This window comes from Rhincodon typus, chromosome 25 (genome assembly GCF_021869965.1).
Source record: "Rhincodon typus isolate 14 chromosome 25, sRhiTyp1.1, whole genome shotgun sequence".
NCBI classification, from domain to species: Eukaryota; Metazoa; Chordata; class Chondrichthyes; order Orectolobiformes; family Rhincodontidae; genus Rhincodon; species Rhincodon typus.
This window is the reverse complement of record NC_063356.1, coordinates 41626617-41747110: the sequence shown is the minus strand read 5'-3', so window position 1 is coordinate 41747110 and position 120494 is coordinate 41626617. Positions and strand designations below refer to the sequence as shown.

Sequence of the window (120494 nt, the reverse complement as noted above, 5' to 3'; positions counted from 1 at the left end):
GGTTAAACACAGGTAGACTTTTAGTCCTGCAGCCTGTTGGAACTAGGATTGGATTCTGTTATTGGCTGGTCCTTCGTCTTTCATTCACTGTAGTTACCATGGCGACAGGACGAGAAATGTTAACATTTGCAATCACGGTTTAACAAATTAATCCTTTTGTACTCAGTGTTGTTTATTTGGATATTATCAACGTGTGTTAAAATTACTAACACTGCGAGTTCACCACAGTGTGTGTTTGTGTCTTAATGTCAGTTAAGCTTTCACTTCTGTTGAAACCTGCTTGTTGCTAATTGACCATCATTGCCTTGTGATCCCTCGGTCATTTTGTGATCTAGCTTCCAACAATTGGGTCATTGTTGGGCCTGACTGGCAGATCCCAGTCACTGTGCCCTGTCTCAGGAGGGAGCACTCTCCCCTTGCCCAGACTTGACTTAGCCCTTAACACAAGTGGTATCCTTGTTTCACTTTACCCAAGGTTGTCATGTGTAGTGGATACTGCCCCACTGTATGTACCCAGCCATTACTCTGCATCTATCTTTTGGCAACAATGACTGGGAGCACCCTCCTGCACATGAACCTGTGCTACCTTAAGCTCAGTTTCTTCTGTAAGAAAAATCATAACCATTGCCTTGTAATCCTACTGTCATTGCTCCCATTGAGTGAGAGCCCCAGTCATTCTGCCCAGCTCATGGCACAATGCACAAATGCTGCCCAAGTCCACATTGGCTTTGGCTCCAATTTGGAAGGTTTTGTATCCAGAGTGTGACCAGAATCTAGTGGATTTCATAACTGGCAGCAGATTCTTCTGTCCCATCTTTCATAATACACCAGGGTCAACAGTCATCACACTCCCACCTCCCAGTCTAAAGGCCATGGAGACAAGTCCCAATCCAAGGAGCGAGGTGCCATCCCTGTGGGGAATTCTAACAGATTCACTGAATGACTTGTCAAAGGAAGGAATTAATCAACAAGATATCACTGTTTGTAACTTGTACTTTGAAATAAATTCATAATACATGAATTAAACCTGAACTAACAGCAGAATTATATTTCAAATAGAGAGAAATTTATTTTCAAATATTCAATATAACTCAAATATCTTTTGCACCTGCTGCTGTCTCACTTCCCACTGGGGTGGGGAGGGGAGGGAGGTAATGCCACATGAACTTCCATTCTCTGGTGTACCCGATCAATTTGATCCTTTATCATGTTCACTGATGGCCGTGATCCATCTGAGGTCCTGGAGATGGTCATCACCTAAATGCTAGCTTTCTGTCTTGTTTAATTGTATTGAGTACACATTGCTCCTTGTAAACATGCCTTCTCTGCTCTATACTTTGTCTGCAGGTCTCCTTTCATAGCTGGCCAAATAGCTTTTGGTTTAACTTCCTATTGGTACTGCTTCCAGGCTAAGTGTCACAAAGAACAGTATATTCCTCTTATCCAAGATAATTACAATGATCCATTTACAATTGATTCAAGTTTTAAAAATCCTGTTCAAACAACCTTAAAACAGGTACAGATTCTACAGACATTTTAATAAATTATAAATTTTTGCAGCACTTCTCCAAGGTAAGGGTCATTCACCCCTCCACTTTGGAAAACAGAAAACATTGTTATCAAGATAACATTACAACAGTTGTATTCAAAATACATCAAGTTCTTAACATCGTAAATATAGTATTGTGTTACATAGCCAACAATGATACATCATATTTACACAACACACTACTCGCAGACAGTGTTAGTTTACAATCATTATAAAATCCACATCACAGAGTGGTTGTAAGTAAACTTTTGTGGTTGTGTAAGGATGGTGCAAGAAAAATGAGTGTATTACAGCTTAACCAGAGATCAGTTGGCAGGAGTAGGTATAAGTAGGAACAGGAGAAGGATAACGTTCATTACATTTGCTTGGCTTAGGGCCAGGGAGATTGTGTCTCCCATGGACCTATTACGATAGTAGGCGAATTGTCGTGGATCGAGGCAATCTGGGAGGCTGCAGTTGATGTGTGCCATTACTAACCTCTCAAAGCACTTTGTAATGCTGGATGTCAGAGCCACTGGGTGGGAGTCACTAAGACACATTGCCAGATTTTTTCCTGTCCCAGAATGATAGTGGCCTTCTTGAAGCAGATGGGAACCTCACATCGGAGTAAGGAGAGGTTAAAGATGTCTGCGAATACTCCCACCAGCTGGTCCATGCAGGATCTGTGTGCACGCCCAGGGACTCTATCTGGGCCGGTCCCTTTCCATGGGTTCACCCTCAGGAAGGCTGGTCTGACATCTGTGGCAATGACTCTGGGTACAGGTGCACCCGAGGATGGTGGGGCAGTGACATCATTTCACTGACCCTTTTCTGTTCAAAACGAGGATTGAATTCACTGGGGAGGGACGCATTGTCAGCGATTTTACTCAACTTCACTTTGTAGCTTGTTATAGTGTGCAGGTCTTTACCACAGTTAACGTGTTCGTGTGGTTAGTCTGGGACTCTGGTCTAGTGTTGTCTCTTGGCGTCACTAATGGCTTTTCAAAGATCATACCTAGATTTCCTGTATAGGGTGGGGGTCACCCGACTTGAACATCTCAGACTTGGATTTCAGTAGGGAGTGGATTTTCTAATTCATCCATGGTTTCTGGTTGGGGAACACTCAGATTAACTTCTCTGAAACATAGTCTTCTAAACACTTGTAGAAGTCTGTAATGATGGCGAGACACTCATTTAGATTGGCTGCTGAAATGTGGACCAATCCACTGACTCCAAGCAGTCACATGGTTACCTTAGACCAGCAATGTATGACTTTCTGTATCAATCCTCACTCTCCAGTTTCTGTGTGTAAGCTGGGAGAAGCAGCAAAGCCTTACAGTCTGATTTACCAAAAGGTGGGCAGGGAATGGAGCGGTTAGGCACTTTTGATGTTCAGGTAGCAATGGTCCAGGATGTTTGGACCTATGGTGGGACAGGAGACATGTTGATGGTGTCTTGGATGCACATTCCTGCCATTGGCCTTTGCTGAAGTCACCAGCTACAATGAACATTCCTTGTTAAAGCCAGACATTGTTTTGTCATCAGGTTTTTCACTTTTGTATAACATACTCTGATTCAGTGTGACCAATCCTGAGATCGGTTTTCCTCCATGACTGCATGATTTGTTAATGTCCAAGTCTTGGGAATTTCTTTCTAAATCAATCAAACATCTGAATTGTTCTTTATAACAACTGAAATCATCTTTCCTGCTTAAGTTCAGGATTATTATCGACCTACTGTTCTTATGTCTAATCTTTTTATTTTTCTTCCAGGAATCAGAGATTAATTACAGCCTCCATTTTTTGCAAGTAGTTCTTTCTTCAGTCAATCAACATCCTTTTTTGTTGCTTCAAGAACTTCATTCAGCATGTTGAGCTAAGCGAGCTTGATACTGTTTTTTTTAATCTTGTCAAGAATTGTATTAATTTATTTTTATTTCTTGTCCTCCCAGTGTTTGAGCTTTGTTTATTCCTGTTCAAACAAGAGAGATTGCCATTTTTCATTTTGAAGTTTTAATTTAAGTCCAGAAGCCAGTATCCTACCTTGCACCTGTGCAGTGTCAGAATTGGATTCAACTTTTCCACTCTCCTTACAGCCCTCTCTTTCATCATGAGCTTTCTCCTCCAATATTTTAAAATTTTATATCTTTTTTTAATCCAAGGCAGTTGTACTTGATCGTTAACAGGTGCCTTGACAATTCTCAAAAAAAATCTTGAAGGATTACCTCCTGATCTTATATAAAGTCTATGTGCTCTATTACAGAGAACAAATTGTCCTTTCCGAATTGCCTCAAATCTCAGAGTTAGACTGTCTCTGAGTACCCATGTTGATTTCCCCAAGAAAATGTTGAAAGAACAAATACAAAATCTTTCTTTAAATGATCAAAAGTTCTTTTAAACCTATTTAGACTCTGATTCATATCAGAGGTAAACCCTCAATTTTATTATTATTCCTAGCAAAACTGGAATCAGTGGGTATTAGGGGCAAACTCTCTGCTGTTGGGAGTCATACCCGGCACATAGGAAGATGGTTGTGGTTGTTGGAGGTCAGTCATTCTCAGCTCCAGGACATCTCTGCAGGGGTTCTTCAAGATAGTGCCCTAGGCCCAATCTTCAGCTGCTTCATCAACGACCTTCCCTCCATCAGAAGGTCAGATTTGGGGATGTTCACTGATGATTGCACAATGTTCAGCACCATTTGCGACTCCTCAGATACTGAAACAGTCCAGGTTCAAATGAACAAGGTCTGGAAAATATCCAGGCTTAAGAAAAACCGAAAGAACTGCAGATGCTGTAAATCAGCAACAAAAACAGAAGTTGCTGGAAAAACTCAGCAGGTCTGACAGCATCTGTGAAGAAAAAAATCAGAGTTAACGTTTCGGGTCTGGTGACCCTATCCAGGCTTGGGCTGACAAGTGACAAGTAACATTACCACTGCACAAATACCAGGCTATGACTATCTCCGATACGAGAGAGTCTAACCACCATTTCGAGACGTTCAATGATGTTACCATCACTGAATACCTCACTATCAACATCCTGGGTGGTTATCATTGAGCAGAAACTCAACTGGACTCACCACATTAACATAATGGCTACAAGAGCAGGCCAGAAGCTGGGAATACTGCAGCAAGTAACTCACCTCCTGACTCCTCAAAGCCTGTCCACCATCTACAAAGGCACAAGTCAGGAGTGTGATGGAATACTCCCCCCTTGCCTGGATGGGTGCAGCTGCCAACAAAACTCAAGATGCTTGACACCATCCAGGACAAAGCAGCTTCCCTATGGGTATTGTGGGTCAACCTAGAACAGGTGGACTGCAGCAGTTTAAGCAGACAGCTCACCACTACCCTCTCAAGGGCAACTCAGAAGGTGCAATAAACGTTGGGCCTAGCCAATAATGCCTACGGCATTCCCATTCTCACTCCTCCACCTCACTCACTCCCCACCTCCTCCTTCACTCCCTCCCTCTCCCTGCTGCTGAACTCCATTTCAACGTTGTGCTCCTTCCCTGCACCTGTACAGTTTCTTTAGGTGTAATGTGATCAGAATTCTGTGATGGCATCATGGATCTGGAATTGTGAGCATGCCCAGTTGCAAAAGTGTCACCAGACACTGGTTTATGCAAATTGTCACCATTTTTCCTATGTTACCATAGTGACCAGATTTTAATTTATCTTCGTGTCAGTGAAGTGCTTTAGAATGGTCTAGAGATCATAAAAGGCACTATAGAAATGCAAAGAACTCCCCACCCCCACCACTATTCTTCAAAATACTGTCAATGGAAATTAATCTATGTTGGAGATCCTTCTGTGCAGGTCCGTTGTACATTACAACAGGTGTGCAAAGGTCTGATGGATAAGGAGTGCTATCCTAGAGCTGTGCTGATCTGTAACTCTCCTACCTATCAGTGAGTGTGTGCCATCCACTGTTACAATACTGCTCCCAGCTGGCAATGTTGCCACACAGCAACATTCCTTTTTTGGCAGGGAATTCTTGCCAAACCTCATAGCTCAAGAGTCCATGAGCTACATTGAGAGAGAGAGAGAGAGAGAGAGAGAGAGAGTTACTCAATCATTACTCTGCGCTTTCCCAATAGCCCTGCAATTCCTCCCCACTTTGAGCATTTATTCAAATCACTTTTGAAAGTTGTTTCCATTCTGGTGCATTTTCAGATTGTCATTTGCACGTGAAACAGCTTCCGATTTTTCAGTCAATTATCTCAAGTTCTCTATCAATTCATCAGTCATTGGAATGATTTCTCTCTTTCTGCTCCATAAACGTCCTGAATATTAAGACCAACTCTATTAAATCTTCTCTGTTCTAAGGAGAACAGCCCCAGTTGCTGCACTCTCCATACACCTGAAAGATCTCATCATTGATGAGGCACCGTTCCAGTAAATCCCCTCCTCAATCTCTCCGTCTGCACCTTCGCTGCTGCAATAACACTATCCTGCACTCTGTTCCGTTACACTGATGCATTTATATAGTACAGTCTGCCTGTATTGCACATAAGGCACCACCTTTCACAGTATCTCATCCATGTGACAGTAATAAATCAAGTCTCTGGCTGGACCATCATTTCCTGCCTATCCCTAATTGCCCAGAGGGCTGTTAAGAGTCAACCACACATTGCTGTGAGTCTGGAGTCACATGTAGGCCAGACCAGATGAGGATGGCAGTTTCCTTCCCTAAAGGACATTAATGAACCAGATGGGTTTTCCCAACCAACTCATGGCCAAGTTGTGAGATTGGCGTATGGAACAAGGAGCGGGGTTCACTAAAATGATCCAATTAGTGACAGTAACACCAGTGTTGAAATACTCCGATGCCTACACGACCAACATCAGGAAGATACTACACGCCCCAATACACTCATCACACGACCCTACATCAGAAACAAATCGGAACTCACCACAAGACTCCTATGACTGCTGGGCATCAGAGTGGCACACAAGCCCACATCAACCCTACGACAACTGCTCACCTGAACTAAAGACACACTCCCCGCCATGGACAGGACCAATGTCATCTATAAGATCCCCTGCAGAGACTGTGAGAAACACTACATCAGACAAACAGGAAGGAAATTAACAAGCGTACATGAACACCAACTGGCTACAAAAAGACACGACCAATACTCACTCATCTCAACCACATGGACAAGGAAAACCACGACTTCGACTGGGACAACACCAAGATCCTGGGACAGGCTAGGCAGAGACAGGCACGGGAATTCCTAGAAGCCTGGTACTCCACGAAGCAGGCTATTAATAAACACATAGAACTCGACCCCATATACACTCCACTATGATGGGAAACCGGAAGTGAGGCAATCCAGCTCAAAGGACCCCAGAGTTTAAAAACCAGGCGGGAAAACACACCGACACTTCATGAGAGGCTGCACTGAGGATATTACCCAGCAAGGTAACGAAACGTCTACAAAACAAGAAACCAGCTCGGCGAGCCAACCAACCTCAACAACCTAAACACCCACAACCCGAGCTACAAATCTGCTCCAAAACCTTAGATACTCCGATGTAAGTGATGAAGTCACCCTGCAGTGTGAGGCCAACAAGACAGGACCTGGGGCAACCCAACTGCAGTGAGGACAACATTTATATCCAGGGGACTAATACAAACAGAGCAGATCAAGAAAGTGAGAGCCCAACAAGCTACTTCCAAGCATTTTCCTCATGCTGCTGCTTTGTGCAAAGAATGTTACTCTTGTTACAGAGATACTTTTTGGATGTAACATACAAGTGAAGGGAGCAGGTACTTATTGTAGATAAGCAGTCACCACAGCACTTCCAATGATGAAAGTGGAAAATGTTACAACTGTGTGTGAACATCCATGTTCGACATGGGGACAGATGCTGAAGTGTAGCCAGGCAGGCCACCAAGGAATGGAGTCATAGAGTCATACAGCAAGGAAACCCAGGGGGGAGAAAAAGCCGCCAACCTATTCAGCCTCTCCCTAGGTGTCAAACTCTCCAGTCCTGCTCATGACACATCGTCTTTCCAGGTAAAATTTCAAATCAGTGAAATATTTTTCAACTCCATCCTCAGAAACCTTAGGCACTAAGCAGAAATTTTCAATTTAATTAAATCCCTCAATGGATTGAGAATCATCCTATGAGCTGCTACCCCCTCGTTCTTTCCTCTCAGATTTTCTAAAGTCATGTTGTCTGATTTCCTCACTGCTTGGTGCCTAAGCTTTTTAAGTTGCATTTCCTTTCCCCCGTCTCCTCTTTCCTTTGAACTTTGCTATTAATTCTCGTGATCTTTGTTTCTCTGTCTCTTGCCTTTCATTTCTCTTTCTCTTGGTTCTTCCAGTTGATACATTTTCACTTACAACTAAATCTTAGCTACTCCCAGCTGTGCCATCTGAATTGCAGGTTTCCCTCCTTCTGATTCTAATCTTTGGGTAATCACTAAGTATCTCATCCTAATAAAACCCTCAACGCTGAGGAAGGCAGGAGATGTGCTTCTCCTGGTCAAACATAAGCAACTAAACCAAGAAGTTTTGCAGTGATTCTAATCAGTTCCTAACGAATCAAGATAGAGAGTCACTGATGACATGTGACCTCCCAGCTAGACCGTGATGGACTTGGGAGTAGATCTCGTCACATTTCCAGGATCCAATCATCTCATCACAGTAGTCTACTTTTCTGACTACCAGGAGATGGGTCTGCTGACTTCAACAAGCACCGATGAGATTGCCCAATGCCTGAAAGCACAATTCAGCTGCTTTAGCATTTCCAACACAATGCCGAGTAACAACGGCCCCTCCGTTCAGGAGGGAAGAATTGAGCTGCTTCACAAAAAAAAATGATGGTCATCGCTACTCTATCCGCAGGCAAATGGGAAAACTGAGGCAGCAGTGTGCACAGCACCACAGATATCGTAAATAATTCAAGCAAATCCCACACAGACAGGACAAACCTCCAGTGGAAAAACACACCAAGTGAATGTGTCTCTGCACAACACACAACCATCAGACCGAGTTCCATAGCAACTCGACAATACAAATAGAACAACGTGTCATTTGTTATTGCTAATTGTAGCCAAAAACAACTCTCTCTGGCAAAACAACATCACCCAGAAGAACAGCCAGCAACAACACACATTGGTACCATTAAGAAATCAGCACAATGTAAGAACAAGGTTTGAGTTATAAGGAAAGGCTGGATAGGCTGGGACTTTTTTTCACTGGAGTACTGAGGTTGAGGGGTGACCTTGTAGAGTTCTATAAAATCATGAGGTGTATAGATAAGACGAATGGCAGGTGTCTTTTCCCTAGGGTGGGAGATTTCAAGATTAGGGAGCATTTTTTAAAGTGAGAGGAGAAAGATTTAAAAAAGACATGAGAGGCAATTTTTTTTTTTTTTTTTTACAGAGAGTGGTTTGTGTGTGGAATGAACTTCCAGAGGAAGTGATAGATGCAGGTACAGTTACAACATTTAAAAGATATTTGGATAAGTACATGAATAGGAAAGGTTTGGAGGGATAAGGGCCAAGAGCAGGCAGGGGGGACTAGTTTAGTTTGGCTTTATGGTCGGCATGGACTGGTTGGACCGAAGGTTCTGCTTCTGTGCTGTATGACTATAACAATATCTACAGTGCATACACAGATACTGATGGAAGTAGCAAATTGCAAAGACAAGAAAACAGGGGTTGGATAAGCTGGGAACTTGGGAAACAAACGATGCCCCTGTGATATTATAGACTTCACAACTTTAATAACTTCATGGATCGAAAGGATCAGCAATAATTCTTTCTGGGATGAACTGTTTATCGAGATGAAAGGGACAAGGAGAAACTGGTATAAAGGAATTAAAAACATATGAGTTAACCATCTCTGGGAAGATACAAGTTAAACAATCTGATAAGCTGCTGCCTCATGACAAACGGGTGATTAAGATTGCCTGCAGAAGGAATGTCCTGAAGTAAAGGGGTTCATTGCAGAAAAAGCTTTGTTTAAGGCAGACAGCTAATTCTGATTGTAATATGGAACAGGGGACCTCCTTCTGATAAGAGGAAAGATACAGACCTAAGGTCTCCAGAAGTGTAATCAATGTTGGGGATGAAAGAATCTACTGAATCATCAATAATATCACACCACAAACTTGAAAGAGAGAAAATTGCATAAGAATCCAACACTAGAACAATTCAGGGGCAGAACTTCGAAGAACAACACAGAAGGATCAAACCTGGACACATCCAGAGACAGAGGCTATTGGTTGAAACCCTGGCCACATTCCACCCTTAATCGGGTAACAGCCAAGTCAAATTGTGAGGCTTAACTTGTTTATTGAGGGGACTTGCTTTGAAGTTGAATTATTGTTTCAGAACTTGATTGTTTATGAGATTCCTTAATAAGGAGCTGAGTTAAAAGTAACCTGTGGTAATGTACCCACAACACCCCTGAAAACGGGGGCCATTTCGTTTCCTCTTTAGGATTAAAAGGGAGATGATTGGATTAAAATAAAGTGTACAATTGTTGGTTCTAGATGCGTGATTTCTACCATGAGGCATACAACCTTGTAGGTAGACATCTTAGCCAACATTTCAATAAAGAACTGGAGTTGAATACACTCCTATGGTATTCAGGTAAAACAAATCAATTACAGCACTATAGGGACAGTCAGTATGGCTTTCTCTACATGGACTATAGCAAGGCCTTTGACAAGGTTCCGCATGGCAGACTGGTTAGTGAAGTTAGATCACAGGGGATTCAGGGAGAGCTTGCCAATTGGATACAAAATTGGCCTGATGGTAGGAGACGGAAGGTGATGGTAGAGATATGTTTTTCGGACTGGAGGCCTGTAGGGATCCACAGGGATCGGTACTGGGTCCACTTTTGTTTGTCATTTATATAAATGATTTGGATGAGAATATGGGAAGCGTGGCTAGTAAGTTTGCAGATGACATCAAAATGGTGTCATAGCAGATTATCTAAGGGAACAATGGGAACTAAATCAACAGGGCCGATGGGCCGAGGAGAGGCAAGTGGAGTTTAATTTAGATAAATGTGAGGCATAGCATTTCGACAGGGCATATCAGGACAGGACTTATACATGTAATGGTAGAATCCTGGGGAGGGTGTCGAACAGACAGATCTAGGGGTTCAGTAGCATAGTTCATTGAACTGTGTGTCACAGGTAGACAGGATGATAAATAAAGTGTTAGGCAGCTGTAATCATGATGAGGGACAGTGCGATTACAGTCCCTCGCTGACGGACAGTGCGATTACAGTCTCGCTGAGGGACAGTGCGATTGCAGCTCTCTCTGAGGGACACTCCAGGCATGAGAGAGAAGCTGGAAATCAAGGGGTTGCAGTGGATTCAGCCACGCTCTCAGGAGAATCACAAGGATCTTTACAGCTCAGAAGGCGGCCCAATGGCCCATGCCTGCACTAGCTCATTAAACAAGCACCATTACCTGTTACTAGTCTCTCAAATCCCTCCCCCATCCTTGGACATCATTTTTATCCAAATGCCCCTCTTGACAACCTCCACTGAACCTGTAAAAAGTAAATTTCCAGGCTGTGCATTCCAGACCCTAACTACTCACTGCGTGAAAAATGTATTTCTTCACTTCACCCTTTGTTTGTTTTGCAAATCACCTGAAATCTGTTCCCGCACATTCTTTTAAGTGGGAACAGCTTGTCCCCAATCTACTGTATCCAGCTCGCTCATGATTCTGAAAGCCTCTATCAAATGTCTTCTGTTTCTTCTCTCCGAGTAGAACAGTCCCAACTGCTGCAAGCTATCCTCATCGCTGAGGTTTCTCATTGCTGAACCGATTCTTGTTCATTGCTTCTGCTCTCTCTCCAACATGTTCACATCTTTCCTATAATGTGGCACCCACACCTGTACCACTGCTGAGGTCTAACAGGCATCTTGTACAAATTCAACAGTCTCATTGAGAATGAAGCAGGAGGAGAGATGAAGGGTCTAGGCCCGAAACGTCAGCCTCTCTGCTCCTATGATGCTGCTTGGCCTGCTGTGTTCATCCAGCCCTGCACCTTGTTGTCTCTGCTATCCACATGTGCATGTTTTGAACAATTTGTTAATAGAATGATTCCCACATCTGACCCCCTGTTGATTCTAACCCCCCGGCAGGTTTCAGCCTGGACAGTGTGATCTCCCCCAGGATGACACACTGCGAGACAAGCAGCATCCAAACAGACACAGCAGTCTCTGTTTCACTCACATCGCAAGGGAAATGGATCTCTGCTAGACACAGGTTCAGCAAGACCTGCCCATTGACACACTGAGCTCCCTGTTCCTCACGACTTCCTGCAGCCCCAGAACTCTCAGCCTGGATCCTATGCTTACTTTTACATTATATACGTAGTTAAATGGTTGGTTACTGATTGACTAGCAAGTTGACTACTAACCGAATGAACCAGAGGGAGAGCTTTTAGATTAGGGTGTTTCATACCATCGAGCTGTCTTAAAGCGACAGTGCCTTTCTCAGCTCCTTGCTATAAGACGGCATCAAAAAACAGGAACAAGAGAATCAAAAGTTAGGACTGAGGCAGGAATAGACCCCACATCACATCTGCACCCTCCCCTTTGCTCAGAGCAAAGCTGGGAGTCAGGGGAGGGGTTAGTCAGCAAGTCCCAACAATACAATCGATCGCAGTCTGAGCTTAACCTGTTCTTGGTCTCGCACTGTTCAGCAGCTGAAGGTGCAGACTGCAGGAATCTCTCCGAGTACTGCACTGGGGTATACAGGCATTCACAGGGACGGTGCCTACAGCTCCCATCTGAAGAGATGGTGACACTCAGCCTGTAACAGGGCACAGTAAGCTCCAGCCCTCGGTACTGATACAGAGCTCTTTCTGAATGAGCTTCCTCCAGAGCGCTCGTATATCCAGCAGGAGTTTTTTCAGAACTTTGTGACAGGAACAAGGGAGGGCAAACAAAGGAAGGGCATTGACTCTTGGCAAAATCCCCAAGCAAATTCCACACCTGGGAGGAGGTACCAGGCTGTGTTTACTGTATGGCACTCCAGCATCTCTGCTTTCTCAGCTTTCTAGCTCAGCCTCTCCAGGGTACCCTGCCCTTTATCCCCCTGCTCTGACCACTGCCCCTCACCCTACCCCCCACCCCAACCTCCCTGGCTCCTGTCCTTTTCCCTGGCCTCTGCCCCTCATCCTGCCCCCCTGCTCCCCTTCCTCTCTCCCACCCCCCTCCCTTTTCTGTGCCCCTCACTCTGCCCTGAGCTTTCACCTTGTGCTGTGATCGTCACTCTACCCCCTGAACCTCACCCTACCACCCTCCCCCTCCTCCCCCCCCCACCCTGTGCTGTAATCCTTACCCTGCCCCGTGAGCCTCACCCTACCCACAGACCCTCACCCTGCCCCCACCCAGTGCTGTGATCTTCTCTGTCCCCCCTGCCCCCCCCCCCTCCCTAGACCCTGGCCTTCCCAATGCCCATTGCCCCTCACCCTGAGAGTGTATCTGCTGTTATTTGTGTCCTGTCTGGAACATAGCTGGACCTTATCAGCATCACCTGAATCTTTGTCTGCAGACAGGCATTATTGAGATTGCCTTTAATTCCAATAATCTTACTTAAGGCTCATGATCCATCCTGTCCTGGAATTTCAGTCCCATGAGGTAGTCTGTGAACGTTTTATCTGCCCAAGTTACTGCTAACACCTCCTTCTCTATGGTTATTTACCTCTGTTCAGTCTCGGTCAAAGCACTCGACATAGAACAGACCAGTTACTGTGTTCTGTCAGTCCACATTTGTAAAGGAACAGCTCTCAGTCATGTGGGTGATGTACCTGGAGCTACAGTAGTGAATTGGCTTGGACTATAATGTGCTAAAACATCAGCAAGATGTAATTTCTTTCTGACACGGAGAGAGGATTGGCTAACTGGCAGAAGGCAGAGAGTGGGGATAAAGGGGTGTTTTTCAGGATGGCAGCCAGTGACTAGTGGAGTTCTGCAGGGATCAGTGTTGGGACGCCAACTATTCATTGAGGGCATTGTTGCTATATTTACAGATGACAGAAAGGTAGATGGGGGGACAGGTAGTGTTGAGGAAGCAGGGAGGCTGCAGGACTTGGACAGGCTAGGAAAGTGGGTAAAGAAGTGGCAGATGGAATACAGTGTAGGAAAGTGTGAGGATATGCACTTTGGTAGGGAAAATAGAGGCCTAGACTGTTTTCTAAATGAGAAAAGGCTTTGGAAGTCTGAAGCACAAAGGGACTTGGGTATCCTTGTTCGGGATTCTCTTCAGGTTCACATGCTGGTTCAGTTGGAAGTTAGAAAGACAAATGCAATGTTAGCTTTCTGAAGAAGGGTCTAGGCCCAAAACGTCAGCTTTCCTGCTCCTCTGATGCTGCTTGGCCTGCTGTGTTCATCCAGCTCTACACCTTGTTATAGCAGAGATGTACTACTGAGGCTTAATAAGGCTCTGGTCAGACCGTATTGTGAGCAGTTTTGGACCCCATATCTAAGGAAGGATGTGCTAGTGTTGGAGGGGATCCAGAGGACGTTTACAAGAATGATGCTGGGGATGAAGGGCTTGTCATATGAGGAGCGGTTGAGGACTCAGCGTCTGTACACGATGGAGTTTAGAAGGATGAGGGGGGATTTGATTCAAACTTACAGAATACTGAGAGGCCTGGATAGAATGGACGTGGAGAAGATGTTTCCACTGGTAGGAGAGACTAGGACCCCGGGGCACAACCTCAGAGAGAAGGGATGAGATGAGGAGAAATTTCTTCAGCCAGAGGGTGGTGAATCTGTAGAACTCATTGCTGCAGAGGGCTATGGAGACCAAGTTATTGAGTGTGTTTAAGGCAGAAATAAATAGGTTCTTGATTAGTAAAGGGATCAGGAGTTATGGGGAGAAAGCGAGAGAATGTGTTTGAGAAACACATCAGACATGATCGAATGATGGAGCAGACTTGATGGGTTGAATGGCCGAAATCTCATCCTATATTTTACGGCCTTATGGTACTTTTCATTCTTTCTAAAGCTGCAGTCTGTTCCTGATTCCAATACCATTGCTGGCCTTTTTACAAAAACTCACTGTAGGGTTGGATAAGGCGGGGATAAACTTTCCAACGTGACTCTCTGTGCCTAAGAAATGCTATGCACTACTTACCACTTCAGTTTTCGTACTTTTGTATCCGAGTTTCCAAATAATATTAAAAGTATACTATGAGCCTTCATCACAAGGAAAAAGATGCTGTTTTGGGGCCTACCCATCCAACTGTGTTAGACAAATCCCTGATGTTTGCTTGTAGGACTATTGGATTTTGAGCCCTGACTCAAATTGTATTTCTTGCTCCACCATAAAATCCTCCTTAGGTTGAAAACAGTCTGTTAATTCTTCGTCATTTATCCGGTCTCTTTGCAACAAGACCTGGACGAGATCCAGGTTTGGGCTGAAAAGCAGCAAGTAACATTCGCGCCACACAAATACCAAGCATGTCCAATAAATATGGAGCTGGAAAGGCACAGCTGGTCAGACAGCATCCCAGGAGCTGGAAAGTCAATGTTTCGGGCTGAAATCCTTTGTCCTGATGAAGGGTTTCAGCCTGAAACATTGACTTTCCTGCTCCTTGGACGCTGTCTAACCAGCTGTGCTTTTCCAGCTCCACGTTTATTGGCTCGAGCTTCCAGCATCTGCCGTCCTTATTGTCTCCTAATGACCATGTCCAACAAGAAACCATCACACATTTGACTTTCAATGGTGTTACTATTGCTCCAACTCCCACTATCAACTATTTAGGGGTTATCATTGACCAGAAGAAGAACTGGATGAGCCATATAAAATTGGCTACAAGAGCTGTTCAGAGACTAGGAATCCTGTGGTAACTCATCTCCTTACTGTCCAAAGCCTATCCACCATCTACAAGGCACAAATCAGGAGTGTGATGGAATACTCCCCACTTGCCTGGATGAGTGTAGCCCCAACAACACTCAAGACATTCGACACCATCCAGGACAAAGCAGGCCGCATGATTGACACTGCATTGACCACCTTCGATATTCACTCCCTCGACCACTGGTGCACAGTAGCAGCAGTGTGTACCATCTACAGCTAATAAACTGCAGAAATTTGCCAAGGTATCTTCAATAGCTCCTGCCCAAAGCCACGATCACTTCAATCTAGAAGGGCAAAGGCAATGAAGGAGTGGGAACACCACCACCCATAAGTTCCTCAACGAGCCACACACCATCCTGACTTGGAAATATATTCCTTCAGCTCCTTTGGTGTTGCTGGGCACAACTCCTGGAGCTATTCCCCCCACCCCAAAGACCAAACAGCACTGTGAGCATCCGTACACCCCAAGGACTGCAGAGGTTCAGAAGACAGCTCGGGAATACCTCTACCAAGGCAATTAGGCATGGGCAATAAATACAGGCCCAGTCCATAATATCTACATCCCACAAAGGAAAGAAAAATGCCAAATGACTATCAGGAATAAACAAGGGTCAAGATTTCATATTTTAAGACCTTTACTGTAACAAACAACCCAATATCAACATCAATCAAACATTATTAAACAAATGCATCAAACCAAAGAAAAGCTACTCATATTAGCTAATACATGCCCTCAGGACATAGTATACATTACCTTTACTGCATACCTCACTCAACTAGATGCATCCAATTTGAAGAATAAGTTACTTCCAGCTCTCCAACAGTCTCACTACTCCCTCACACTTGGTAGAAGTTTTTCATGATCTCTGTTCCACTCAGCCTGGGTCTTTACAATCGGGATTCCACCAGTAAAGCTCACCTCAGGCAACTCTAATTCCCTAAATCCTGTAGGTTCTGTCCCCTTTGTATCGAACAGAAAAGCATCTCTCATAAGCATCCTGCTTGTTTGTTATTGCAGAACAGTCCCTTCTCCATTATCTAGTAAACGTACTTGTCCTTTACCACTGGGCCCCTCAAGGCAGCTCTCCCTTTCTGAGTTACCATGTGTCGGGCCAAGAACTGGTACTTGCTTTCAATAAGCTTATGTGTAGCTTCAATTCCATAGTAACCAGACCACATATTCATGCCTCAATGTTTCTGAAATTCCTAATGTTATCGTAAATTAAACCGGTAAAGGGCAGTCACTGGTGTTTCCCTGATATGTTTCTCGACTCCATTCTCCTGCCTTCTCCCCGTAACCCTCCATCCCCATTACTAATCAAGGACCTCTCTATCTCAATCTTAAATGCACTCAATGACTTAGCTTCCACAGCCCTCTGCAACACTTTGTTCACTTTGTCACACTATCAGTAGCTTCTTCCATCACTTTATAATTTAATCCTGCATTTCTCTGGATCTACTCTCAATCTATTCTACATTATTCTAGTTCTGCTCCTGGTCTAAGGCTGCGCGGTTTGGGGTGCACAATCGGAATTTGGTCAGAGTGTCGCCTGTTGTATGTGATGTGAAATGACTACACTCCGAAAGGCCATACAGGTCCTGTTAGTGTGAATGTCTTTTCCACTAATTCTACCACCATAATCCTCATTCCTGTCTCCCTTATAAACTGAGCTTTTGACTAACAACGAGGCTCCTGAGCTTGTGAATCTAGCTTCTCTTTTTAATGGGGCACCCAGCGAGTCCACAACATAAGCAGAATCCTAACCACTGTCCTAGAATCACAGGAATTTGCCAGTGGGAAATATGGAACCATCTTCACACACCTCCAGTCAGAAAGTGAATCCAAGTTGACACCATCTCCACCCTGACTTTCTGATCCAGCATTGGACTTACTAGTGGCCCTCTCAGCCTGAGGGGTTAAGACATTAAAGAAAATACATCTGGACATTTGCTGTACTCCTTGCTGCTTGCTAGTCAGGTTTAAGTGAGACCTGGGTCTTTACATTGGGTGGATAATGTGGCCTGTTCACCCCTAGATCGAGATCCAACCAACACAATGCTCACATCTTCATCCAAAGATCAAAATGAAGTCTCTGGGTCCTAATTCATTCACTCAGTTCCACTATCCTGAACTTGTTGCTTCTAAACAGCTGAACAAACATGGGGGAGTTGGACAGATAGGACTCAAAGAATTAAAGAATTTATTCACAATTTCCCTTCACGACTCTCACAGCAAGCTTCAACATATCTTACAGTTTTGCCAGTGCATGTATTGAATGTAGTGCTATTATCAACAAACCAAAATCACAAACCCCAAAAAGGAAGGAAAACTTCACAATCGGTACCATTCGGAAAAGCAAAAGTTTGTTTTGGGTTGAAAAATGTCAGTCTGCAGGACCAGGAACTGGGCAGGCTCAGGGCTCAGGTTAGTGCCATTTTTGACATCACTGTCATGGAGAGAGCTGAAATGTGTCCTCTTTGAAATCGGCTCCTTCCTGCTCATGTAATTCCAGTTGTTCCAATTTGTCTGGTTTGTGGGTGATTTCATCTGGGGTCTTCAGGAACCTGTGTAAACAGATATGGTTAGGGGGGTCACACTCGGAGCTTTCAGTTGGAAACAGGCAGATGCGAGCTATGGGGTTGAAATACAGTCTAGGGAAAGGAGGAAAATTTCAGGGCAGTATACCGCAACTTTGGAACATTCATGAACAAAGAAAGGACAACAGTTTGAAAATACTATCAGCTCATCAATGCTGTTCCTTCCTAGTCCATTGTCCATGTCCCCTCCATCATGGACACTTCCCCATTTTATCATCCCACCCCCCCACAGTCCATGGACAATCACATATTAATTATGGAACAATTTTCCCCCAAATGGTTTGGTATGAGTGACATTTTTTTGTGGTAAGATGGGCGAGGTTGGATTTTTACTGCTTTACTGACAATGTACATGATCTCAGAGCCATTATGTTCAAGATAATCCTCACAGCAGAAGTGATCCCAAATCCGAGAACAGTAAAGAGCTAGTGAGATCCAGCAATCACCAGGACACCTTCCGAAAGTCACTGCTGCTGTGATTTCATCTTTGACCACGGAATTGCAACATTAAACACAATAATGTTCCTTACAAATACTTCCCACTATGAAAGCTACCAATCAAATGTGATGATGGTTCACTCCTCACTTTGAGTATGGCCCAGAGAGTTGTCAGCTTTCTCTCCCTATCCCTCCCAATGTGCTTCTTATTGCGTGGCTCCCAGCTTTCACTGTCAGATGAAACTGGTTGATAGATATCATGACAGCTGGTGCCAGTGTGATTGTAGCCTACATGTTCCCATTGTATGTTCCTGTTGTGAGGAGATGTGCCTTTAAGAGAGATTTGTTCTGTCCTGTTTCTCTTGAAGAGGAGTGTTATAATAAACCTCGCCGAGGTTTCTGCTCCATAGAAAGCAGAATAAATAGTTTTTAAGGTTTCTTTTTCGATTTGACAAAAGAAGCATGAGTGGGTGGAACCAGGCTTGCACAAACCCAGGATTTCAGTTTTGCTTTCAGTTGTTGAAGTTGGGATGTTGGGAGTTGAAGCTGCTAGATACAACTCTCTCGCTGCTGCTGCAGAAGTGAGTTCTCTCTCTGCTGCTAGATTCATTCTGTCAATGTTCCTTTACCTGGACTGGAGGAGATCGCAAGTGAGGGAATTTTGCTGAATTTGCCTTTGCCAAGGCTGTGTTTATGGGATGCTGCTATAGTGGAATAGTGGTAGTTAAATAATATATTGTTTTGTTAAGTATTTTGATAGAATTAAAGTTATGCAAATTCATTTTTTGTTTGTATTTTAACTGTGGTGTAAGGGTAAAGTGTTATTTGCTTAAAGCCTAGTACTTTGACCGACTGAATCACATCTGGAGCACAGCGCCTTACACCTACCTTTAAATAAAGATAAAAGTTAGGGTTTAGGCTATCTCCTTGATATGGTGTGATGACGTTTGGTCTGGTCTCTAATACTGTGCAAATCCTTCCTACCTGGAGCATGTATCTGGAAATAGCATGCAGAAAGTTCATTATGTTTTCACCATCTGTCTTTAACTGAAGAGCCAATTGAACAGGTGGATATTCGTGAACTATACCCAGGTAAGTTTCCTACATTGGTACCAACACATACGTAGAAAGCACACCCGGTGAGTGTTAACCTACTCGTTTAGGAGGCCGGGTAACTTGCATAATCTTTAAATCAACTAAAGCAGTGTATAATCCCTCAAGCCTATTAGAAACTCATGGAGATGTCTAGATTGAAAATCTGATTTAGTACATTATTGTTAGCCGAATGTGGACATCTCCCTCATATCTCAAAGATATTTTTACTTGAAGCCTTTTCCAATACAGATTGAAGACTGGAATGCTTTCGGTTTATTATTGCTCACTGTGTGACAGCTGCGATGTTACTGGGGGAGTGAAGAGATGTTGGGTTTTAGTGAGGTGTGGTTCACTCTGGTCTCAGACTCAGAAGATTGTGAAATCATGGAGCCCACCAGGGCTCGAGCACAGAAATGAAAACCTACCCTCCAGTGGAGCACTGAGGGGGTGCTGCACTGTTGCAGGTGCCATCTTTTGGAACAGAAGGTGAACTTAGGTCTTGGCTGCCCTGATGGGTGAATGTAGAAGTAGCCACAGCACTATTTCAAAGATAAGCAAGGCGAGTTTTCCCAGGCAATATACACATACAAATACACATAACTGCTCATTATCACATTGCTGCATAAATTTGTTTCCTACATTTCAACAGTGACCACACTTTAGAAGGATTTCATTGGCTGGGCATCCTGCAGTTGTGAAAAGTGCTATATATAAATGCAAGTCTTTTGAAAGGAGGGTTCAGTTGTTAGGAGCTAGCTCTGTCCCACACGATCCTGCCAGTCCAATCCCAGCCTATTGCCCAAGGTTTGGTGTGCATGTTTTACTGAATCATGCAGCTCCATTTCCTAATTTACAGAGAGGACGTCTGAGTGAGAATGGGAAAGGATTACCTGGGCAAAAAATGTAACTGTGACCCGATGGTTACTGTGACCCCGAACACTCGGTAAAGACGGTGAGGCTTACCTGAAGATCAGTTTCTGGCCGGGCTCCTTTCTGATGATGTTCAGTTTATAATAGTGCCGTAGAGCTCTTGACATTTTCTCGTATGTCATATTCGCTCGGTTCTGAGTGGAAGCGGAAACAAAATCTTTTTAAAACAGAGAAACAGGAAGACACACTGCCCCAGGTAACTCAGAGGCACACCCTATATCAAGCTCTCCAGCAGGTTCTATTAACAGAGGGCCAAACTGTGGCTTGTATTGCGTGGAGTTCTTTAGGAAGGTAGGAGCCCAGTGCAATAACTTCTTCAGACTTGATAAAGATACAGGACAAGGCCATTCAATCCCTCAAGCCTACTTTGTCACTCAGTTGGAACCCTGACTCCATTTTCATGTCTAGGTTTCACATTCCTTACATCCTTCCTAAATAAAAAAATTAATTTCAGTGCATTTACACTAGTGATCGCGTATACTACTCTACCCATCAATTTCATCTCCTTCCAAGGTTCCTCCTTCCTCTTGCATCCACTCACTCGAGGTAGCAGTACAGCAAAACAGAGTTTGGAGGGTGTCCTCAACTTTGACTCTAAACCTCAGAGTCTCAGTCATCAGGGCAAACATGGGCATAGAAATTTGCTGCTGACTGCTACCCCTCAGCTGGTGAATCAGCCCTCCTCCATTTTGAACACGATGTGGTAGAAGCACACATGATGGTGGTGGCACACAACGTACTCAATGTGGCAATTTCAATGTCCATCACCAAGACGGACTTATAGCACCATGACTGACCAAGTCCATGGACTGGGTCTGCGCGAGGTGGTGACATAGCCAACCAAAGGGGAAATCTGTTTGACCTTGTCCAGTCGCAGCAACATCTGCCCATTACAGCACTGGCAGGAGTGACCACAGCACTGTCCTTGCGGAGACCTTCTTTACATTGAGTATACCCTATCACAATGCTAAATGTAATCATTCCAGAGAAGATCGAGCAACTGAAGACTGGGATTCCTTTAGGTACTGAGAGCCATCGTCATATTCAACAACAATCTGTAACCTCATGCCCCTGTATATCCCCCACTCAACCATTACCACCAGACCAGGGGATCAACCCTGGTTCAATGGAGAGTGTAGGAGCACATGCCAGGAGCAGCACAAGGCATACCTAAAACTGAGGTGTCAACCTGGTGAAGCCACCAAACAGGACCTGCTTTCAGGCAAAACAGCATAAGCAAGTGACAGACAGGGCTAAAGGATTAAAACCCGACTGGGATCTAAGCTCTGTGGTCCTGCCACATCCAGTCATGAACAGTGATGGACAATTAATTTACTAGAGGAGACGGTTCCCCAAATATCCCCATTCTCAATGAGGGAACAGCCCAGCACATCAGTGCAAAAGATAAGACTGAAGCTTTCACAGCAATCTTCAGCCAGAAGTGCTGAGTGGATGATCCATCTTGGCCTCCTCCAGCGGTCCCCAGCTTCGCTGATACCAGTCTTCAGCCAATTCGATTCACTCCACATAATATCAAGAAACAGCTACATGATGATGCTGTGACTTTAAGAGTTATTTTGTCCTGGCTTTTATTAAGAGAGATTAAACAAGACGTGTTGAGCTGTCTTTAAGAAAGTAAACAGCCTGTGAGGCCTTGAGTTTTTTTTGAAGTTGGAACAATAGAGGCAGCCTGGCTGGGTGTGGCCAGCTCTCACAGACCAAGCTTTCTCATGTTTTGTTTTTGTTTTTAGGTTTAGCTATAAGCAGTTGCTGTTGTGGGCTTGAAGAAGTCATGTTGCGTTTTTACAGGATGGATATTGGTGAGGGCTCTTCTGGAATACAGTGTCCAGTTTTAGTTGCCTGATTAAAGGAAGGATATTATTAACCTGGAAAGGATTCAGAAGAGATTTACCAGGATGTTGCTGGGTATGGAAGGTTAGAGCTATAAAGAAAGGCTGGGACTTTTTCTACTGGAGCACAGGGAGTTGAGAGGCGACCTGATAGAAGTCTATAAAATAATGAGAGATACAGATAGAGTTAATGGTAGTTGTCTTTTCCTCAGGATGAGGGATTTCAAGACTAGGGGACATATTTTTAAAGTGAGAGGAGGGAGATTTAAAGAAGGCCTGAGGAGCAATTTTTTTTACATAGAGGGTAGTTTACATGTGGAAGGTACTTCCTGAGGAAGTGATGGATGCAGGTATAATTACAACATTTAAAAAGAAATTTGGATAGGTACATGAGTAGGAATTATTTGGAGGGATATGGGCAAGCAGGTGGGATTATTTTAGTTTGGGATTATGGTGGGCATGGACTGCTTGGACCAAAGGGTCTGTTTCCATGTTGTATGTCTCTTTAAGTAGAAGTTTTTTTTTTCCATCTCTCAGTTACAACTAGAAGCTGGGGTTTCTCTCTGCTGCTACCTTACCTTTGAGACAAATCTATTTTTCTGAATTTGCCTTTTTGCCAAGGCATATGTTTATGAGACGTTACTATAATGGAACAGTTAATTAGTAATAGTTACTGAATCTAATAGAATTACATTATTCTAAATTCTTCTTTCTCTGGTTTTATTTTAACTATAGTGTTTAAATAAATTGTGTTTTGCTTAATGCTGCATAGTTTGACCAATCACATCGAATCTGGAACAGGGCACTTCACATTTGCCATTAAAAATGTGAAAAAGTTAGGGTCTAGGCTACCTTCTTATAATATTTTGAGGGGGTCTGGTCTGGTCAATTACAACTAGAAGCACTGGACATTGCAAAGGCTACAGGCCCTGACAATATTCCGGCAATAGTACTGAAGACTCGTGCTCCAGAACTTGCTGCTTCCCTTAGCCAAGCCGTTCCAGTACAGTTACAACACTGGCATCTAACCGACAATGTGGAAAATTGCCCAGGTATGTCCTGTATATAAAAAGCAGGACAAATCCAACCCGGCCAATTACTGCCCCATCAGTCTCCTCTCGATCATCAGTAAAGTGATGGAAGGTGTCAGTAACAGCGCTATCAAGCAGCACCTGCTCAGCAATAACCTGCTCAGTGACGCCCAGTTTGGGTTCCCCCGGGGCCACTCAGCTCCTGATCTCATTACAGCCTTGGTTCAAACATGGACAAAACAGCTGAATTCCAGAGGTGAGGTGACAGTGACAACCCTTGACATCAAAGCTACATTTGACTGAGTGTGGTATCAAGGAGCCCTAGCAAGACTGGAATCAATGGGTACCAGAGGGCAAACTCTCTGCTGATTGAAGTAATACCCGGCGCATAGGAAAATGGTTGTGGTTGTTGGAGGTCAGTCATCTCAGTTTCAGGACATCTCTGCAGGAGTTCCTCAGGGTAGTATCTTAGGCCCAACCATCTTCAGCTGCTTCATCAATGACCTTCCCTCCATCATAAGGTCAGAAGTGGGGATGCTCCCCGATGATTGCACAATGTTCAGCACCATTCGCGACTCCTCAGATACTGAAGCCGTCCATGTTCTGGACAATATCCAGGCTTGGGCCTACAACTGGCAAATAACATTTGCACCACAAAAATGCCAGGCTATGACCATCACCAATAAGAGACAACCTACCCACTGCCCCTTGACATCCAATGGCATTACCATCCCTGAATACCCCACTGTCAACATTCTGGGGTTACCACCGACCATGAATTCTACTAGGATCACTAAATAAACACAGTGGCTACAAGAGCAGGTCAGAGGCTATGAATACTGCAGCGAATAAATCACCTTCTGACTCTCCAAAGCCTGTCTATCATCTATAAGGCACAAGTCAGGAGTGTGATGGAATACTCCCCACTTTTCTGGATGGGTGCAGCTCCAAGCACACTCAAAAGGCTCAACAGCATCCAAGTCAAAGCAGCCCGCTTGATTGGCCCCATATTTACCACTTAAAACATTCACGCTCTTCACCAGTGACGGCCAGTGACCACACTGAGTATATGTGACCAAGGCTCTGTCAGCAGCACCTTCCAAGTCCATGACCTCTACCATCTAGAAAGATGAGGGCAGCAGGTACATGGGAACACCAAAAATGCGTGTTCCCTTCCATACGCCATCCTGACCTAGAAACATATTGCTGTATATTCAGTGTCACTGGATCAAAATTCTCTGCTCCTGACACACCAAGGACTGCAATGATTCAAGAAAGTGGCTCCAACTTCCAACATCACCTCCACTAGGGCAATTAGGGCTGGGCAATCAATGATTCAGTTAACTAGCAGAGCAGACTCAACAGGGAATGGGTATTATTGTTCCATTGCTATGGGCACTTTGGATGACCTTAAGCTAACACAATGGTTCCCAATGAAAAGCATTTGTTGAAGACACAAATGGTATCCAGGTGAGGTTTATCAATGAAGATTTGTAACTTTAGATTGAAAGCCAAGCGAATGTCTCTTTCCCAAAGAGAGGCCAATTTGTGTCGAGACAGGATTCCCTGGCCAGAAACTGTAAGCTGCTCACCTTGTGATTTCCCCAGAGTCGCGCCAGTCCGTTGGGGTCAACAACACGGAAGATCTTGGACTCTTTGTCTTCCCACTTGATGTACTGCTCATATCGACTGTCAGAGAGTAGCTGATAAACATAGTCCCACAGCAGCCTGCAATCTACACAGGAATCAGTCTCATTAGGGGTTAACATTAGCAGCAGCTAGGTCCTCCTGCAACCTCCCTACAGCCCCAGGTTGGTGAAATACATCGCATCTCTGCATGTTTAATCTTGGTCATTCTCATTGAGTACCTGCACACCGGGCCTCCTCATCTCCGTTCATCTTCAAAAACCCAACCATTATTTCATTATTTATCGCATCTGTCTCTGTTCCTCATTATTTGATGGACATTCACGATGGGCCTTGTGAAATTTCACAAATCAAACCAACTTCACACTAAGTCACGTATTCAGATACACTTTTGGGTAGCTGACCAAAGGCCAAAGAGGTAGCTTCAAGGAGCATTGGAAAGGAGGGAAAAGAGGTGGAGAATTTACAAAGGGAATTCCAGAGCTTAGGGTCCATGCCACTGAAGGAATGGCTGCCAACGATGACCAATTAAAACCGGGGAGAAGAAAGAGGCCAAAATGAGAGAGCATAGAGATCTAAGGGTGGTGGGGCTGGATGGCATCACAAACATTGAAAAAGCAAGACCATTGGGGGATTTCAAAACAAGGATGGAAGGGACTTGGTGGAATTCAGGTAGGAGAAAGGAGAGTTTTGGAGGACCTCAAGTTTAGAGAGGGTAGAATAGGAGAAACAAGTGTGTTGGAGTAGTCAGATCTGGATGTCACAAAGGTACAATTAAAGATTTTAGCAGCACATGAACTAAGGTAGGCCATGTTTTTGTGTGATGTTACAGGTCCTAGGAATGGCGCCATAGACAGGTCATTCACCTCAGGGTCAAACGTGAGACTAGGGTTGTGAATAACCTGATTCAATGTCTCAGAGACGCTAGGTGGCAGAATTTGTCAGGAGGAAGATACCGAAATACATTTGAAACCAAGAATCCCACCCCGAACCCAGCATTTTTCATTTCTATGGCGGAGAGTGGGGAGGCTGTGGGTGATGTTGGAAGGTGCTTCCTACGTATGTGGTTCCCAGGGCGGTTAAACGACAGACCGTCTTCACTCAAGTCAGATTTTAGAATCCCTGGCGTCTCAAACCTGGAATGTTTGGGGGTGGGGGCCAGCCGTAGGGATTAGAGGAGGAAATAGCAGGACTATTGTCAGAGCATTCCTCCTGGGCAGCCTTCCTCCTCACCTCTTCCCATGTCAGCTGACCTCTAATCCAGCCCCTCCCACCACCACCACCACCACCCCTCCCCCCCCTCCCACCACCCACCTCCCCCCTCCAACACTCTCCCAGACTGACCCAAAGCGGCGATTGTGGGTAATAATATTTACAGGTCCCGTTTGCTGAAATGGGAAATCTGCTGCCTCTGAGCATCTGATTCAGGAACAAAACCCAATGGCCTGATATTTTCTGATATTTAATTCAATAATGTGAATAATTCAAAATGTATTATAATGTGATTTGGATAAATGTGACATTATCCACTTTCATAGCAAATCACAGAATTTAGATCATTATCTGATGATGGATTGAGAAAGGGGGAAGGTTCATTGAGACCTGGGTATCCTTTTACATCAATCACTGAAAGTAAACATTGCAGGTACAGGGCCTTGGTGACACCACACCTGGAGCATTGTGTGCAGTTTTGATTTCCTTATCTAAGGAGGGTACAAAGGGAATGCAATGGAGATTTACCAGACTGATTCCTGGGATGGCAGGATTGACAAATGGAAAGAGGTTGAATCAATTAGAACTAAATTCACTGGAATTTAAAAGAATGAAATGGGATCTCATAGAAACCTATAAAATTCTAACAGGACTAGACAGGGTAAATGCAGGAAGAATGTTCTCCAAGGTCGAAAAATATGGGGTACATAGAACAGTACAGCACAGGAACAGGCCCTTCAGCCCATAATGTATGCGCTGACTATGATGGCATTGTAAAGTAATCCTATCTACCTGATCATGGTCCGTATCTCTGTTTCCTGCTGCTCCTGTATTTATCTAAATACCTCTGAAATGTTGCTATCATATTTGCTTCTACCACCACATCCTCTGGTAGGATGTTACAGGCACCTAGCACTCTCTGTGTAAACAAAAACTTACCTCGCACATCTCTTTTAAACTTCACACCTCTCCCCTTAAACTTTTGCCCCCTACTGTTTGACATTTACACCCTTGGGAGAAAGACTCAACTTTCAACGCTCAAACAAAAACAATTGAGTTTGCCCTACCTATCCTTATAGCTAATGGCAACATCCTGGTCAACCACTTTTGCACTCTCTCCAAAGTCTCCACATCCTTCCAATAGTGTGATGACCAGATCTACACACGATATTCCAAATGTAGCCGAACTAAAGTTTTTTTACAGCTGTAACCTGGTAGGCCATTCAGGAGTGAGAGGAGGAGAAATTTCTTCACCCAGAGAGTGGAGCACCTTGGTATTCTCTGCTGCAGAAAGGGAGGACAAAACAATGAGTGTTTCCAAGGAGTTAGATACAGTTCTTAGGGCTAGAGGGATCAAAGGTATAGGGAGAAAGTGGGACGGGGGACTGAGTTGGACGATCAGCCATGATCATATTGAATGGTGGTGCAGGCTTCAAGGGCTGAATGGCCTATTCCTGCTCCTATTTTTCTAATGTTTCTGTGTTTCACAGCAGATCATTCTGTGAGAGATGAACAAGTAATGTGAGCCCACAACAATGTTTTCTGTCAGTGATGACAGGATTCAAGAAAATCAGAAGCAGATGGAGCCAAAGCAGAAATGCGAATGAGAATAAGAGATTTGGAAAGAAATTGTGAGAAAGAAGGGGAGAAAATTGGAGACGGATCATTTAAATTGCTTTAAATGGGCTGGGAGCTTCACAGGTATAGCCAGCATTAGCTGTCCATCCCTAATTGGCTACCCCAGTGACTCGAGGGAAAAAAACACATTTACTTTCATACAGTACAATCCATCGTCTCAGGATGTCTCAAAGTGTCATTACTATTGCACAGTAGGAATTGTGGCAGACACTGTGCACAGCGAGATCCTGCCATCAGTAACACAAACAACCAAGTAAACTGATTTATAGAAATGGTTGCAGAATAAGAACTGGCCTCGCTCTTCAGTGTAAAGTGTCACGGGATCATTTGGATCCACCTGGGAGAGGAAATGGAGCATTCGATCCAAAACACTGCAGCTCCCTCACTGAGGTCACAGGCCAGACCCTGGGACCAAAACTTGTGGCCTCTGACTGAGAGAACGAGTTCCACAGAGCCACGGGTTACCAGGGCTGATGTTATTTATCCATTGTTGGCTGATCACCAAGCTCAATCATGCCTTTTGATGATTATTTTTTATTTCTGGGTGGCAGACACAGGTTGATAACACAGTGTGGAGCTGGAGGAACACAGCAGGCCAGGCAGCATCAGAGGAGCAGCAAAGCTGACGTTTCGGTTCGGGACACTTCTTCAGAAATGGGGGAGTTCCTCGGATGCTGCCTGGCCTGCTGTGTTCCTCAAGCTCCACACTGTGTTACCTCTGACTCCAGCATCGGCAGTTCTTACTATCACAGGTTGATTGGTGTTGGGAACGCTGGCCACGATCCTGAGCTGGGCCAATAGCTCAGAACGAGCAATGATCCTGGGCGTCCCTGGTTCTAATAGCTTGGTATTGGATCATGCTTTTGCAAAATTAATCCTCACTCTCACATAAACGCAAGAAACAAAGTTACTGACATCCTGTTCATCAAATGGACATGAAACAGCTCAGTATATTCGGAAGCCTCACTTGCTATCTTCCCTGTAGCTGGAGCTTGCTGTGCCGAAAGGAGTGAGCCTGTCTCGACGTCCCTCTTGCCTTCTGACCTGTTGGAGAGGTTCAGTGGTTCCTCCCAGTGACCGTTGCGGAAGGCCTCAGTGTTGTTCAGCTTACTGCTGGCAATCCACACCGGTGAGCTCACCGTACCGGCAGATCTTGGGCACTGCATGATGCTCACAATTCGAGGCATTGTGCTGTCTAAAAAGAAAAGAAACTTCAAATGCAGGCTCCTTCAAGGGCTCGGGAGAAGATGCGACAGTCATATGCCTCACTAGCTGGAGGATATTTGTAAATACTCACAGTAAAAAAGGTTCTGAAGTTTTGTTACATTAAAAGCTGACATATATTAAAAATAAGATAAAATAAACAGGGATAATTAGTTACTAATTAACCCTGGGATGGCAGGACTGATTTATGAACGGAGAATGGATCAATTGACACAATATTTGCTGGAGTTTAGAAGAATAAGGGGGATGTAATAGAGGCCTTCAAATTTCTAACACGACTGGACAGGCTAAATGTAGCGGCGGTGGGGGGGGGCGGGGAGGGGGATGTTCCTGATGACCGGGGAGTCCAGAACCGGGCCATCACATTTTCAGGATACGGGGTGAGTCATTTAGGAGTGAGATGCGGAGAAATAGCTTCACCCAGAGAGTGGTGAGCCTGTGGAATTCTCTACCACAGAAAGCAGCTGAGGCCAAAACATTGAATGTTTTCAAGGAAGAGTTAGACATAGTTCTTATGGCTAAAGGGTTCAAAGGGTATGGGGTGAAAATAGGAACTGATCATAATCAATGGTGCAGCAGACACAAAGGGCCAAATAGACTACTCCTGGTCCTGTTTTCTGTGTTTCTATGAGATCAACATGAACCCTAACATGGAAACATAGTTGAGATCTCGAGAAAGCATTTATAGGATCAAAATAATACTGATAAACAAACAAACTAAAAATGGCAATATGTCAGGGCTGCACATGTGGGAAGTTTTTTTTTTAACTTCACTCAGGGGATGTGGGCATTTATTACTCCTCCTTAGATGCCCCTTGAGAAGGTGGTGGTTAGCTGCCACCTTGAACCGCTGCAGCCCACCTGCTGTAGACCTACAGTGGCCTTAGGGAGGGAATTCCAGGACGTTGACCCAGCAACAGTGAAGGAACGGCAATATATTTCCAAGTCAGGATGGTGAGTGGTTTGGAGGGGAACTTGCACGGGGTGGTGTTCCCATGTACCTGCTGCCCTTGTCCTTCTAGATAGAAGTGGTCGTGGGTTTAGAAGGTAGGAGAGGGACCTGGTGAAAATGAACTAAGCCTGAAGATATAAGAATTAGGCGATCAGAGTAATGGTTAAACTTGCGAACAGTGATAACATAAAGTGTCAAAGAACTAATGAATTATAAAACAATAGGACAACTAAAAACAGATTAAACAATGGTGAAAGATGAATCAAACTGGACAGAAATGTGCACAGAGTCCAAACTTAAACAGGTGAACACTGCCAAAACACCAGGAAGACTCTGCACTGTAGCAGTAGCAACTTAAAGATGGCTGTGTGACCTGTTGACATACAGATCACTGGTTATAACCTGATCAGCCAGGGAAGGAAAGGGAAAAGGGATTCTGGGGGCTAGATTACAGAACGGCAGGAGAGAAAAAAGAGTGACATAACTAAGAGCAGGTTAGAAACAGAATTGCAGATGTTTGGAAAAAAGGCAAGGGGATGGTCATGCTAAAAGTGGTTACAACAGAATAGCTAATCGTGGAAAGGAAATCAGAGATAAAATATTAAGCAAAAGTTATGAAATTAGTAAAGGGGACAGACAGCAGTAAAAGGAGATGTAATTATCCCAAATTAATTGGGAATATGATGTAGTAAAGGGGTACAGCGTCTCCTTCCTTACCCTGTAGGTAAAAAGCCCAATGAGAGAGAGAGAGCACTGCTGGATCCAGTGAAGAAAATTGAACCTGAAGAGATAAGAGAAGTCTTTGTAGCGAAACATCTAGGCAATAGCAATCATAACAATCACAACACAAGGAGGTTTAACATAAAGACAGAGAAAGACCAAGCCAACACCAATAAATTGTCGGGGAGGGGCCTGATTATAGGAGGTTGAGAATGAAATGAGAGAAATAATTTATAAAGATATACTCCCAAACACAGGCAGGAGAGCAGTGTGCAGAATATTTAACATAGTAGTTATTAGCGGCCAAAGAAAAAAAAACCTCACTAAAAATGAAGACCAGACTACCCAGGTATAATACACCATGGATAAATAACAAAATATGTGAAATTGAAACTACAGGAAAAAAGACTGACAACACAGGAGAAGATAACAAAAGGATATTTGAGAAGGTTAGAAAAGAAGTCAAGAAATCTATTAAGAAGACACAACGCAACTACAAAATTAAATAACTATCAATATTAAAAGTATTTGTAATGAGTTCCGTAGATATATATACACATGATAAAAATAAAACTAGGATACAGATAGGCTCACTAAAGCTACACATGACAAAACATTCAGTTAGTGGTAGAGAAATGACAAAAATATTAAATAATTGAGAAAAGACAAAGATTTCCATTCACTTGGTGCTTTCCATGACCAATGGACTTTGCAGCCAATAAAGTAGAGCTGCTATTCGAAGGTAGAAAATATGACAGCCAATTTGCAAATAGAAAGCTCCCACAAACAACCACGTGACACTGAGCAGACAATCTGTCTTTTGTGGTGTTGATTAAAAAGGAAAATACTGGTGACAGCATCAGTGGTAATATTCCTGTTATTCTTTGAAATGGAAGCCCTCATGCTCACCCAAGCTGGAAGATGGGAGCTCACCCAAATGTACAGCACCCCCTCAGTACTGCACCAGAGCAATGACAACTTTGTTTTTTGTCCCCAGGCCCTGCAGTGAACCCAGCGAGTTAAGTGCAAGTGTGCTACTGACAGAGTTACAGAGACTAACATTTTGGATGTGACTTTAGAAGGAACAATTTTAAAAAAAAATTATAGACATTTAATGTAGAAAGGGACAAAATAGTAGACGAGAAATCAAATCTAAGACACTGGTTCTGCTGAATTGTACATAGCACATTAAATCAAGACACAACAGGAGCATCATTACATACATTTATTACTAAATCAGTAAAGCATCTGTGCCAGAGTGACCTCTAATATGAAATTTTTAGACGTAGAAAGCGAGATAAAACAAGTTTTAAGTCAGCTAAATACTAGTGCTTGGAAAATCATGGAATCCATGAATAAAAGATGTATTCAAGAAAATATCCTGGAGCTGAATAGTAATGACGAATAGTCAACACACATTGTGCTTAACTTAATTTACTGAAAGAATGAACAAGGCTAATGTTGAATACATGATAGATGAGGATTTTCAAAAATCATTTAATGGTAAGCTGGTAACTGGAATGAGCACATGTGGAATAAGTGAACAAGTAGCAGAATAGATTGCAAGCTGACTATTGAACAGATAACAGTGAAGGAGAGTCAAAAGCAGTTACTGTGATAGGTTTAGTTAATGTAGATAAGAAATGCCACAAAGTACAGGAAGATATTAATAACTTCAGAATGGACATGTAACTGGCAAATGAAAACAAACATAGCTATATGTGAGGTTATACATTTTGATATCAAGAGTAAGAAGGCTGTGCATTCTTTAAGAAATATGTTTCTAAATGGGAGAGAGGGGAATGAGGCATCTAAGGGAACACAACGTATTCAAAAAAAAACAACCCCCAAAGAACTGCAGGTGCTGGAAATCAGAAGTTGCTGGAAAAACTCAGCAGGTCTGGCAGCATCTGGAGAGAAATCAGAATTAACATTTTGGGTATTGACACTTCTTCAGGACTAAAAACAAAAGTTACTCAGGTCTTTTCTAGAGACAAAGACTTGAAAAGCACAGAGGTTTATGTTGTGTTCTGTGTGGAGCCTTGGTTAAACCACACTTAAAACACTGGAAACAGCTCAGGTTTCCATAATCGAAAGAGGATATAGAGCATTATACCCAGAATATTGTACCCAGCAGGAAACAATGAACGGGTTGAAACTCTTTTCTCTAGGGAATAGAAGGTGCTGGGATGAGCTGCTAAATTGAAGATTTAAAGGGTCTGATGGAATAGGAAAGGCCAGAACTAGAATCCTTAAATATTAGATAGTCACTAACAGCTCTAATAGGAATTTGGGAGAAATATCTTTACCAAAGAGCATTGAGAATGTGGAACACACAACCACGGAGATTGGTCAATATAAGTATATAGATGCTTTTAAGTATCAGCTAGATGAAAGACAAAGGGACTGAAGAAGATATTGATGGGAATAGATGAATAGAATGTGATATGAAGCATAAGCACTGGATGGGCTGGTTGCTGTGCTGTAAATATTTTGTAACCAGAAACTCTTTATAGAAATTGTTTCCCACTGGGGACATGTTCATACAGGGAATCAAAATCCCTTTGATGTTGGTAAAAACCCTTCTATATTGGGACTTTTACCATCATGCATCTCTTTAAGATAACGAGATGAGAAGAAATAGGAACAGGATCACACCATTTGGCCCCTTGAGCCTGCTCCATCAATCAATAGGATCATGGCTGATCTGGCATTCGTCATGTCCACTTTCCTGTATCTTTCCCATAACCCTCAATTCCCCAACTGATCAAGAATCTTATTATCTCAGCCTTAAATATACACAAGGAGTTCCAAAGAATCTCAACCCGCCGAGAAGAAATTTCTCCTCACCTCCGTCTCGGATTGGCACCTTCAATTCTGAGACTATTCCCTCTGGTTCTAGACTTTCCCATGAAGGGATACTTCCGCTCAGCTAAGAATCCTATATGTTACAATAAGATCCCTCTCATTCTTCTAAACTCCAGTGAGTAGAGTCCCAACTCGATTAATCTTTGCTCATAAGACAAGCCCCCCCAAACCAGAGATCATCGAGATGAACATTCTCTGAACTGCCTCCATGAAATAATATTTTTCCTTCAATAAGGGAACCAAAACGGCTCTCAAAACTCCAGATGCGGTCTCACCAGCACCTTGTACAGTTGCACTAAGAATTCCCTACTCTTATACACAAACCTCCTTGAAATACAGTACTGTACTGTGCTAACTTTCTGTATTTTGTGTACAGTACCTCCAAGTCCCTTCGTGTTGCAGCTTTCTCCAATTAGATAACATTCTGTTCTTTTGCTCTCCCTTCCAAAATGAACAACTTCACATTTTCTCACATTATACTCCATTTGCCAACGTTTTGCCCACTTACTTAACCTATCAATATCACTCTGTAAACTGTCTGTATCCCCTTCACAACCTGCCTTTCCACCTATTTTTGCATCGTCTATAAATTTAACTCCAAACATTCACTTCCGTCCTCCAAATCATTGACATAGATTGTAAACAGTTGATCCCTGTGGAACTGCACTGGTCACAGGTCACCAACCTGAATAAAGAGCCCCTTATCCCTGCGTGTTGTTTCCTGCCCATGAGCCAATTCTCTATCCATGCCAATACATTACCACCAACGCTGTGGGCTCTTATCTTATGAATTAACCTATTGTGAGGTACTTTATTGAATGCCTTCTGGAAGACCAAATACAACACATCTACTGGTTCCCTTCTATCTACTATGGTTGAGACTTCCATGGTAAACACTAAAATTAATTAGACGTGATTTCCCTTTCATGAAGCCATGCTGACTGCTTGATTAGATTATGATTTTACAAATGTTTTGCTATCACTTTCTTAACAATCAATTCCAATACTTCTCCAATGATAAATGTTAGGCTATTTGGCCTAAAGTCACTGTTTTCTCTGCCTCCCCATCTTTTTGAATAGGGCTGTCACATTGCCATTTCCCAATCCTTCTCAGAATCCAAGGATTTTCGGAAGATTACATCCACTACCTGTAGCTACTTCTTTTAGGATCCCAGGATGCAAGTAACCTGGGCTGGGGGGATATCTGTCTTTAGCTCCAGGAGTTTGTCTAATACTGTTTCTTTAATGATGGTGACAGCACTTAATTCTTCCCTTGTATTATTTAATATTGATGGCATGTTCAAAGTATCTCCCACCATAAAGACTGATGCAAAATCTGTTTAACTCCTCTGCCATTTCCTTTGTTCCCCATAACCATCTCCCCAGATTCATTTCTAACAGGTTTCTGTTCACTTTGACCTCTCTCTTTTTCATATATATTTTAAGAAGCTCTAATTGTCAGTTTTAATATTACTTGCTAGGTTGTCCTCACAGTTCATTTTGTCTCTCTTTATCATCTTTTCAGTTCTTCTTTGCTGGATTCTGAGTTTATCCCAATCTTCAGAGTTTTTGCTGACTTTTGCCTCCTTATATGATCTTTTTTCTTCAATTTTATCTTCTCCTTAGTTAACCATGATTAGTTTATCCCTCTCTTAGAACCTTTTATTAGGAAAATCTAACCATCATGGATCGCTTTTACTTAGACAGTCTCACTGTCAGGATCCCTTCTCACAAGACAGTCTCACTATTGAGGATGTGTTTATAGAGATATCTCACCATCAAGAGCCCTATTACAGAGGGAGATGGAACATTATAGAGAACATACACAGCAAGGTACTAAATTGAAAAGCAGAACCTCAAAGATCATAATTTCTGGATTATTACTGAGCTGCATATAAATTGACAAGTTAGAGAAATGAGTATATGACTGAAAGACTGCTGGGGAGAAGCAAGTGCTGGTACAGGGGAAAGTGTGGGTTATATACGTGGGAGGCAATGGCCTAGTGGTATTATCGCTGGACTGTTAATTCAGAGACCCAGCTAATGTTCTGCGGATGGTGGAATATGAATTCAATTAATATCTGGAATTAAGAGTCTAATGTTGACCACGATTGTTGGGAAAAACCCACCTGATTTAAGGAAGAAGACTGCCATCCTAACCTGGGCTGGCCTACATGTGACTTCTGACTCTCAGCAATGTGGTTGACTCTTAACTGCCCCTGCAGTAAATGCTGGCCAGCTAACGAAGCCCTCATCACATGAATGAATAAAAAAGAATTCTTGGGCCAGTGTTCTTGTGAATCACATACCTAGGGGAGTAGAAAGGGCTTTAAATTAAATAGTGGAGGCCAGGAATCAAATTTAGAAAGATGGGCTATATCAAAGACCAGAGGCAAAGTCAGAGAGGAAAATAGCAATACGGGAACGAGGCTCAGAGAACAGTAAAGAGGGGCAGAGAGAGTACACAAATACTCAAGACTGGATAATAGAAGAATAACAAAAAGACTAAAGGCTCAATATCTGAATGTGTTTAAAATTCAGGGATGTGGGGAGAAGCAGTGGGCACCATTGGCTGGGAGAGCAATTTCTCCCTCCACAGATAGCAGGAATTGCAGATGCTGGAGAATCTGAGATAACAAGGTGTAGAGCTGGATGAACACAGTAGGCCAGGCAGCATCAGAGGAGCAGGAAGGCTGACGTTTCGGGCCTAGACTGAAGAAGGGTCTAGGCCCGAAACGTCAGCTTTCCTGCTCCTATGATGCTGCTTGGCCTGCTGAGTTCATCCAGCTCTATACCTTGTTGTCTCCCTCCACAGATGTTGCCAGATATGCTGAGGTTCTGCAGCACTTTCCAGACCCTGCTGTATTTCACCCAGATACAACTCATACAGAGGCCACCTGCAGATGATGCAAAGAGCGAGCATTCGCAAAGTGAGAGCTGTTCCTATTGTTAAGTGATGGAGAGCAGAAACCAGTCTCTAAGATGGTGCTGCAGGAAGTCTGTGTTCAGGAAAAGTATCTTCAAAATTCTTTAATAAAATTTAATGCGCAGTATTGATAAATGGAGGCTGGTTGGTTCCACTCTCAGCCTCTCCCACCCCCACACTCCTGGTGCAGGCGTCTCCCCTCACTCCCACTCCTGGCCTTTGCCCCCTGCTCCCACCGTGGGCCCGCACCCTGCCCCCTGCTCCCACCACGGGCCCGGCCTTTGCCCCCTGCTCCCCCCACGGGCCCGGCCTTTGCCCCCTGCCCCCACCCCGGGCCCGGCCTTTGCCCCCTGCCCCCCCCCCACGGGCCCATACTCTGCCCCCTGCTCCTGTCGGTGGCACTGCTGCTGGTGGTTCCTGCAGCCTGTCCCATCCTGGCAGGCTGACATCACAGGCCATGTCTGTGCCAAAGTAGCAGCCATTTTGGCATTATAGATAACCGCTTCAATTCTGCTTTTGTACAAAGAGTCAGCAGGAAACTATCCGCTAACTCCATGTGTGGATGTAAATGACCGTTTGGTTTCGGTAAGGGTCAGTTGGTTGGTTGGTGCAGTGTTGAAGTGACCGTGCCCTTTGGGACATACCTGTGTGAACCTGGAACCTATGAAATGGCGCCATCTCTTCCCTTCCATCCATTGTGGTTCCAATCGATCGCACTTGAGACCGAGCTTGGAAGGTGGTCCCGTGGGATAGCGCAGAGATGTTAGAAACGTGTCCAGGCAGTTGGAATATTGTAGATGGCTCGTGGGTAACTAAAAGATTCAAGTGCAAGAGGTTATGTCTGGTCAGTGACTGCAGCACTATTTATAAATACAATTTATAAACACGTTATAAACATAATTTATAAATACAATAACTTCAAAGAAGCAAACAGTTCTTGGTTCCAAGATAATAATTAATTAACATTTCATATTGAAATGTCCATCTTAACCCAGTGAATGAACAACAACCATAAACTGTTTGCCCAGCAAAGCTCAACAGGTGGAATGACTGAGCCAATGGAAACTAGCTGAAATGTTCCAGATCTGCTCAGTGGTTAGCACTGCTGTCTCACAGCGCCAGGAGCGCAGGTTCGATTCCACACTCAGGCGACTCTCTGTGTGGAGTTTGCACATTCTCCCCGTGTCTGCGTGGGTTTCCTCCGGGTGCTCCGGTTTCCTCCCACAGTCCAAAGGTTTGGCATGCTTGCCTTCATTGCTCAGTCCTTTGAGTATAGGAGTTGGGAAGTCATGTTGAGCTTACACAGGATATTGGTGAGGTCTCTTCTGGAATACGGTGTCCAGTTATGGTCACCCTGTTATAGAAGAATGTTGTTGCAATGGTAACATGGTGGCTCAGTGGTTAGCACTGCTGCATCACAGCTCCAGGGACCCAGGCTCAATTCTACTCTCAGGCGACTGTCTGTGTGGAGTTGGCACATTCTCCTTGTGTTTGCATGGGTCTCCTCTGGGTTGGTGCTCCAGTTTCCTCCCACAGTCCAAAGACGTGCAGGTTAGGTGGATTAGCCATGGTGAATGCAGAGTTACAGGGATAGGGTGGGGGGGGTTGGGTCTGGGTGGGATGCTCTTCAAAGGGTCAGTGTGGACCTGATGGGCCAAATGGCCTACTTCCACACTGTAAGGATTCCATGATTCTACGATTAAGCTGGAGAGGGTTCAGAAGAGATTTACAAGGATGTTGCCGGGTATGGAAGGTTTGAGGTATAAAGAAAGGCTGGAACTTTTTTTCACTGGAGCATAGGAGTTTGAGAGGTGACCTGTTAGAAGTTTATAAAATAATCAGAGGTATAGTTGAGTTGATGGCCAGTGTCTTTTCCCTAGGATGGGGGATTTCAAGACTAGGGGACACATTTTTAAGGTGAGAGGAGAGAGATTTAAAAAACACATGAGAGACAAATTTTTTTACACAGAGGGTGGTTCATATGTGGAATGAACTTCCTGAAGAAGCGGTGCATGTGGATACATTTACAACATTTAAAAGACATTTGGATAAGTACATCAATAGGAAAGGTTTGGAGGGATATCAGCCAAGAGCAGGCAGGGACTATTTTGGTTTGGGATTATGTTTGGCATGGACTAGTTGGACCGAGGGTCTGTTTCTTGCTGTATGACTATGTGCAGGTTAGGTAGACTGGCCATGCTAAATTGCACATAGTGTCCAGGGAAGTGCAGGCTAGGTGGATTAGACATAGAGGGTGTAGCCTCAAAATAAGGGGAAGCAGATTTAGGACTGAGTTGAGGAGGAACTTCTTCACCCAAAGGGTTGTGAATCTGTGGAATTCCCTGCCCAGTGAAGCAGTTGAGGCTACCTTGTTGAATGTTTTTAAGGCAAAGATAGATTTTTGAACAGTAAAGGAGATAAGGGATATGGTGAGTGGGCGGGTAAGTGGAGCTGAGTCCATGGAAAGATTAGCCATGATCTTATTGTATGGCGGAGCAGGCTTGATGGCCAGATGGCCTACTCCTGCCCCTATTTCTGATGTTCTTATGATCCAGAGGTGACAACCAGTTCTGAAGCGGATTGCAGTTTGAAAAGAAGCAGCAGTAAATGAACAGACTGAGATAAAAAACTATTGACCTACGTTCTCTTTTTAAACTTCCCCACTCTCCTGACAATTGAGACTATTTTATGCACTTTTTTCCACATAATGTAGACATCAAATTGTCAAAGAACTGTCAAACTACCAAAGAACTCCTGAGTGTTTAAATCATTACGGGTTTACCTGTGGATCTCCAGTATGTAGCTACCTACAACATACAATGTATCAAATCTAAGTGTGTTAAATTTCATGTCCCATTCATCCAGGTGAGTTATCACATTCAAGTAGGTACTGGCAGAAAGAGTATTGTAAGCAGATTCACTCATAACTTTCAAAAGGGAATTACATAATATTTATAAAAGAAAAATTACAAGGCTATTCTTATAAAAACTCTGTGCTGTTAACAAAAGCACTAGGAATCAGTCAGTATATCTTACATTGTTCTCCTTGTTGTTTCAGTCATTTTGTAACAACAGTCATTTTGTAACAACAGTCTATGTTAGTGTTTAACCTTGACAATGTGCAATATATCACTTTATTCCCAATTCCTTTAGATACCCTGGCTAACTGATCCTCACATGTTGAATTTTGACAGGGACTTCTACAGTGTCACACTTTCTGTGCAATGGAAAACCTCTCCCGATTTCTGCCTTAAATCAAATGGCCTGAATTTCTGCTGACTCAGGATGACTTGGGGGCAGGACCCAATTCCAAGATTCACGCCAGCATTCCCCTTTCCTGTAATGTTTGAGTGTAGGACAAGGGTGAAGACAGGCCACCACCACCAGCCCTTCCTCTGTGGGAGCATCCACATGATGTTCTGCAGAAATTCACCAAAGATCCTCAGACAGCACCTTCCAAACCCATAACCACTTCCATCTAGAAGGACAAGGGCAGCAGATACATGGAAACACCACCCCGTGCAAGTTCCCCTCCAAGTCACTCACCATCCTGATTTGGAAATACACTGCTGTTCCTTCACTGTCGCTGGGTCAAAATCCTGGAATTCCCTCCCTAATAGCATTGTGGGTCAACCCACAGCAGGAGGACTGCAGCGGTTCGAAAATGCAGCTCACCACCACCTTCTCAAGGGGCAACTAGGAATGGGCAATAAATGCTGGATAGCCAATGATGCCCACATCAATTTTTAACAAGACAGCTTAGAAGCAGCTTTTCAGCACTTGCTGGTTCCATTGCATGAGTAAACATTTTAACAATCCCCATGAGTCTGTCTCTTTCACTCTCTGGACTCAGTTCACGGCCTGACAGAAGAGGGGTACCCCAGTTACAAGTGGCTTTGAAATGAACCACAGACTGAAATTGTTTAAAACGTTCAATTTAAAAGATCGATAGATATTTCGACTGCAACATTTTATTGTAAGGCACAGAATTTCCTTCATGGCAAAAATGGCAGAAGTTCTCGGAAATCCCAGGGAATGCCCCTGTACAGGGCATTTTTCATCTTCACGGGGCTGGGAGTGGAGTCAGCTGGGGATTTGGCTGTGCAGCCTCTAGTCCTGGGTGCATTTGATGAGGCAAGTGTCTGTACACCAGAGTGTGCAGATCAGGACCAGGTAAGAGCAGGTCAGGACCTCATTTGTATAACTAGGTACTTTTTTTTAGATCCGGTCCCAGGACACCTTTGGAAGAAGTGGAGTATGGAATCCTTATAGCAACAGATAAGGTAACCCTTTGAGAGATGCCAGGTGCCCTTTAAGACTATGTGGAAAAAAGTGCATAAAATAATGTAGACATCAAATTGTCAAAGAACTGTCAAACTACGAAAGAACTATCACACCACAGAAGAACTGCCAAACTGGTGAAGAGACCAGTCAAAGCTCCTGGTCTTTTAATCTTTTTCAAAAAAAAGTGTACAGAGTTAAAAATAAATAGTTTCCTGTTTCAATGTGATTACTACCAACTTGAGGATTTGCATTACTGGATTAGTACCGTCTAAAATGATTTTTCATATGACAGTGGGGTGATTTCGATTCCATAATTTGATAGGCACAAGTAGTTTTAGACTCTTTGATGTGTAACTTTGAATTTCAATTCTCGTTGTAGTTGAATTCAATTTTGTTTTTATGAAGTGAAGGAATTTGAGTTTAGTAAATGTATTTTAAACGAGCAGGAGTGTTTTTGCTAATATAGTGAAGTCTGAAATATATTTTGAGTAATATAAATTTACTTTCTTTTAAATTAGTACATGACACAAGAATAAGGGGGAAGGCAAATGATGAGGATAATACAAAGAGTTTGCTGAGGATGTAGACAGGTTAGGTTCGTACTTATCAACTGCAGCTCTGCCTTCAACACCACAATTCCATCCAAACTAATCTGCAAACTCCGAGACCTGGGACTCTGCTCCACCCTCTGCAATTGGATCTTCAACTTCCTGACCCGTAGACCGCAATCAGTAAGAATAGGCGATAACATCTCCCCCACCACAATCCTCAACACCAGTGCCCCACAAGGCTGAATATTCAGCCCCTTACTATACTCCCTATACACTCATGACTCTGTGCTCAAGCTTTGTCATAACTCTGTCTACAAGTTCGCTGACAACATGACTGTTGTAGGCCAGATCTCAAGCAAAGATGAGACAAAATACAGGAAAGAGATACAGTGCTTAGCAGCATGGTGTAAGGATAACAATCTTGCCCTCAACATCAGCAAAATGAAGGAGCTGGTCATTAACTTCAGGAAGCAGAGTGGAGGGCATGCCCCTGTCTGCATCAACGGTGCTGAGCTGGAGGTGGTCGACAGCATCAAGTTCCTGGGAGTGACGATCACCAACAATCTGTCCTCGTCCGTCCAAATCAATGCAAGGGTCAAGAAGGCACAACAATGCTTCTACTTTCTCAGGAGGCTAAGGAAATTCACCATGTCCACAGTGACTCTTACCAATTTTGATTGACGCACAATAGAAAACATCCTATCTGTGTGTCACAGCTTGGTACGGCAACTGCTCTGCTCAGGACCGTAAGAAACTACAGAGAGTTGTGAACACAGCCCAGAACATCATGCAAGCCAACCTTCCATCCAGTGCCTCAGGAAGGCAACCTACATCATCGAAGACTCCTCCCACCCCAGTTACAATCTCTTCCAACCTCTTCTGCAGGCAGAAGATACAGAAGCTTAAACACACGAAACAAAAGGTTCAAGAACAGCTTCTTCCCCACTGTTATTAGATTTCTGAACCTCAACTTTTAAATTGAATGTTGATCTCGCTCTTTGTGTGCCTTCTCTGCAGCCGTAACATTGTGCTCCTCACTCTGTGCTATTACCCTAATGCACTTTGTATGGTATGACCTGCCTGTACCGCACGCAAAACAAAACTTTTCACACTACCTAGGTACATGTGACAACAATAAATCGAATTAAATCAAATCAAATCAGGTTAAGGGTGGGCAAAAACTTGGCAGATAGAATATAATGTGGGAAAATGTGAGCCATGCATTCTGCCTGGAAGAATAGTGGAACTGAATATTATTTCGATGGAGATAAACCGCAGAAAGTTACGGAACCGAGGGATTTGGGAGTCTTTGTTCATGATTCACAGAAAGCCAGCATCCAAGTTCAGTGGGTAATAGAGAAGGCAGATGGAACACTGTCCTTTAATTCAAGGTGAATGGAATTTAAAAGTAGGAAACAGTCAGACCACAGCTGCAATACTCTGAAGGGCTTTGGGCCCCTTGTCAAAGAAAAGATAAACTGGCAATGGAGGCAGTCCAGAGGAGATTCACTAGGTTTCATCCTGTTTATGGAAGGACTGTCATATGGAGGACAGGTAGAGTAGGTTGGGCCTGTACTCATTATAATGAGAGACAACCTTATTGAAGTAGACAAGATTCTTTGGAAATTGACAAGATTGTTTTCCCTGGTGGGAGAGTCTAGGGCCAGAGGGAACAATCTCAGAACAGGGGTCACACATTTCAGACAGAGAGGAGGAGGAATTTTTTCCTCGGAGGGAAGCGAATCTGTGGAATTCTTTATTGCAGAGGGTTCTGGAGGCTGGGGGCATCATTAAGTATATGCAGATTGGAGAAGGAGAGATTTCGGAATGGCCTGCTTCCAACCTGCAGGGATTCAATGAAAAGGAAAGGGATTCAAGGGTTGTGTGGAAAAGGCAAAGAACTGAAGTTGAGGATTATCAGATCAGCCAGGATCACACTGAATGGCACAGCAGACTTGATGGGCTGAATGGCCTAGTTCTGCTCTTAGGTCTTATGGGTCCTGAGGTCTGCTCATGGTCTGCTCAGTGTGCTGGCCCAGTAGATGGAAGGATAAAGCGGGGTGTGGGTGGCATTAGTTGACAGGAATTTTGCAGACTGGCTATAAAGGGCCAGCTGGTAGATATAGGGGCATTGGGTGAAATGGAGATAGTATGGGCTGGCATGGTTAAGGAATGGGGAGTCCTTGGTGTGAAGATGATGTAAGGGGTATAGGCTGGAGGGCTGTTTTTGGATTGAACATGTTTTGTTGAATCTTCCACACAGTGCTGGTGCATGGAGGTAGGATTTGCACACAGCCTGTTGCCCTTGCTCTTAGTCTGGAGGAGTTGTTTATTTCCCATTTAAAAATAAGTCAGGAGTATGGTGGTATACTCCCCACTTGTCTGGATGTGTGCAGCTCCACAACACTCATGAAGCTTGGCACCATCCAGGAAAAAGCAGGCCGCTTGATTGGCACCACATCCATAAACATCCACTCCCTCCACCACCAACGCTCAGTAGCAGCAGTGTGTACTATTTACAAGATGCGCTGTAGAAATTCACCAAAGATCCTCAGACAGACTTTCCGAACCCATGACCACTTCAATCTAGAAGGACAAGGACAGCAGATACATGGGAACACCACCCCCTGCAAGTTCCCCTCTGAGCCACTCACCATCCTGACTTGGAAATATATCACCATTCCTTCACTGTTGGTGGGTCAACATCCTGGATCCCCCTTTCTAAGGGCATTGTTGGTCAACCTACAGTTAAAGTTTTTTTAAAGTTTGATGGAACATGGGTGTCGCTGACTGGGCCCAGCATTTATTGCCCATCCCTAGTTGCCCTGGAGAAGGTGGTGATGAGCTACCTTCTTCAGTCACTGCAGTCCATGTGCTGTAGGTAGGTTTTTTTTAAGAAAAAAAAATCTTTCCCTTCCCCAGGTGTCAGCCTTTTTCTAAAAAAAGTGGTAGCACCCTGGCCTTGGATTCAGAACGTTGTTGGATTCAGACTAATTTCAGAGACGTGAGCCAGTTACCTTGGTCGACCCTTCAGTCCACTACAGACAAACAGCTGCATTGTCAGATGTGCTCACTTCAGGTAAGTCATGTACCAGTCTCCAGTCATGTTTGCAAACATTTCTACAGTAACCACACTTTAAAAATACTTCTTGGACTTCAAGTCATAATGAATTCACGAAAGGCACGATATAAATACTGCCCCTTTTTTCCTAGCTGTGCTTTATAATTTATAAAACCTCCTACATCATTCCTTAATCTCTTCTGCTCTTAATGGGGATCTCATGGAGATCTATAAATCTATAACAGGATTAGACAGGGTAAACGCAGGATGGATGTCCCCATGACTGGGGCGTCCAGACCAGGGCTCACAGTCAGGCCATTTAGGACTAAGCTGTGGAGAAATTTCTTCACCCAAGGAGTGGTGAGCCTATGGAATTCTCTCCCACAAGAAACGATCGAGGCGAAAACACAATGTTTTTAAGGAGGAGTTAGGGACTATAATTATAATTCTTAGGGCTAAGCAGGTATGGAGAGAAAGCGGGAACAGGGGACTGAGTTGGATGATCATAGTGAATGGTGGTGCCGGCTCAACGGGCCGAATAGCCTACTCCTGCTCCCATTTTCTTTGTTTCTATGTTAATAAGTATGAGGATATTTAATGTATTCGGCCTGTAACAATTTGCAAAAGTCTTGTCATCATCTACACCTTGTTGGATCACACTTCACTGTGGGTAACCCTGCACCAATTGTGGAATATGCCAATTGAAAGCTAGCACAGGGGTGCTTAAAAAGATCTAAATAATATAGATACATGAAAATGACCAAACAACAACCAGTTGAGCAGAAGCTAGCAATGAAAGTATTCAAACACTTTATCAAGAGCATTTCTGCTACCATCTCAGAGAGCAACTTAAACATAGTCACATCACAACATGTAAATAAGAATATACAATTTACAATAAATAATTATATAAACACAAAGAGTTTGCACACTTGTAACAGTTCTAATATTAAAGACCTCTGCAGAGAAGTCTTGAGTTTTCACCAGGTTTTATAAACTGATTCAGTGACGGAGCAGGCTACAACTTGCCTTTCAAGTCTAGGATTATTTTTATAGTTGACAATGGATTGTTTATCTAGTGACTACAGCACAGCATCTGCAATTCACACAATGAAATGTTACCATTACTAAAGTTTGATAGATATATTCTGTAATGCATTTTAATTGGATGGTTAAATTTCTCCAAAATATGCACATTCGATGGTTTTGCACCAATTGCAAGGAGACTACATCCCCGGATATTGTAATCCAAAGGGTAACATAAAGAGCTAAATTAGGGACATTACGCAGTCCAGATGGACTGCATTCTAGGTACTTAGGTATATAACGCTGGAGATTCAAAAGCTATAACAACTTTTCCAGTCCTGCATGGATATGGGGTGGGGCCAGAGGGTTAAATGCTGCCTGAGATAGAGACAGCAGCTTCAACATCAGCTATGTAGAGGTACTTAGGAGAGGAATGGTTCCTGGAGAGGAACCCAAGGCCTAACTTAGTCAATCGGACAGTTGATTGGCCACTGGTGAACTTTCTGCCCAAATTACAAAGAAGGAGCGGGAAGTCCCGCCTTGGGGAGAAAGGGGTGGGTGGGGAGCAAGAAGTAAGAGCAGGAGGGTGCCTCTCAGCAGGCCCCACCCTGCCCTAGGTCCAGTGCTTGGTGTTTCACATTTTAGTGCAGTCAGAGGGACAGCCTCCCACCAACACTCCTACCCAGCTCATCCCCAAAATAAACTGACAGCAAGCACTAAATAAAAATCCAAAAGTACTGTGGATTCTGGAAATCAGAAACAGAAACAGAAATTGCTGGAAAATCTCAGCGAGCCTGGTGGCATCTGTAGAGGGCCTGGCCCTCACTAGGTCAGCAGTCAGGTAGGCCAAATCTTTCTCATCCTGCCTGCAGCCTGAGGGAATTGCAGACCAGGTAGGATGAGGAATTTAAGTGAGTCTTTAAGGGCCACAAAACGACCTCAATTGGCAGCAGGGCAGGAAAAGCAACCAAGGGCCTCCTGCTCAGGACTGAACTGAGGCAGCAGGAAGGTGGGAGCTATCCTTACAGGATCCTGCTATGAGCAGACCTGAAGAAGGACCCCGACCCAAAATGTCAACACTCCTGCTCCTCTAATGCTGCCTGACCTGCTGTGCTCCTCCAGCTCCACACTGTATCGACTCTGACTCCATCATCTGCAGTTCCTGCTATCTCCAAGATTCTTACCGTGGTTTGGTCTACATGTGACCCACAGGAATATGGTCGACACTTAACAGCTCTCTGGACAATTAGGGATAAGCAGTGAATGTTGGTCTAGCCAGTGATGCCCTCTTCTTGTGTAAGAATGGAACAAACTCCCAGGGCACGTTCCTTGGGCAGCAATACCCACACACCCCTGTCCACCAGGAACTCCAAGTCCCATCAGCAAAGTGGAATCACAATTGCCCTCTGTCTGATACATCGGGATCCATTGATAGGAGCCAATCAGGGCAGCAGGGCATCATCAGCACTAGCCTGTGCTAGGGGTCCAGGCAGTGGTTGTAATGGGAGAATAGGACAGGTAGGTACCACTGGAGCATACAGCCTGGGTAATGAAACAGCTTCAAGCAGACAGTGTGAGAAAAGTTGCTATGCCATGCAGAGAGAAACCCACCCCGCACCATGAAACCTGCCAAATATAACATTCGGCCAACTTGTGGTATGATTCAGGCCACTGATCTAAAACTGGCTCAGGAACATGAAGCAGGGAGTACGGTTCAAATAGATGATTCTCAGGCTGCAGAGGAGGATGCAGTGATGTTCTCCAGGGCTCATTACAGAGCCCTTCTGTTTTTGGTTAACAATCAGAACCTTAATAAGCAGGACGTAATTGCTGAATACACGAGGAATGTTAATCGGGGTGTCGGAGGCCCCTGACTGACATGGGCAAGCTGAAGGTATGGGCAGATACTGAGCAATGTGAAGAGATTTGCTTTGGAAGGAAGAATAAAGGGAGACATTATAGGAACCTAGGAACATAACCAAGCCCATTTGTCCCTCAAGATTGTTCAGATATTTAATCAATTCCTGAATGATTTGCAACTTGTGATTTGAACAAGTTGAGTGTGTGGGCAAATGCATGGCAGATGAAATATAGTGTGGATAAATGAGAGGTTATCATTTTGGTAGCAAAAACAGGAAGGCAGATTATTATCTGGTGACAGATTGGGAAATCTATGAGACCTGGGTGTCCTTATACAGCTGAAAGTAAACACTACAGGAGCTGCAGGCAGTGAAGAAGGTAAATGGTATGTTGGCCTTCACAGCAAGAGGATTGGAGTGCAGGAGCAGTGATATCCTTCTGCAATTGTACAGGGCCTTGGTGAGACCACACCAAGAGTATTGTGTGCAGTTTTGGTCTCCTTATCGGTGGAAGGATGTTCTGGCTAAGGAGGGAATGCGTCAAAAGACTGCTTCCTGAGACAGTAGGTCTGACGTATAAAGAGGGACTGGATCGGTTAGGACTATATTTACCGGAGTTCAAAAGAATGAAGGGGGATTTCATAGAAACCTATAGAATTCAAACAGGATTCAAAGGGTAAATGCAGGAAGGATGTTCCCAATGACCAGGGAGTCCAGAACCAAGGGTCACAGTCTAAGGATACAGGATAGGTCACTTAGGGCCGAGATGAAGAGAAACTGCTTCACCAAAAGAATGCAGCAGGCTAAGCAGCATCATACGAGCAGAAAGGCTGATGTTTCGGGCCTAGACCCTCCATCAGAAAAATTTTTCTGATGGAGGGTCTAGGCCCAAAACGTCAGCCTTTCTGCTCGGCCTGCTGCGTTCATCCAGCTCTGCACCTTGTTGTCTCGGATTCTCCAGCATCTGCAGTTCCTACTATCTCTCACCAAAAGAATGGCAAGCTAGTGGAAGTCTCTACAACAGAAAGTGGTTGAGGCCAAAACATTGAATGTTTTCAAGAAGGAGCTAGATATAGTTGTTAGGGCTAAATGGATCAAAGGATATGGAGAGAAAGCGAGATCAGGGTGCTCAGTTGAATCAACCAGATCAGATTGAATAGTGGAGCAGGCTTACTTCTGAATGGCTTACTTCTGTTCTTCTTTTCTATGTTTCTACGTAACATAACACTACCTTCTGATCTTTGCATATCTTTTAATATTTCTTGGATAACAAAAATTGATCAGTCTCAGATTTGATATTTGAATTAATCTTTGAATCATAGCACCCCATAAATTGCAGAAAGAGGCTATTCGGTCCATTGGGTCTGCACCGACCCTCTGAACAGCATTCCACAGTGCTCTTATACTCCAACCCCCTTGGAATAAGGGCCAACATTCCATTCGCCTTCCTGATTCCCTGCTGCCCCTCTGTGCTAGCTTTCTGTGTTTCGTGCACAGTACCCTCAAGTCCCTTTGTGTTGCGGCTTTCTGCAGTTTTTATCCAGTTAAATATGCTGTTCTTTTGTTCTCCCTTCCAAAATGAACAACTTTGCACTTTCCCACATTATACTCCATTTGCCAACTTTTTTTCCCCACTTGCTTAAGCTATCAACGTCTCTCTGTAAATGGTTTGTATCCCTCTCACAACCTGCCTTTCCACCTATTTTTATGTCATCCGCAAATCTGGCTACAGTACATTCACTTCCTTCCTCCATGTCACTAATATATATCGTAAACAGTTGCAGGCCCAGCACTGATCTCTGTGGAACCCCACCCGTCACAGGTCACCAACCTGAAAAACAGCCCCTTATCCCCAGTTTCCTGCCCATGAGCCCCAATTCTCTACTCATGCAAATATATTACCTCCAACACCATGGGCTCTTATGACTTAACCTTTTGTAAGGTACCTTATCAAATGGCTTCTAGAAGTCCAAATACAATTCATCTACTGGTTCCTTCCTCTGAGAAAATGGTTGGAGCACTGAAGCTGCCTTGCCTATTCTGTTAAAAAAAAAATCTACCACCACCTTGTGCTGGGAAGCTGGTCCAAAACCTTTCCCACTGCCAGTAAAATTCCCTGACTGCAGGACCTGGTCGGAGAGCTCACTGCCCCTGGCTCTCCGTGATTTTATTGGCACTCCCACTTCCCCTTCCTCATACCTCACTCCCTACCCTCACCTCCAAACATATTACCAATTTTGAGCTCAGGAAAACTTTCTCCATTTCCCTAAAGCGGAGTTTCCAGTACAATTCATGGTTAGTCTGGGTGTCGGCCAATAGGTTTGTATTTGACTTTTACCCCTTTGTATTCTACTCCACAAGATAGAAAGGTCACTATTGCACCAAGATTGATTTTAATGAGGTCCACACATAGGTCAGGGGTAGCAGGGTCACAAGAGGGAGCTCAGTCATTGTGTAAACAGTTGTCCAGCCAGGTCAGGGCTACAAGCCTTAGCCAATTGCAGAACCAGTGACTGGTGATGGTGGAAGAGCTAGAATCTGAAAGGACAATAGCTGCTTCCTGATGGCAGATCCTTCGGGAAGAGAACTTGTGCCTGCTTTAAGCACGAGAGAGACAACAGGAAACCACTTCATGCATTCTCAGACATGCTGCTCGTTGAGATTGAAAATGGGAGGCTTTGATTAGCACCAGAAGAGGTAAGTGGAAGACATTGAAGTTGGGGGGATGGGGGGAGAGATGGTGAGGCAAGGGGAGATGAGCAGAGGCCAAGCCCTTGAGTAGATCACTAACCAACGGAAGCGTTCCTCGGTGTTTGGGTCTCCAGTTTTTGCTCATTCGTCACCATTTAGAACATCCTCTACTCTATCCATTTTAGATCCAACGTGGATGATACCATATTTGACAATTTGAAAGGTCATGTAATCCACTTTTATAGTTCACTTTGTCTGTTCACAGCTTTGTAATGTTACATTTCGATCTGGGCTAATGATAAGGCCATTGATCTTACTGTCATTGCCAGGCTCCCTATCCAATTGTCTCCGTCATAAATCAATGAATAGTTGAGGCCCCGGTACAAATCCCTGCAGAGTGCCACTGATCACATCCTGTTAATGTGAAAACTCGTCCACAGTAACAACTCTATCACTTCTCTCTCAATCATTAACATCAATAATCTGCTCTCCATTCCGTAAGGTTCACCATTAGCTAACAATACTGACTATACTATCCCCAACATTGTTATTAACTCTCCCTGCTAGAAATGTTAACTATATAGGATAGGCTCAAAAGGACGGAATGGCCTCCTCCTGCTCCTATTTGCTATGTTTCTATGACTTCCTGTACCATAGTGTTACAGTCAGTTTGGTCAATTACTGTGCAGTGCCCACTCCCAGTCATGCAGGCTGCAAGAAGCTTAAACCTGTTGGACAACTGGCTAAAGTCCAAGAATCCAGCAGTTCCATCTAACAGAGCATCAATATCTGCCCCTAAAATGTTTGACCACCTTCTGGAACAAATGTCCAGTTGTCTGCAGCTCAGCCTCCAGCTCATCAACTCTGAGCTGAAGTCACCAGAGTTGCAGACACTTACTGGAGATGTGTTTGCTCTAGATCACACTTGCAACCCAAAGCTCCCACACTCTGCAGTCACAATACATCACCTGCCATCTTTATATGTTACTGAGTCTTAATTAAGTAATCAATTCATGAGAAGGCTATCAAAAAGGCACTTACATCGAGACAAAGGTAAACCTGCGATTGTCTCCCTGCAGCAGGAAAGGTTAAGGGAATTCGATCGAGATGTTCAATACCATGAAGTGTTAGATTAAGTCAAGAGATACTATTTTCAAGTAACACTTTTGGAAACACTGCATTCAATTCTGGTCTCCCTGCTATAGGATAGATGTTGTGAAACTTGAAAGGATTCAGAAGAGATTTACAAGGGTGCTGCCAGGGTTGGAGGGTTTGGGTTACAGGGAGAGGCTGAATAGGCCGGGGCTATTTTTGCTGGAGCATCGGAGGCTGAGGGGTGACCTTATAGAAGTTTATAAAATCATGAGCAGCAAGTATTGGCTGAACAGTCAAAGTTTTTTTTTTACCAGGGTAGGGGAGTCCAAAACTAGAGGTCATAGGTTTAAGGTGAGAGGGGAAAGATATCAAAAGGGACCTGAGGGACAACTTTTTCACACAGAGGGTGGTGTGTATATGGAACGAGCTGCTAGAGGAAGTGGTGGAGGCATCTGGATGGGTATATGAATAGGAAAGGCTTAGAGAGATATGGGCCAAAATGGGACTAGGTTAATTTAGGATATCTGGTCAGCATGAACGAGTTGGACCGAAGGGTCTCTTTCCATGCTGTACAGCTCTATGACTCTATGACTGAAGGACTTTGGGACACAGACAGAGGGAAATGGTAGACAAATCAGAGGTGACAGGAATTAAGTATCTTTGTTACAACATCAAGTTGCCCTGATCCGGGCTGTTGTTACCTGAAGGGGTAACAGAAGCAGATTCAAGACTGACTTTTAAAAGGAAGTTAAATATTTCAGTGTGTGATATGCTCCTTCAAAACTGGCATAGTGAAGTCACTAGTTTCTCTCTGTACTGTGTTATTTTACAATTCTGTGCCTGATTAGAACAGGTTCCGTAAAAGAACTGGATGAAACTGAACCTGTCCTCCTTCTGTTTCTCTGTTTGCTGGTTGAGTCACCGTGACAACACCCTCTACTTCCTGGTGAAGCTGAAACTGTCATTGCCTCTCATGGGGAAGAGCCAAACTGGTTGGAACAGATATAGTGGAAGGCGGTGGCGGGGGAGGGGACGGATGGGAACTGGGAATAATTACCGAAAAGGAAGTAGACCGACTCATATATGGAAGCAATGGGAGAAGTGATAGCTTGTACAGTAAGCTGCCATCACTGGTCACAAGGTCAAAGAATAGCCTCTCTGCTCTAAAAGGGCAACTGCCTAAGAGGAAACTCCACAGGAACTGTGTTTAAAACAAAAATTATTGCTAAATAAAACTCATGGTCCCATTTAAATTGTTGAATCTCAAAAGTCCTTTGAACATCTCGGAGAGATGCAAACAATGCGTTTTGGAACAGAACAGCAGAAGGGTCTAGGTCCGAAACGTCAGCCTTCCTGCTCCTATGATGCTGCTTGGCCTGCTGTGTTCATCCAGCTCTGCATCTTGTTATCTCAGTTCCTGAACTTAGTATTATTGCAGAGTTGATGATAAGTACTGTTGTTTATTTCTCAGGTCTAACTGACTATAAAACCCTCTCTGTTAGGAATTGATAAATACCATTCACTGCCAGGCTGGGGTGTGTCCCACTGACTGCTCTGTGTAGTAACCAGGGTTAGAGTCCACGTAATTGACTGACATGGAAACCATTGGGAAACTTTCTGAAATTCCTCAATATTAAACAACCTGAACTAGATTTTCCAACAGTATTCTATTTGCTGCTGTCTGTTTTGCAATTTGCTCAGTCCCAGCTCACTCAGAGCCAGCACTGTGCCATTTAAAGCAAGCACAGGATGTTATTTACAAGATGCAGACAGGCTGAATACCTATGAATATAACCCAGTGTGACTCACAGCGAGTCTCAATAAGAAACACTTCTAAATGCCAGTGTTCTAGTTTCTCCCTTGTGTACATCAAAGGCAGCTGAAACGCAGCCAATTCTTCATTTAACTGCACAGAGAGGTCGTTTTCCACAGGAGCATTGAGGCAGTCATGGTGTTATGACAGTGCTCTCCGCTATTGGATGAACATGTTTGACACAGCAGAGTTCAGTGAATGGCAATTCAGGAACCTCAGTGAGAGCTGTAGGGCATGGCTAGGTCAGATAATCCCTGAAAACCAATGTGGGGATTATGAAATCATTTGTCAAAGTGAGCTTTTCTCAGAATGTTCTAATGTGTTTCAGAGATGCTGAATTAATTTGAAGTATTGCTGTAGACATCAGCACAGCGGTAAATGAGTGCACAAGCTGTTTTTGGTTATGTTGGTTGAGGAAGGTCAGATGAAATGCTGGGAGAGCCATCTTATTCAAATAGAGTCACGTACACCTGATCTGACGGATTCCAACTTAACGCCTCACCTGAAAGGGCATCTCAGGCAGCACAACCCTCTCTCAATGCCTCACTGAAGGGTCAGCCTGGAATGCACAAACATGAAACAGCAGGATGCCACTCGGCCCTTCGAGCCTGTTTCACCATTCAATAAAATCAATGGTGGATCTAACTTTAACCTTAACTCTACATGCCCGTATATCCCCGATAATCTTTTATCTCCTTGCTAGAATCTACCTGTGCCTTAAAAATATTTAAAGATTTTGCATCCACTATTTTTTGAGGAAGATACTTTCAGAGGCTCCCAATCCCCAGAGAAAAATGTTTCCACATCTCTGTCTTAAATAGGCAACATTTATTTTTAAACAATGCCCCCTAGTTCTAGATTCTCCCATAACAGGGAACATTCACATTCCACCTGGTCAAGTCGTCTCAGTATCTTATATGTTTCGATGAAGTCACATACCCCCTTGTAAACTCCAGGGGATACAGGCCTAGTCTATCTAGCGTTTCCTCATAAGGCAATCCGCTTATTCCAGATAGAAGCCAAGGAAACCTTCTCTGAACTGTTTCCAATACATTAGCGTCCTCCATAAGTATGGTGGCCAGTCCTGTACACAGTCCTCCAGATGGGGTCTCACCAATGCCCTCACCAAAGTATCACCTCCCTAATCTTGCATTCAATTCCCCTCGTAATAAAACATTATATTTACAGAAACCATTTTATTAACCAGCACCTATGGGAGAAGGTTGATCAAATATTCCAGTTGATCATAAGGTCCACTTTTTTTTTATTCATTCACGGGATGAGAGCATCACTGACCAGGCAGCCATTTATTGCCCATCCCGAATTGCCCAGAGGGCAGTTAAGAGTCAACCACATTGCTGTGGGTCTGGAGTCACATGTAGGCCAGACTAAGTAAGGATGGCAGTTTCCTTCCTTATAGGACATTAGTGAACCAGACGGGTTTTTCTAACAATCAACAATGGATTCATGGTCATCATTAGACCTTTAATTCCAGATATTTATTGAATTCAAATTCCACCGTCTGCCGTGGCGGGATTCGAACCCGGATCCCCATGCAAAGAAGGGGGTTTCCGCAATGGCTGTCCCACTACAGAGAAATGTGACAAACAATAATCTACCCTTTTGTGACAGAATTACTTTGTCTTTGGACAAATCTGTTTGAAACTGGAGATCCATCACCGTCACCCCCTGTCTTTTGCTGGACAAGGGAGAGAGATTAGGGACAGATAAGGGAGGTCGAAATTAAGCGAGGCCCTGACCCACTCATTTTCTGCACTAGTCTGGCCAATTACAACTTTTAATGACAGGCTTGCACTGATGGCTAATTTTTGCCAGAATGGTTAAAAAGAAAAATGTATTTCTTTAGATCACAGAAAAGAGCAGCAGGGATAATGTCCAATTTGACAAAGATAAGCACAAGGGAAAAAGGCAGAAACATAATATGTAGAAACAGAAATAGGGCATTCAGCCCCAATGAGTCTCATTCAATGAGATCATGGCTGATCTGATAATCTCCAACTCCACTTTCCTGTCTTTTCTCTATCACCCGTGATTCCACTCTGTATTAGTCTTTTAGATCGAAACAGGATCCGAGATATCAGTATGACACAGGGAATTTTAAATGGGCTTGAACTGATGTGAATTTTTTTTTTTTTTAGTTCCCTCAATTACTTCTTCGCACTTCTCATCAATTGAGCCATAATTAACAATGTTTGCAGCGTCTGCCGTTGGAAAATGGGTTTCACATGGCTCACTCTCTTCATTCCTCTTGTATATATTGCACAGTCCAACCTCAGTGGCTATCATTCCCACATTTCCTGGAGATCCATGAGTAAACCTGCTCAGGTCCCAGTTCTCTGTCCACCTTGGACTGGGGATGAGTGTTAGTCATGTAGGGAAGATATGGCCCTGAGTGATGCTCTGTATTGACCCTTCCCCACCCTATAATTGATACTGGAAGTGGGGTCTCCCAGGAAATTGCCTGAAGGATACAATCATACCTTCGAAGGGGTTGAGAAGAGTTCCAGGGGAGGTGTGCATGGCCTGTTCTGCTGGCACATTCATGATGAAATTCCTCTGTGCAAAGTTTCTGTAGTTATTGATCTGTTGCAGTATTTCATACAGCACGTCCCCTAAAAGAGAAATCGAATTAAAACCCTTTGCATAGGAGGATTTCTGGATTTTTCCAACAGTTTCATTGGGAATTGTCCCTGACCCAATCTCAGTTCTACTGCCCTCATTGCGGAACGGCCTGCAGGCATGGTATCAACATTGCCACCAAGAACGATCCGTCGACAAGACACACAGGGGTCAGAGACATGGAATGAGTCCGCAGTTCGGGGCTTTGTGGCTTTGCTACATGATGGTCCACTTTGGCACAAAGCAAAGAAACATTCTGCCCTTCCTTACCTCATTCCTGATCCCATGGGGAGAGAGGTTCCAGAATCCTGACCATTTCAGCTCCAGATAATCTTCTAAACCCGGCCACTGGAAGCACAGGGGCAGCACTATGAAGGAACCACTCAATATATCATCCTTCCTTTCTGAGTAAGGTGTTCTCAATCTCCTTTCTAAAGACTGGAGTTCTTACACCACAATTGTAACGTGTCTGGAGATGTTACCGTGTGGTACTATTCTGAAATACCTAACACACGCCCACCTCACACATGGGCTTCTGACCAATAAAGTGAGAGTCCCTTCAATCTGGTATTTACACACTCGCCCCCCAAACCCCCCTACTCCCCCCACCAACAAGAGAATTAAAGGGCCTTGCCTAAAGCCACAAACAACATTACTTTTTGAATTGTGACACAGCGAACAGAATCTTCCAAGCTGTTTTCACATGGTTAGGCAGGGAATACTATGTTAAAGTTTTGTGATTATGTTTTTAGAACCAATGGCTGGAAACCTCCTTTATGTTGATTAGCATGTCATAGATACTCATTAAGACCCTAGCTCCGCTGAAATTACACTCCCAGGCACAAATTTGTTGGACAGAATGGGAAACATATGTTCTCAAAGCCAACTATGAGGCATGTACCTGACTTCTGCTCCAGAGACAACAAATTTCTTCATGTTATGCATCTCCATCAAAACCAAACTGCTTTTTATTCCTTCACGGGATGTGGGTGTCACAGGCTGGGCCAGAGGGCAGTTTGGAGTCAACCACATTGCTGAGAGTCCGGAGTCACAATGAGGGCACAACTAGGTAAGGGTGGCAGATTTCCTTCCCTAAAGGACATTAGCGAACCAGATTGGTTTTTCTGACAATAGTTTCATGGTCATCATGAGATCTTTTTAAGTGAATCCAAATTCCAGGATTCGAACCCAGGTCCCAGAACGTTGCCTGAGTCTCTGAATTAATAGTCTATTGATAATACTACTAGGCCACCGCCTTCCTAAGCTTTCTTGGTGCAAAGTCTTATAGGTCAAGGCGTGAAATTTGCCCAAGAGAAGCAGAGGCTGATGCCAGCAAACCTTATCAGTGGGAGAAAATGGGGTTTCCTCAAAAGGTACAGATCCAAGGGTGGGGCAGGTAGAAAGGAATGGGAGTAAATGGAAATTAAACAGCGTGGTTATTGGGAGCACTGGAAGGATCCTGGGGAACAAAGGGAGGACAGTGGGCTCGAGGGCAGAATCACAGAGAGGGGCAAGTGGGACAAGGAAACGGCGGCAGCCACATGTTTAGAGTAAGGAACACAATGGGGTAAGTAGGTACTCCGAGGAGAGAGAATGAGAAATTGAATTGAATAAGGGACTAATGCTGGGCATGAGGACATGGGTTGGAGTCAGATCGGAGGGGGGAGAAACAGGAATATCAAGTACAGATACTTACAGGGGGAGCTTGAAGGAGGACAGGGGCAATGCAGGAGGAAAGGAGAAGACCATGTGAAGTGATGGTGGGAGAAGATGTGGTAGATCTTGCACATGGCAGGATGAGGAAGAGGAAAACCAGTCCTGGGTCATGAAGAATGTCCTTCACCAGCTACAGGAGGCTGGATGGCAGACTTTCACCAGCACAGTAGCAGCTGCATGAGGACCTCAAGGGTAGACTGACAAAGTCAAAAATCACAACATGGAGAACAAACAGCTCAATCCTGATTTTCCTTCACAGCCGAGTACTCCAATGCCCGATATTTGAGTAATTTAACCCAGCATTGCTGAGGAGGAGCAATACCCAGTGACAACAGAACAAGAGGGGAACCAGGGTCTTCAGTGCCATCGAGTGGCGTACTGACAGAGGATGAACTGACAGCCCCCGACTCCCCGCAGGTGAGTGAAAGGCAGTGCTGGAAGCCTCCCCAGGTACACTGTCACCTACATCTGCAACCTCCTGCAGACAGATCTGTAACCACGTGGTGTAGGAGGTGGCGCTGTGAAAACGAGAGCAACAATAAACCTCCTCACCATCAGCTCATTTTAAACCCCAACCAGGACTGGCATCTCCCAACCTGCATCACACAAGTGCATTCGAGAGTTCTCTATTCCATGTTTGAGGAAAGACGGATGATTTGTCCAGTTTATCACAGAGAGCCAAGGCGTCAGATTTTCAGCCATGGAGTTAAAGACCATTGAGTTTGCACGAACATACATGGCTAAGCAGAACCATGAGCCAATATTCTCAAGGAAGCACTTGTTCTGTTGCTTTAAAATGTTAAGGAACTTTACTTGTGGTATTAAAACTGTAAGTCAATTTGTTTTCTTTGCACCAAGGTCCTGCTCATTTTCCTGGTCAGAGTATCAGTGTGGTGTCCTGCAGGATTACACAGGGCTGCGTTTAGATGAATCAAGCCTCAGTTTGCAAAAAAAAAAAACGAAAAACTGCAGATGCTGGAAATCCAAAACAAAAACAGAAAATGCTGGAGAAACCCAGCAGCAGCTGTGGAGAGAAGTCAATTTAACATTGCAAGTCGTTCTTCAACTCTCCATTAATTTCTGTTTTTCACTTAGTTTGCAAAGGACCATTGGTCTAATATAGCAACATAGAGAAGCTGAACTGCTGAAACCCAAATCTTGAGCCGCAGATACCACTTTCTGAAGGTGCTGTTCCTCTCAAAGGGCAACACAGGATCACCACCTCAATGCCCTTAGTACTACTTCCTGGTGATGTGAGTGAGTGAGAGCGTGTGGGGTGGTCAGGCACAAGGTCACCTAAAAGGAACACAGAAAAGACCAGAGGCTGTACAGACCACAGCATCACCGCAATAAATGCTGACTTTGTGTCCAGTTTCACGTTGGACAGAGATTTACACCTGTTTACGCCAAGTGTCTTCAACAATCTTTCTCCACTCTGTTCCTTTGCCACCCTCATTGGCACAACTATGATGCAGGAAGCTCCCTGACCAAGCTGTTTTGATCAGGTGGCCCTGGTGACACCCTCTGGTGGTCCTGGGCCCAGAGGGCACTCCTGGTCTGCTGCAAGTACAATAGGCTGACCTGGTTGGGGAGGGAGGTCCCTGGGAGAGCGGGAGCTAGAGCTGAAGAGTACTTCTGCACCATCCCAAGGTGACCTTCCCTGTCTCTCCTCCTCCTCCTGTCCATGCACACTGGGAAACCCCTCAGCCCTGAGGTGATGCAGATAGTTGGAATTCTGTTTGAGGGTTTGAGTTAAAAGGAGAGGGTGGATAGGCTGGGGCTTTATTCCCCTGGGAGCGCTGGAGGCTGAAGGGTGACCTTATAGAAGTTTATAAAATCATGAGGGGCTTGGGTGGGGTGAATAGCCAGGTCTTTTCCCAGGATAGGGCAGTCCAAAACAAGAAGGTAAGGTTTAAGGGGAGAGGGAAAATATTTAAAAGGGACTTGAGCGGCAACTTTTTCACGCAGAGGGTGGTGTGTGTGTGGAATGAGCTGCCAGAGGCTGGTACAATTACAACAATTAAAAGGCATCCAAACAGGTACGTGGATAGGAAAGGTTTGGAGGGATACGGGCCAAATGCTGGCAAATGGGACTAGTTCAGTTTAGGAAACGCAGTCAGCATGGATGAGTTGGGTTAAAGGGTCTGTTTCTGTGCTTTATGATTCTCCGACTCTACAAGTGAAGACAAGATCCCTCAGCCTCCTCTCACTGACCCATTGGATGAATGTATCCATGACTTGAGCAATGGAGTTAAGGTCCAAGTACATACTGATGGTTCTTTTGGACCTGCCTCGCCACAGTGGTCACCACCCTATCCATGTAGACAGCCACACATTTGCGCATCACAGTCACAATATCAGACAGAGCTTTGGCAAACTCCTTTGTCTTTCACCCCAGTATCTGCACGATCTCTGCCCCCTCTGTCACTGCTCCTTTGCTTGTCTCTCCATCTCCTTCATTCAGAGCAGCTGGTGGAGATGGGACTGGAGGGAGGAGTGGGCTTCATTTCTTATTCTCCCTGGAATGGGAGAGGAAGTGGGATCAGATGCTGCAGAGACATGCACAATGATCTTTGCATTGTGAGCTGCCACCCCTAGCTAAGGAATTATTGAGAAGTTCCAGCTCACTGTTCCCCTCACACAAACACTGGCATTGATTACACATGAGGCTCTGATGGAGATTTCTGCCCACAACCTCCTGTGTGATAGACCCTACACTGCCAACCTTCCAATGCTAACTCACACTCACAGCAGCATGAAGCATTGAGGGGACAGTGGTACATACCCTGGCAGAGCACAGCAGATCATTCATTCTCAGGGCACTGGAGCTGGGTTCTCTCGTGCCACCCACAGGCCATGACCTCCGCAGCCACCTCTGCCCAGGCTGCCTTCCTCAGTCAGGATGGCCACTTGTGGCTATCCGCAGGGAAAACAGTTTCTCTTCCCTCGTGGTCAGTCTTCAGGAAAACCTTGAGGGAAGTGTCACTATAGAGCGGTGCTGCTATTTGCTCTTTTAACACATTCCTGTCTAAACTATTCACATTCTGAGCTTGGAAATGTATCAACGTTCCTTCACTGTCATTGGGTCAAAATCTTGGAATTTCTATCCTAGTGGCAGGTGGACTGCAGCGGTTTAAGAAGGCAGCTCACCACCACCTTCTTAAGGGCAACAAGGGATGGGCAATAAATGCTGGGCCGGCCAGCGACTCCTCCATTGTCCAAACACATGCTCCTCTTTTGCCCGCCTTCATTTCCCATCAGAGTGGGCCCATGCTCACCAGATCCCACCTTTATCTCTCGGACAGCTTTGCTGACTTCTCTCTATTGTCAACGCTGCCACTAAGTACGCAGTGGCCGCGTACGTGCACAATCGCATTATCGCATGTGCCACGTCACAGACAGACATCAGTCAGGGGAAAGGTGGCACTGCCCACTGACCTTAACGTCGCACAGCAGCAAGGATTCAAACTGCTAAGTGTCAGCCCACTGCAATCAGATAACAGTTCACTTCTTGCTGTGATGGTCATTAAAAACAATTCAACTCAAAATGTAAAACTTTGGAGGAGGTTCAGCTCAGTTTGATCAGAGACAGAGACAGTCAGGCAGAGCAGGAGGTGGTCAGGAATTCAATGGAAAGAAAGAAATGGGAGGGGAGAGAGTTTGCAATCCCTGGACAAATGTATCCAGAATCACAGACTAGGTAAAGCAGCAGCTGCCTTAGGTCGTCAGACAGATTGTACCTGAAGCTTTTTCCCCCCAGAATGAGCTGGATAAAGGCCTGAAGAAACAGTTGCCATCTCTTTGGGATGGGGGCCAGCCTTGCTTGTGGGCCACAAAATCTCCAAACCAGTGCTCCCTCTTTGTGGGAAGGGCTGGGGGCTTGTATCTGCTGCTCCAGTTAAGGAGTGTGGGACATCTCCAGGACATGAGCAGGTGCTGACATCTAGGTATTTGGCAACACACACATAGTTTCTCTGAAAGGATTGACTTCCTGGACACGGAGGTCACTTTGAAAGTTAAACAAGGAACATTGTCCTTTTTTCAATTTACACACTCCACCCTTAGCAACTTCATGAGAAATGAACCAGAGTCCATACTGCACCGAGAAGACTGTGTACATTCACTCTAGTATCCTTTGGTCGCCATTAAGCCCCTGTTAGATACTTTGAGATGTTTTGACAGATGCAACTATCATTAAATCCAAGATCAGTATACAAGTGTTATTCTTATAAGTTTTACATATTCCAGACTGGTACACAGAACTGTCATCCCCATATACATCATATTTTTCAGACTAATAGAACTTTTATCCTCATACATATAACATATTTCAGATTGGTACACTGAACTACTGTCCCCAGTGTATTCCTGACTAGGACACTGTGTTACTTTCTGTTTATAAAACACTATAAGGCTTATAGTCATAGAAACCTACCCTTCAGCCCAACTCATCCATGCAGACCAGGTTTCCTAAACTGAACTAGCCCTATTTGCCTGCATTTGGCTGATATCCCTCTAAACCTTTCCTATTTATGTACTTGTCCACATGTCTTTTAAATGTTGTATCCACTCTAACACTTCCTCTGGCAGCTCATTCCACACACACACCATCCTCCGTGTGGAAAAAGTTGCCCTTCAAGTCCCTTTTAAATCTTAGATCTATGCCGTCTAGTTTTGGATTCTCCTACTCTGGGGAAAAGACCTTGACTATTCACCTTATCTATGCCCCTCATGATTTTATAAACCTTTATTAGGTCACCCCTCAGCCCAGTGAAAAAAGTCCCAAACTATCCAGCCTCTCCTAATAACTCAAACCCTCCAATCTTGATGACATCCCTGTGAATCCTTTTTGCACCCTTTTCCAGTTTAATGTCATCCTTCCTGTATCGCAGCAAATTCTGAATGAAAACCCTGAGCAGCTCTTACCTGAACTTGGAGAGCGGTGCCTGAAGTCATCCTTGGTGAGCAGGCAAAGAGCTTTTCCATTCATTTCGAACTTGCTCTCCTCAATAAACCGCAGGGAATATTCTCTCTCTGCCCATTTTAGCCACTGTGTGACATCTGCCTTGCTCCACAGTGATGGCTGCATTTCTGTCACAAATCAACAACACAAAACCACTGTTTACTGAAAGGTAGCCACACTCCCACAAATATATCTGAGTGTAGTTTCTTACAGTGTAGGAGAAAGACCAGGATGCAGCGACTTTAGATCATCAATTGAAACTGGCAATAGACCACATTCACTCTTCCAGAAGAATCCAAATGTTGATTGGAATGATTGCATGTCAATTATTGTAATTCAGATGTTATGGACTAGTGCTCTGGGGAAATTAATTGAAATCCTATTATTCTACAATCTGTGGATTGAAATTCAATGAACTGAAGAAAGTTGGAGTAAAAAGTCAATCTCAGATCTGGTGACCAATGAAACTATCAAACTGTTTCAAAGCCGTTCCGAGAAGGAAATCCCCATCTAACTGACACGTGATTCTCAAATTCTCTTTGAAATGGTCCCAGCGAAGTGCTCAGCCAGCCAGCCAGCCATGTCAAACTGCTCCAAAGACATTGCTAAAAGAGGAAAAACTGGATGGACTGCCCAGCACCAATGGCAAACCTGCCCAGTCAATTCCGTAATATTCAGCAGGGAGTAGGTAGAGGTAAAGCTGCCCTAGTCCCAGAGGAGCATAGGGCTGCTCTCTTTCTAAGAAAGAGATGACTGGTGGTGGTTTAACCCACGGGGAGATGAGGAGAGAGAGGTTAAGGAGATACGTGACCTTATGGTGACCTCAGCCAGTGCAGGAATTGAACCCACGCTGCTGTTAGTGCTTTGCAAACCAACTGTTCAACCAACTGACCCCCAACTCACCTCCTGACTCCCCAGAGTCTTTCTGTCATCTACAAGGCACAAGTCAGGAATGTGATGGAATGCTCATCACTTGGTCAGATGGGTGCAGCTCGGATAATCGTGAAACAACTCAACATCATCCAGGACAAGGCATCCTGTTTGATTGGCACCTCACGCAGCACCCTAAACACACGCTCTCTCCCACCATTGGCACTTGGTGGATGTAGAATGTGCCACAGACAAGAAGCCCTGTAGCAACTCACCAAAGATCCTTAGATACCATCATCCATAACCTCCAACGCCAGGAGAACAAGGGCAGCCAGTACACGGGAACACCACCCACCTGCAAGTTCCCATTCAAGCCACTCTCCATCCTGACTTGGGAACATTCAGGGTGAAAATCCAGACACACCCTCCCTAACAACACGGTGGCTCTACCTACAGCATATGGACTGCAAGGAAAATTAGGAACGAGCAATAAACATTGATCAGCAAATGCCAACCTCCCACTAACAAATCAAAAGGATTGCTGTAAATATTTATTCTCTTGAAATCCCCACCCAAAAATCATGGCCAATTTGTACTCTCCAAAGAGGACTTCTAACGGACTGTGACCAATCTTACCCTCAGCAGATGCCAACTGTCCAATATGGGTGACTGGACAGTAAGCAGGGGAGCAGTTTCCATTTCCCGAAATCAGGGACATTGGGTATTGGCTGATTGAGATCACAAACTAGCCTTTGATCGTAGTACTGAGCTAGATGGTTTAGCTATTCATTTATTGAGGCTTTGCGGAATGCCATGCCACAAATCTGACTTGTATGGCACCTACAGTGAGAATTCGACCTGGGAGGGTAGATATTCATGCCAAGGTGGAGTGGGAAATGGAACTGAATTTAAGCTCGTTCTCCCCGTGATGTTGACTTCGCTTTGGGAGCAGGTACTTGCTAAGGGTCTGCTATAGTCTATAGCTCTGCTCTTGGTCGGAGTTCCACTTATTGGGCCAGTTATGCTTACTCCCTCGTGGCCAGGTTTGCTTTGATTTACATATACAATGAACAGGATATGTACCATTCCCTTACATCCTATTGTCCCTATGCCTATACCTTGCATTCCCTGGTTTTGCAAAAAGGTACAGGGCCTTAGCTAATTCCTCTGCTGTTCCTTTTACATCTCAGCAAAGCAACACTTTAATATCATTGCCAAATAAATATCACCTCTTGGCAGGAAGCTGACCTGCTCATTTACCTGCACTCAGCTGGAAAGCCCCAGTATACTGGGTGTTTCCAGCACTCCTTATGGAAAAGGGCCAAACAAATGTTTCAAATAAAACACATATTTCTCATGTTGCTCTGTGCATGACCTGCTGAGAAATGTAGAAGTGAAATTGGGTGTGTTGTGGGGTAACAGGAAACAGTGTTTACACTCAAATCTGTGAATGGTCAATTAAAGAATCATCTCCATAGGAGGAGGGAAAGGAAGAGGAAGACAGAGGAAATGATTGAGGGTGTCAGCTCAGCTGACTCAGAAAGCATTAAGAAGCTACCACACAATGATCCTGGGAGAGAGGCTCAAGCCAAGGCTCACCCTTTGAGGAATGTGTCAGCTGCTAGTACAGGCAGCCAGGGATCAAGCATAGAGGCAGGTTATAATTCCAAAAGTGAACACCTAATTAAATGACAGGAAAGAGAGAGAAACAAAGGGGCCTATTCTAACATCTAAAGTTTTATTGTTCAGCAGTCAGGAGGCAATAAATACCAAACATTAGTGGCATGCAATACACATCACCAGGGTCAAAAACAAAGTTACTGGAAAAGCTCAACAGGTCTGGCAGCATCTGTGAAGGAGAAAACAGAGTTAACGTTTCGGGTCCGGTGACCCTTCCTCAGAACATCACTAGGGTAGTGTGCTGGAAATCAAGCCTTGCTATTCCCAGAGCCATTACAAAATTCAAAGATTTAAAAGTATGCAGAATTGCCCAGTTTACTTTTCTTTCTGACCCATGCTGATAGAATGCATTGTCCATGTTTCTGTACTTCACAAAAACCATTATTTATTGCACATAAATCAAACCTAGCTACAGGTAAACAATCGTGAACTGTCAGCGTACAATTCTCCAAGATAAAATTCTAACTGCCTTAGGAAATTCCCCCTTACACCCACAGGCAGGAAAAAATACAGGTGCTATGGATGGAGGGAAAGACTGGGAACGCCGTTCAGAGGTCCCTGTTCACAGGATTTACTGAGATGATTCTTGACCTGATCAGAATGCTGCTTCACAATCTTCCTCCAGGATATTTGCAATTACTGAACGAGAAACAAACTGGTTTTCTTTAGGCTTAAGGCTCGTAGTGTAGAGCACAGAGAGAGAGAGAAAGAAAGAGAGAGCGCGAGAGAGAGCACGCGAGAACCTAAGCTGGAGGGGATCAGAAGGCATCTCCTTTTCTTGTTCACATCCCCAAGTTGGTCAGCTACCCGAGAACCAATCACATTGCTGGCGACAGGCAGAAGGGCTCTGTCAATAATGCCCACCAGTCTACAAACCAATCAGCTACTTGTTGCCAGTGAATCACCCTTTGAACACACCACTCAGCTCCAGCTCCTCTGTAAACCTTCCCCCAACAACCTCATCCAGCAGCTCTGCAAACAGCACTTACAATGAGCATCACGTAACTTTTTTTTACAAAAACTGCAGGAATCACTCACTGATCCTTGGTTTGTAAAATAATCCATTTCCTAAGTCAGCCCACAATCAAAAATACAGGGCAAAAAAGTGGTCTTCACACAAGATAGCAATTGAATGAGAGCCTTGTTTAGCACTCCTAATATGTCCCTAATAAAAATATATTCTACAAAATATCTTTCCCATAACAACACATGTAATAAGACTGGGTTACAGTCTTGACCTGTTATTTTAACATCAAAAACCTACTGATGGCCTCGAATCCAACAAGCCAAAGATTCCCTTTCAACTTATTAGTGTACTGTTTTTCCTGCTTACCTGCTCCCCACTCACCGCTCCTCATCTCAACCAGCTCACCCCCTCCCAGTTACTATTTCTCTGTCCCAACCCTCTGCCTCCTTCCCACATCTTGCCTCTCACCTCCTCTCTTCAGCTGATTCCAGGTCATGGTTAGGAAACAGCAAGGGAGCAGTCAGGAGCAGGAAGTGATGAGAGGAACAGTGAGTCAGAGAGTGAGGGTGGGGGAGTGATGAGTGGGGGAGGGAACCAGCAAGAGGGAGGGAGGGAGGGAGTTGAGGAGCAGTGAGTAAAACAGTGGTTTATTTCGATGAAGATTGAGCAGGCACAGTCATACTGCTACTTGGCACATGCACCGCGGTCAAGCCCAAAACAAAAATGGAGACAGTATTATTCTGGAAAAAAACTTATTAATTTGCAAATAATGATTAAATGTAAACGTGCTGTTAGAATGCACTGTAACCAGTGTGGTCTCTGCAGCACTGAGTACAACCAGATGTCTCAATCGAATTAGTAAGTTTGCAGATGACACCAAAATTAGTGGTATAATGGACAATGAAGAAGGTTATCTCAGAGTACAACAGGATCTTGATAAAATGGGCCAATGGGCTGAAGAGTGGCAGATGGAGTTTAATTCAGATAAATGAGGGGTGTTGCATTTTGGTAAGGCAAACCAGGGCAGGACTTACACAGTTAATGATAGAGCCCTGAGGAGGGTTGCTGAACAAAGAGACCCAGGAGTTCAGGTGCAGAGTTCCTTGAAAGTGGAGTCGCAGGTAGACAGAGTGGTAAAGAAGGCATTTGGCACACTTGCCTTCATTGGTCAGTACACTGAGTATAGGAGTTGGGATGTCATATTGCAGCTGTACTGGACATTGGTGAGACCACTTTTAGAATACTGTGTACAATTCTGGTCATCCTTCTACAGGATGGGTGTTGTTAAACTTGAAAAAGTTCAGAAAAGATTTATAAAAATGTTGCTGGGACTGGAGCGTTCGAGGTCATAACAAGACGCTAAATAGGCTGCAGCTATTTTCCCTGGAGCATCGGAGGCTGAAGGGTGACCTCATAGAGATTTCTAAAATCATGAGAGGCATGGATAGGGTAAATAGCCAATGTCATTTTTCTAGGGCAGGGGAGTCCAAAACTAGAGGGCATAAGTTTAAGATGAGAGGGGAAAGATTTAAAAGGGACCTGAGGGGCAACTTTTTCACGCAAAGTGTGGTGCATGTATGGAACGAGTTGCCAGAGGAAGTGGTGGAGACTGTACAATTACAACATTTCAAAGGCATCTGGATGGGTACATGAATAGCAAGGGTTTAGAAGGATATGGGCCAATACTAGCAAATGGGACTAGGTCAGACTGGGATGTCTGGTAGACATGGATGAGTTGAGCAGAAGGGTCCATTTCTATGCTGTACAACTCTATGAATCACCCAGTAAGTGAAGCCATTTTAAAACGTAGTCACTGTGAGTCAATGGGGGAAAGTGTGAGCGGGGCATAATGTGTGGTCAAGACAGTTTTTAAATACTGAATCTCTGCTATATATCCAAAATGATTTAATGTGAGCTGCTCTACTGTTCTCACACGAACAGAGACCTGGGCTTCCTGGAGGCCAGTGCCAGTGTTCCTGCATGAACTAATGCTCTCGCCAGTGACACACTGTCTCCATACAGCAATGTTGTTTGTGTGTCAGTGTCCACTTCTGAGACAGCGCTTGTGTCTGTATCTGAGCCCAGTACCCATATATGGACCAGCACCACGTCCATGCAACGGCCAGTACCCAGATGTATACAAGTGTCCCTTTGTGACCCTGTAAGCCAGTATCTCTGAGTGCCGGTGCCAATGGCCTAGTGTTTAAAGGGTAACTTTGTATGTACTAAGTCCTTAGTCCAAGCCAGGTGAAGTCTGATTCTATTAAACTGATAAAAAAAAAAGTCCATAACTTCCTGCTTGAACAAAACAACACTGTACACCCTTTTTACAGGAATATAAAGACATTGCATAATTTGTGACAAGTTAATACCAAATTTGCGAAATTTTGCAGCAATGAAGTATATTATTTCCATGTTCCAAACTGCTCTGAAAAAGGACAGCATTACATGTACAAGATTAGGCTATCGTCATCGGTGAACTGAAAACACGTAGAACGAATAGATGCCATTAAAAAGGGGATGGTTTCAAATTTGAAGGTTACATGGACGAACAGACATGAGAAACCTGTCAAAGGTATGATATGTACATGATTGCTATTAGTCAGAGAGAGAATACAAGGAAATAAGGCAAAGGGCTCAGAGAAGAACAAGGAATGCAAGGTGGAATATTAACAAAGGAACAGTAAATTATTCTACAAATAAATGAATTAAGAGGCAAACAAAAAGGAAATTGGCAGGAATGGGAGATGAGGCAAGAGTGACTTTCTTTGACATTAAGGCAGCATTTGGCTGAATGTGACACTGAGGAAATCTTACAAAACTTAAGGCAATGAGAATCTCTGCAAACATACTTAGCACAAAGGATGATGTCTGTGGAGGTTGAAGGCTAATTATCTCAGTCCGAGGCCAACACAACAGGAGTCCCTCAGGATGGTGTCCTCGGCCCAACCATCTTCAAGTGCTTCATTTTCCCTCCCTCAACAATAAGATCAGGACTGGGGATGTTCACTGATGATTGCACAATATTCATTGCCACTTATGACTCTTCAAGTACTGAAGCAGTTCCATGAATTTGCAGCAAGGCTACTACACTCAGCCTTAGGCTGATGTGTGCATTGTGAGCGTCTCTTACCCACTTCAGTGCCAGGCAATGACCATCTCCAATTTGAAAGAATCTAACCACTGTCCTTTGCTATTCAATTATATTCCATCTACCATTTCTTTTCCCACTCTCCTAGCCGGTCCAAGTCCTTCTGCAACCTACCCGCCTCCTCAACATTATATGCCCCGTCATCTTTTTTTTTTCTATTCATTTTTTGTGGGATGTGGGCATTGCTGACTGGGCAGCATTTCTTGCCCATCCCTAGTCGCCCTCAAGAAGGTGGTGTGAGCTGCCTTCTTGAACCGCTGCAGTCCTCTTGCTGTGGGTTGACCCACAATGCTATTAGGGAGGGAATTCCAAGATTTTGACCCAGTGACAGTGAAGGAATGGCAATATATTTCCAAGTCAGGATGGTGAGTGACTTGGAGGGGAACTTGAAGGTGGTGGTACTGCCCATATGTCTGATGCCCTTGTCCTTCTAGATGCAAGTGGTTGTGGGTTTGGAAGGTGCTGTCTGAGGATGTTTGGTGAATTTCTGCAGTGCATCTTGTAGATAGTACACACTGCTGCTACTGAGCCTCGGTGGTGGAGGGAGTGGATGCTTGTAGATGTAGTGCCAATCAAGCGGGCTGCTTTGTCCTGGATGATGTCAAGCTTCTTGAGTGTTGTTGGGGCAGCACTCATCCAGGCAAGGGGGGAGTATTTCATCACACTCCTGACTTGCGCCTTATCGATGGTGGACAGGTTTTGAGGACTCAGGAGGTGAGTTACTCGCCACAGTATTCCCAGCTTCTGGCCTGCTCTTGTAGTCATTCTGTTAATGTGATGAGTCCTGTTGAGTTTCTGGTCAATGGTAACTCCCAGGATGTTGATAGTGGGAGATTCAATGATGGTAACACCATTGAATGTCAAGGGACAGATTGTCTCTTATTGGTGATGGTCATAGCCTGGCATTTGTGTGGCACAAATGTCACTTGCCACTTGTCAGCCTAAGCCTGCATATTGTCCAGATCTTGTTGCATTTGGACACGGACTGCTTCAGTATCTGAGGAGTCACGAATGGTGCTGAACATTGTGCAATCATCGGCAAACATCCCCACTTCTGACCTTATGATGGAGGGAAGGTCATAGATGAAGCAGCTGAAGATGGTTGGGCCTAGGACGCTACCCTGAGTCCCATCTACAATACATGGGCTGCAGCGGTTCAAAAGACAGCTCACCTCACTTCCTCAAAAGCAATTCGTGACGCCCAATAACTGTTGACTTGACCAGTGACACATCCATCCCATGAACAAACAGAATAGGTACCTCATTGCAGGAGTTCTGATGGAAACAAATACTAAGGAAGGTATATCCTGAACTGGCAAAGAATACAGATGAGAAAGGATGGAAGAAATCAAAGTAAAGTACAGCAGGAGCTGATGGAAGGCAGTAGACCAGGGTTTGGTTTAATACATTGGGGGAAAGTGAAGGCAGTGGGGAAGAGATCACAGAATACAACAAAGTGATATCTGAGGGTTGTATAAAAAGAGCAAAACCAAAATACCGTGAATGCTGGAAATTTGAAAATGCAACAGAAAATGCTGCAAATACTTGGCGAGTCAGGGAACATCTGTGGGAAGAGAAACAGAGTTAACACCTCAGCTCTGTGACCAGCCGTTGATCTGAAGAATAAACTTTGTCTCTCCACTGCCCCAGTCCAAAAGGGGTGACAAGTTGGCACATAGAAGGTAACCTGGCCTCAATCCTACTGAAGGATGTTCATGCCAAATGTAGTGCCCAACTATCCTGCCATAGGAAAAGTAAAGAGTCAGGGACAACAGGTCTAACTAGTTTACTTCTTGGAAGGTAACTTAGAGATAAGAGAGAAATGTAGAAAGCATTGCAGAGCTTCGGGTACACAAATATTCCAGCTCCTACAAGATCAAACTGAGTCCATCCACATTCGAGACTAAGCAATATTCGAAACATTGCAAGGTGCCTAAAGGCTGTGAGACAGGAAACATCTTCAGATACCGATACGAGTGGGAAACAGCATGGAAACCGCATTATCAATTAGTAGAAGCTGGAAGTACAACCACAACAATTGCAGTACATTCCCGATAACTGTTCCTGTGCCAAGTAGATCATAATCAGCAGCTCAGTCCCAGCAAACACTGGAGTAATAAAACAACCTTATACTCATGAGCAAGGAGCCTCTCCCGTCAAAGTCACCCAATAGAAATTCATGACATGCTCTCAACCAGCCTGCCATTTATTTTACAGCACTGCCTGGATATCTGCGAGTGTATAGAGAATTCTGAATAGCTGAGGCTTCTGTCAACACTACCACCAGCCACATTCCAATGTACACATTACAACACACTGGCCTGCATTCACATTCATCACACACTGCCTGTGCGCAAATCATAACATGTGAGGAGCGCACGTCTGCACACATATTACAACATGCGAAGAGTGCACATCTGCACACTTGAAGAGTATACATCTGTACACACATTACAACATGCAAAGAACACGTGTGTACACACATTACAACACACAAAGAACATGTGAGGAATACACATCTGCACGCATGTTACAACACATGGGGTACATATTTGCATAAATACAACATATACGATAGATGTCAGGAAGATTTTTTTGGTGATGGTGGTCAGATGTGACAGCGTCCTGTAGAAATTGCCTTTTGGTTATTTTTCAGACTGGGGCCCAAGTACAACTGGAAACTGAGGTAAACGTTTACAACTTGGGTTCCATAGTAGCATACTCAGCAGTCCGACATGACCCACACACATCTGGCAACAGATGGGATCTGCAAAGATCTGGCATTCGATACTCACTCAATGTCCTGGGCAGGCGGCTGAGGTCATTCTGAGAGTGACTGTGGGCACTGCTGACTGCTCTGGGCTCCACTGGCGGAGAGACTGACCTTGGCATGGGGCTACAGGTTGCCACTTCACATACGTGCTCTTCCTGGGGAAACACAAATCCACACGTGAGGGAAGTTTCTACAGCTCAGTACAGCCAAGTGCAACTTGCCAGTGCTTAACATAATGGTTGTTTCTGGAGTGCCTGCAGAATGCCGTATGGTTAACTGTTAGTCCAGGTCAACAACCCACGAGGAAAGAAGTCACAAGTGCCACCTGACAATACTCTATCTAGCACCAGTCAGTCAAATGATCAGGGCTTCCTCTAATCAGACTGTTCTATGGGGTGGGTGGGAGTTGGTTAGGATATCTATTAGTATTCTAATAATAATAGCAGGTGATGGGGAGCCCCAAGCCACAAAGAGTGGGTTACAGACATAGAAGGCCACAATGATGGCTGACAGCAATCCAGGGCGTAGCCTTTCTCCACCAAGCCACCTCAATCCTTTCCCTTAAACCTGCAGCTCCATGTTCTGGAAGCTGTCATTCCGAATTGAGAGAGCCTCACCATCTCCTTGGAGCTTCAGCAAGCCCCAGTGCTGGTTCGGCTCGAAAGCCCATCGCTGCCTTTGACTGAAAGGTGAGAGTGCACCCAGCCAATTAGGAAGTGGCCTCCAGGAAAATGGCTCCTTTGGTCTGGCTCACAGCAAGACATCTCAGCATAGCCAGTGATGAGGCCAAGGCCCCAGTGACAAGGTCCCAAAGCCCATGGGTCATCCAGCCCATAGTCTCATTGTATAAAAACCAGCCAATCAGCAATGTACCTCCCCAAACACTTCACAAGCTGCAATACAGGAGCCAAGAACGCTGTTTCTGATAATGGACTAATAATTCAGAGTCAAGAACTCAAATCCCACCGTGGCTGTAAGAGAATTTGAATTCTGTTTAAAAAGTTCTTCTAGTTCATTAATGTCCCCTAAGGAAAGAAATCTGTCCCTCAGTGACATGAGGGATTCTGTGAATGGAGGAGTAAACCATCCCTGAGGGTCAATAAACACCACAGTGACTACATCCCAATAACAGAGTTAAAGATCTTGGCGAATTTCTTTGCATTCATTCATTCATGGGACACAAGTGTTGCTGGCCCAGCATTTATTGCTTGTCCCTAGTTGCCCCCTTGAGAAGGTGGGGGTGAGCTGCCTTCTTAAACTGCTGCAGTCCATGTGCTGTAGGTTGACCCCAATGCCCTTAGGGAGCGAGTTCCAGGATTTTGACCCGGTGACAGTGAAGGAACGGGAATATATTTCCAAGTCAGGATGGTGAGTGGCTTAGAGGGGAACTTGCAGGTGGCGGTGTCCCATGTATCTGCTGCCCTTGTTATTCCAGATGGAAGTGGTCATGGGTTTGCAAGGTGCTGTTTGTGGATGTGGTGCCAAACAAGTGGGATGATTTGTTCTGGATGGTGTCAAGTTTCTTGACTGTTGTTGGAGCTGCACCCATCCAGGCAGGTGGGCAGAATTCCAGTACACTCCTGACTTGTGACTTGTAGATAGCAGATAGGCTTTGGAGAGTCAGGAGGTGAGTTAAATCAGTGCAGAATTATTAGTGAAAGATAGTGTTGGAGAAATGAATAGGAGTGGAAGCAAATAAATGCCCAAGGCCTGATAATCTGCATACCAGAGTACTAAAAGAGATAGCAATGGGAATTGTGGGTGTATTCGTTATCATCTTCTGAAATATAGTAGATTCTGCAACAGTCTCTGCAGATTGGAGGGTGAAAAAAGTATAAAAAAGGCAGGGAGAAAACAGGGAATTACAGACTGGTTAGTTTTACATCAGTAGTAGAGAAAATACTGGAGTCTATTATAAAGGAAGTGATAACAGGACACTTAAAACATACCAATGGGATTACACATGAAAAGGAAATTATGTTTCACAAACCTACTGGAGATTTTTGAGGGTGTAACTAGAAGAATAGGTAAGGGAGAATCAGTGATTGTGGTGTATTTTGATGTTCAGAAAGCTTCGATAAACTCCCACGCAAGAGTTAGTGTGTAAATTAAAGCACATAAGATTCGTGGTAATATACCAACATGAACTGAGTATGGGTTAGCAGGCAGGAAGTAAAGTAGGCATAAATGGGTCACTTTCAGAGTGGAAGACGGCGACAAATGGGGTACTGCAGGAATCAGAACTTGGACCCCAGCTGTTAACAATATGAATGTGGAAATCAAATATCACATTTCCAAATTTGCTGATGACACAAATTGTGAGCAGTGAGAGGGCAATAACAGACTTCAGGGTGATTGAGAAATGTTGACTGGACAAATACATGGCAGATGCAGAATATTGTGGATACAAGTGAAGTCGTCCACTTCAGTGGGAAAAACAGACAGTACAGTATCATTTAAATGGTTGTAGATCGGGAAATGTTGATGTGCAAAGGGATCTGGGTATCCTTGTACACCAGACATTGAAAGTAAGTATGTGGATGCAGTGAGCAGTTGAAAAGGCAAATAGTATGTTGCCTTTCACAGCGAGGGTTTGAATTCAGAAGCAAGGAAGCCATACTACAACTGTACAGGGCCTTGGCAAGACCACACTTGGAGGATTGTGTGCAATTTCAAAATCCTTACCTAAAAAGAATACTTACCATAGACAGGAGTACAGCAAAGGTTCAGTAAACCCATTCCTGGGATGGCAGGTTTGTTGTATGAGGGCAGTGTGTGTGGACTGGGCCTGTATTCACTCCAGTACAGAAGAATGAGAGGGATCTCATTTGAAACGTATAAAGTTTTGATGGGGCGTGGGAATGATGTTACCCGGGCAGGGGGTTTAGGGCGAGGGGTCACCAGCTCAGGATAACAAATACACCCACAATTCCCATTGCTATCTCTTTTAGTACTCTGGTATGCAGATTATCAGGCCTTGGGCATTTATTTGCTTCCACTCCTGTTCATTTCTCCAACACTATCTTTCTGGACTGAGGTGAGGTGATAGTTCTTCACCCAGAGGGTAGTGGACCTCGCAAATTCTCTCTCACTCAAGGTGGCAGAGGCCACGTCACTAGGTATATTTGATGAAGAAATATAAATTTCTTGAGGCTAATGATGTTAAGGAGTATGGGGAGAGTGATAGTATGGCATTGAGATAGATTAGCCAATGTCAGGTTGAATAGTAGAGCCAGTTGATGGGCTGAACAGCCTACTTCTGCTCCTATTTTCAAACTTTCGATGGTTCCATGAATTCCTAGCCTCTGGTCTTCTCTTCTCATTGTATTTATATGGCTGGTCCAGTTCAATTCCTGGTTAATGGTAAAGCCCAGGCTGTTGATAATGGGGCTTTCAGTGATGGTAACACCATTGAATGTGAAGTAGAGACGGTCATTGTCTGGCATCTACACTGGCATGAACATACTTGCCAGTTCTGAGGAAGGGTCACCGGACCTGAAACGTTAACTCTGATTTTTTTTCGTCACAGATGCTGCCAGACCTGCTGAGCTTTTCCATCAACTTCTGTTTTTGTTACTTGTCACTTGTCAGCCCAAGCCTGGATATTGTCAAACTCTTGTTGTATTTGAACATGGGCTGCTTTAGTATCAGAAGAATCATGAATGGTGCTGAACATTGTGCGATCATCGGCACACATTCCCACTTCTGGCCTAAGAGAGTCATCGAGGTGTACAGCATGGAAACAGGCCCTTCTGCCCAACTCATCCATGCCAACCAGATATCCTAAATTAATCTAGTCCTATTTGCCAGCATTTCACCCCATTCCCTCTAAACTCTTCCTATTCATATACCCATCAGATGCCTTTTAAATGCTGTAGTTGTACCAGCCTCCACCACTTCCACTGGCAGCTCATTCCATACACGCACCACCCTCTGCATGAAAACGTTGCCCCTTAGGTCCCTTTTAAATCTTTCCCGTCTCACCTTAAACCTATGCCCTCTAGTTTTGGATTCTCCCACCCTGGGGAAAATATCTTGCCTATTTATCCTACCCATGCCCCTCATGATTTTATAAACCTCTATTAGGTAACTCCTCAGCCTCAGAAGCTCCAGGGAAAATAGCCCCAGCCTATTCAGCCTTTCCCTGTAGCTCAAACCCTCCAACCCTGGCAACATCCTTGTAAATCTTTTCTGAATCCTTTCAAGTTTCACAGCATCCTTCCTATAGGAGGATGACCAGAAGTGCACACAATACTCCAAAAGTTGCCTCACCACTGTCCTGTACAGCTGCAACATGACCTTCCAACTCCTGTAGTCAATGCACTGACGAATAAAGGCAAGCATACCAAATGCCTTCTTCACTATCCTATCTACCTGTGACTCCATTTTCAAGGAACTATGAACCTGCACTCCAAGGTCTCTTTGTTCAGCAACACTCACCAAGATCTTACCATTAAATGTATCAGTGCTGCCCTGATTTGCCTTTCCAAAATCCAGCTCCTCACATTTACCTAAATTAAACTCCGTCTGCCACTCCTCGGACCATTGGCCCATCTGATCATGGTCTGGTCGTACTTTGAAGTAACCTTCTTCGTTGTCCACTACACCTCCAATTTTGGTGTCACCCGAAAACTTACTAACCATAACTCCTATGTTCACATCCAGATCATTTATATAAATGACAAAAAGCAGCAGACCCAGCACCAATCCTTGTGGCACATTGCTGGTCACAGGCTTCCAGTCTGAAAAGCAGTTCTGTATCCAAATAGCTAGTTCTCCCTGTATTCCATGTGATCTAACCTTGCTAACCAGTCTACCATGAGGAACCTTGTCGAAAGAATTACTGAAGTCCATATAGATCACATCCACCGCTCTGTCCTCATCAATCCTCTTTGTTACTTCTTCAAAAAACGCAATCAAGTTAGTGAGACATGATTTCCCACACACAAAGCCATGTTAACTATCCCTAAACAGTCCTTCTCTTTCCAAATACATGTTAATCCTGTCCCTCAGGGTTCCCTCCAACAACATGCCCACCACTGATGCCAGGCTCACCGGTCTATAGTTCCCTGGCTTTTCTTTACCACCTTTCTTAAACAGTGGCACCACGTTAGCCAACCTCCAATCTTCCAGCACTTCACCTGTAGCTATCGATGACACAAATATCTCAGCAAGGGGCCCAGCTACCACTTCCCTAGCTTCCCACAAAGTTCTAGGGTACAACTGATCAGGTCCTGGGGATTTATCCACCTTTGAGTTTTAAGACATTCAGCACCTCCTCCTCTGTAATATGAACATTTATCAAGATGTCGCTATTTATTTCCCCATGTTCTCCGTCTTCCATCTCCTTCTCCACAGTAACCAATAATGTAAAATATTCATTTAGTATCTCCCCTATCTCCTGTGGTTCCACATTTAGGTGGCCCTGCTGATCTTTAAGGGACTCTATTCTCTCCCTAGTTATCCTTTTGTCCTTAACGTATTTGTAGAATCTCTTTGGATTCTCCTTAACCCTATTTGTCAAAGTTATTTCATGTCTCCTTTTTGCCCTCCTGATTTCCCTCTTAATTATATTCCTAATGCCTTTATACTCTTCTAGGGATTCACTTGATCCCTGCTGTCTATACCGGACATATGCTTCCATCTTTTTCTTGAGCAAAACCACAATTTCTCTAGTCATCCAGCATTCCCTACACCTACCAGCATTTCCCCTCACCTTAACAGGAACATACTGTCTCTGGGTTCTCGTTACCTAATTTTTGAATGCATCCCATTTTCCAGCTGTCCCTTTACCTGCAAACGTCTGCACCTCCCCTCCCCATCAACTTTTGGAAGATCTTGCCTAATGCCATCAAAATTCGGCTTCCTCCAATTTAGAACTTTAATTTTTCGATCCGGTCTATCCTTTTCCATCACTAATAGAATTATGATGGAGAGAAGGTAATTGATGAAGCAGTTGAAGATGGTTGGGCTGAGGACTTGGGGCTGACCTCCAACAACCACAACCATCTTCCTATGTGATAGGTATGGCTCCAGCCAGCGGAGAATTTGTTCCCTGATTCCCACTGGCTCTAGGATTACTTGATGCCACATTCCATCTAATGCAGCCTTGATGTCAAGGACTGTCACTCTCACTTCACCTCTGGTATTTAGCTTTTTTGACATGTCTAAAGCCAAAGCGAATGAGGTCAGGAGCTGAGTGGCCCTGGTGGAACCCAAATGGGCATCGCTGAGCGGGTTATTCCTTTACAAGTGCTGTTTGATAGCCCTGTTAATGATTCCTTTCATCATTGTACTAGTGATTGAGAGTGGACTGACCCCAGGTTGGGTAGGTTTTTGTGGACAGGACACACCTGGGCAATTTTCCACATTGCCGGGTAGATGCCAGTGTTGTAACTGTACTGGAACAGCTTGGCTAAGGGAGCAACAAGTTCTAGAGCACAAGTCTTCCGTACTATTGCCGGAATGTTGTCAGGGTCCGTAGACTTTGCAGTATCCAATGGTTTCAGTTGCTTGCTGTTCCCATATGGACTGACTCAAATTAGTCAATACCGAAAGATGGGCACTGCAGAGGGTAGAGTGCTCTATCTGCCTTCCAACTCCATTTTGATTTAGCTCCCTCCGTCTCTCCCTACCTATTCCTCACCTTTAGTGTCTACATTGCCATTGCCAGACATTGCACATAATTTGATTAATAGGAAACATTGGTCAAAAGAAACACTCAGTTGTGCGCAAGAGCACTTCTGGATGTAGAAAGGACAAGAAGTTGGTTGATAGCTGTTGTAATGTCCACACCTCTGAACCAGAAGGCCAGTGTTCAAGTCCGAATTGCTCTGGAGGTGCACTGTAACATATCTGGACAGATTGAGGACTGAGATGAGGAAACATTTCTTCACTTAAAAGGGTTGTGAATCTTTTAAATTCTCTGCCCCAGAGGGCTGTAGTTGCTCCATTGTTAAATATGGTTAAGGCTGAGATAGACAGATTATTCAGGGAATCAAGGGTAATGGGGATTTGAAACCCATGATTATATCAAATGGTCGAGCAGACTTGATCGGCCAAATAGCCTACTCCTGCTCCTACTTCTCCAAATGTTATCACTGTTCTTGTCAGCATCATTGGAAAAACAAGGTGACCTGCCCAGTTCATTTTTTAAATGTTCTCTTGTCCTGGCTGTGTCAGCGTTTATTGCCCCATCCCTAAGTGACCTGAAGGAAGTGGTGCTGAGCCACCTTCTACAGCCATGTAAGTTTGGTCCAAGTTGCTTGTTTGTAGATCAGTGACCGTAGCAACGTTGGCTCGGGAAGTCAGAAAGGTCATTAGGAACAGTCACCCCAAGATGTGGATAATTATCATGGCGAAGTGGTCAAGGTATCACAAAACCTTGAGGCCCCTCCCCCATGGATGTTTGAGCTTGGTGATACCTTTGAGATAACAAATGCATTCTGCATGCTTGGCAGTGTGAAACAACATATACACTTGCATTTACATAGCACCTTTTACATTCTCAAGGCATCTTAACATCCTTACTATTCTGGTTAGGAAAGTGCAGCAGCCAATTTGTGCACACCAAGATCCCCAACCCTCCCCCCCCCACCCCAATAAAAAGACACAAGACGACAGATTGAACAATCTGCTACGTCACCTATAGAAGACCCCACACCCCATGTCCCAACTTGCTCATGTTCACTTCCATGCCCACAGGTTATTTGGGTACTGATCAGTGTCAGCGGGGGAGTGACTGAGGCTGAGCAATGAGTAGGTCAGAGTTGGATCAGGATCTGGACGTTCCTGCTCAGAGGCTGCTCTCGGTTTGACTTTGCTGCAGCTCTCAGGTAGGTGGGAAGTGTCGAGTTCCTCACTGGCACTGCCCCCTTGCTCGCCACCACCCCTCAACCCCTGTCTGTCGGGCAGATGCCAGGGACAATGCCGCCCTCCACAGTCATTCCTTTCAAAAAAAAAACACAGAACATGACCAAAACAACAAAAAAATTACACATCAACCCGGCCCAGAGTGAGACAGAAGTTCCTAGCCTCAGTCTTGGTCTGATTTATTGCTGCATTTCAGCCAGTTTCATGTGGTGTTCAGTCAAGAGGGCAGTGAGCATGGGGAGGAATACAGGGGGAGGAATGTTTGGGGAAAACGGAGGCACACTCTGTTGGTAATGGGAAGGAGGTGTCAGGGATAAGGAATGGGTTTGGGGTTGATAGGAGGGGTTCCTGGGGGTAAAGGTAGGGGTGGTCTGGGGGGTGGGAGGTCATGGGTGTTGGCCCAGGGCATGTAGGAGAAGTTCAGTAACTTTTCCCAGCTGTGTTGACACCTTCCCTGTCTCTCTCTCTCTCTCTCTCTCTGTGTGTGTGTGTGTGTCAGTCAGTCAGTCTCCCTGTCTCTGCAGGACCTGCTCTCTGAGTGACTACACCTCTCTCCCGGTTTGATTCCCCATCCCCAGCGCCTGCACTTTTCCGATTTGCAGAGAGAGAGAGAGCTGTATCCCGGGGCTCGAGTAGCCGCTTACCTTGAGCCTGGCACGGCGCTCACAGTCTGTCATGGTGTGTGGGCAGCAAACAGGAGCCTGCTCCCGGGGCTCCGTGAGTCTCCCAGCCCCGCCCCGGCTCGGCCCGCTCCGCTCACATCGCCCGCTGCGGAATTCTTCCGGGAAACGAAAACGAAAGCGCCGGATCTGGAGCCGAGGGAGGGTCACTTCCTTAGGGAACAGCACTGACTAGAACTCAAAACAGGTCAAACTGGTCCCATCTGCCTCGGAACACGTAAGAAAACGATAACCTGAGATCCAAACTGGGACAGGAGTTTAGTTACTGCACACTGAAACAAGAAATAAACTTCCTTTGCACGGATTGAGATGAGAATGCTGGATGGTCCTAGGTATTAGACTTGACTCTGTGCTTTTCTATAGTTTTGACCAGGTAGGCGGGCGAGTGGTCGGATTTTAACAATCACTGTGTGGTCACTAGACCCCAGCAGGCGTTCCCATGTTAATAAAATCAAGAACCTTGCCCCCAACACGACACACAGGGAAGTTTCAATACTCCTCCCACTTAGAACTGGAAAAGAGGGGTGTGTGTGTAAACAGAGAGAGAGAGACATGTCCCTATCGCTCTAAACCCTTCCTATTCACATACCCATCCAGATGCCTTTTAAATGTATTTGTACCAGCTCCCGCCACTTCCTCTGGCAGTTCTACCACCATCTTATGTGAAAAAGTTGCCCCTCAGGCCCTTTTTAAATTTTTCCCCTCTCACCTTAAACCTATGCCCCCTAGTTTTGAACTCCCCTAATCCTGGGCTATTCAGTCTGTCCGTGCCCATCATGATTTTATAAACCTCTACAAGGTCACCCCTTAGGAACCAGCAGAACTGGATGAGAAATGGTGGTGAGGAAATCTGGAGTGAAACCAGGTGGATATCCTCAGCTGGCCTGGCAGCTCTGTGGGGAAGAGAGAAAGGCAGTTAATATTTCAGTGCCCTGCCTGATAGATAATGACCAGAGATCTATCCCAGGAACGTACAGTCAGGGAGTTGATGATATTGTGACACTGCCCCCCCCCCATCTGTTGGCAGTGTGGTTAATAGGTGCAGCAACATGACTGATTAATGTTTCCCAAACTGTTTTCCCACTGGCAATCCCCTTCCTCCCTTGTTGGAGCTTGAAAGCTGACCACTTTCCTGCTCTCCCATTGGTGAGTGGGCAGAGGGGATCAGAGAAACACAGACACTGCTGCCTCAGAGCTTATAGAGTCATACAGCACAGAAACAGACCCTTCGGTCCAACCAGTCAACACCAACCATGTTCCCAAACTAAACTAGTCCCACCTGCCTGCATTTGGCCCACATCCCTCCAAACCTTTCCTATTCATCTACTTACTGAAATTTTTTTTTAAACATCCATCACTTCCGCTGGCAATTCATTCCACACATGAACCACTCTCTGTAGTGTCTAATGATGTAATGTCTAACAAGGGTTGCTGTTTGGAGCTCAGTACTCTGAAATACACTAAAATAAATGATATTTTGCATTTCATCAAAAGAAACAGTAGTCAGTTGAGAGCAGATTATATTGAGTAGGAGAATCTTGTCACTGTAGATAAAGTATAAATGTAGAAATCAGCTTTCAAGACTTTATTGCAGGTGGCCTAAAGAACAGGCCAAACTTCGGAGCAAAGTTCATAGATCATAGAACCATAGCAGATCGTAGAATCCCTACAGTGTGGAAACAGGCCCTTCAGCCCAACAAGTCTACACGGCCCCTCAGAACATCCCACCCAGACCCATTCCCCCATAACCCACCTAATCTACACATCCCTGGACACTGTGGGTAATTTAGCATGGCCAATCCACCTAGCCTGCACATCTTTGGACTGTGGGAGGAAACGATCACCGGAGGAAACCCAGTTGTAGAAAGGGACCAGCACTGAGGCCACATCCACAGGAATGATAGAAGAAGATAGTTGCCAATTACAAGGGAGTTCTTTTCCAATTTGGATTTAAAAACAGAATAGATAGGAACAGGAATAGACCATTCAGCCCATCGAACCTGCTCCCTCATTCAGTTTGGTGTTGGGCTTAACTCCGCTTCCCCAGCCTTCCCGTATTTCTGTTGAATACCTGATCTTTCTAAGTCTTTTTTATGTGTTGAGTAATGGCACATCCACAAGCCCAGGTGGTTGACAATTCTAAAGATTTCAGCAGGATGCAGGCCATGACAGCCAGTCCACAGTCTGAGTTAAAAGTCTCAACGTTATCAACAACAACGACAGCATCATTCTCATCATCAAAAACAGAAATTGCTGAAAAAGCTCAGCAGGTCTGGCATCATCTGTGGAGAGAAATCAGAGTTAACATTTTGGATCCAGTGACCCTTGCGCAGAACTGATGGTAGCTAGGAAAAAGTTGGTTTTATGCAGAAGATTGGGTGGGAGGAGAGGGTAAGAAGTAAACGATAGGCGGAGATAGAGCCCAAAGTGAGAGAAGAACAGTTGGACAAACAAAGGAGTGGATAATGGTCAGCCTAGGAGAATGAATGGGACAATTAGTGGCCTAAAATGGGTTGTGCGTAATAGCAGACCACATGATAACAAGGCCTGTTTGTTTGGGCGTTGGCATAAGGACATGGGAGAAGGTGCCCCAACCCTAAAATTGTTGAACTCGATATTGAGTCAAGAAGGCTGTGGAATTCCCAAGCGGAAAATGAGGTGCTGTTCTTCCAGCTTATGCTGAGCTTCACTGGAGCATTGCAGCAAGCCTGAGACAGAGACGTTGACCAGGGAACATGGTGGAGTGTTGAAGTGGCAGGCAACTGGAAGCTCAGGGTCTTTTTTACAGATGGAACATAGGTGTTCTGCAAAGTGGTCACCCAGTCTACGCTTTGTTTCCCCAATGTACGTAGACCACATTGTAAGCAGCGAATGCTTCCGATATTATCGTTGCTATGCTTGGCACCTCAGCACGAGGTTCTGATCAAACATGGTTCATGGCCAAGCATCACGTTGCAGCAAGGATAGACCTGATGCTGGTTCAGGACAATGTTCACATTGATAGGTATGGAAACAGAAACTGATGGTATCGAGCAGGGAGATCAAGAGTGGTCCTCAGGTAGAGAACTAGACAAATAGCACAGGAAAGGTGAGAGGAACAGGCTGAAGATATAGTCCCATCACCCACAGTAGAAATAAACATTGGAGATTCACAACTTCCTTTCACCAGGCTCCTATTTCAGAAGGAGAGTCCAAGAAATTCCTAAGTCACATTCTGTTTGTGGAAGTGACAACTTATTTTATTTGTGGTATTCCAGTATTAGGCCAAGTTAGAGTCAGGTTGCTTTTATAGTGTTTTCTTTGTCCTCCCCTGAAGGATGATCATTGGAGAGTTGAGTAAACCGGCCTGAGCTACAGAGATGTTTTGAAGCCTCCCCATGTACAGTGTCCAGTCCATTGCAGCTGGTTTCCCAGGAGCTGAAGCTCAGCTTAATGAATGGACTGGCATTAGGGTGTGACACATCATTGGAAATGGGGATAACTTGTCCATCCAGCTGATACATGTGTGGAATCCAAACACTTTATTGATGAAGGGGTGTTCTGTACTCCAGATCTCATGAGATATCCTGCCTCATGTGCTGAAAAATTTGTGGGTGAAGAATTGGCTGTAGCTGTCACATGAAGATTTACTGCAGGTACTGACGCTGGGTAGACACCATTCTCAAATTGAGAAACACCCAACAATGACGTGTGTTGGAGTGAGATAGCATAATCCATCCTATTACTCATTATTCTAATAACTGTTCCAATGGTAGGTGAAATATGTGGAGTTAGGCCAGAGATCAGCTAAGATCTCATTGAATGATAGAACAGGCTTGAGGGACTGAATGGCCTACTCCTGTTCCTATGACTTCAGAGTGTGAGAGTGGGACAGTGTGATCCACTCGATTATTCATTAGGTGTAGTTGAAGTGAACAGAGTCTCGCGGATGGGAAGAAACTGTCTTTCTGAATTGTGTTATTATGGGTTAAACTGGGCTGAGATATTTATGGGTGAGGGTTGGGGTCAGTAAGAGATTTCTGAGATTGAGAAAGTGCTAAGAGATGCAAAAAGTGGTCCGTGAGCATGCAGCACCAAAAATAAAGCTAACCATCACCAGACTGAAGTCAAGATCAAGGATATCTTGCAGGGCAAAGCCAGTGCCATATCCATAAATGGCAGCAGTAGATAAACAACGGAGGAATTAGAACGAATAGGACTCATTAGGAAGGTGAAGAACAGTGAATGGGCTGCACCCATCGTGGTAATTCATATAGCAGACAGCTCCATTTATATTTATGGAGCTTACAAACAAACAATAAATAACGTGTTTGAGAATGATACTTGCCTACTGGTGAATACTTGTTTACTAATTTAGCGTATAGAAAGGTGTTCTGCAAAATAGATATACAGTGTGGAACCAGATCCTTTGGTCCAACTCATCCACGCCGACCACGTTCCCAAACTAAACTAGTTCCATTTGCCTGTCTTTGGACCATATCCCTCCAAACCGTTCCTATTTATGTACTTATCTAAATGTCTTTTCAACGTTCTAACTGTACATGCATCCACCACTTCCTCTGGCAGCTCATTCCACACACAAACCACTCTCTGTGTAATAGAGTTGCCCTCATGTCCTTTTTAAAACTGTCTCCTCTCACCTTAAAAATATACCCCCTAGTTTTGAACTCCCTTACCCTAGGGAAAAGTCCCTTGCTATTCACCTTATCTATGCCCCTCATGATTTTGTAAATGTCTATAAGTTCACCCCTTGTCCTTCTATGTTGCCGTTCAAAATGTTCCAGCCTTTCCAGCCTATCCTTATAACATAACCCTCCATTCTTGGCAACATCCTTGTAAATCCTTCCTGAACTCTCTCCAATTTAATAATATCCTTCCTATAGCAGGGCGACCAGAACTGCACACAGCACTCCGGAAGAGGCTTCAAATGTCAAATGCACAAGAATATAAGAACATAAACACTGAGAGCAGGAGAAGGCCATTCAAGCCGTCTAGCCTGTTCTATCATTCAGTAACTGTGACCTTAACTCCACTTTCTGGTCTGTCACCCACTCCCAGGATTTCTGTGTCAGTCAAAAAATCTCTGTAATCCAGCCTTGAATATATTCAGTGACGTGTCTGGAGTAGAGAACCCCAGAGATCAATCACCTTCTGAGTGAAGAAATTCCTCTTTTTGTGCATCTTAAATAGGAGACATCTTATCTTTAACCTGGCTCCCTTGTTCCAAAGGGAAGGAGGAAGGGGGAGGGTTTGTGGAGCCACAGGAACTTGAACTTGCTGCTCCTTGAAGAGAATTGGAGGAGATAACAGAAGCTGTTGACTTCTGAGACATGGTTAAAATGGACCTCTTGGTTCTTTAGTCCTTCAGCCCAGTTGTCTTAAAATACTGTTCGGCCTTTGAGCTCTTGCCTCACCCACCCCCTCATGCCCTCACTCACTCTCCATGACCCTTTAACACTTCTTGCCAACTCATGTCCTCCAACCACTCCCATGAACCCTTCCATGCCAACTCATGTCAACACCAACCCCTAATAGCCCTTCATACCCTCCATACCAATTCATGAATCTTCCTTATTCACCTACCCAGCATGCACAATGTCCTGGAATAACAACAAGTGTGTATCTGCAAAAAAAAGAACCCATTCACAAATTGCCTTTCCAATTAAAAAAACCACAGATAGATATAAGAACTCTTTCAGTGAAACATAACTGTCTCATCATGTATGTTTAGCAGGGAGCATAGATTTTTAAAAAGGTTTTCTCAGCCGGGGTTCTGTTTTGACAGCTGGAATAGGCATAAATCTGGCAGATGGAGTATAATATGGGAAAGTATTATTCACTTTGGCCAGAAGAGTAAAAAGAAAGAGTATCACTTAAACAAAGAATGACTGTGGAATACTGAGGTGCAGAGGGATCTAGGTGTTCTAATGCATGCGTCATAAAATGGTAAAATGTAGGTACAGCAGCATGTCATTGGGAATGGCAATTGGATGCTATCCTTTATTGCAAGAGGAACTGAACATAAAGTTGAAAGTGTTATACTTCAGTTACACAAAGCATCGATAATGTTGTGTCTTGAATACTGTGGATTTGGGTTTATGATGCTTGGGTTTTCTATGTGTCAAAAGTTAATAATTAACTGGTAAGTATTTCTGTAGCCTTGGTGATTTCCTTTAAAATAGTTTGAGAGAGCTACTTTTACAGCATTAATGGGTTTTTGTTTACTTTAGGATGTTTCACAGATTAGCAAGGTGCTTTGAATTCTGTTAGAAATTTCTAGTATGAGTTTATTTATGCTTAGAGGAAATAGAAAAACTAGATTACTTTAGAGTAAGGAGTTGGTAATAGTACCAAACTAGAGTGTTAGGATAAAATCCTGAAGAGGCTACTTGAAACTAAGCACATTTAAATTCAGGTGTGTGATTGTTTGAGGAAGAAGCTCTCAGCATTTCCAGTCTAGGAGTTAAAATTACCTTAAGCATATTGAAGTTTTAAGAAAACATTTTCTCTGATGTGAGCGCTGTACAAGGGGTGCTTTTAGGAACTGAAAAAGGGGTGTCACATTTTTCCTTTGGAATTTGTAAAGGCATCTTTGGGGATAATGGCATTATATTTTATTGTGTATTTAAAAGTCTTTGAATCTTTACTGTAATAATTTGGTTTGTTGTATTTTATGTTCATTTTTTGGTTAATAAACTTTTTTATTGCTAAAACAAAATGTTTAACATTGAATGCTTATGCTTCAGAGAGATCATTTCATTAAAACCAAACCAAAACAAAATATGATCTATTAAGGCATATTTCAGTCTGGGATCTGATTTGTCCAGTAATAACATCTTCTGGAATTATAACAATGTAAATACAGTGGAGGTAGCTCAGAGCAGGTTAAATGGATTGTTATTGGGAATGAGTGGGTTATCTTATTTGGAAAGATTTGACAGGCTGGACTTATTTTCACCAGAGTTTAGAAGAACAAGGCATGATTTGATTGAAGTTTGTAAGAACCTGAATGGTCTGGACAAAGTGGATATGGAAAGGACTTTTAGTCTTGTGACTGAGTCCAGAATATGGGAACTCTGTTTCAAAAGGATGGGTTGTCCTTAAAGACAAAGGTAAGGAGAAATATTTTGTTTCAGAGGCTTTGGAACCCTCTGCTTCAGAAAGTGGAGTCTGAATATTTTTAAGGCAGAGGTAAATAGATTCTTGTTAGGTGAGGGAATCAAAAGTTATTGAGACTAGATGTGAATGTGGAAATTGGATCACAAACAGATCAGCCATGATTTTATTAAATGGAAGACTAGGCTTAAAGGACCAAATTCCTACTTCTACTTACTTCTGCTCCAAATTCCTTCATAATTTAATTGGGTAATGGACAAAATTAAGGGATTAAATTTTGGTATTAAATTTTCAGAACTTCTTAGGCTTTCTTGATCTTCAAATTTTTTACAATCAATAGCATATAATGAATATTTGTTAATACCGAGCCCACTAGAATTGCATTCACTTTGTTACACCTCATTGGGAAATCAAAGCCACTATTTCCAGAGTCATTGCAAAAGTTTAAGATTTTAATGTAATAACACCCTGGAACTGATTCAGCCTCAGCTTCAGTGTGAGCTGTCTGTGCTACCTCACTCAACTCCTGAGTCTCAATTAATGAAAACATGCCAAATGCTCTTTTGAATTGTCCATTTCCTTAGAGAAGGTTTCAGCTACTCCACCCTCTTCTTGTGGTATTACTTTGACCTCCAGCAATGGAGTTTGTTTAGCTGTTGCTCTGGTCACTATACACGTAATGGCAAACTACCCAGAACCTGCAACTGTTCCATCTCTTCAGCCTGAACTGGAGTTTCTGTGATTATTGGTGAATTTATAACTCTCATTCCTGCTAAATCATTTCCCAGAAGTAAGTCAACTCCATTCACAGATAATTCCTTAACAACCCTAACTACCACTAGTCCTGACAACAAGTCAACTCCAATTGGACTTTGTTCAATGGAATGAGGATAAACTCTGCCCCCATCCCATTCACCAACACTTTGGTTTTCATTGAATTTTCTTGAGGGAAATTTAAATCCTTCTCCAGCAAGTTTGAGTAGCCCCAGTATGTCTTAGTATAGTTATTGGCTTGGATGCTTCCTTTGAAGAAAAAGAGTTATCTCCCCTTTAGACCAAAGCCCTTCATATTTGTCATCTACTCTACATGATTTGTATAACCTCACAGCAGTGTTTACCTCCAGTTTCTTAGTTGTAGCAAAGCTACAATCTGATCATGGTCTTTTTCTTGTGAGTTTCTATTTCAGACTCATTCTTACAATCTCCAATAAGTCCCATGGAATTGGAGTTCCAGCATTCTGTACGAATGTGTCCCATCTTGTTACAGTGGAAACACTTCGGCTTTTGCAAGTCCATCCTCAGTAACTTAGGGCATTCCCAGCTATCCATTTCTTACTTTCACCTCTTGCCTCTCTTTTAATCTCCGTCTCGATCCATTTCAAATTTATGGGGGAGACAGTAAAAAGGTTTAGTTTCATGGATTAGCTCATGACTGTCAGCCATTATTGCTGCCTGCCTAGCTATGCAACCTGTTGGTCCTCAACATGGATTCTTATTACTGAAGGTGGTGAATTTTTAAATTCCTCCAGGGAATAATCTCTGTAAGAGCCTTATACGTGTCTTTGGTTTCTGCAAACATTTGTGAAAATTACTTTGCATAACCCTTTTGAATGCAATATAAGCTTGCCCTGCCTGCTTCTTTAAATTGTAGAACCCTTCGCTACATGTCTCAGGCACTAACTCAAATGAAATCAATAAAACTTTTTTTTTATAGAATCACAGTCCCTAGAAACTTCCTGCGACAGTGAAACATAAATTTCCTGCGCTTTACCTGTCAACTTACTCTGTATAAGCAATGTCCAGTACACTTTTGCCCCATTCATTTTGTAGGGACTATGTTTTTGTTTTTGTGCATTTTTAAATTGTGGGCTAAAATGACAAGAACAGCTGTTTTAAAAATAGTGTTTTAGAGGATTGCTGCATGTTTTCAAAATCAAGTAACTTGACACTCTTGGGAGGTATTGTGTAAAAAGCTATTTAAGTGGAGCCGAGGGGCTGTGTATAGATGCAGCAGGGTGGCAACAAGAAGTTGGTTGGTCTATGGATTAGTGACCAGTTATCGATGACAAAAGCCTTTTGTGTGCCAACAACTATGTGATTGGTTCTCAGGTTACTGAACAGCTTAAGGCTGGAAACAGGATAGAGAGAAGTGATGTGATCTCCACCAGCTCAGGAGCTGTCTGTCTGTTATCTGCATCAAAACCAATTTTAAACCTGAAAAAAAAAACACTTTGTTTTTCCTTCAGCAGTTGTTATAAGCTGTGGCCCTTAATGAATAAGTCAGAAACCTTTTATAAGTGGACAGCCTCCCTGTGATTCTTGCAAACCAGTGGAAGCATTCAGAGAAAGAAATCTGAAAAGCAAGATTCTGACCAGCATAAAGGTCGTGCATGTAGCTGAGCCACCTTCACAGTTTTCTTCTGCCCTGTGTGTGTAAAGAGTTAATAAGGGGATTAACATTTTAATTTGTACTATCATATGTCAGCAGTTTATAATAGTTTAACTATAGCTATAATCTATTTACTTGTAATAAATAATAATTCTTATTCAGTACATAAACCTTCTTTCTATCAACCTGGGTCTGGAAATTTGATAAATTCAGGAATTTTGTGTACTTCTTTTCAAATCTTTGGCCTTTGTGACAACTCTGGGAATGGCATGGTGTGGAGCTAGAGGAACACAGCAGGCCAAGCAGCATCAGAGGAGCAGGAAAGCTAATGTTTCGGGTCGGGACCCTTCTTCAGAAATGGGGGAGGGGAAGGGGGGCTCTGAAATAAATAGAGAGAGGGGGAGCAGTGATAGAAGGTGGATAGTGGAGTGGATAGGTGGGGGAGAAGACAGACTGGTCAAGGAGGCGGGGATGAAGCTAGTAAAGATGAGTCTAGGTAGGGAGTTGGAATAGGGGTTGGTCAGTGAGGAGGGAGGGGCGGGTAGGTGGTAGAGAAGATGGACAGGTCGAGGAGGCGGGGATGAAAGGGGTGGCTGGTCTTGGGATGAAGTCGGGGGTGGGGAGATTTTGAAGCTGGTAAAGTCCACATTGAGACCATTGGGCTGCAGGGTTCCCAGGCAGAATATGAGGTGTTGTTCCTCCAGTTTCCGGGTGGCATGGTTGTTGGCACTGGAGGAGGCCCAGGATGGACATGTCGTCCAGGGAGTGGGAGGGGGAGTTGAAGTGGTTCGTGACTGGGAGGTGTTGTCGTTTGTCACGAACCGAGCGTAGGTGTTCCACAAAGCAGTCTCCGAGCCTCGCTTGGTCTCCCCGATATAGAGGAGGCCACATCGGGAACAGCAGATACAATATACCACATTAGCAGATGTGCAGGTGAACATCTGTTTAATGTAGAAGGTCTTTTGGGGGCCTGGGATGGAGGTGAGGGGGGAGGTGTAGGGGCAGGTGTAGCACCTCTTGCGGTTGCAGGGAAAGATGCCGAGGGTGGTGGGGGTAGTGGAGACTGTGGAGCAGACAAGGGAGTCGCAGAGAGAGCGGTCCCTCCGGAAGGCAAGTAAGATGGAGAGGGAAATATATCCTTCCATCTCCATCCCAGGCCCCAAAAAAACCTTCCACATTAAACAGATGTTCACCTGAACATCTGCTAATGTGGTATATTGTATCCGCTGTTCCCGATGTGGCCTCCTCTATATCGGGGAGACCAAGTAAGGCTCGGAGACCGCTTTGTGGAACACCTACGCTCGGTTTGCGACAAACGACAACACCTCCCAGTCACGAACCACTTCAACTCCCCCTCCCACTCCCTGGACGACATTGTCCATCCTGGGCCTCCTCCATTGTCACAACAATGCCACCCGGAAACTGGAGGAACAGCACCTCATATTCCGCCTTGGAAGCCTACAACCCAATGGTCTCAATGTGGACTTTACTAGCTTCAAAATCTCCCCACCCCCGACCTCATCCCAAGACCAGCAACCCCCTCACATCCCTGCCTCCTTGACCTGTCTGTCTTCTCTCCCACCTACTCGCTCCTCCTACCTCACTGACCAACCCCCATCCTCACATCCTACCTACACTCACCTTTACTAGCTTCATCCCCACCTCCTTGACCTGTCCATCTTCTCTCCCACCTACCTGCTCCACTATCCACCTGATATCACCGGTCCCCCTCTCTCTATTTATTTCAGAGTCCCCCTTCCCCGTCCCCCAACCCGAAACGTCAGCTTTCCTGCTCCTCTGATGCTGCTTGGCCTGCTGTGTTCATCCAGCTCTACACCTTGTTATCTCAGACTCCAGTTCTTACTATCTCTGGGAATAGTATGGCTTGATTATTGGGAGAACTGGAAGGGAGCAAGCAATAAACCGGGAAACTACCGGACGGACAGGCTAGTCTCAGTGATGGGGAAACTATGGGAAGCAACTCTGAGAAGTAGAGTTAATCTGCATTTGAAGAGGCAGGGATTAATCAAGAACAGTCAGTACGGTTTTGTTAAGGGAAGGTCATGTCTGACCAACTTGATTGAATTTTTCAAAGTGACCAGCTGTGTAGATGAGGGCAATGTTTTTGATGAAGTCTACTTGGACTTCAGCAAGCTTTTGATAAGGTCCTGCATGGAAGACTGATAGCAAAGGTAAAGGAGTCTGTGGGATCCAAGGAAATTTGCAAATTAAATCCACAATTGGCTGAGTGGCTAGAAGCAGAGGATGATGGTTGGGGGACATTTTTCTGACTGGAAGTGTACAGTCAGGTCTCCCAGTATTAGGGCCCTTGCTGTTTGTGATAAATATAAACAATTTAGAAATGTAAGAGGGGTGATCAGTAGGTTCAGATGCCACAATAATTTGTGGAGTGATAAATAGTGAGGAGGATAGCCTTAGATTACAGGAGATATAGATGGGCTAGTCAGATGGGCTGATCAATGACAAATGGAATTCAATCTGGATAAATGTGAGGTGATGCACATGAGCATAATAAACAAGACAAGAGAATACATGATGAACAGTAGGACCCTTCGAAGCACCGAGGCTTGGTGTGCATGTACACCAATCCCAAAAGATTTCAGGACAAGTAGATAAAGTAGTTAAGAAGGCAAATGATATTTTTGCCTTTATTAACAAAAGCATAGAGTTTAAGAGCAGGGAGGCTATGCTGGAATTGTATGAAATATTGGTTAGGCCACACCTAGAGCATTGTGTGCAGTTCTGAAACTCACCTTGTAGAAAGGATATTATTGCACTAGAGAGGGTGCAGAGGAGATTTACCAGGCTGTTGCCTGGCCTGAAGAGTTTCAGTTATGAAGAGAGATTGGACATACTGCGGTTGTTTTGAGGAATTGAGAGGGGAAATGATTGAGATGTATACAACTATGAGGGCCATAGGTAGGTAGCTAGGAAGAAACTTTTCCCTTTGATTGAGGGAATCAATGAAGGGGATGGGGGCAACACTGGGCATCGATTTATAGTAAGGGGCAGGAGGTTTAGAGGGGATGTGAGGAAAAACATTTTCACCCAGTGGGTGGAGGAAATCTGTAAATCACTGCCTGTGAGGGTAGTAGAGGCAGAAACCCTCTTAACGTTTAGGAAATCTTTAGATGTGCATTTGTGATTCCAAGACAATGGACCAAGAGCTGGAAAATGGGATTAGAATAGTTAGGTGTATTTTTTTGACTGGAGTGGACATATTGGGCCAAAGGGCCTTTTTCTGTGCTGTAGCTCTCACTGATTCTTGAGTTTAAGGATTGTGGAGAATGGAGAGAGAAAGCTGGGCTGTAGATGGGAGAACCACAGTGAAAGGGGCAAAGGGGACAGTAAAGGGTGGGAGCTGCAAACTTTGGGTGGGGAATAGAATGGGGTAAGTAGGCACGCTGGGGAGAGAGAACAAGCAAGTGAATTGAATAAGAGACAGTGTTTCTCTTGTACACCAAATTCTATCCACTTACAGGGGATTCCAGAAATCTGTGAATGGCTGCACCACCCAGAGGATTATTGGGGAACTGCAAGTGAGGAATCCGTAAAAGTAATTATTTTTAATAAGATGAAAACATTCTTTTGTTCATTGCTGGGATGTGAACATTCCTGGCAAAGACTGCATTTATTGCCCATCTCTACTTGCCCTTCAGAACAGTAGAACCTTGGGAAGCACTGAGTGACCTCGGTGTGCATGTACACCAGTTCCTTTAAACTAGTCAGATGCTTTAGAGGCTTTTAAGCGACCCTTGGATAGGCACATGGGGGATAGTAAAATATAGGGTATGCAGGGTAGATTGATCTTAGTAGGATAATAGGTCAGCACAACATCGTGGGCCGAAGGGCCTGTACTGTGCTGTACTGTTCTATGTTCTATGCTGTATCGGGTTAAGTGGATTAAGTGGTTAAGAAGGAATATGGTATACTTGCCTTTCTTAGCTGAGTTTAAGAGCATGGAGGTAATGCTGGAGAAAAATCAGAAATTGCTGGAAAAGCTCAGCAGGTCTGGCAGCATCAGTTCCGAGGAAGGGTCACTGGACCCGAACGTTAACTCTGATTTCTCTCCACAGATGCTGAGCTTTTCGGCAACTTCTGTTTCTGCTTCTGATTTTCAGCATCCACAGTTCTTTTGGTTTTTATGAGGTAATGCTGGAATTGTATAAAATGTTGTTCTGGGATCCACTGTATAGAAGGGATGTGATAGCGCTGGAGAGAGGGCAGAGGAGATTTACCAGGAAGTTGCCTGGGCTGGAGAATTTTAATTATGAAGAGAGTTTGGACAGACTGGGGTTGTTTGCTGTGGAACAGAGGAGATTGAGAGAATACATGATTGAGATGTTTAAAATTATGAGGGGCATAAGACAAGAAGAAACTTTTCCCATTGGTGGAGAGATCAATGACTGGGACGGGGGCGTAGATTGAAGGTAAAGGGCAGGAGGTTTAGAGAGGATGTAAGGAAAACATTTTCACCCAGAGGGTGGCGGGAATCTGGAACCACTGCCTGTGAGGCTGAAAACCTCACCACATTTAGGAAGTATTTGGATGTGCACTTGGATACCGAGACACACAAGGCTATGGGCTAAGAGCTGGAAAATGGGATTAGAATAATCAGGTGGCTGTTTTAGAACGGCATGGATGCATGGATCTTTCTCTGTGCTCTAAATTGTTATAAGGTCGTGTTGAGCTGTCTCCTTGAACTGTTGCAGTCCATTGATATAGTTACATGCACTCAAGGCCACTGAATAGGGTGGATTCAAGGGCATGTTTCTGCTTGTGTGAGAAATTAAACTGGGGCAAACAGTTTTACAGTAAGGAGTATTGCTTACAAAACAGAGATTAAAGACCACTTCATGAAATTTTCTTATCCAGAAGGTCCTGCAGGCTGGGCCTTCAAATTTTGGTTTTTAATTTAGAATTTCAGATCCCGCCATCCTGTAGAAGATCTGTTAATGACTTTCCACTTAATCTCTAGAATGGGCCGTAGATAATTGTTTCCATCAGCTCCTGACCTCATTACAGCTTTGGTTAAAATATGGAGAAAAGAGATGAACTGCAGATGTGAGAGTGACTGCCTTTGACATCAAGATCAAGTGGAGCATCAGGGAACTCCAGCAAAACTAGTGCTCAAAACTGGGCTCAATGGAGGTCAGGCAGAAATCTGTCCACTGACTGTAGTCTTACCTAGCACAAAGGCAGATGGTTGTGCTTGTCAGGGGTCAGTCTGGCAATAGGGAGTAACTGTTGGCCCAGCTACTGGCATTAATATCCCATGAATGATTAAAAAAAAGATAGTTTGGGCTATGTTTTCTCGGAACAGGAAAGATAGGACAAAGAGATTCAGAGTTTGTTGAATGAGTAAAGGACTAGAGATAACGATGCAGCAGAGGAAGTGTGCTTAATTACAATCATCAGGTGGATAATGTAATTATGAACCAGTTAGAAAAACAAAGCAGATAATATAAAGGGACAAGAATATCATAGTAAAAGGAAAGAGCTCTTGTGGCACAGTATCTCTGGTCCGGAAGGTCCAGGTTCAAGTCCCACATGTTCCAGCCATGTATTTTTGAACATGCTGATTATAAACACCTGAATAATAAGAGGAGGATTTGGCGCAATGAAGACTTATAGATGGAGATGGGGTATGGTTGAGGAAGGAAATGAAAACTTAGCATTTGTCTTTCCTAAGGAAAATGATGCGGTCCACGTCATGGTGAAATGGAAAACAGTTCAAGAGGTTTAAAATTTATATGAAGGTTTTAAATAAGCTCTCTGTATTTAAAGCTGACAAAGAAACAGAGTTCGATGCAATACATCCGGGGATACTGAGGAAGTGAGAGTAGAAATTGTGGAAGCAGTCAATCATTGTTTCCCAGTCTTCCTTAGACTCAGCGTTGATATCATTTGCTGGCAAGTTATAAATGTTATGCCCTTGTTCAAAAAAAAGAAGATTTGCCCATCAGCTACAAACCAAAAACGCAGGTTAAGAAAAGAACTAATCATGCTTAATTAACTTGCTTGTGTTTTTTGAGCAGAAAGGGTTAATGAGGGTAATGCTGCTGATGTGTGTACATAGATTTCCAAAAGATATTTGATATGGTGCCATGCAAAGGACTTGATAATGTAATTAAGTCAAGTTAGAGCTCATGCAAAAAATGGACAGTAGTAACATGGATACGAAGTTGGCTGAATAACGGGAAACAAAGACCAGTGGTGCATTGGTTCAGACAAGAATAAAGATTGTAGTAGGGTTCCCCAGGGATTGAGCTTTAAAACTCTGCCCTTTTATATGTAAATTAATGGCCTAGACCCTGCATTAGAAATTGGGCGATCTTTAAACTTGGATGTTTCCATTTTTCCCTGCGTAGTTATGGGATGTCACGTAATGCTGTTACAATTTCTAATCAACAAGGACAAAAGTATGATAAAGGTCATAAGGATCATGAGGTCACTATGTTCCACTGAACTGACATCGAGAAACGATTTTGTGTTATGAGTATTCAATTATTGATACAGTGTTTAGGAAAATTAAAGTTTTGTTCCCAACAACATAATGAAACTTAACCTTCTGATGAAGATGGGAAATTAGGGAATGGCTGTCCTGAAAGCAAAATAAAAGGAAATAAGCTGAAAATTAGAATTTGAAAAGTAGTGTTCTCAGGATTACTACCAGTGCCATGTGCTATTCCATGTAGAAATAGCAGGATATATTGGATGAATAAGTGGCTAAAGAGATGCTGTGAGAGACAGGGTTTCAGATTCCTGGGTCATTGGGATTTCTCGGGGAAGTAGAAGCAAACTGGACAGGTTACATCTGGGCAGGATCAAGATTCATGCCTTTCAGGGGAGCATTTGCTCGAATAGTTGGGACTGGGAGAGTTTAAACTAAATTGGCAGTGAGATGGGAACCTATGCGAGAAGTCAGAGAAGAGGAATCAAGGACAAGAACAAAAGACAGAAAAGGAATAAGAGAAGTGATGGGCAGAGGAATCCACGGCCAGAATCAAACGCAGCCACAATAAAAATGTATTAGGAATGACAAGGAATGTTAAAAAGACAAGCCTTCAGGCTTTGTGCCTGAATGCATGGAGTATTTGAACTAAAGCAGATGAATAAATCATGCAAATAGACCTTTTGGGAATCTAGGTACACCACATCCACTGGGTCCCCATTGTCCACCTCGCTCGTAATGTCTTCATAGAATTCCAAAAGATTTGTCAAGCATGACCTGCCCTTCATGAACCTATGCTGCATCTGCCCAACGGGACAATTTCTATCAAGATGCGTTGCTATTTTCTTCCTTGATAATAGACTCAAGCATCTTCCCCACTACAGAAGTTAAGCTAACCAGTCTATAATTCCCCATCTTTTGTCTACTTCCCTTTTTAAACAGTGGCGTCACATTTGCTGTTTTCCAATCTGCTGGGACTGCCCCAGAGTCCAGTGAATTTTGGAAAATTACCGCCAGCGCACCTGCTATTTCTCCCGCCATCTTTTTTAGTACCCTGGGATGCATTCCATCAGGGCCAGGAGACTTATCAATCCTTAGCTCCGTTAGCTTGCCCAACACTACCTCTTCCGTAATAATGATTGTTTCCAGGTCCTCACCTACCTTCATCTCTTTGTCAATTACTGGCATGTTATTAGTGTCCTCCACTGTGAAGACAGATACAAAATACCTATTCAATGCCTCGGCCATTTCATCATATCCCATAACTAAATACCCCTTTTCATCCTCTAAAGGGCCAGTGTTTACTTTAGCCACTCTTTTTCGTTTTATATATTTATAGAAACTTTTGCTATTTGTCTTTATATTCTGTGCTAGTTTTTTTTCATGTTCTATCTTACTTTTCTTTATAGCTCTTTTTGTGACTTTCTGTTGACCTTTAAAGTTTTCCCAAACTTCTAGTTTCATGCTGTTTTTGGCCACTTTGTATGCCTTCTCTTTCAATTTGATAGTCTCCCTTATTTCTTTAGACACCCATGGCAGATTACCCCTTTTCTTACAGACCTTCCTTTTCACTGGAATATACTTTTGCTGAGCACTTTGAAAAATTGCTTTGAAAGTCCCCCACTGCTCGTCAACTGTCCCACCATAAAATCTTTGTTTCCAGTCTACTTTAGTCAAGTCCTCCCTCATTCTATTGTAGTTCCCCTTGTTCAAGCACAGGACCCTGGCATTGGATTTTATCTTCACACTCTCCATCTGTATTCTAAATTCAACCATACTGTGATCGCTCCTTCCAAGGCGATCCCTAACTATGAGGTCATTAATTATTCCTGTCTCATTACACAGGACCAGATCTAGGATAGCTATAATCCAAATTAATGTGAGTGGAACACAGAGTGATCACAGGTGACCTTTAAAGTGTCTTCGCAGCCCAAACACATTCCATAACGTCTCAGGGTAGACAAGGGTGTGGAGCTACTTTTCTCTTAGGTTACACTGTACATATGTCAGAACATGCTCTTATATGAAATGCTGCATTTTTTGGGTGATATTGACATCATGGTCGAGAGAGCAAAGTTTCAATAATCTGTCCGCATGAATTTAGTGTATTTACATGACATGACTTGTGCTGCACACATCTAGATAAGGTCTAATATGTAGGAAGTCCATGTAGAGGCACCCTTTAGCCCTCCTAGATGGTGGCTTCCATGTCCTAATGTATCAAGGCCTATAGTAAAATCGCATTCATGTCTAGTTGTGATTGATGCCTAGTTACAATATGAGGAGCTGTTTGATTCCCACACAGGGTCATTGGAACCATTCCCAATGGACCCTCAGAGCTGTGGCTGCTGTTCAACCGAGACAAGGAGAAATTGAGGAGATCCAAAAGCGACAGCCACCCCCAGATCAGCAGCAAACTCCAGCAGCAGCATAACAGAAGTCATAGCAGAAGCCTCCTCAGGAGGCTCTTGAGGCTACAAAGGAGGTCCTGAAAGCCGATACTGTACAAACCTCACTGCCATTTCCTGCAGATGAGCAAAGTACAGTGCTGCCACCAAATGCAGATGTCTTGGGACACTGTTACAGGAATATGTCATTTATTGGAGCAAGACTTGTGACAGGTGTGACTTGAAGGGATAGGTGTCCATTTGATTCCAGTAGTCATCAATGTAACAGCAATGCTTAATTTTGTGTAATTGGCTGCCTCCAGTTGATACCTCAACCCACAAATGGATCATGACTGTTACTGATGCAGTTTTTGTAAGATCACACTGTTTTGTTATGTCTCCCTGTGATGAAATCAATGCTGCAGCCAGAGAGAGAGCACCATATCTTAATGCATCTGAATTCATTAATCGGTGAAGGTTCCATGTCATCTATGATCATCAGTACCACATCTTAGAGGTCTGCATTAGGTATGCTGGAAGTTGCCTATTTCCTTGATATCGCTCAGGTTCTTGCTTCTTTTCAAGGGCCAGAGAGGTCCATTCCTTACAAGAGTGGCTGCTAGGAGGCAGTAGCTATTCTCTCTGATCATGGCTGATGGTCATTAAACAACCCCATGATTGAGACTCAGCGTAGATACACTACAGCTCATACTTTCACCAGGGTCAGGCTGCTCCACCGTGTGAAGATGATAATCTTCTGAAGATGAGGGTCTGATATTTGGATCGCCCTGGCATAGGCTTTGTAGTATACCTAGGAGCGAGTGTGCCATATAGACTTTGCATCCTTTGCTCTGCACGACTAGAGAAGGCAAAAAGATGGAGTGACAAATGCTGAAAAAGCTTTGAGAGCAGTAATAGAATTTCAAGGAGGAAGATAAGGACATGAAATGGGAGGAACATATCTTCACTATGATATCATCTTCATCGTGATAGAGTGTTGCAGCAACAACCCAGATAGAACTTAATTGATTCCGGCTTCCAATAGATCTGAGTTGAATGAAGATATAATTCATTGACTTGAAATTAGTTGTTGCCCCAAAAGCAGCTCGAGTTTACTCTCAAAAGCAAATGCTGCTTTTTTTCTTTCTTACTTTTCCTGTTGTTTAGTAAAAGTTAAAATGTTCACATTTGTTTGAAGTCTTTACAACTTCTAATGCTCCAATATTGAACAGTGACAACATGTTACGTAAATTGTCATTCAGGAAAGAGTAGCACTGCTTTAGACAGGGTTCGATCATCATAAGGTGGTAAGGAACGGAAGCCACTGTAGCTTCATTCTTGCAGCTGTATCTAAAATAACAGCCGATCAGACAGATGATGATTTAAAGGGTCAAAATAATTACAAATGTGAGATTCAATTTACAAGTGTCATCCATGCAATCTAAGGCCCCTCAGAACGTTTTTTTTTCCCCCTATGTCAAGGTGAAGTTCTGGAGTTCACAGCTCAGATGGAGGAAGCCTGTCCTACTGTAGATCATGTTGTCCTTGAGGTTTTGGAACTTCCTGAGGAGTTTGTGGCCAGAAAGGCAAGATGTGCTGAGTGTCCTGCCCAGATGCAGACTCACCCTTCTTAGCTTCAGCTTCCACAAGATTGGGGGTCACAGGCAGGATGGAGGAGGAGGGGCTCCGTACTCCTGTAGTGTCATTAGAGGAGACTTTGGAGTGGGTTGTGAAGCAGTGTGGTGGGCGGCTGTATGTAGTTAATCCTCTGTCTGTGTGCCTGTTGGTCGAACTCTGTCTCCTTAAGAGGAAGGGGTCACTAGAGTGAGGTCAAGTCGTCTCATTCCCCATTGCCTTACTGTTGATGCTCAGCACCATGTGGCTGAATTGATGGTGTGCAAGTCTGTGTGCATCTCCCAAAGCCTCTGAGCTCTCTGCTGGACTTGGCTTTCCATGGAGTCAACAAGATGCAGGCATGATGGGACCAATATGATACAGTTATGTTGGTGGACTCTGACAGCCTTCAACCCAGTCTCAAAAGTTTCTCCAGCAGACCTGTCTGTTGCTCCTGTCCGTGCATTTTCATGGATTAATGATGGTTTACACCATGAGGTCCTCTTTTGACTGGGGCTGAATAAGTGCCTTGTCTCCAATAGTTCTCTGAAGTGTCAACAATCTCTGCCAACTGCAGAGATGTGGCAGTAACATATCCACTAAGTTGACAAGTGTCTGAGTTGGTGAAAGGTGCAGGATACAGCCTTGCTGATGTATTCTATGAGAGAGTACAGACGATCTCCTCAGAGGCAGAGGAGGAGCTGGTGACCACATAGGCTGGGCCATAAGGGATTCGAATGGGGTGAAATTTTGACAATCACGTATCAGCAAGAACAGCAATAAGAAAAGATAAGGAATGGTGAGCTTCACCTAGAGAGGCTGTGAAAATCATGGAATGCTCTCAACCAGCATGGTTTCTAGAAAGAGCATGAATGTACAATCGTGATCGCTGTGTCCTGTGCTCAGGAAGGTTGTCTCATAATGATGAATCTGTTGCTTTAGAACATAGAACAGTACAGCACAGTACAGGCCCTTCGGCCCACAATGTTGTGCCGAACTTTTACCCTAATCCTAAGGTCTATCTAACCTCCACCCCTACCTTATACTATCATCCATATGCCTATCTAATAGCGGCTTAAATGCCCCTAATGTGGCCGACTCCACTACCCTCTCTGGCAATGCATTCCACGCCCCAACCATTCTCTGAGTAAAGAACCTACCTCTGATGTCTCCCCTGTATCTACCTCCACTCGCTTTAAAACTATGCCCCCTCGTAATAGCTACCTCCACCCTAGGAAAAAGTCTCTGGCTGTCCAACCTGTCTATACCTCTGATCATTTTGTACAGCTCTGTCAAGTCAAAAGCTTTGTTGATTTTTAGGCCGTGTCTAATAAAGTTTACACTTATTTTTATATGATAATTACTTTTATTGTAGATTTTAGTAAATTTATTAATCAATGCTAACTACTGCTTTGCTGACAACACTAAAGTCTTACTGGTACTGTAAAGGAATTTGGTGAGACAGTAGCTGCAGTAATGTGTGCTGTTTTGGTCTCCTTATCTAAGAAAACATGTACTTGCCATATAGAGCAATGAAGGTTCACCAGATTGATTCTTGAGATGGCAGGTTTCAGGTCGTATGAGAAGTGATTGGATTGACTGTAAAATTCTGACAGGGAGGAAGACAGCTAGACAGACATTCAGAAATTTATTTCTCCTGGCTTGTCAGTGCTGAACAGAAGGTCACAGTCTCAGGATATTCTGTAGGCTATTTTGGACTAAAATGAGAAGAAATATCTTCAGTGGTGCACATATGGAGTTCTGTACTTCAGAAGGCTGTGGAGGCAAAGACACTAAATATATTTTAAGAAATAAATAGATTTCTAAAGGCTAAAAATGTCAAGGGTATGGGGAGAGAACTGGAGTATGGTGTTGAGATAGAGGAGCAACCATGTTAATGGCCTATTCTTGCTTTTGGGTTCATTGTAACATGCTCCTCTTCCTGTACTTTTATTTCTCTTCATGGTGTTTTGTTTACATGTTCTAGTGCAAAGTATCTGGATACCTCTTTCCTTCCTTTGTGTGTCAGTGAGCTAATTCCAACATGTGCTCAATGTCTATGAACCAAAGTGACTTGCGATGTACAGTTTCCCACAGGTTGATCACCTGTGATAGCCTGATTGTGTATAACCTCGCACATCCTCAGACTTCCTAGCTACAAAACCAACCTGCTTTGAAAACCCTGAACCAGTACGCACTACGCAGAAATTCTCTCAAAGAATTGTATTTGCATTTGAATGATTAAAATACTAACTGAAATGGAATAGCTGGCGAACTCACTGTTGCATTCTGAAGTATTTAAACTTTTATAATCAGAATATTGATAATTGTTGTGCATGCTCTCGTGCTTTGACCATGTGAGTATGAATGGCAGCGCTATCTTGATTAAAAGTAGCTGCTGCTCCTTTGGTTTTTTATGCTGTATTATTTGTGTGCATGCATGTGTGGTACTCTACCTCATGCTAGCATTGGCCCACCCCCACTCTGGAGTATCCCTTCTCTGCACTGTCCTCCTCAAATTACCCCCTCTTTGTACTGTCTCCATTTCAGTTAGCCTCTCTTCTGCATTGTCAGCATTCCCTCCCCTCCACCCCCCCGACATTTACTGCATCAATTACCCCCTCCCTTGCCTTGTCCCTGCCCCAGTTATTCTCTCCATTGCATTGCCCCACTCTAATTACCCCTCAACTGCACTGTCCCCACTTCATTTATCCATTTCCCTGCACTGTCATCTCTCCAGTTACTGCCTCCCTGCCCTGTCCTCAATCTAATTACCCCCTTTCCTGCACTGTCCCCAGTCCATTAACTCTGTACCCTGCACTGTCCGCACTCCAATTACGTCTCTCCGGCACTGTCCCCGCTCCAATTACCACTCCTGTGCACTGTCCTATCTACAGTTAGCCCCTGTCCTGCACCATTCCCACTCCAATATCAGTCCTCTGTACTGTACCCACCCCAATAACCCACTTCCCTGCACTGTTCCCACTCCAATTACCCCCTCTCCTGCATTGTCTCCTCTTCATTACTCCCTGCCATACCCTGTCTGCATTGCAATTATTCCCTCCCCTGCACTGTCCCCATTTCATTATTCCCTTCCATGCCCTGTCTCCCCTCCAATTATTCTCATCCCCTTTGAAGTCCCCATCCTAACTAACATCTTCCCCCACACTGTCCACACTCCAGTAGCCCACTGCACTGTCCCCACTTCAATTACCCCTCCTTTGCACTGTTCCCAACCCAATTACACATCTCACATTATTGCCACTTTAGTTACTGCCATGTACTGTCTCTGTTACTATTACCCGACACTGTCACTACTGCAATTTCCCCCCAACCCTCTGACCGTACTCAAATGAATCCCTGCCCAGCCATAGAGGTTACAGCACAGAAAAGGACCCTTTGGCCTATCAAGTCTGCTCCAGTCAAAAACAACCACAAGTATTCTAAGAGAAAGCAAGAACTGCAGATGCTGGAGTCAGAGATAACACAGTGTGGAGCACCGTGTTCCTCCAGCTCTATACAACTATTCTAATCTGAATATCCAGCACTCGGCCCATCGCCTTGTATGCTTTGGCATCACAAGTGAACATCTAAATATTTCTTCAGCGTTATGAGGGTTTCTGCTTCTATCACCCTTACAGGCAGTGAGTTCCAGATTCCCACCACACCCTGGGTGAAGAAAAGATTTCTTCACATCTTCCCTAAACTTCCCGCCCCTTAACTCAAACCAATGCCCACTGATCATTAATCCCTCCACTGGGGGAAACGTGCCTTCCTGTTTACCCTGTCTGTGCCCCTTAAAATTTTGTACATTTCAATTATGTTCCCCCTCAGTCTCCTCTGCTCCAAGGAAAACACCTGCAGTCTGTGCAATCTCTCTTCATAATTGAAACTGTCCAGCACAGGCAATGTCCAGGTAAAAGTCCTCTGCACTCTCCAGTACAATTGCATCCCTCCCACAACGTGAATTGCAGAACTGCAAACAGTACTCCAGCCATGGCGTAACCAACCTTTTACACAGTACCAACATAACCTCCCTGCTCTTAAACTCTATGCTTCGACTTAAGAAAGCAGGTATCCCATCTGCCTTGTTAACCAGTTTATTGACCTGTCCTGCTCCCTTTAAGGGACCAGTGTGCATGCACACCAAGGACCTTCTGATCCTCAGTGTTTTCCAGGATCGAACCATTTATTATGTTTTCCCTTGCCTTGTTTGTGCTGCCCAAGTGCATCACCACATATGTTATTTGATTGAATTCCACCATTTCTTTGAGGATGATAATCAGGGTTTGAGTTGGAAGTTTAAAAGGCCTGCCACCCACAATCAGCGGTCACTTCAGCTATAGGCCACTGTAAAAATTACAGAGGCTAGGGCAGAAAATTCACTGATCCTTTTTGTGCCTATTGTTCCTCATGATGGAAGATGTAGGACAAGTTAAAGTGGCTCTTGTTACTCAATAATGATGTTGAAATCATATGAATTCAGAAGAAACCAACTGCAAGGTAAGGTAAGATCACCATAATTTCACTAGACTTCAGGGTTTCTCTCTCATTAGTGAGAGTTGACTGGCAGTGTTTTAAGCTGACGGTCACCACACCTCAGGCAAGGGAAGAGGTTGAGAAGGAGAGTCGCTCGTGATAACCTCAGAGAGTGCAGCAGTTGAAGCCATGCTGTTGGTGTCACTGCATTGCAACCAACTGTCCAGCTGACTGAGCTAACCAACTTGTATTAAAAGCCAAAAGACAACAAGAGATCTTCAGCGTGCATTATCGCCTATGATGACATTGGATTAGCCGATTGGGATACCTCAGACTCATATGGTTTGTAACCTCCATAAGTCACCTGAATTCAGAAATTCAGTGCACTGTGTTGTCATTTGCAAATGATACTCAACTGTTTTGGGCAGTGGAATGGGCATTGAGGGCACAGCTGAGAACTTAGAAAAACAGCAGGAAATTACATTGAATGCAGCCAAGTACAACATACTGTATGGAAGAAAAAACAGTAAGTTATCTGTGAACTGTACTTAGTATTGCTGATGCGGAAATATTTGATCAGTGTTCTCCTATTTTCCAGCTGCGTACCTCTCTTCAACTCTTTAGAGTTGAAAGAGCCAGTGATCACATGCAGCAGCTTCTGGCTTCCATGGCAGTGCTGGAGAGCATGGACTATGAATTAAAGTTGTGTAGCAAAATACTAATGATTGGTAAAAAGGTGAAGCTGAACCAGTCACAGAGTACATCCCTGGGTTTGTGGCAATTTATAGAAAGCCTGGTTAATGTTATTGTTGTTGATCTTTGACCTTGTGAGTCATATATTACAATCCTCACTGTTATTGATGTATGAAACATTGGAGTTGAGAAGGATTTACGTGTCCTTTTACATGAAACACAGGAAGTCAACATGTAGGTACAGCAAGTAATTTGTTTGCCCTCATTGCAAGGTTTGCAGAACGTCAGAAAGGGGGCTTTGGCAGTTTGCTGTTTAAGGACAAGCTTTGAAAGAGGAGTCATACGATCTGCCAGGCCGCTCAGTGACAGAGTGAAGAATCTGCAGGAGGCATGTGGGAATTTGCCCTGGAGTTGAATTGCAGAGCGAGACATATAAGGACTGTGTAATGTACACTAAATAAGTGTTATTAGTTATATTGAATCATTGTGTTTTATGTTAACCGGCAGAGCCAAGCTTTGAAGTTACGACAGGGACCTTGCTACAATTCTTCAGAATTTCAGTCAGACTGACCTGAAGTATTCGGTACAGTTTTGGTCTAATGTCATCTCATTAAATGGAGGAGCAGGCTTAAGGGTGTCATCTGCTTCGCCTGTCCCTGAAATGTTCTTGTATTGATCACATTGGTGTCCGTGCACAAAGCAAAGGAAAACTATACTGAAGCCAGTAACACTGAAAGTAAAAGTTGTCATTGTCCCAGATGACCACAGTCTGTTGTGCCATTGGAGAGAGGTGACTGTTGGTGACTTTAAGGTGACAGTCATTATACCTCAGGCAAAGGTGAGTTTGAGAAGATGGGGCCTTCGTAGTGACCTCAGCTGGTACTGGAATTGAACCCATGCTGCCGGCGTCACTTTGCAGTTCAAAACACTCGTACAGCAACCTGTAACACACAAACTGCTTCTTGGTAATGTTCTTCCGCAGTATCCTTGAAATTTCTGTCTCTCACCCTGACTGACATGCGTACTTCACACCAGGGTTATGCTGCTCAAAATGGTGCTTCACATACACCCCAGTTGTCTACAGAATCTATAAAAGTTTAACCGTTATTGTGTGGAGATTTCAACCCAATACACTTGATTGCAATTTGAGTTGTAACAGTTGAAATTAATGAATTTAAATACTCTCCTCTTGCCTTGCCTTTTCCTGTCTCTCCTGACTCCGTTCTATCCAGCAATGAAACCATTTATTGTGCGACTGCAAGTCTGGTCTGAAAATTAGCCTCCCTCTACTGACCCCTTCTCCCGCTTCCAACACACCCCCTCCTCCTGGACACCACCCCGAGGCCTCCTACCCTCCCTCGACCTCTTCATCTCCAACTGCCGTCGAGACATCAATCGCCTCCACCCCTCTCACCCACTCCAACCTCTCCCCCGCAGAACGTGCAGCCCTCCGCTCCCTCCGCTCTAATCCCAACCTCACCATAAAACCCGCAGACAAGGGAGGCGCAGTTGTAGTATGGCGCACTGACCTCTACATCGCCGAGGCCGGACGCCAACTCTCCGACACCTCCTCCTACCGCCCCCTTGATCATGACCCCACCCCTGAGCACCGAACCATCATCTCCCAAACCATCCACAATCTCATCACCTCAGGTGACCTCCCACCCACGGCCTCCAACCTCATCGTTCCCCAACCTCGCACTGCCCGCTTCTATCTCCTTCCCAAAATCCACAAACCTGAATGCCCTGGTCGACCCATTGTCTCCGCCTGCTCCTGCCCCACCGAACTGATCTCCAACTATCTGGACTCCATTTTCTCCCCTTTGGTCCAGGAACTCCCTACCTATGTCCGTGACACCACCCACGCCCTCCACCTCCTCCAGAACTTCCAATTCCCCGGTCCCCAACACCTCATCTTTACCATGGACGTCCAGTCCCTCTACACCTGCATTCCCCATGCAGATGGCCTAAAGGCCCTCTGCTTCTTCCTGTCCCGCAGGCCCAACCAGTCCCCCTCCACTGACACCCTCATCTGCTCAGCCGAACTCGTCCTCACCCTCAACAACTTCTCTTTCAATTCCTCCCACTTCCTACAGACAAAGGGGGTGGCCATGGGTACCCGCATGGGCCCAAGCTACACCTGCCTCTTTGTAGGTTACGTGGAACAATCCCTCTTCCGTACCTACACCGGCCCTAAACCCCACCTCTTCCTCCGTTACATTGATGACTGTATCGGCGCCGCCTCGTGCTCCCACGAGGAGCTCGAACAGTTCATACACTTCACTAACACCTTCCACCCCAACCTTAAGTTTACCTGGACCATCTCTAACACCTCTCTCCCCTTCCTGGACCTCTCTGTCTCCATATCGGGCAACCACCTAGAAACCGATATTCATTTCAAGCCCACCGACTCCCACAGCTACCTAGAATACTCCTCCTCCCACCCACCTTCCTGCAAAAATGCTATCCCCTATTCCCAATTCCTTCGCCTCCGCCGCATCTGCTCCCAGGATGAGGCATTCCACTCCTGTACATCTCAGTTGTCCTCGTTTTTCAAGGACCGTAACTTCCCCCCCTCAGTGGTCGAGAACGCCCTCAACCGTGTCTCCCACATCTCCTGCAACTCATCCCTCACACCCCGTCCACGCAATAAGAACCAAAAAAGAATCCCCCTCGTCCTCACGTACCATCCCACCAACCTCCGGATCCAACGCATCATCCTCCGACACTTCCGCCATCTGCAATCCGACCCCACCACCAAAGACATCTTTCCCTCCCCACCCTTATCTGCTTTCCGGAGGGACCACTCTCTCCATGACTCCCTTATCCGCTCCACACTCCCCTCCAGCTCCACCACACCCGGCACTTTTCCCTGCAACCGCAGGAAGTGCTACACCTGCCCCCATACCTCCTCCCTCACCCCCATCCCAGGCCCCAAGAAGACTTTCCACATCAAGCAGATGTTCACCTGCACATCTGCCAATGTGGTATACTGCATCCGCTGTACCCGGTGTGGCTACCTCTACATCAGGGAAACCAAGCGGAGGCTCGGGGACCGCTTTGCAGAACACCTACGCTCGGTTCGCAATAAACAACTGCACCTCCCAGTCGTGAACCATTTCAACTCCCCCTCCCATTCCTCAGACGACATGTCCATCCTGGGCCTCCTGCAGTGCCACAACGATGCCACCCGAAGGTTGCAGGAACAGCAACTCATATTCCGCTTGGGAACCCTGCAGCCCAATGGTATCAATGTGGATTTCACAAGCTTCAAAATCTCCCCTCCCCCTACCGCATCCCAAAACCAGTCCAGCTCGTCCCCGCCTCCCTAACCTGTTCTTCCTCCCACCTATCCCCTCCTCCCACCTCAAGCCGCACCCCCATCTCCTACCGACTAACCTCATCCTGCCCCCTTGACCTGTCCGTCCTCCCTGGACTGACCTATCCCCTCCCTAACTCCCCACCTACACTCACCTTTACTGGCCCCATCCCCACCTCTTCGACCTGTTTGTTTCCTCTCCACCTATCCTCTCCTCTATCCATCTTCTATCCGCCTCCCACTCTCTCCCTATTTATTTCAGAACCCCCTTCCCCTCCCCCTTTTCTGATGAAGGGTCCAGGCCCGAAACGTCAGCCTTTCTGCTCCTATGATGCTGCTTGGCCTGCTGTGTTCACCCAGCCCTGCACCTTGTTGTCTCGGATTCTCCAGCATCTGCAGTTCCTACTATCTCTGAAAATTATCCTTGTTATCTTGTGGGTTCATGTCCTGGATCACTGTGAAAAATCAGGACTTTAAACACACTGGGATCTACATTCCAAAACATGTTTCTTAGCAGAGGATTGATACAGCCAAAAATGGCTACAGATTTAAAATAAGTGTTTCTCTGGATAGAGAGAGATGCCAAACCTTGGAACATCATATCTATGGATGCAAAGGGAACTTCAAACCACAGGCCTTCAAAAGGTGGGGAAATGCAAATCAAAACAAACTGGACCATGATCTTAGGAGACTACAAAGATAATGAAGGGCCGATGATCCCCTGCTCAAAAGCAAGCCAATCCTCTGCAAATTCTGCCCCAAACTGCAGACACATGCTTTTCCTTTTGAAGGAAACACAAGGACAGGGATTAAAAAGCCAGTGTGATGATGGGAGTGAACATTCTAGTGTATACCAGCCTGAGTTTGAGTGTGAGTGGGCTGTGAAGGTTATAGTTGAAGCACTATTCTGTAATTACCCCTACGTTATGGGTAAAGACTCTCTAGTCTGAGTGCTAGAGGCAGGCAGCTCGCAGCCAAATGAAAGGAAGTAGGACAAACAAAGGATGCCCTCTGAAACGTGACTGCTACAATTCAACCAAAGTTATAGAGTCAGGAAGACAGAATCTCAATCTGCAAATTTTAGGCTCTGGGTGAATGATATCTATAAGGGAAGGGATCCTTGATAAATTAATCTTGTGATAAAACAAGTGGGTGCATGAACAAATAAATCACAATTTGTAGTGTCTTGCCTGAAACTGTAAAAATAGCCTGTTTTTCTTTTGTTTTTCTTCTTTTAATTTTTCTTCTCTTTTTGGGTTTTGTTTTAACTTAATTGACATGGAGGCATTGGAGTGAGACCTTGGTGCTTGGTGACGAGGTGGCTGATGAGCTGGGCAGAAATCTAGCACTTAGCAGCTTTGAGACATCGTCGAGGCCTAGAGCAGTTGGCAGTGAGGCAGCTGGTGAGAGGGACTCTGGCAGTTGGCAGCGAGATGGCAGTGTGGAGGAGATTGGACCCAGCACAGAGGAGGGTGTGGGGAGAGCCCAGTGTGGAGTGTCTGCATGCCCATGGCTAAAGAATGTCAGTAATGCTGAACTTTTAACATATTTCTTTCTTTTTCACTTTGTACCTTTGTATCTAAGATGGCACCAAGAATCGTCAATAGGCACACTTTTCACCTTGTTCCTGTACTTCTGTTCTTGACTACATGTGACAATAAAGCCGAATTCCAGTTCTGACAAATGGACAACCTTGCCTGTGGTGAAGGCATAACACCCAACATGCAACACTAGCATTTATAATATACGCACCAACCTCTGATTGGGTGTGCAGCAGATGACAATTGGCTAAAGAGATTTGTGCACATGCCACTTGTGTATCAGCAGCAGGCAGAGTGGGCAGATCAATTAGTGTGCAATGCTGTCTTGACACTAATGCTGCAATTTTCAGGGAGCAAAGATCCAGTCTATGCTTTCTCTTAACCTTGCATAACTGAACACAATGTCAAACAGCATAAAAGATATCCACCAGCACTATTCTGCTGGATTGTTCATTCTCACTGCAGGTGTATTTGCTTTTGGAGTGACACTTGTTTAAAAATTCAGTAGTTTATAGGAGGTATTTTGGCTGTTGCTGCAGTATTTAGTTTCACTGATGTTTTCGGCTCTTGTTTAATGAGCTGACTTCTTGACAGGGTTATTGGCCCAGCAGATCTTCCCTTTAAGATTGAGCATGAGTGTAAAAATGAGGAGGGGGCACACAGAGCAGGCCAAGCTGCTAGAAGAGCAGTGAGTAAGAATGGGAGATGGTCTCCTCATGTTTTGATGGTCTTCGGAGGGCAGTTCTCCTCTCTCAACTTCAGCAATGTCCTGTACATGACATGTCTTCTTCATTTCAAGAGGTAACTGAAACCTGCCATTCGTGAATCCAGTTCAGAACAACACACAGTCCATTTTGCCTGTGACTGTCAAAGTGTGTATTCTGTGGATTTTTCAGTCTATTGCTGGAGACTTGCACATCTATTGCAGGGAGACCAGCTGTGGAGTGACATCAAGAACCACAGCTTGATGCAAGCACCAGGAATGAAGCTTATTGGTGAGCAGGATTAATGATTATTTCTAGTCTTTCAGAGGGTTGTGAATCTGTGTATATTCAGACAGGTTTTTGATTAGTAAGGAAATCAAGGAGTTGGGCAAATGGCAGGAAACTGGAGTTGAGGATTATCAGATCAACCATGATCTCATTGTATGGGAGAGTAAACTCAATGGGCTGAATGGTGTGCTCTTGCTGCTGTGTCTTTGGTCGTAAAAGAGTAGTAACTGCCTGATGTCCAGCTTTATATTTATGTGAGAGAAACTCATGAGCTGTGACCTCAGCAGCCTGTGGAAGGAGTGTTTAGGTTGATGGATTTTCGGTGCACTCTCATTCTTGATTTTTTCCCAGGATGACGAATTTCCGTTCTGTGGGTAGGTTGAAGAGGTTGAAACTGGTCTTCTTGGTGAGGAGAATGTTGAGCAGAGATTTGATAGAAAAGTTCAAAATAATAGTGTTTGGACAGAGTGCACGGGATGAAACGGCTGTCATTGCCGGAGGGATCAAGGCCCTGAGGACCCAGATTGAAAGCAATCTGTGAAAGAAACGATGGTGACACGAAGAGAAACTTTATCCTCAGTGAATGGTCAGTATCTGGAAGGTATTGCCCGGGTGTAGGGATGGAACAGGGCCAATGGAGTCGTCAAAAGGGAAATTACATCAAGATCTGAAATTAGCAGAGCAACAAGTGAAAGGCACTAGGTGAATTGGTCCTTCAGAGAGTCAGAACAGATACAATGGGTCGAGTGGCTGCCTCCTGTATTTCACTCAATGATTCTACTATATACTTCTGAGTGCCCTCCTACCTGTTTGAGGAGGCGATGCCCCAGTGGTATTATCACTTGACTATTAATCCAGAAACTCAGCTAATGTTCTCGAATGAGATTTCGAATCCTGCCAAAGCAGATGTTGCAATTTTAATTCAATAAAAACATCTGGAATTATGATTCTACGGATGACAATGAAACCATGTTGCTTGGTGGAAAACTCCATCTAGCTCACTGATATCATTCAGGGATGGAAATATGCCGTCCCTATCCTGTCTGGCTTTTATGTGATTCCAGAGGCACAACAATGTGGTTGAACCTCAACTGCCCTCTGAACTGCACCCAGTTCAAGGGCAGCAAGGAGTCAGCAATAAATTTTGGCCAGCCAACGACACCCACATCCCATGAGAGAATAAAAAAAAATAGGCTGTGACCTCCCTCTGCAATATAGAGTCATAGAGATCCACAACATTAAAAGAGGTCTTTTGACGCAACTTGCCCATGATGCCCAGTTTTCACGATTAAACTGGTCCCATTTGCCTGTTTTTGGTCAACATCTCTCCATACCTATCCGATCCATGTACCTGTCTCAATGTTTCTTCAATGACAAAATTGTACTCTTTTCAACCACTACCGCTGGCAGCCCATTCTAGACACTCACCACCTGGTGAGTGAAAAAATTCCCACTCTGGACCCTTTAGTATGTATCCCCTCACTTTAAATCTGTGCCCTCTAATTTTATACTCTCTGACCGTGCGGAAAAGCGGTTGGCTCTCCACCTTATCTATGCTGCTTATGATTTTATAGACCTCTATCAGGTCACCTCTCAGTCTGCTACACTCCTGGGAAAAAGGTCCCAGCCTATCCAACCTCCCATTATTCAAAACTTCCAGTCCAGGAAGAATTCCAGTAAATCTTTTCTGTACTCTTTCTAATTTAATAGTATCCTTTCTATGGATGGGCAACTGGAACTGCACCAATATTCCAAATGTGGCCTCACTAATGTCTTGTACAGATGCAACAGGATGTCCTAACTCTTGTACTCAATGCTCTGACCAATGAAAGCAAGCATGCCCAAAGCTTTCTTCACCACCCTGTCTATTTGTAACTCCAATTTCAAAGAACTACGAACCTGTACTCCCAGATGTCATTGTTCTGTAACACTCCCCAGGTTAAGATTTTGTTTCTTTCCCGTTCTCACAGGACATGGTAATGTTGGAGATATTTGTTTTGCTTGTTGCCTTGTATCAGGCTGTTTATGGTGCGGGAAGCAGTCTGTGTTCTGTTGCTGTGAGCTGCAGTGAGAGCAATGTGTCACTCTGTGAAAGAGATGCTGAGAGGTCCACGAGCTGGAGCAGAGCCTCTGTGAACATCTCCCCCTCTGACTCTGCCTTTCGCTGTGCTCCAGATGCACTCAGTCTGTTTTCTCAGCACATTCAGCTGTTACAGAACAGCTGCTTAATATGCACACACACCCACTCCAGCCGATTGGCACAGTCTGTTTGTAAACTGATGCTGGGATCACACTGCATGGTCAATCATTTGCAATGAAGAGGTTGCACATTGTCCAACAGGAAGGGGAACATTTCGGAGCTATGTAAGCACCAGCAATGCTATTTGATCACCTCACCAAACAACTGGGCAAACCGAGGCAGGGCCCCTGGGGCTGGATGGTGAAAACGTTCTTAGAAAGGAAGAGTAGATTGTTGGAGGTGAATGCTGTCAAACTGTGTGACATTCAGCCTGAGAGTGTGGTGCTGGAAGTGGGATTTGAACCAGGGCTCGGTTTGCAGGAAGCTGCTAAACGCCTTACACTGCCCAAGGGAAAGCTGTACGGGCTGGATTACTCCGAGTACATGTATCATGTAGCCAGCAGGAGGTTGCAACCTGATATTCAGACAGGGAAGGTGACACTGTTTCACGGCAGTGTGGAACAAATCCCTCTGGAAGACAACGTGGTGGACAGAGTGTTTCACTGCAACTGTTACTACTTCTGGCCGACTCTGCAATCGGGTTGCAGAGAGATTTACCGAGTTATGAAACCAGGTATAGTACTGAGCTGATCAATTCTGACAAATCCTAAAGCTTGAAGGGAAATGGTGCTGTCAGAATGGAATGGAGGGGTCAAATATCACAACACTGATGCATTAATCTTTCACTGATTGACATGTCACTGATTATCCTGGGAGTCAAGCACTGATTAAATGAACAAGGTCACATGAACCAGGTTGTAGTCCAACAGGTTTATTTGAAGTCACAAACTTTCATAGCACAGCCCGTTCATCCGATGAAGTGAGGGAGAAGCACACAGAAAATAGAATTTATCAGCAGAGTGATCAAGGGCAGACAGATCAAAAGGTCATACAAATGGTGTGAATGGAGTGTCAAATAATAAAGCCCTGCAGGGGATCTGAAGTGTTAGACGGTGTGAGGAAAGTGTCAACAGCTGAATAACAAGCAAAAGGATGACCTATAATATGATTAAATGAGGCAGAGAGATAATTACAAAAAATTAAAAATAAGGTGGTGCTGGAGACAAACCAAATGACTGTTCTCTGTAACCAGGATCAAGAGTCCCGAAGACTGTGTTGCCTTTTTGGTGCTCGGGTTCAGGATATCTAATCTGGGCTGCAGAGGAATTTGGAGTGGAGGGGAAAGATCCAGTTGTCATGGTCACATAGGTACCAACGACGCAGATAAAACTAGGGCAGAGGTTCTCCTAAAGGAGTATGAACAGCTAGGAGCTAAATTAAAAAGCAGAACCAAAAAAGTAATAATCACTGGATTACTATCTAAGCCAAGAGCTATTTGGTAGTGTCAGTAAGACTAAGTAGGTAAACACCTGGCTTAAAGAAATGGGTTTGAATCCATGGAACATTGGCACCAGTACTGGGGAAGAATGGACCTGTTCCAATGGGACAGTCTTCACCTGAACCAGGCTGGGACCAGAGTCCTAGCGAATCACATAACTAGGTCTGTAGACAGGGCTTTAAACTAAATGGGGAGGAGGATTCAGTTATAGGGGAAATTAGAGAACCCAAATTAAAGGAGGAGATAAGAGGGCAAGTTAGATATGTGATGGATGATTACCAGATAATAAAGGATTTAGATAAGAGTGGGGAAATTTACCAGTTGAACTAATTTAAAAACTTGGATTCAAAATGCTTGAAGCATTCAAAACAAAATTCATGAGTTAATGGCGCAAACAGAAACAAAAGAGGACGATTGGGTAGCGATTACTGAGACATGGTTACAAGGAGACCAGGTCTGGGAATTGAATATCGAAGGCTCATCAGCATTTCGGAAAGATCGACTAAGAGGAAAACAAAGTGGTGTAGCTTTGCTGGTGAAGGAAGGGATCAGTGCTGTAATGAGAAATGACCTTAGCACGGGAGATCAAGATGTGGAATCAGTCTGGGTAGAAATAAGAAATAACAAAAGGAAGAAGTTTTTCGTAGGTGTAATCTATTGGCCCCCAAACAGTAGTTCTGCAACGGGGCACTTTATAAACCCAGGAAATATTAGAGGCTTGCAAGAAAGATACGGCAATAATCATGGTGATTAATGATTTTAACATGCCCATAGATTGGAAGAACCAAATTGGCAAGGGTAGCCTGGAGGCAGAATTCATTGAATATATTAGAGGTTGTTTCTTGCAGCAGAATGTTGGAGAACCAACCAGGGAGCAGGCTATTCTGGATTGGGTATTGTTTAATGAAGAGAGATTAATTGATGACATTATAATTAAGAATCCTCTGGGGAGTAGTGACCGTAGATTGATAGAATTCAAAATTCAGGTTGGGTGTGAGAAATTGGAGTCCCACAGTAGTGTTCTGGAATTAAACAAAGGAGGTTACATAGGCATTTGGTCCGAGTAGATTGGACAAGGAGGCTTAAAGGTAAAACAGTGGATTAGCAGTGGCAGTTGTTGAAGGAGATACTCAATCCTTTGCAACTAAAATATGTCCCAGTGAGGAAGAAAGATGGTAAGGCGGGTAAAAATCATCCATGGATAAACAAGGAGGTCAAGGACAATATAAAGTCAAAAACTAAGGCATACCATATTGCAAAGGCCAGTGACAGGCTAGAAGATTGGGAGACTTTCACACATAAACAAAGGGATACTAAAAAATTAATGCAAAGAGCTAAGATAAACTACAAAAGAAAACAAACACAAAATATCAAAAAGGACAGCAAAGCTTCTATTAGTATATAAAAGAGAAGAGAGTCGCGAAGGTAAATGTTGATCCCTTAGAAGACCAAACCAGAGGGTTAATAGTGGGGAACACTGTAATTGCAGAGATGCGAAATCAATACTTTGCCTCAGTTTTCACTTTGGAGGACAATAGTACCATTCCTGTTGGAATGGACAGGTCAAAGGCAATAGAAAGGGTAGACCTTGGAACAATCAACATGAATAGGTAAAAGATAATCAGCAAACTATTAGGATTGAGGTTAGACAAGTCCGCTGGGCCTAATAGCCTACATCCTAGGGTATTAAAGGAAGTGGCTGCAGAGGTAATGGACCCATTGGTTACAGTATTCCAAAATTCTCAGGACATGCGAAAGGTTCCAGTGGATTAGAAAAAGGTTAATGTAATACCCTTATTCAAAAAGGAAACGAGGCAATATGTGGGAAATTACAGACCAGCTAGCTTGATATCTGTTGTTGGCAATGTGTTAGAATCAACTGTCAAGGAAGCAATACCAGGACATTTGGAAAGTCAAAACGACATCCATCAGAGTCAGCATGGTTTTATGAAGGGCAGATCTTGCTTGACTAATTTGCAAGAGTTCTTCGAAGATGTAACAAGCAAAGTGGATAATGGAGATCCTGTAGATGTAACATATCTGGACTTCTGGAAGGCTTTTGATAAGGTGCCGCACAGAAGGTTAATTCACAAGTTTGGATGATATGGGACTAGAAGTAATTTGTTAGCTTGGATAGGTGACTGGCTGGTGGACAGAAGACAGAGAGTCGGGATAAATGGGTTTCTTTCTGGATGGCAACAAGTAACAAGTGGGTTGCCACAGGGTTCAGTCCTTGGACCCCAGCTATTTACAATCTACATTAACGACTTGGATACAGGGATAGAATGCTTTCCAGCCAAATTTGCGGACAACACAAAAATAGGCAGGACGGTAAATAGCAATAAGGAAATAAGAACCTCATAAATGGATGTAGATAGGTTAGGAGAGTGGGCCAAAATGTGGCAGATGGTGTTTAATGTGGATGAGTGTGAGTTCATGCATTTTGGTCAGAAAAATGGGAAAGCAACCTACAATCTTAAGGGGGAAAGGCTTCGGGGTACTCCGGTGCAGAGGGATCTGGGTGCCCTCGTTCATGAGTCACTGAAAACTAGGAACCAGATACAACCAGGTAATAAAGAAAGCAAATGGAATTTGGATTTTTTTCTGAAGAAGAACCAGGAAGGCTGACCCTTCTGATGAAGGGTCTAGGCCCAAAACGTCAGCCTTCCTGCTCCTCTGATGCTGCTTGGCCTGCTGTGTTCATCCAGCTCTACACCTTGTTATCTTAAACAAATGGAATGTTGGCTTTTATAGCTAAAGGAACAGAATAGAAACATAAAGTAGTAGTAGTGCAACTATACAAGGCATTGGTGAGATCGCACCTGGAGATTGTGCACAGTTTTGGTGCCCTTAATTGAGGAAAGATGTAGCAGCATTGGAGGCAGTTCAGAGGAGGTTCACTAGATTGACCCCAGAGATGAGGGGTTTGTTGTTTGAAGAGAGATTGAACAGTTTAGGCCTACACTGTCTGGAATTTAGAAGAATGAAGGGAGGTCAAATTGAGATATTCAAGATGATTAAAAGTATAGATAAAATAGATGTGGAGCTCCCTCTTGTGGTGCATTCAAGAATGAGACGTCTTAGCATAAGGAGTAACAAATCTACAACAGAATAGAGGAGAAACTACTTCTCCCACAGGGTTGTGAATCTGTAGAATTCGCAACCCCAACATACGGTGGATGCTGGGACAGTGAGTAAATTTAAGGAGGAGTTAGACAGATTTTTAATTGGTAATGGGTTGAAGGATTATGGGGAGAAGGCGGGAAAATAGGGGTGCGGAGCATATGAACCCTGATCAAATGGCAGAGCAGACTCGATGGGCCAAAATACCTAATTCTGCCCCTACCTCTTATAAACTTATGAAAAACGAAAGAACTGCGGATGCTGTAAATCAGGAAACAAAACAGAAATTGCTGGAAAAGCTCAGCAGGTCTGGCAGCACCTGTGAAGGAAAAAACAGAGTTAATGTTTGGGGTCCTCAGGAAGGGTCACCAGACCCGAAACATTAACTCATCTTATGGACTTACGACAGGAATAACATGATGGGTATAAGTATCGCATGTTGAGGGTCTAACCAAGGTAATAAGTAATTCAAAACTGTACAAACTCATTAGAGTGATCAAATTGAATGATTATGGAGAGAAGGCAGGAAAATGGGGGTGCGGAGCATATGAACCATGATCAAATGGCAGAGCAGACTTAATTGCCTAATTCTGCCCCTATTTCTTAAGAACTTATGACTGGAATAACATGATGGTTATAAGTGTTGCATGCCGAGGGCCTAACCAAGGTAATAAGTAATCCAAAACTGTACAAACTGATTAAGGTAGAGAGATTGTAAGAATTTATCCAGGTGGTGGGAACAAAATAGGATAGTAAGGAAGATTTTATAGATACAGAGCACTGTGGTGGGGTCACACGTAATGCAACATCAACCCAAAATCACGGTTGCAGCCGTCTTCATGAATCTGGAAACTGGCTGTCAGTTACTGCTCTGCGATTCCGTGTTGTTCTGTATCTCGAAGGCTGTCTTGGAGGATGCTTACCCGTAGATTGGAAGCTGAATGTCCTTGACCGCTGAAGTGTTCTCCACCTGGGAGGGACCATTCCTCTCTGTTGATTGTTGTGTGGTGTCCATTCATCCGTTGTTGTAGCGTCTGCATGGTCTCACCAATATACCATGCCTCGGGGCATTCTTGCCTGCAGTGTATAAGGTAGACAACTTTGGCCGAGTCACATGAGTATTAGCCATGTACATGTTGGGTGGTGTTCCCATGTGTGATGGTGGTGTCCATGTCAATGATCTGGCGTGTCTTGCAGAGGTTGCCGTGACAGGGTTGTGTGGTGCTGTGCTCAATGTTGTCCTGAAGGCTGGGTAGTTTGGTGCAAACGATGGTCTGTTTAAGGTTTGCCAGTTGTTTGAAGGTGAGAATTGGAGGTGTGGGGATGATCTTGGCGAGATGCTTGTTGTCATCGATGACATGTTGAAGGCTGTGAAGAATATGGCATAGTCTCTCTGTTCTGGGGAAGTACTGGATGATGAAGGGTACCCCATCAGTCGTATCCTGTGTCTGTCTTCTGAGGCGGTTGTTATGGTTTTTCGCTGTGGCATGTCGGAACTGGGCCAATGTTGTCTATCTCATACGCTGTAGGCAAGGATGCCCCAAAGCATAGTATGCTGGTGAGAACATACAGACGCTATGACAATGGGTGAATCAACACCATACAACAATCGCCAGACAGGAATGGTCCCTCCCAGTTGGGGAACACTTCAACAATCAAGGACATTCAGCTTCTGATCTTCGAGTAGGCAAAGATATACAGCGAGATATACAGCGACACAGAATCGCAGAGCAGAAATTGATAGCCAGGTTCCATATCCATGAGGATGGCCTCAACAGTGATCTTAGGTTCGTGTCGCACTATACGTGACCCCACCACAGTGTTTTGTTTCTGTAAAATCTTCCTTACTGTCCTGTTTTGTCACCATCACCTGGATAAATTGTTCTGATCTCTCCACCTCAATTAGTTTGGATTACTTATTAACTTGGTTAGACCCTTGGCATGAGATGGTTATACTTGTCGTGTTATTCCAGTCATTTGGCTTGTGTCCAGGATCACCTTATTTTTAAATTGTTGTAATTATCTCTCTGCCTCATTTAATTGGATTATAGATGATCCCTTTGCTTGTTATTCAGCTGTTGACACTTTACTCTCACCGTCTAAAGCTTCAGATCATCTGCAGGGACTTATTATTCAACACTCCATTCACACCATTTGTATGATCTTTTGATCTGTCTGCCCTTGATCTCACTGCCAATAAATTCTGTGTTCTGCGTGCTTCCCTCTTACTTCACCAGATGAAGGGGCTATGCTGTGAAAGGTTGTGATTTCAAATAAACCTGTTGGACAATAACCTGGTGTCGTGTGACTTCTGACTTTGTCCATCCCAGTGCAACACCAATACCTCCACATCCAGATTAAATGACTATTTAGAGAGTCTACATTAGCTAGACAGGGCCCTGAACCAATTGTGCGCTCTTTATAGAACCAAGAAGGACAGGACCATTATTTATGGCCCATTCCCGCAACCTCCCCGTCTGTCATCCAGATCATGCACTCACCACCCTGACCAGCAGCCACAGATTCTCCTAGAGAGGCAAGAGATTTTTTGAAAAAACAAACCAGGTCAATAGTTATACAATC

At 44.2% G+C, this 120494-nt stretch overlaps 2 protein-coding genes across 4 annotated transcripts in view; one reads left to right on the top strand and one right to left on the bottom strand.

Moving 5' to 3' along the window:
- Nucleotides 1–17568: 17568 nt before the first annotated feature.
- Nucleotides 17569–80651, bottom strand: etv7 (ETS variant transcription factor 7). Of its 3 annotated transcripts, XM_048612225.1 has the most exons (9): nt 80170–80648; nt 71676–71808; nt 62176–62340; nt 55395–55526; nt 37158–37325; nt 28791–29018; nt 24919–25061; nt 20479–20579; nt 17569–17949 (listed from the first exon to the last, which is right to left on the bottom strand). In XM_048612225.1, the coding sequence occupies exons 1-9, from the start codon at nt 80200–80202 to the stop codon at nt 17835–17837; spliced, it is 1218 nt and encodes a 405-aa protein (XP_048468182.1). In that variant the 5' UTR covers nt 80203–80648; the 3' UTR covers nt 17569–17834. The 3 variants fall into 3 exon arrangements, with proteins under 3 accessions (XP_048468182.1, XP_048468183.1, XP_048468184.1); XM_048612226.1 differs by lacking the exon at nt 55395–55526 and having other exon boundaries at nt 80170–80651; XM_048612227.1 differs by lacking the exon at nt 28791–29018.
- Nucleotides 80652–113587: 32936 nt separating this feature from the next.
- The window catches only part of zgc:194242 (uncharacterized protein LOC100005854 homolog), a 10245-nt gene continuing 3338 nt past the window's right edge, over nt 113588–120494 (top strand). Inside the window, exon 1 of the mRNA XM_048611853.1 lies at nt 113588–114028. Within this exon, the coding sequence (XP_048467810.1) occupies nt 113588–114028 (441 nt within the window). The remainder of the gene's footprint in view (nt 114029–120494) is intronic.

Bases quoted from the DNA above. Each gene is read 5' to 3' on its own strand.
- etv7 (XM_048612225.1), bottom strand. From the start codon at position 80,202: ATGACAGACTGTGAGCGCCGTGCCAGGCTCAAG. The intron at 62,341-71,675 runs GTGAGTATCGAA...GATTTGTGACAG, and splicing joins CCGCCTGCCCAGGACATTGA to AAATGCAGCCATCACTGTGG. The intron at 20,580-24,918 runs GTGAGCAGCTTA...GCTTCCACTCAG, and splicing joins GACTCTGGGGAAATCACAAG to AACCGAGCGAATATGACATA.